Here is a 144,179-nt window from a genome sequence, read left to right on the forward strand (position 1 = left end):
GTCTCTCCACATGCTCAGTTCTGAGAGATAATTGTGTGTGAAAGCCCTCCTTCACCTAGCTTGATAGGAATACAAAGATTCTCTTCAGTTGCAAACTCCAATCCATACATATTTATGCGGAGGTACTAGCTCCAACTCGGTTTTACAGAGAAAACTGCAGGAACTTCAAACCGGCACTAGGAAACAGACCGAGAAACCAGAGTAAAAGTTTCTCCTGCAACCCGTTCCATTTGTGCAAGATGAACGAACGTCTCTCCACATTCTCATTTCTGAGAGATAATTGTGTGTGAAAGCCGTCCTTCACCTAGCTTGTTGGGAACACAAAGTTTCTCTTCAGTTGCAAACTCCACTCGACACATATATATGGGGAGGTACAAGCTCCAACACGGTTTTACAGTGAAAACTGCAGGAACTTCAAACCGGCACTAGGAAACTGACTGAGAAACCAGAGTAAAAGATTCTCCTGCAAACCGTTCCCTTTGTGCTAAATTAACGAACGTCCCTCCACATGCTCAGTTCTGAGAGATAAGTGTGTGTGAAAGCCGTCCTTCACCTAGCTTGTTGGGAACACAAAGTTTCTCTTCATTTGCAAACTCCACTCCATACATATATATGGGGAGGGACTAGCTCCAACTCGGTTTTACAGTGAAAACTGCAGGAACTTCAAACCGGCACGAGGAAACAGACCGAGAAACCAGAGTAAAAGTTTCTCCTGCAACCCGTTCCCTTTGTGCTAGATAAACTAACGTCTCTCCACATTCTCAGTTCTGAGAGATAATTGTGTGTGAAAGCCGTCCTTCACCTAGCTTGTTGGGAACACAAAGTTTCTCTTCAGTTGCAAACTCCACTCGACAGATATATATGGGGAGGTACAAGCTCCAACTCGGTTTTACAGTGAAAACTGCAGGAAATTCAAACCGGCACTAGGAAACAGACTGAGAAACCAGAGTAAAAGTTTCTCCTGCAACCCGTTCCCTTTATGCTAGATGAACGAACGTCTCTCCACATGCTCAGTTCTGAGAGATAAGTGTGTGTGAAAGCCGTCCTTCACCTAGCTTGTTAGGAATACAAAGTTTCCCTTCAGTTGCAAACTCCAGTCCATACATATATATGCGGAGGTACTAGCTCCAACTCGGTTTTACAGAGAAAACTGCAGGAACTTCAAACCGGCACTAGGAAACAGACCGAGAAACCAGAGTAAAAGTTTCACCTGCAACCCGTTCCCTTTGTGCTAGATGAACGAACGTCTCTCCACATGCTCAGTTCTGAGAGATAAGCGTGTGTGAAAGCCGTCCTTCACCTAGCTTGTTGGGAACACAAAGTTTCTCTTCATTTGCAAACTCCACTCCATACATATATATGTGGAGGAACAAGCTCCAACTCGGTTTTACAGTGAAAACTGCAGGAACTTCAAACCAGCACTAGGAAACTGACTGAGAAACCAGAGTAAAAGTTTCTCCTGCAAACCGTTCCCTTTGTGCTAGATGAACGAACGTCTCTCCACATGCTCAGTTCTGAGAGATAAGTGTGTGTGAAAGCCGTCCTTCACCTAGCTTGTTGGGAAAACAAAGTTTCTCTTCAGTTGCAAACTCCACTCCATACAAATATATGGGGAGGTACTAGCTCCAACTCGGTTTTACAGTGAAAACTGCAGGAACTTCAAACCGGCACTAGGAAACAGACTGAGAATCCAGAGTAAAAGTTTTTCCTGCAACCCGTTCCGTTTGTGCTAGATGAACGAACGTCTCTCCACATGCTCAGTTCTGAGAGATATGTGTGTGTGAAAGCCATTCTTCACCTAGCTTGTTGGGAACACAAAGTTTCTCTTCAGTTGCAAATTCCCCTCCATACATATATATGGGGAGGTACTATCTCCAACTCGGTTTTACAGTGAAAACTGCAGGAACTTCAAACCGGCACTAGGAAACAGACTGAGAAACCAGAGTAAAATTTTCTCCTGCAAACCGTTCCCTTTGTGCTAGATGAACGAACGTCTCTCCACATGCTCACTTCTGAGAGATAAGTGTGTGTGAAAGCCGTCCTTCACCTAGCTTGTTGGGAACACAAAGTTTCTCTTCAGTTGCAAATTCCCCTCGATACATATATATGGGGATGTACTAGCTCCAACTCGGTTTTACAGTGAAAACTGCAGGAACTTCAAACCGGCAGTAGAAAACAGACTGAGAAACCAGAGTAAAAGTTTCTCCTGCAAACCGTTCCCGTTGTGCTAGATGAACGAACGACTCTCCACATGCTCAGTTCTGAGAGATAAGTGTGTGTGAAAGCCGTCCTTCACCTAGCTTGTTGGGAACACAAATTTTCTCTTCAGTTGCAATCTCCACTCCATTCATCTATATGGGGTACTACTAGCTGCAACTCGGTTTTACAGTGAAAACTGCAGGAACTTCAAACAGGCACTAGGAAACAGACCGAGAAACCAGAGTAAAAATTTCTCCTGCAACTCGTTCCTTTGTGCTAGATGAATGAACGTCTCTCCACATGCTCAGTTCTGAGAGATAAGTGAGTGTGAAAGCCGTCCTTCACCTAGCTTGTTGGGAACACAAAGTTTCTTTTCAGTTGCAAACTTCACTCCATACATATATATGGGGAGGTACAAGCTCCAACTCGGTTTTACAGTGAAAATTGCAGGAACTTCAAACCGGCACTAGGAAACAGACTGAGAAACCAGAGTAAAAGTTTCTCCTGCAACCCGTTCCTTTTGTGCTAGATGAACGAACGTCTCTCCACATGCTCAGTTCTGAGAGATAAGTGTGTGTGAAAGCCGTCCTTCACCTGCTTGTTGGGAACACAAAGTTACTCTTCAGTTGCAAACTCCACTCCATACATATATATGGGAAGGAACTAGCTCCAACTCGGATTTACAGTGAAAACTGCAGGAACTTCAAACCGGCACCAGGAAACAGACTGAGAAACCAGAGTAAGTGTTTCTCCTGCAACCCGTTCCCTTTGTGCTAGATGAACGAACGTCTCTCCACATGCGCAGTTCTGAGAGATAAGTGTGTGTGAAAGCCGTCCTTCACCTGCTTGTTGGGAACACAATGTTTCTCTTCAGTTGCAAACTCCACTCCATACATGTATATGGGGATGTACTAGCTCCAACTCGGTTTTACAGTGAAAACTGCAGGAACTTCAAACCGGCACTAGGAAACAGACTGAGAAACCAGAGTAAAATTTCCTCCTGCAAACCGTTCCCTTTGTGCTAGATGAACGAACGTCTCTCCACATGCTCAGTTCTGAGAGATAATTGTGTTTGAAAGCCGTGCTTCACCTAGCTTGTTGGGAACAAAAAGTTTCTCTACAATTGCAAACTCCACTCCATACATATATATGGGGAGGAACTATCTCCAACTCGGTTTTACAGTGAAAACTGCAGGAACTTCAAACCGGCACTAGGAAACAGACTGAGAAACCAGAGTAAAAGTTTCTCCTGCAACCCGTTCCCTTTGTGCTAGATGAATGAACGTCTCTCCACATGCTCAGTTCTGAGAGATAAGTGTGTGTGAAAGCCGTCCTTCACCTAGCTTTTTGGGAACACAAAGTTTCTCTTCAGTTGCAAACTCCACTCCATACATATATATGGGGAGGGACTAGCTCCAACTCGGTTTTACAGTGAAAACTGCAGGAACTTCAAACCGGCACTAGGAAACTGACTGAGAAACCAGAGTAAAAGTTTTTCCTGCAACCGGTTCCCTTTGTGCTAGATGAACGAACGTGTCTCCACATGCTCAGTTCTGAGAGATAAGTGTGTGTGAAAGCCGTCCTTCAGGAAGCTTGTTGGGAACACAAAGTTTCTCTTCAGTTGCAAACTCCACTCGATACATATATATGGGGAGGTACTAGCTCCAACTCGGTTTTACAGTGAAAAGTGCAGGAACTTCAAACCGGCACTAGGAATCAGACTGAGAAACCAGAGTAAAGTTTCTCCTGCAACCCGTTCCCTTTGTGCTAGATGAACGAACGTCTCTCCACATGCTCAGTTCTGAGAGATAAGTGTGTGTGAAAGCCGTCCTTCACCTAGCTTGTTGGGAACACAAAGATTCTCTTCAGTTGCAAACTCCATTTCATACATATATATGGGAAGGTTCTAGCTCCAACTCGGTTTTACAGTGAAAAGTGTAGGAACTTCAAACCGGCACTAGGAAACAGACTGAGAAACCAGAGTAAAAGTTTCTCCTGCAACCCGTTCCCTTTGTGCTAGATGAACGAACGTCTCTCCACATGCTCAGTTCTGAGAGATAATTGTGTGTGAAAGCCCTCCTTCACCTAGCTTGATAGGAATACAAAGATTCTCTTCAGTTGCAAACTCCAATCCATACATATTTATGCGGAGGTACTAGCTCCAACTCGGTTTTACAGAGAAAACTGCAGGAACTTCAAACCGGCACTAGGAAACAGACCGAGAAACCAGAGTAAAAGTTTCTCCTGCAACCCGTTCCATTTGTGCAAGATGAACGAACGTCTCTCCACATTCTCATTTCTGAGAGATAATTGTGTGTGAAAGCCGTCCTTCACCTAGCTTGTTGGGAACACAAAGTTTCTCTTCAGTTGCAAACTCCACTCGACACATATATATGGGGAGGTACAAGCTCCAACACGGTTTTACAGTGAAAACTGCAGGAACTTCAAACCGGCACTAGGAAACTGACTGAGAAACCAGAGTAAAAGATTCTCCTGCAAACCGTTCCCTTTGTGCTAAATTAACGAACGTCCCTCCACATGCTCAGTTCTGAGAGATAAGTGTGTGTGAAAGCCGTCCTTCACCTAGCTTGTTGGGAACACAAAGTTTCTCTTCATTTGCAAACTCCACTCCATACATATATATGGGGAGGGACTAGCTCCAACTCGGTTTTACAGTGAAAACTGCAGGAACTTCAAACCGGCACGAGGAAACAGACCGAGAAACCAGAGTAAAAGTTTCTCCTGCAACCCGTTCCCTTTGTGCTAGATAAACTAACGTCTCTCCACATTCTCAGTTCTGAGAGATAATTGTGTGTGAAAGCCGTCCTTCACCTAGCTTGTTGGGAACACAAAGTTTCTCTTCAGTTGCAAACTCCACTCGACAGATATATATGGGGAGGTACAAGCTCCAACTCGGTTTTACAGTGAAAACTGCAGGAAATTCAAACCGGCACTAGGAAACAGACTGAGAAACCAGAGTAAAAGTTTCTCCTGCAACCCGTTCCCTTTATGCTAGATGAACGAACGTCTCTCCACATGCTCAGTTCTGAGAGATAAGTGTGTGTGAAAGCCGTCCTTCACCTAGCTTGTTAGGAATACAAAGTTTCCCTTCAGTTGCAAACTCCAGTCCATACATATATATGCGGAGGTACTAGCTCCAACTCGGTTTTACAGAGAAAACTGCAGGAACTTCAAACCGGCACTAGGAAACAGACCGAGAAACCAGAGTAAAAGTTTCACCTGCAACCCGTTCCCTTTGTGCTAGATGAACGAACGTCTCTCCACATGCTCAGTTCTGAGAGATAAGCGTGTGTGAAAGCCGTCCTTCACCTAGCTTGTTGGGAACACAAAGTTTCTCTTCATTTGCAAACTCCACTCCATACATATATATGTGGAGGAACAAGCTCCAACTCGGTTTTACAGTGAAAACTGCAGGAACTTCAAACCAGCACTAGGAAACTGACTGAGAAACCAGAGTAAAAGTTTCTCCTGCAAACCGTTCCCTTTGTGCTAGATGAACGAACGTCTCTCCACATGCTCAGTTCTGAGAGATAAGTGTGTGTGAAAGCCGTCCTTCACCTAGCTTGTTGGGAAAACAAAGTTTCTCTTCAGTTGCAAACTCCACTCCATACAAATATATGGGGAGGTACTAGCTCCAACTCGGTTTTACAGTGAAAACTGCAGGAACTTCAAACCGGCACTAGGAAACAGACTGAGAATCCAGAGTAAAAGTTTTTCCTGCAACCCGTTCCGTTTGTGCTAGATGAACGAACGTCTCTCCACATGCTCAGTTCTGAGAGATATGTGTGTGTGAAAGCCATTCTTCACCTAGCTTGTTGGGAACACAAAGTTTCTCTTCAGTTGCAAATTCCCCTCCATACATATATATGGGGAGGTACTATCTCCAACTCGGTTTTACAGTGAAAACTGCAGGAACTTCAAACCGGCACTAGGAAACAGACTGAGAAACCAGAGTAAAATTTTCTCCTGCAAACCGTTCCCTTTGTGCTAGATGAACGATCGTCTCTCCACATGCTCAGTTCTGAGAGATAAGTGTGTGTGAAAGCCGTCCTTCACCTAGCTTGTTGGGAACACAAAGTTTCTCTTCAGTTGCAAACTCCACTCCATACATATATATGGGAAAGTACTAGCTCCAACTCGGTTTTACAGTGAAAACTGCAGGAACTTCAAACAGGCACTAGGAAACAGACTGAGAAACCAGAGTAAAAATTTCTCCTGCAACTCGTTCCCTTTGTGATAGATGAATGAACGTCTCTCCACATGCTCAGTTCTGAGAGATAAGTGTGTGTGAAAGCCGTCCTTCACTTGCTTGTTGGGAACACAAAGTTTCTCTTCAGTTTCAAACTCCACTCCATACATGTATATGGGGATGTACTAGCTCCAACTCGGTTTTACAGTGTAAACTGCAGGTACTTCAAACCGGCAATAGGAAACAGACTGAGAAACCAGAGTAAAAGTTTCCCCTGCAACCCGTACCCTTTGTGCTAGATGAACGAACGTCTCTCCACATGCTCAGTTCGGAGAGATAAGTGTGTGTGAAAGCCGTACTTCACCTAGCTTGTTAGGAACAAAAAGTTTCTCTTCAGTTGCAAACTCCACTCCATACATATATATGGGGAGGAACTAACTCCAACTCGGTTTTACAGTGAAAACTGCAGGAACTTCAAACCGGCACTAGTAAACTGACTGAGAAACCAGAGTAAAAGTTTCCCCTGAAAACCGTTCCCTTTGTGCTAGATGAACGAACGTCTCTCCACATGCTCACTTCTGAGAGATAAGTGTGTGTGAAAGCCGTCCTTCACCTAGCTTGTTGGGAACACAAAGTTTCTCTTCAGTTGCAAACTAAATTCGACACATATATATGGGGAGGTACTAGCTCCAACTCGGTTTTACAGTGAAAACTGCAGGAACTTCAAACCGGCACTAGGAAACAGACTGAGAAACCAGAGTAAAAGTTTCTCCTGCAACCCGTTCCGTTTGTGCTAGATGAACGAACGTCTCTCCACATGCTCAGTTCTGTGAGATAAGTGTCTGTGAAAGCCTTCCTTCACCTAGCTTGTTAGGAATGCAAAGTTTCTCTTCAGTTGCAAACTCCACTCCATAAATATATATGCGGAGGTACTATCTCAAACTCGGTTTTACAGTGAAAATTGCAGGAACTTCAAACCGGCACTAGGAAACAGACTGAGAAACCAGAGTAAAACTTTCTCCTGCAAACCGTTCCCTTTGTGCTAGATGAACGAACGTCTCTCCACATGCTCAGTTCTGAGAGATAAGTGTGTGTGAAAGCCGTGTTTCACCTAGCTTGTTGGGAACACAAAGTTTCTATTCAGTTGCAAACCCCACTCCATACATATATATGGGGAGGAAGTAGCTCCATCTCAGTTTTACAGTGAAAACTGCAGGAACTTCAAACCGGCACTAGGAAAAAGACTGAGAAACCAGAGTAAAAGTTTCTCCTGCAACCCGTTCCCTTTGTGCTAGATGAACGAACGTCTCTCCACATGCTCAGTTCTGAGAGATAAGTGTGTGTGAAAGCCGTCCTTCACCTAGCTTGTTGGGAACACAAAGTTTCTCTTCAGTTGCAAACTCTACTCCATACATATATATGGGGAGGTACTAGCTCCAACTCGCTTTTACAGTGAATACTGCAGGAACTTCAAACCGGCACTAGGAAACAGATTGAGAAACCAGAGTAAAAGTTTCTCCTGCAACCCGTTCCATTTGTGCTAGATGAACGAACGTCTCTCCACATGCTCAGTTCTGAGAGATAAGTGTGTGTGAAAGCCATTCTTCACCTAGCTTGTTGGGAACACAAAGTTTCTCTTCAGTTGCAAATTCCCCTCGATACATATATATGGGGATGTACTAGCTCCAACTCGGTTTTACAGTGAAAACTGCAGGAACTTCAAACCGGCAGTAGGAAACAGACTGAGAAACCAGAGTAAAATTTCTCCTGCAAACCGTTCCCGTTGTGCTAGATGAACGAACGACTCTCCACATGCTCAGTTCTGAGAGATAAGTGTGTGTGAAAGCCGTCCTTCACCTAGCTTGTTGGGAACACAAAGTTTCTCTTCAGTTGCAATCTCCACTCCATACATATATATGGGGTACTACTAGCTCCAACTCAGTTTTACAGTGAATACTGCAGGAACTTCAAACAGGCACTAGGAAACAGACCGAGAAACCAGAGTAAAAATTTCTCCTGCAACTCGTTCCTTTGTGCTAGATGAATGAACGTCTCTCCACATGCTCAGTTCTGAGAGATAAGTGAGTGTGAAAGCCGTCCTTCACCTAGCTTGTTGGGAACACAAAGTTTCTTTTCAGTTGCAAACTCCACTCCATACATATATATGCGGAGGTACAAGCTCCAACTCGGTTTTACAGTGAAAACTGCAGGAACTTCAAACCGGCACTAGGAAACAGACTGAGAAACCAGAGTAAAAGTTTCTCCTGCAACCCGTTCCTTTTGTGCTAGATGAACGAACGTCTCTCCACATGCTCAGTTCTGAGGGATAAGTGTGTGTGAAAGCCGTCCTTCACCTGCTTGTTGGGAACACAAAGTTACTCTTCAGTTGCAAACTCCACTCCATACATATATATGGGAAGGAACTAGCTCCAACTCGGATTTACAGTGAAAACTGCAGGAACTTCAAACCGGCACCAGGAAACAGACTGAGAAACCAGAGTAAGAATTTCTCCTGCAACCCGTTCCCTTTTTGCTAGATGAACGAACGTCTCTCCACATGCGCAGTTCTGAGAGATAAGTGTGTGTGAAAGCCGTCCTTCACCTGCTTGTTGGGAACACAATGTTTCTCTTCAGTTGCAAACTCCACTCCATACATGTATATGGGGATGTACTAGCTCCAACTCGGTTTTACAGTGAAAACTGCAGGAACTTCAAACCGGCACTAGGAAACAGACTGAGAAACCAGAGTAAAATTTCCTCCTGCAAACCGTTCCCTTTGTGCTAGATGAACGAACGTCTCTCCACATGATCAGTTCTGAGAGAAAATTGTGTGTGAAAGCCGTGCTTCACCTAGCTTGTTGGGAACAAAAAGTTTCTCTCCAATTGCAAACTCCACTCCATACATATATATGGGGAGGAACTATCTCCAACTCGGTTTTACAGTGAAAACTGCAGGAACTTCAAACCGGCACTAGGAAACAGACTGAGAAACCAGAGTAAAAGTTTCTCCTGCAACCCGTTCCCTTTGTGCTAGATGAATGAACGTCTCTCCACATGCTCAGTTCTGAGAGATAAGTGTGTGTGAAAGCCGTCCTTCACCTAGCTTTTTGGGAACACAAAGTTTCTCTTCAGTTGCAAACTCCACTCGATACATATATATGGTGAGGTACTAGCTCCAACTCGGTTTTACAGTGAAAAGTGCAGGAACTTCAAACCGGCACTAGGAAACAGACTGAGAAACCAGAGTAAAAGTTTCTCCTGCAACCCGTTCCCTTTGTGCTAGATGAACGAACGTCTCTCCACATGCTCAGTTCTGAGAGATAAGTGTGTGTGAAAGCCGTCCTTCAACTAGCATGTTAGGAATACAAAGTATCTCTTCAGTTGCAAACTCCACTCCATACATATGTAAGCGGAGGTACTAGCTCCAACTCGGTTTTACAGTGAAAACTGCATGAACTTCAAACCGGCACTAGGAAACAGACCGAGAAACCAGAGAAAAAGTTTCTCCTGCAACCCGTTCCCTTTGTGCTAGATGAACGAACGTCTCTCCACATGCTCAGTTCTGAGAGATAAGTGTGTGTGAAAGCCGTCCTTCACCTAGCTTGTTGGGAACACAAAGTTTCTCTTCAGTTGCTAACTCCACTCGACACATATATATGGGGAGGTACTAGCTCCAACTCGGTTTTACAGTGAAAACTGCAGGAACTTCAAACCGGCACTAGGAAACAGACTGAGAAACCACAGTAAAAGTTTCTCCTGCAACCCGTTCCCTTTGTGCTAGATGAACGAACGTCTCTCCACATGCTCAGTTATGAGAGATAAGTGTGTGTGACAGCCGTCCTTCACATAGCTTGTTAGGAATACAAAGTTTCTCTTCATTTGCAAACTCCACTCCATACATATATATGGGGAGGAACAAGCTCCAACTCGGTTTTACAGTGAAAACTGCAGGAAATTCAAACCGGCAGTAGGAAACAGACTGAGAAACCAGAGTAAAAGTTTCTCCTGCAAACCGTTCCCTTTGTGCTAGATGAACGCACGACTCTCCACATGCTCAGTTCTGAGAGATAAGTGTGTGTGAAAGCCGTCCTTCACCTAGCTTGTTGGGAACACTAAGTTTCTCTTCAGTTGCAAACTCCACTGCATACATATATATGGGGAGGTACTAGCTCCAACACGGTTTTACAGTGAAAACTGCAGGAACTTCAAACCGGCACTAGGAAACCGACTGAGAAACCAGAGTAAATTTTCTCCTGCAAACCGTTCCCTTTGTGCTAAATGAACGAACCTCCCTCCACATGCTCAGTTCTGAGAGATAAGTGTGTGTGAAAGCCGTCCTTCACCTAGCTTGTTGGGAACACAAAGTTTCTCTTCATTTGCAAACTCCACTCCATACATATATATGGGGAGGGACTAGCTCCAACTCGGTTTTACAGTGAAAACTGCAGGAACTTCCAACCGGCACTAGGAAACTGACAGAGAAACCAGAGTAAAAGTTTTTCCTGCAACCGGTTCCATTTGTGCTAGATGAACGAACGTGTCTCCACATGCTCAGTTCTGAGAGATAAGTGTGTGTGAAAGCCGTCCTTCAGGTAGCTTGTTGGGAACACAAAGTTTCTCTTCAGTTGCAAACTCCACTCGATACATATATATGGGGAGGTACTAGCTCCAACTCGGTTTTACAGTGAAAAGTGCAGGAACTTCAAACCGGCACTAGGAATCAGACTGAGAAACCAGAGTAAAAGTTTCTCCTGCAACCCGTTCCCTTTGTGCTAGATGAACGAACGTCTCTCCACATGCTCAGTTCTGAGAGATAAGTGTGTGTGAAAGCCGTCCTTCACCTAGCTTGTTGGGAACACAAAGATTCTCTTCAGTTGCAAACTCCATTTCATACATATATATGGGAAGGTTCTAGCTCCAACTCGGTTTTACAGTGAAAAGTGTAGGAACTTCAAACCGGCACTAGGAAACAGACTGAGAAACCAGAGTAAAAGTTTCTCCTGCAACCCGTTCCCTTTGTGCTAGATGAACGAACGTCTCTCCACATGCTCAGTTCTGAGAGATAATTGTGTGTGAAAGCCCTCCTTCACCTAGCTTGATAGGTATACAAAGATTCTCTTCAGTTGCAAACTCCAATCCATACATATGTATGCGGAGGTACTAGCTCCAACTCGGTTTTACAGAGAAAACTGCAGGAACTTCAAACCGGCACTAGGAAACAGACCGAGAAACCAGAGTAAAAGATTCTCCTGCAACCCGTTCCATTTGTGCAAGATGAACGAACGTCTCTCCACATTCTCAGTTCTGAGAGATAATTGTGTGTGAAAGCCGCCCTTCACCTAGCTTGTTGGGAACACAAAGTTTCTCTTCAGTTGCAAACTCCACTCGACACATATATAAGGGGAGGTACAAGCTCCAACATGGTTTTACAGTGAAAACTGCAGGAACTTCAAACCGGCACTAGGAAACAGACTGAGAAACCAGAGTAAAAGTTTCTCCTGCAACCCGTTCCCTTTGTGCTAGATGAACGAACGTCTCTCCACATGCTCAGTTCTGAGAGATAAGTGTGTGAAAGCCGTCCTTCACCTAGCTTGTTGGGAACACAAAGTTTCTCTTCATTTGCCAACTCCACTCCATACATATATATGTGGAGGAACAAGCTCCAACTCGGTTTTACAGTGAAAACTGCAGGAACTTCAAACCAGCACTAGGAAACTGACTGAGAAACCAGAGTAAAAGTTTCTCCTGCAAACCGTTCCCTTTGTGCTAGATGAACGAACGTCTCTCCACATGCTCAGTTCTGAGAGATAACTGTGTGTGAAAGCCGTCCTTCACCTAGCTTGTTGGGAACACAAAGTTTCTCTTCAGTTGCAAACTCCACTCCATACATATATATGGGGAGGTACTAGCTCCAACTCGGTTTTACAGGGAAAATTGCAGGAACTTCAAACCGGCACTAGGAACAGACTGAGAAACCAGAGTAATAGTTTCTCCTGCAACCCGTTCCGTTTGTGCTAGATGAACGAACGTCTCTCCACATGCTCATATCTGAGAGATAAGTGTGTGTGAATGCCATACTTCACCTAGCTTGTTGGGAACACAAAGTTTCTCTTCAGTTGCAAATTCCCCTCCATACATATATATGGGGAGGTACTAGCTCCAACTCGGTTTTACAGTGAAAACTGCAGGAACTTCAAACCGGCACTAGGAAACAGACTGAGAAACCAGAGTAAAATTTTCTCCTGCAAACCGTTCCCTTTGTGCTAGATGAACCAACGTCTCTCCACATGCTCAGTTCTGAGAGATAAGTGTGTGTGAAAGCCGTCCTTCACCTAGCTTGTTGGGAACACAAAGTTTCTCTTCAGTTGCAAACTCCACTCCATACATATATATGGGGAATTACTAGCTCCAACTCGGTTTTACAGTGAAAACTGCAGGAACTTCAAACAGGCACTAGGAAACAGACCGAGAAACCAGAGTAAAAATTTCTCCTGCAACTCGTTCCCATTGTGATAGATGAATGAACGTCTCTCCACATGCTCAGTTCTGAGAGATAAGTGTGTGTGAAAGCCGTCCTTCACTTGCTTGTTGGGAACACAAAGTTTCTCTTCAGTTGCAAACTCCACTCCATACATGTATATGGGGATGTACTAGCTCCAACTCGGTTTTACAGTGTAAACTGCAGGAACTTCAAACCGGCACTAGGAAACAGACTGAGAAACCAGAGTAAAAGTTTCCCCTGCAACCCGTACCCTTTGTGCTAGATGAACGGACGTCTCTCCACATGCTCAGTTCGGAGAGATAAGTGTGTGTGAAAGACGTACTTCACCTAGCTTTTTGGGAACAAAAAGTTTCTCTTCAGTTGCAAACTCCACTCCATACATATATATGGGGAGGAACTAGCTCCAACTCGGTTTTACAGTGAAAACTGCAGGAAATTCAAACCGGCACTAGGAAACTGACTGAGAAACCAGAGTAAAAGATTCTCCTGCAAACCGTTCCCTTTGTGCTAAATGAACGAACGTCCCTCCACATGCTCAGTTCTGAGAGATAAGTGTGTGTGAAAGCCGTCCTTCACCTAGCTTGTTGGGAACACAAAGTTTCTCTTCATTTGCAAACTCCACTCCTTACATATATATGGGGATGTACTAGCTCCAACTCGGTTTTACAGTGAAAACTGCAGGAACTTCAAACCGGCACGAGGAAACAGACCGAGAAACCAGAGTAAAAGTTTCTCCTGCAACCCGTTCCCTTTGTGCAAGATGAACGAACGTCTCTCCACATTCTCAGTTCTGAGAGATAATTGTGTGTGAAAGCCGTCCTTCACCTAGCTTGTTGGGAACACAAAGTTTCTCTTCAGTTGCAAACTCCACTCGACACATATATATGGGGAGGTACAAGCTCCAACTCGGTTTTACAGTGAAAACTGCAGGAACTTCAAACCGGCACTAGGAAACAGACTGAGAAACCAGAGTAAAAGTTTCTCCTGCAACCCGTTCCCTTTATGCTAGATGAACGAACGTCTCTCCACATGCTCAGTTCTGAGAGATAAGTGTGTGTGAAAGCCGTCCTTCACCTAGCTTGTTAGGAATACAAAGTTTCCCTTCAGTTGCAAACTCCAGTCCATACATATATATGCGGAGGTACTAGCTCCAACTCGGTTTTACAGAGAAAACTGCAGGAACTTCAAACCGGCACTAGGAAACAGACCGAGAAACCAGAGTAAAAGTTTCACCTGCAACCCGTTCCCTTTGTGCTAGATGAACGAACGTCTCTCCACATGCTCAGTTCTGAGAGATAAGCGTGTGTGAAAGCCGTCCTTCACCTAGCTTGTTGGGAACACAAAGTTTCTCTTCATTTGCAAACTCCACTCCATACATATATATGTGGAGGAACAAGCTCCAACTCGGTTTTACAGTGAAAACTGCAGGAACTTCAAACCAGCACTAGGAAACTGACTGAGAAACCAGAGTAAAAGTTTCTCCTGCAAACCATTCCCTTTGTGCTAGATGAACGAACGTCTCTCCACATGCTCAGTTCTGAGAGATAAGTGTGTGTGAAAGCCGTCCTTCACCTAGCTTGTTGGGAACACAAAGTTTCTCTTCAGTTGCAAACTCCACTCCATACATATATATGGGGAGGTACTAGCTCCAACTCGGTTTTACAGTGAAAACTGCAGGAACTTCAAACCGGCACTAGGAAACAGACTGAGAAACCAGAGAAAAAGTTTTTCCTGCAACCCGTTCCGTTTGTGCTAGATGAACGAACGTCTCTCCACATGCTCAGTTATGAGAGATAAGTGTGTGTGAAAGCCATTCTTCACCTAGCTTGTTGGGAACACAAAGTTTCTCTTCAGTTGCAAATTCCCCTCCATACATATATATGGGGAGGTACTATCTCCAACTCGGTTTTACAGTGAAAACTGCAGGAACTTCAAACCGGCACTAGGAAACAGACTGAGAAACCAGAGAAAAATTTTCTCCTGCAAACCGTTCCCTTTGTGCTAGATGAACGATCGTCTCTCCACATGCTCAGTTTTGAGAGATAAGTGTGTGTGAAAGCCGTCCTTCACCTAGCTTGTTGGGAACACAAAGTTTCTCTTCAGTTGCAAACTCCACTCCATACATATATATGGGGAAGTACTAGCTCCAACTCGGTTTTACAGTGAAAACTGCAGGAACTTCAAACAGGCACTAGGAAACAGACCGAGAAACCAGAGTAAAAATTTCTCCTGCAACTCGTTCCCTTTGTGATAGATGAATGAACGTCTCTCCACATGCTCAGTTCTGAGAGATAAGTGTGTGTGAAAGCCGTCCTTCACTTGCTTGTTGGGAACACAAAGTTTCTCTTCAGTTTCAAACTCCACTCCATACATGTATATGGGGATGTACTAGCTCCAACTCGGTTTTACAGTGTAAACTGCAGGTACTTCAAACCGGCAATAGGAAACAGACTGAGAAACCAGAGTAAAAGTTTCCCCTGCTACCCGTACCCTTTGTGCTAGATGAACGAACGTCTCTCCACATGCTCAGTTCGGAGAGATAAGTGTGTGTGAAAGCCGTACTTCACCTAGCTTTTTGGGAACAAAAAGTTTCTCTTCAGTTGCAAACTCCACTCCATACATATATATGGGGAGGAACTAGCTCCAACGCGGTTTTACAGTGAAAACTGCAGGAACTTCAAACCGGCACTAGGAAACTGACTGAGAAACCAGAGTAAAAGATTCTCCTGCAAACCGTTCCCTTTGTGCTAAATGAACGAACGTCCCTCCACATGCTCAGTTCTGAGAGATAAGTGTGTGTGAAAGCCGTCCTTCACCTAGCTTGTTAGGAATACAAAGTTTCCCTTCAGTTGCAAACTCCAGTCCATACATATATATGCGGAGGTACTAGCTCCAACTCGGTTTTACAGAGAAAACTGCAGGAACTTCAAACCGGCACTAGGAAACAGACCGAGAAACCAGAGTAAAAGTTTCACCTGCAACCCGTTCCCTTTGTGCTAGATGAACGAACGTCTCTCCACATGCTCAGTTCTGAGAGATAAGCGTGTGTGAAAGCCGTCCTTCACCTAGCTTGTTGGGAACACAAAGTTTCTCTTCATTTGCAAACTCCACTCCATACATATATATGTGGAGGAACAAGCTCCAACTCGGTTTTACAGTGAAAACTGCAGGAACTTCAAACCAGCACTAGGAAACTGACTGAGAAACCAGAGTAAAAGTTTCTCCTGCAAACCGTTCCCTTTGTGCTAGATGAACGAACGTCTCTCCACATGCTCAGTTCTGAGAGATAAGTGTGTGTGAAAGCCGTCCTTCACCTAGCTTGTTGGGAACACAAAGTTTCTCTTCAGTTGCAAACTCCACTCCATACATATATATGGGGAGGTACCAGCTCCAACTCGGTTTTACAGTGAAAACTGCAGGAACTTCAAACCGGCACTAGGAAACAGACTGAGAAACCAGAGTAAAAGTTTTTCCTTCAACCCGTTCCGTTTGTGCTAGATGAATGAACGTCTCTCCACATGCTCAGTTATGAGAGATAAGTGTGTGTGAAAGCCATTCTTCACCTAGCTTGTTGGGAACACAAAGTTTCTCTTCAGTTGCAAATTCCCCTCCATACATATATATGGGGAGGTACTATCTCCAACTCGGTTTTACAGTGAAAACTGCAGGAACTTCAAACCGGCACTAGGAAACAGACTGAGAAACCAGAGTAAAATTTTCTCCTGCAAACCGTTCCCTTTGTGCTAGATGAACGATCGTCTCTCCACATGCTCAGTTCTGAGAGATAAGTGTGTGTGAAAGCCGTCCTTCACCTAGCTTGTTGGGAACACAAAGTTTCTCTTCAGTTGCAAACTCCACTCCATACATATATATGGGGAAGTACTAGCTCCAACTCGGTTTTACAGTGAAAACTGCAGGAACTTCAAACAGGCACTAGGAAACAGACCGAGAAACCAGAGTAATAATTTCTCCTGCAACTCGTTCCCTTTGTGATAGATGAATGAACGTCTCTCCACATGCTCAGTTCTGAGAGATAAGTGTGTGTGAAAGCCGTCCTTCACTTGCTTGTTGGGAACACAAAGTTTCTCTTCAGTTTCAAACTCCACTCCATACATGTATATGGGGATGTACTAGCTCCAACTCGGTTTTACAGTGTAAACTGCAGGTACTTCAAACCGGCAATAGGAAACAGACTGAGAAACCAGAGTAAAAGTTTCCCCTGCAACCCGTACCCTTTGTGCTAGATGAATGAACGTCTCTCCACATGCTCAGTTCGGAGAGATAAGTGTGTGTGAAAGCCGTACTTCACCTAGCTTTTTGGGAACAAAAAGTTTCTCTTCAGTTGCAAACTCCACTCCATACATATATATGGGGAGGAACTAACTCCAACTCGGTTTTACAGTGAAAACTGCAGGAACTTCAAACCGGCACTAGGAAACTGACTGAGAAACCAGAGTAAAAGTTTCTCCTGAAAACCGTTCCCTTTGTGCTAGATGAACGAACGTCTCTCCACATGCTCACTTGTGAGAGATAAGTGTGTGTGAAAGCCGTCCTTCACCTAGCTTGTTGGGAACACAAAGTTTCTCTTCAGTTGCAAACTCCATTCGACACATATATATGGGGAGGTACTAGCTCCAACTCGGTTTTACAGTGAAAACTGCAGGAACTTCAAACCGGAACTAGGAAACAGACTGAGAAACCAGAGTAAAAGTTTCTCCTGCAACCCGTTCCGTTTGTGCTAGATGAACGAACGTCTCTCCACATGCTCAGTTCTGTGAGATAAGTGTCTGTGAAAGCCGTCCTTCACCTAGCTTGTTAGGAATGCAAAGTTTCTCTTCAGTTGCAAACTCCACTCCATAAATATATATGCGGAGGTACTATCTCAAACTCGGTTTTACAGTGAAAATTGCAGGAACTTCAAACCGGCACTAGGAAACAGACTGAGAAACCAGAGTAAAAGTTTCTCCTGCAAACCGTTCCCTTTGTGCTAGATGAACGAACGTTTCTCCACATGCTCAGTTCTGAGAGATAAGTGTGTGTGAAAGCCGTGTTTCACCTAGCTTGTTGGGAACACAAAGTTTCTATTCAGTTGCAAACCCCACTCCATACATATATATGGGGAGGAACTAGCTCCATCTCGGTTTTACAGTGAAAACTGCAGGAACTTCAAACCGGCACTAGGAAACAGACTGAGAAACCAGAGTAAAAGTTTCTCCTGCAACCCGTTCCATTTGTGCTAGATGAACGAACGTCTCTCCACATGCTCAGTTCTGAGAGATAAGTGTGTGTGAAAGCCGTCCTTCACCTAGCTTTTTGGGAACACAAAGTTTCTCTTGAGTTGCAAACTCCACTCGATACATATATATGGTGAGGTACTAGCTCCAACTCGGTTTTACAGTGAAAAGTGCAGGAACTTCAAACCGGCACTAGGAAACAGACTGAGAAACCAGAGTAAAAGTTTCTCCTGCAACCCGTTCCCTTTGTGCTAGATGAACGAACGTCTCTCCACATGCTCAGTTCTGAGAGATAAGTGTGTGTGAAAGCCGTCCTTCAACTAGCATGTTAGGAATACAAAGTATCTCTTCAGTTGCAAACTCCACTCCATACATTGTAAGCGGAGGTACTAGCTCCAACTCGGTTTTACAGTGAAAACTGCATGAACTTCAAACCGGCACTAGGAAACAGACCGAGAAACCAGAGAAAAAGTTTCTCCTGCAACCCGTTCCCTTTGTGCTAGATGAACGAACGTCTTTCCACATGCTCAGTTCTGAGAGATAAGTGTGTGTGAAAGCCGTCCTTCACCTAGCTTGTTGGGAACACAAAGTTTCTCTTCAGTTGCTAACTCCACTCGACACATATATATGGGGAGGTACTAGCTCAAACTCGGTTTTACAGTGAAAACTGCAGGAACTTCAAACCGGCACTAGGAAACAGACTGAGAACCCAGAGTAAAATTTTCACCTGCAACCCGTTCCCTTTGTGCTAGATGAACGAACGTCTCTCCACATGCTCAGTTATGAGAGATAAGTGAGTGTGAAAGCCGTCCTTCACCTACCTTGTTGGGAACACAAAGTTTCTTTTCAGTTTCAAACTCCACTCCATAAATGTATATGGGGAGGTACAAGCTCCAACTCGGTTTTACAGTGAAAACTGCAGGAACTTCAAACCGGCACTAGGAAACAGACTGAGAAACCAGAGTAAAAGTTTCTCCTGCAACCCGTTCCCTTTGTGCTAGATGAACGAACGTCTCTCCACATGCTCATTTCTGAGAGATAAGTGTGTGTGAAAGCCGTCCTTCACCTGCTTGTTGGGAACACAAAGTTACTCTTCTGTTGCAAACTCCACTCCATACATATATATGGGAAGGAACTAGCTCCAACTCGGTTTTACAGTGAAAACTGCAGGAACTTCAAACCGGCACCAGGAAACAGACTGAGAAACCAGAGTAAAAGTTTCTCCTGCAACCCGTTCCCTTTGTGCTAGATGAACGAACGTCTCTCCACATGCGCAGTTCTGAGAGATAAGTGTGTGTGAAAGCCGTCCTTCACCTGCTTGTTGGGAACACAAAGTTTCTCTTCAGTTGCAAACTCCACTCCATACATGTATATGGGGAAGTACTAGCTCCAACTCGGTTTTACAGTGAAAACTGCAGGAACTTCAAACCGGCACTAGGAAACAGACCGAGAAACCAGAGAAAAAGTTTCTCCTGCAACCCGTTCCCTTTGTGCTAGATGAACGAACGTCTCTCCACATGCTCAGTTCTGAGAGATAAGTGTGTGTGAAAGCCGTCCTTCACCTAGCTTGTTGGGAACACAAAGTTTCTCTTCAGTTGCTAACTCCACTCGACACATATATATGGGGAGGTACTAGCTCCAACTCGGTTTTACAGTGAAAACTGCAGGAACTTCAAACCGGCTCTAGGAAACAGACTGAGAAACCACAGTAAAAGTTTCTCCTGCAACCCGTTCCCTTTGTGCTAGATGAACGAACGTCTCTCCACATGCTCAGTTATGAGAGATAAGTGTGTGTGACAGCCGTCCTTCACATAGCTTGTTAGGAATACAAAGTTTCTCTTCATTTGCAAACTCCACTCCATACATATATATGGGGAGGAACAAGCTCCAACTCGGTTTTACAGTGAAAACTGCAGGAACTTCAAACCGGCACTAGGAAACAGACTGAGAAACCTGAGTAAAAGTTTCTCCTGCAACTCGTTCCCTTTGTGCTAGATGAACGAACGTCTCTCCACATGCTCAGTTCTGAGAGATAAGTGTGTGTGAAAGCCGTCCTTCACCTAGCTTGTTGGGAACACAAAGTTTCTCTTCAGTTGCAAACCCCACTCCATACATATATATGGGGAGAAACTATCTCCAAATCGGTTTTACAGTGAAAAGTGCAGGAACTTCAAACCGGCACTAGGAAACAGTCTGAGAAACCACAGTAAAGTTTCTCCTGCAAACCGCTCCCTTTGTGCTAGATGAACGAACGTCTCTCCACATGCTCAGTTCTGAGAGATAAGTGTGTTTGAAAGCCGTCCTTCACCTAGCTTGTTAGGAATACAAAGTATCTCTTCAGTTGCAAACTCCTCTCCATACATATGTAAGCGGAGGTACAATCTCCAAATCGGTTTTACAGTGAAAACTGCAGGAAATTCAAACCGGCACTAGGAAACAGACCGAGAAACCAGAGTAAAAGTTTCTCCTGCAACCCGTTCCCTTTGTGCTACATGAACGAACGTCTCTCCACAATCTCAGTTCTGAGAGATAAGTGTGTGTGAAAGCCGTCCTTCACCTAGCTTTTTGGGAACACAAAGTTTCTCTTCAGTTGCAAACTCCACTCGACACATATATATGGGGAGGTACAAGCTCCAACTCGGTTTTACAGTGAAAACTGCAGGAACTTCAAACCGGCACTAGGAAACAGACTGAGAAACCAGAGTAAAAGTTTCCCCTGCAACCCGTTCCCTTTGCGCTAGATGAACGAACGTCTCTCCACATGCTCAGTTCTGAGAGATAAGTGTGTGTGAAAGCCGTCCTTCACCTATCTTGTTAGGAATACAAAGATTCTCTTCATTTGCAAACTCCACTCCATACAAATATATGGGGAGGAACAAGCTCCAACTCGGTTTTACAGTGAAAACTGCAGGAACTTCAAACCGGCACTAGGAAACAGACTGAGAAAACAGAGTAAAAGTTTCTCCTGCAACCCGTTCCCTTTGTGCTAGATGAACGAACGTCTCTCCACATGCTCAGTTCTGAGAGATAAGTGTGTGTGAAAGCCGTCCTTCACCTAGCTTTTTGGGAACACAAAGTTTCTCTTCAGTTGCAAACCCCACTCCATACATATATATGGGGAGGAACTAGCTCCAACTCGGTTTTACAGTGAAAAGTGCAGGAACTTCAAACCGGCACTAGGAAACAGACTGAGAAACCAGAGTAAAAGTTTCTCCTGCAACCCGTTCCCTTTGTGCTAGATGAACGAACGTCTCTCCACATGCTCAGTTCTGAGAGATAAGTGTGTGTGAAAGCCGTCCTTCACCTAGCTTGTTAGGAATACAAAGTATCTCTTCAGTTGCAAACTCCACTCCATACATATGTAAGCGGAGGTACTAGCTCCAACTCGGTTTTACAGTGAAAACTGCAGGAACTTCAAACCGGCACTAGGAAAGAGACCGAGAAAACAGAGTAAAAGTTTCTCCTGCAACCCGTTCCTTTTGTGCTAGATGAACGAACGTCTCTCCACATTCTCAGTTCTGAGAAATAAGTGTGTGTGAAAGCCGTCCTTCACCTAGCTTGTTGGGAACACAAAGTTTCTCTTCAGTTGCAAACTCCACTCGACACATATATATGGGGAGGTACTAGCTCCAACTCGGTTTTACAGTGAAAACTGCAGGAACTTCAAACCGGCACTAGGAAACAGACTGAGAAACCAGAGTAAAAGTTTCTCCTGCAACCCTTTCCCTTTGTGCTAGATGAACGAACGTCTCTACACATGCTCAGTTCTGAGAGATAAGTGTGTGAAAGCCGTCTTCACCTAGCTTGTTAGGAACACAAAGTTTCTCTTCATTTGCAAACTCCACTCCATACATATATATGGGGAGGAACAAGCTCCAACTCGGTTTTACAGTGAAAACTGCAGGAACTTCAAACCGGCACTAGGAAACAGACTGAGAAACCAGAGTAAAAGTTTCTCCTGCAACCCGTTCCATTTGTGCTAGATGAACGAACGTCTCTCCACATGCTCAGTTCTGAGAGATAATTGTGTGTGAAAGCCGTCCTTCACCTAGCTTGTTGGGAACACAAAGTTTCTCTTCAGTTGCAAACCCCACTCCATACATATATATGGGGAGGAACTAGCTCCAACTCGGTTTTACAGTGAAAAGTGCAGGAACTTCAAACAGGCACTTGGAAACAGACAGAGAAACCAGAGTTAAAGTTTCTCATGCAACCCGTTCCCTTTGTGCTAGATGAACGAACGTCTCTCCACATGCTCAGTTCTGAGAGAAAAGTGTGTGTGAAAGCCGTCCTTCACCTAGCTTGTTGGGAACACAAAGATTCTCTTCAGTTGCAAACTCCACTCTATACATATATATGGGGAGGTACTAGCTCCAACTCGGTTTTACAGTGAAAACTGCAGGAACTTCAAACCGGCACTAGGAAACAGACTGAGAAACCACAGTAAAATTTTCTCCTGCAACCCGTTCCCTTTGTGCTAGATGAACGAACGTCTCTCCACATGCTCAGTTCTGAGAGATAAGTATGTGTGAAAGCCGTCCTTCACCTAGCTTGTTGGGAATACAAAGTTTCTCTTCAGTTGCAAACTCCACTCCATACAAATGTATGAGGAGGTACAAGCTCCAACTCGGTTTTACAGTGAAAAGTGCAGGAACTTCAAACCGGCACTAGGAAACAGACCGAGAAACCAGAGTAAAAGTTTCTCCTGCAACCCGTTCCCTTTTTGCTAGATGAACGAACGTCTCTCCACATTCTCAGTTCTGAGAGATAAGTGTGTGTGAAAGCCGTCCTTCACCTAGCTTGTTGGGAACACAAAGTTTCTCTTCAGTTGCAAACTCCACACGATACATATATATGGGGAGGTACTAGCTCCAACTCGGTTTTACAGTGAAAACTGCAGGAACTTCAAACCGGCACTAGGAAACAGACTGAGAAACCAGAGTAAAAGTTTCTCCTGCAACCCGTTCCCTTTGTGCTAGATGAACGAACTTCTCTCCACATGCTCAGTTCTGAGAGATAAGTGTGTGTGAAAGCCGTCCTTCACCTAGCTTGTTAGGAATACAAAGTTTCTCTTCAGTTGCCAATTCCACTCCATACATATATATGCGGAGGTACTAGCTCCAACTCGGTTTTACAGTGAAACCTGCAGGAACTTCAAACCGGCACCAGGAAACAGACTGAGAAACCAGAGTAAAAGTTTCTCCTGCAACCCGTTCCCTTTGTGCTAGATGAACGAACGTCTCTCCACTAGCTCAGTTCTGAGAGATATGTGTGTGTGAAAGCCGTACTTCACCTAGCTTGTTGGGATCACAAAGTTTCTCTTAAGTTGCAAACTCCACTCCATACATATATATGGGGAGGAACAAGCTCCAACTCGGTTTTACAGTGAAAAGTGCAGGAACTTCAAACCGGCACTAGGAAACAGACTGAGAAACCACAGTAAAATTTTCTCCTGCAACCCGTTCCCTTTGTGCTAGATGAACGAACGTCTCTCCACATGCTCAGTTCTGAGAGAAAAGTGTGTGTGAAAGCCGTCCTTCACCTAGCTTGTTGGGAACACAAAGATTCTCTTCAGTTGCAAACTCCACTCTATACATATATATGGGGAGGTACTAGCTCCAACTCGGTTTTACAGTGAAAACTGCAGGAACTTCAAACCGGCACTAGGAAACAGACTGAGAAACCACAGTAAAATTTTCTCCTGCAACCCGTTCCCTTTGTGCTAGATGAACGAACGTCTCTCCACATGCTCAGTTCTGAGAGATAAGTATGTGTGAAAGCCGTCCTTCACCTATCTTGTTAGGAATACAAAGTTTCTCTTCAGTTGCAAACTCCACTCCATACAAATGTATGAGGAGGTACAAGCTCCAACTCGGTTTTACAGTGAAAAGTGCAGGAACTTCAAACCGGCACTAGGAAACAGACAGAGAAACCAGAGTAAAAGTTTCTCCTGCAACCCGTTCCCTTTTTGCTAGATGAACGAACGTCTCTCCACATTCTCAGTTCTGAGAGATAAGTGTGTGTGAAAGCCGTCCTTCACCTAGCTTGTTGGGAACACAAAGTTTCTCTTCAGTTGCAAACTCCACACGATACATATATATGGGGAGGTACTAGCTCCAACTCGGTTTTACAGTGAAAACTGCAGGAACTTCAAACCGGCACTAGGAAACAGACTGAGAAACCAGAGTAAAAGTTTCTCCTGCAACCCGTTCCCTTTGGCTAGATGAACGAACTTCTCTCCACATGCTCAGTTCTGAGAGATAAGTGTGTGTGAAAGCCGTCCTTCACCTAGCTTGTTAGGAATACAAAGTTTCTCTTCAGTTGCAAATTCCACTCCATACATATATATGCGGAGGTACTAGCTCCAACTCGGTTTTACAGTGAAACCTGCAGGAACTTCAAACCGGCACCAGGAAACAGACTGAGAAACCAGAGTAAAAGTTTCTCCTGCAACCCGTTCCCTTTGTGCTAGATGAACGAACGTCTCTCCACTAGCTCAGTTCTGAGAGATATGTGTGTGTGAAAGCCGTACTTCACCTAGCTTGTTGGGATCACAAAGTTTCTCTTAAGTTGCAAACTCCACTCCATACATATATATGGGGAGGAACAAGCTCCAACTTGGTTTTACAGTGAAAACTGCAGGAACTTCAAACCGGCACTGTGAAACATACTGAGAAACCAGAGTAAAAGTTTCTCCTGCAACCCGTTCTTTGTGCTAGATGAACGAACGTCTCTCCACATGCTCAGTTCTCAGAGATAAGTGTGTGTGAAAGCCGTCCTTCACCTAGCTTGTATGGAACACAAAGATTCTCTTCAGTTGCAAACTCCACTCGATACATATATATTGGGAGGTACTAGCTCCAACTCGGTTTTACAGTGAAAACTGCAGGAACTTCAAACAGGCACTAGGAAACAGACTGAGAAACCAGATTAAAATTTCTCCTGCAACCCGTTCCCTTTGTGTTACATGAACCAACGTCTCTCCACATGCTCAGTTCTGAGAGATAAATGCGTGTGAAAGCCTCCTTCACCTAGCTTGTTAGGAATGCAAAGTTTCTCTTCAGTTGCAAACTCCACTCCATACATATATATGGGGAGGTACTAGCTCCAACTCGGTTTTACAGTGAAATCTGCAGGAACTTCAAACAGGCACTAGGAATCAGACTGAGAAACCATAGTAAATGTTTCCCCTGCAAACCTTTCCCATTGTGCTAGATGAACGAAAGTCTCTCCACATGCTCAGTTCTGAGATATAAGTGTGTGTGAATGCCGTCCTGCACCGAGCTTTTTGGGAACACAAAGTTTCTCTTCAGTTGCAAACTCCACTCCATACGTATATATGGGGAGGTACTAGCTCCAACTCGTTTTTACAGAGAAACTGCAGGAAATTCTAAACGGCACTAGGAAACAGACCGAGAAACCAGAGTAAAAGTTTCTCCTGCAACCAGTTCCCTTTGTGCTAGATGAACGAACGTCTCTCCACATGCTCAGTTCTAAGAGATAAGTGTGTGTGAATGCCGTCCTGCACCTAACTTGTTGGGAACACAAAGATTCTTTCAGTTGCAAACTCCACTCCATACATATATATGGGGAGGAACTAGCTCCAACTCGGTTTTACAGTGAAAACTGCAGGAACTTCAAACCGGCACTAGGAAACAGACTGACAAACCAGAGTAAAATTTCTCCTGCAACTCGTTCCCTTTTTTGCTAGATGAACGAACGTCTCTCCACATGCACAGTTCTGAGGGATAAGTGTGTGTGAAAGCCGTCCTTCACCTAGCTTGTTAGGAATACAAAGTTTCTCTTCAGTTGCAAACTCCACTCCATACATATGTATGAGGAGGTACTAGTTCCAACTCGGTTTTACAGTGAAAAATGCAGGAAATTCAAACCGGCACTAGGAAACAGACTGAGAAACCAGAGTAAAAGTTTCTCCTGCAACCCGTTCCCTTTGTTCTAGATGAACGAACGTCTCTCCACATTCTCAGTTCTGAGAGATAAGTGTGTGTGAAAGCCGTCCTTCACCTAGCTTGTTGGGAACACAAAGTTTCTCTTCAGTTGCAAACTCCACTCGATACATATATATGGGGTGGTACGAGCTCCAACTCGGTTTTACAGTGCAAACTGCAGGAACTTCAAACCGGCACTAGGAAACAGACTGAGAAACCAGAGTATAAGTTTCTCCTGCAACCCGTTCCCTTTGTGCTAGATGAACGAAAGTCTCTCCACAAGCTCAGTTCTGAGAGATAAGTGTGTGTGAAAGCCGTCCTTCACCTAGCTTGTTAGGAATACAAAGTTTCTCTTCAGTTGCAAACTCCACTCCATACATATATATGCGGAGGTACTAGCTCCAACTCGGTTTTACAGTGAAAACTGCAGGAACTTCAAACCGGCACCAGGAAACAGACTGAGAAAACAGAGTAAAAGTTTCTCCTGCAAACCGTTCCCTTTGTGCTAGATGAACGAACGTCTCTCCACATGCTCAGTTCTGAGAGATAAGTGTGTGTGAAAGCCGTCCTTCAACAAGCTTGTTGGGAACACAAAGTTTCTCTTCAGTTGCAAACCCCACTCGATACATATATATGGGGAGGGACTAGCTCCAACTCGGTTTTACAGTGAAAAGTGCAGGAACTTCAAACCGGCACTAGGAAACACACTGAGAAACCAGAGTAAAAGTTTCTCCTGCAACCAGTTCCCTTTGTGCTACATGAACGAACGTCTCTCCACATGCTCAGTTCTGAGAGATAAATGTGTGTGAAAGCCGTACTTCACCTAGCTTTTTAGGAATGCATAGTTTCTCTTCAGTTGCAAACTCCACTCCATACATATATATGGGGAGGTACTAGCTCCAACTCGGTTTTACAGTGAAAAATGCAGGAACTTCATACAGGCACTAGGAATCAGACAGAGAAACCAGAGTAAAAGTTTCCCCTGCAAACCGTTCCCTTTGTGCTAGATGAACGAACGTCTCTCCACATGCTCAGTTCTGAGAGATAAGTGTGTGTGAATGCCGTCCTTCACCTTGCATGTTGGGAACACAAGTTTCTCTTCAGTTGCAAACTCCACTCCATACATATATATGGGGAGGTACTAGCTCCAACTCGGTTTTACAGTGAAAACTGCAGGAAAATCTAAACGGCACTAGGAAACAGACTGAAAAGCCAGAGTAAAAGTTTCTCCTGCAAACAGTTCCCTTTGTGCTAGATGAACGAACGTCTCTCCAAATGCTCAGTTCTGAGAGATAAGTGTGTGTGAAAGCCGTCTTTCACCTAGCTTGTTGGGAACTCAAAGTTTCTCTTCCGTTGCAAACTCCACTCCATACATATATATGGGGAGGTACTAGCTCCAACTCGGTTTTAAAGTGAAAACTGCAGGTACTTCAAACCGGCACTAGGAAACAGACTGAGAAACCAGAGTAAAAGTTCCTCCTGCAACCCGTTCCCTTTGTGCTACATGAACGAATGTCTCTCCACTAGCTCAGTTCTGAGAGATAAGTGTGTGTGAAAGCCGTAATTCACCTAGCTTGTTGGGATCACAAAGTTTCTCTTCAGTTGCAAACTCCACTCCATACATATATATGGGGAGGAACTAGCTCCAACTTGGTTTTACAGTGAAAACTGCAGGAAATTCAAACCGGCACTTGGAAACAGACTGAGAAACCAGAGTAAAAGTTTCTCCTGCAACCCGTTCCCTTTGTGCTAGATGAACGAACGTCTCTCCACATGCTCAGTTCTGAGAGATAAGTGTGTGTGAAAGCCGTCCTTCACCTAGCTTGTTAGGATCACAAAGTTTCTCTTCAGTTGCAAACTCCACTCGATAAATATATATGGGGAGGTACTAGCTCCAAATCGGTTTTACAGTGAAAACTGCAGGAACTTCAATACGGCACTAGGAAACAGACTGAGAAACCAGAGTAAAAGTTTCTCCTGCAACCCGTTCCCTTTGTGCTAGATGAACGAACGTCTCTCCACATGCTCAGTTCTGAGAGATAAGTTTGTGTGAAAGCCGTCCTTCAGCTAACTTGTTAGAAATGCAACGTTTCTCTTCAGTTGCAAACTCCACTCCATACATATATATGGGGAGGTACTAGCTCCAACTCGGTTTTACAGTGAAAACTGCAGGAACTTCAAACAGGCACTAGGAATCAGACTGAGAAACCAGAGTAAAAGTTTCCCCTGCAAACCGTTCCCTTTGTGCTAGATGAACGAACGTCTCTCCACATTCTCAGTTCTGAGAGATAAGTGTGTGTGAAAGCCGTACTTCACCTAGCTTGTTGGGATCACAAAGTTTCTCTTCAGTTGCAAACTCCACTCCATAAATATATATGGGGAGGAACAAGCTCCAACTTGGTTTTACAGTGAAAACTGCAGGAAATTCTAAACGGCACTAGGAAACAGACCGAGAAACCAGAGTAAAAGTTTCCCCTGCAACCAGTTCCCTTTGTGCTAGATGAACGAACGTCTCTCCACATTCTCAGTTCTGAGAGATAAGTGTGTGTGAAAGCCGTCCTTCACCTAGCTTGTTGGGAACACAAAGTTTCTCTTCAGTTGCAAACTCCACTCGATACATATATATGGGGAGGTACTAGCTCCAACTTGGTTTTACAGTGAAAACTGCAGGAACTTCAAACCGGCACTAGGAAACAGACTGAGAAACCAGAGCAAAAGTTTCTCCTGCAACCCGTTCCATTTGTGCTAGATGAACGAACTTCTCTCCACTAGCTCAGTACTGAGAGATAAGTGTGTGTGAAAGCCGTCCTTCACCTATCTTGTTGGGATCACAAAGATTCTCTTCAGTTGCAAACTCCACTCCATACATATATATGGGGAGGAACTAGCACCAACTTGGTTTTACAGTGAAAAGTGCAGGAACTTCAAACCGGCAGTGGGAAACAGACTGAGAAACCAGAGTAAAAGTTTCTACTGCAACCCGTTCCCTTTGTGCTAGACGAACGAACGTCTCTCAACATGCTCAGTTCTCAGAGATAAGTGTGTGTGAAAGCCGTCCTTCACCTAGCTTGTTGGGAACACGAAGTTTCTCTTCAGTTGCTAACTCCACTCGATATATATATATGGGGTGGTACTAGCTCCAACTCGGTTTTACAGTGAAAACTGCAGGAACTTCAAACCGGCACTAGGAAACAGACTGAGAAACCAGAGTTAAAGTTTCTCCTTCAACCCGTTCCCTTTGTGCTACATGAACGAACGTCTCTCCACCTGCTCAGTTCTGAGAGATAAGTGTGTGTGAAAGCCGTCCTTCACCTAGCTTGTTATGAATGCAAAGTTTCTCTTCAGTTGCAAACTCCACTCCATACATATATATGGGGAGGTACTAGCTCCAACTCGGTTTTACAGTGTAAACTGCAGGAAATTCTAAACAGCACTAGGAAACAGACTGAAAACACAGAGTAAAAGTTTCCCCTGCAACCAGTTCCCTTTCTGCTAGATGAACGAACGTCTCTCCACATGCTCAGTTCTGAGAGATAAGTGTGTGTGAAAGCCTTCCTTCACCTAGCTTTTTGGGAACACAAAGTTCCTCTTAAGTTGCAAACTCCACTCCATACATATATATGGGGAGATACTAGCTCCAACTCGGTTTTGCAGTGAAAACTGCAGGAAATTCAAACTGGCACTAGGAAACAGACTGATAAACCAGAGTAAATTTTCTCCTGCAACCCGTTCCCTTTGTGCTAGATGAACGAACGTCTCTCCACATGCTCAGTTCTGAGAGATAAGTGTGTGTGAAAGCAGTCTTTCACCTAGCTTGTTGGGAACACACAGTTTCTCTTCAGTTGCAAACTCCAATCCATACATATATATGGGGAGGTACTAGCTCCAACCCCGTTTTACAGTGAAAACTGCAGGAACTTCAACCGGCACGAGGAATCAGACTGAGAATCCAGAGTAAAAGTTTCTCCTGCAACCTGTTCCCTTTGTGCTAGATGAACGAACGTCTCTCCACATGCTCAGTTCTGAGAGATAAGTGTGTTGGAAAGCCGTCATTCATCTAGCTTGTTGGGAACACAAAGTTTCTCTTCAGTTGCAAACTCCACTCCATACATATATATGGGGAGGAACTATCTCCAATTCGGTTTTACAGTGAAAACTGCAGGAAATTCAAACAGGCACTAGGAATCAGACTGAGAAACCAGAGAAAAAGTTTCTCCTGCAACCCGTTCCCTTTGTGCTAGATGAACGAACGTCTCTCCAAATGCTCAGTTCTGAGAGATAAGTGTGTGTGAATGCCGTCCTGCACCTAACTTGTTGGCAACACAAAGATTCCTTCAGTTGCAAACTCCACTCCATACATATATATGGGGAGAAACTAGCTCCAACTCGGTTTTACAGTGAAAACTGCAGGAACTTCAAACCGGCACTAGGAAACAGACTGACAAACCAGAGTAAAATTTCTCCTGCAACTCGTTCCCTTTTTTGCTAGATGAACGAACGTCTCTCCACATGATCAGTTCTGAGAGATAAGTGTGTGTGAAAGCCGTCCTTCACCTAGCTTGTTAGGAATACAAAGTTTCTCTTCAGTTGCAAACTCCACTCCATACATATGTATGAGGAGGTACTAGCTCCAACTCGGTTTTACAGTGAAAACTGCAGGAAATTCAAACCGGCACTAGGAAACAGACTGAGAAACCAGAGTAATTGTTTCTCCTGCAACCCGTTCCCTTTGTGCTAGATGAACGAACGTCTCTCCACATTCTCAGTTCTGAGAGATAAGTGTGTGTGAAAGCCGTCCTTCACCTAGCTTGTTGGGAACACAAAGTTTCTCTTCAGTTGCAAACTCCACTCGATACATATATATGGGGAGGTACTAGCTCCAACTCGGTTTTACAGTGCAAACTGCAGGAACTTCAAACCGGCACTAGGAAACAGACTGAGAAACCAGAGAATAAGTTTCTCCTGCAACCCGTTCCCTTTGTGCTAGATGAACGAACGTCTCTCCACAAGCTCAGTTCTGAGAGATAAGTGTGTGTCAAAGCCGTCCTTCACCTAGCTTGTTAGGAATACAAAGTTTCTCTTCAGTTGCAAACTCCTATCCATACATATATATGCGGAGGTACTAGCTCCAACTCGGTTTTACAGTGAAAACTGCAGGAACTTCATACAGGCACTAGGAATCAGACTGAGAAACCAGAGAAAAAGTTTCCCCTGCAAACCGTTCCCTTTGTGCTAGATGAACGAACGTCTCTCCACATGCTCAGTTCTGAGAGATAAGTGTGTGTGAATGCCGTCCTTCACCTAGCATGTTGGGAACACATGTTTCTCTTCAGTTGCAAACTCCACTCCATACATATATATGGGGAGGTACTAGCTCCAACTCGGTTTTACAGTGAAAACAGCATGAAAATCTAAACGGCACTAGGAAACAGACTGAAAAGCCAGAGTAAAAGTTTCTCCTGCAAACAGTTCCCTTTGTGCTAGATGAACGAACGTCTCTCCACATGCTCAGTTCTGAGAGATAAGTGTGTGTGAAAGCCGTCCTTCACCTAGCTTTTTGGGAACACAAAGTTTCTCTTCAGTTGCAAACTCCACTCCATACATATATATGGGGAGGTACTAGCTCCAACTCGGTTTTGCAGTGAAAACTGCAGGAAATTCAAACCGGCACTCGGAAACAGACTGAGAAACCAGAGTAAATTTTCTTCTGCAACCCGTTCCCTTTGTGCTAGATGAACGAACGTCTCTCCACATGCTCAGTTCTGAGAGATAAGTGTGTGTGAAAGCCGTCTTTCACCTAGCTTGTTGGGAACACAAAGTTTCTCTTCCGTTGCAAACTCCACTCCATACATATATATGGGGAGGTACTAGCTCCAACTCGGTTTTAAAGTGAAAACTGCAGGAACTTCAAACCGGCACTAGGAAACAGACTGAGAAACCAGAGTAAAAGTTCCTCCTGCAATCCGTTCCCTTTGTGCTACATGAACGAACGTCTCTCCACTAGCTCAGTTCTGAGAGATAAGTGTGTGTGAAAGCCGTACTTCACCTAGCTTGTTGGGATCACAAAGTTTCTCTTCAGTTGCAAACTCCACTCCATACATATATATGGGGAGGAACTAGCTCCAACTCGGTTTTGCAGTGAAAACTGCAGGAAATTCAAACCGGCACTTGGAAACAGACTGAGAAACCAGAGTAAAAGTTTCTCCTGCAACCCGTTCCCTTTGTGCTAGATGAACGAACGTCTCTACACATGCTCAGTTCTGAGAGATAAGTGTGTGTGAAAGCCGTCCTTCACCTAGCTGGTTAGGATCACAAAGTTTCTCTTCAGTTGCAAACTCCACTCGATAAATATATATGGGGAGGTACTAGCTGCAACTCGGTTTTACAGTGAAAACTGCAGGAACTTCAATACGGCACTAGGAAACAGACTGAGAAACCAGAGTAAAAGTTTCTCCTGCAACCTGTTCACTTTGTGCTAGATGAACGAACGTCTCTCCACATGCTCAGTTCTGAGAGATAAGTGTGTGTGAAAGCCGCCCTTCACCTAACTTGTTAGAAATGCAAAGTTTCTCTTCAGTTGCAAACTCCACTCCATACATATATATGGGGAGGTACTAGCTCCAACTCGGTTTTACAGTGAAAACTGCAGGAAATTCTAACAGGCACTAGGAATCAGAATGAGAAACCAGAGTAAAAGTTTCTCCTGCAACCCGTTCCCTTTGTGCTAGATGAACGAACGTCTCTCCACATGCTCAGTTCTGACAGATAAGTGTGTGTGAATGGCGTCCTGCACCTAGCTTGTTGGGAACACCAAGATTCTCTTCAGTTGCAAACTCCACTCCATACATATATATGGGGAGGAACTAGTTCCAACACGGTTTTACAGTGAAAATTGCAGGAAGTTCAAACCGGCACTAGGAAACAGACTGAGAAACCAGAGTAAAAGTTTCTCCTGCAACTCGTTCCCTTTGTGCTAGATGAACGAACGTCTCTCCACATGCTCATTTCTGAGAGATAAGTGTGTGTGAAAGCCGTCCTTCACCTAGCTTGTTAGGAATACAAAGTTTCTCTTCAGTTGCAAACTCCACTCCATACATATGTATGAGGAGGTATTTGCTCCAACTCGTTTTTACAGTGAAAACTGCAGGAACATCAAATCGGCACTAGGAAACATACTGAGAAACCAGAGTAAAAGTTTCTCCTGCAACCCGTTCCCTTTGTGCTAGATGAACGAACGCCTCTCCACATTCTCAGTTCTGAGGGAAAAGTGTGTGTGAAAGCAGTCCTTCACCTAGCTTGTTGGGAACACAAAGTTTCTCTTCAGTTGCAAACTCCACTCGATAAATATATATGGGGAGGTACTAGCTCCAACTCGGTTTTACAGTGAAAACTGCAGGAACTTCAAACCGGCACTAGGAAACAGACTGAGAAACCGGAGTAAAAGTTTCTCCTGCAACCCGTTTCCTTTGTGCTAGATGAACGAACGTCTCTCCACATGCTCAGTTCTGAGAGATAAGTGTGTGTGAAAGCAGTCCTTCACCTAGCTTGTTGGGAACACAAAGTTTCTCTTCAGTTGCAAACTCCACTCGATAAATATATATGGGGAGGTACTAGCTCCAACTCGGTTTTACAGTGAAAACTGCAGGAACTTCAAACCGGCACTAGGAAACAGACTGAGAAACCAGAGTAACAGTTTCTCCTGCAACCCGTTCCCTTTGTGCTAGATGAACGAACGTCTCTCCACTAGCTCAGTTCTGAGAGATAAGTGTGTGTGAAAGCCGTCCTTCACCTAGCTTGTTGTGATCACAAAGTTTCTCTTCAGTTGCAAACTCCACTCCATACATATATATGGGGAGGTAATAGCTCCAACTCTGTTTTACAGTGAAAACTGCAGGAACTTCAAACCGGCACTGGGAAACAGACTGAGAAACCAGAATAAAAGTTTCTCCTGCAACCCGTTCCCTTTGTGCTAGATGAACGAACGTCTCTCCACATGCTCAGTTCTGAGAGATAAGTGTGTGTGAAAGCCGTCCTTCACCTAGCTTGTTGGGAACACAAAGTTTCTATTCAGTTGCAAACTCCACTCCATACATTTATATGGGGAGGTACTAGCTCCAACTCGGTTTTACAGTGAAAACTGCAGGAACTTCAAACCGGCACTAGGAAACAGACTGAGAAACCAGAGTAAAAGTTTCTCCTGCAACCCGTTCCCTTTGTGCTACATGAACGAACGTCTCTCCACATGCTCATTTCTGAGAGATAATGTGTGTGAAAGCCGTACTTCACCTAGCTTGTCATGAATGCAAAGTTTCTCTACAGTTGCAAACTCCACTCCATACATATATATGGGGAGGTACTAGCTCCAACTCGGTTTTACAGTGAAAACTGCAGGAACTTCAAAAAGGCACTAGGAATCAGACTGAGAAACCAAAGTAAAAGTTTCCACTGCAAACCGTTCCCTTTGTGCTAGATGAACGAACGTCTCTCCACATGCTCAGTTCTGAGAGATAAGTGTGTGTGAAAGCCGTCCTTCACATAGATTGTTGGGAACACAAAGTTTCTCTTCAGTTGCAAACTCCACTCCATACATATATATGGGGAGGAACTAGCTCCAACTTGGTTTACAGTGAAAACTGCAGGAACTTCAAACCGGCACTGGGAAACAGACTGAGAAACCAGAGTAAAAGTTTCTCCTGCAACCCGTTCCCTTTGTGCTAGATGAACGAACGTCTCTCCACATGCTCAGTTCAGAGAGATAATTGTGTGTGAAAGCCGTCCTTCACCTTGCTTGTTGGGAACACAAAGATTCTCTTCAGTGGCAAACTCCACTCCATACATATATATGGGGAGGCACTAGCTCCAACTCTGTTTTACAGTAAAAACTGCAGGAACTTCAAACCAGCACTAGGAAACAGACTGAGAAACCAGAGTAAAAGTTTCTCCTGCAACCCTTTCCCTTTGCGCTACATGAACGAACGTCTCTCCACATGCTCAGTTCTGAGAGATAAGTGTGTGTGAAAGCCGTACTTCACCTAGCTTGTTAGGAATGCAAAGATTCTCTTCAGTTGCTAACTCCACTCCATACATATATATGGGGAGGTACTAGCTCTAACTCGGTTTTACAGTGAAAACTGCAGGAACTTCAAACAGGCACTAGGAATCAGACTGAGAAACCAGAGTAAAAGTTTCCCCTGCAAACCGTTCCCTTTCTGCTAGATGAACGAACGTCTCTCCACATGCTCAGTTCTGAGAGATAAGTGTGTGTGAATGCCGTCCTTCCCCTAGCTTGTTGGGAACACAAAGTTTCTCTTCAGTTGCAAACTCCTCAACATACATATATATGGGGAGGTACAAGCTCCAAATCGGTTTTGCAGTGAAAACTGCAGGAACTTCAAACCGGCACTAGGAAACAGACTGAGAAACCAGAGTAAAAGTTTCTCCTGCAACCCGTTCCCTTTGAGCTAGATGAACGAACGTCTCTCCACATGCTCAGTTCTGAGAGATAAGTGTGTGTGAAAGCCGTCCTTCACCCGCTTGTTGGGAACACAAAGTTTCTCTTAAGTTGCAAACTCCACTCCATACATATATATGGGGTGGTACTAGCTCCAACTCGGATTTACAGTGAAAACTGCAGGAACTTCAAACCGGCACTAGGAAACAGACTGAGAATCCAGAGTTAAAGTTTCTACAGCAACCCGTTCCCTTTGTGCTAGATGAATGAACGTCTCTCCACATGCTTAGTTCTGAGAGATAAGTGAGTGTGAAAGCCGTCCTTCACCTAGCTTGTTGGGTACACAAAGTTTCTCTTCAGTTGCAAACTCCACTCCATACATATATATGGGGAGGTACTAGCTCCAAATCGGTTTTACAGTAAAAACTGCAGGAACTTCAAACCGGCACTAGGAATCAGACTGAGAAACCAGAGTAAAAGTTTCTCCTGCAACCTGTTCCCTTTGTGCTAGATGAACGAACGTCTCTCCACATGCTCAGTTCTGAGAGATAAGTGTGTGTGAAAGCCGTCCTTCACCTAGCTTTTTGGGAACACAAAGTTTCTCTTCAGTTGCACACTCCACTCCATACATATATATGGGGAGGTACTAGCTCCAATTCGGTTTTACAGTGAAAACTGCAGGAACTTCAAACCGGCACTAGGAAAGAGACCGAGAAACCAGAGGAAAAGTTTCTCCTGCAACCCGTTCCTTTTGAGCTACATGAACGAACGTCTCTCCACATTCGCAGTTCTGAGAGATAAGTGTGTGTGAAAGCCGTCCTTCACCTGCTTGTTGGGAACACAAAGTTTCTCTTCAGTTGCAAACTCCACTCCATACATATATATGGGGATGTACTAGCTCCACTCGGTTTTACAGTGAAAACTGCAGGAACTTCAAACCGGCACTAGGGAACAGACTGAGAAACCAGAGTAAAAGTTTTTCCTGCAACCCGTTCCCTTTGTGCTACATGAACGAACGTCTCTCCACATGCTCAGTTCTGAGAGATAAGTGCATGTGAAAGCCGTCCTTCACCTAGCTTTTTGGGAACACAATGTTTCTCTTCAGTTGCAAACTCCAATCGATACATATATATGGGGAGGAACTAGCTCCAACTCGGTTTTACAGGGAAAAGTGCAGGAACTTCAAACCGGCACTAGGAAACAGACTGAGAAACCAGAGTAAAAGTTTCTCCTGCAACCCGTTCCCTTTGTCCTAGATGAACGAACGTCTCTCCACATGCTCAGTTCTGAGAGATAAATGTGTGTGAAAGCCGTCCTTCACCTAGCTTGTTGGGAACACAAAGTTTCTCTTCAGTTGCAAACTCCACTCGATAAATATATATGGGGAGGTACGAACTCCAACTCGGTTTTACAGTGAAAACTGCAGGAACTTCAAACCGGCACTAGGAAACAGACTGAGAAACCAGAGTAAAAGTTTCTCCTGCAACCCGTTCCCTTTGTGCTAGATGAACGAACGTCTCTCCACATGCTCAGTTCTGAGAGATAAGTGTGTGTGAAGCCGTCCTTCACCTGGCTTGTTAGGAATACAAAGTTTCTCTTCAGTTGCAAACTCCACTCCATACATATATATGCGGAGGTACTAGACCCAACTCTGTTTTACAGTGAAAACTGCAGGAACTTCAAACCGGCACTAGGAAACAGACTGAGAAAAAGAGTAAAATTTTCTCCTGCAACCCGTTCCCTTTGTGCTAGATGAACGAACGTCTCTCCACATGCTCAGATCTGAGAGATAAGTGTGTGTGAAAGCCGAACTTCACCTAGCTTGTTGGGAACAAAAAGTTTCTCTTCAGTTGCAAACCCCACTCCATACATGCATATGGGGAGGAACTAGCTCCAACTCGGTTTTACAGTGAAAACTGCAGGAACTTCAAACCGGCACTAGGAAACAGACTGAGAAACCAGAGTAAAAGTTTTTCCTGCAACCCGTTCCTTTTGTGCTAGATGAACGAAAGTCTCTCCACATGCTCAGTTCTGAGAGACAAGTGTGTGTGAAAGCCGTCCTTCACCTAGCTTTTTGGGAACACAAAGTTTCTCTTCAGTTGCAAACTCCACTCCAAACATATATATGGGGAGGAACTAGCTCAAACTCGGTTTTACGGTGAAAACTGCAGGAACTTCAAACCGGCACTAGGAAACAGACCGAGAAACCAGAGTAAATGTTTCTCCTGCAACCCGTTCCATTTGTGCTAGATGAACGAACGTCTCTCCACATGCTCAGTTCTGAGAGATAAGTGTGTGTGAAAGCCGTCCTTCACCTAGCTTGTTAGGAATACAAAGTTTCTCTTCATTTGCAAATTCCACTCCATAAGTATATATGCGGAGGTACTAGCTCCAACTCGGTTTTACAGTGAAAACTGCAGGAACTTCAAACCGGCACTAGGAAACAGACTGAGAAACCAGAGTAAAAGTTTCTCCTGCAACCCGTTCCCTTTGTGCTACATGAACGAACGTCTCTCCACATGCTCAGTTCTGAGAGATAAGTGTGTATGAAAGCCGTCCTTCACCTAGCTTGTTGGGAACACAAAGTTTCTCTTCAGTTGCACACTCAACTCCATACATATATATGGGGAGGTACTAGCTCCAAATCGGTTTTACAGTGAAAACTGCAGGAACTTCAAACAGACAGTAGGAAACAGACTGAGAAACCAGTGTAAAAATATCCCTGCAAACCGTTCCCTTTCTGCTAGATGAACGAACGTCCCTCCACATGCTCAGTTCTGAGAGATAAGTGTGTGTGAATTCCGTCCTACACCAAGCTTGTTGGGAACACAAAGTTTCTCTTCAGTTGCAAACTCCACTCCATACATATATATGGGGAGGTACTAGCTCCAACTCGGTTTTACAGTGAAAACTGCAGGAAATTCTAAACGGCACTAGGAAACAGACTGAAAACCCAGAGTAAAAGTTTCTCCTGCAACCCGTTCCATTTGTGCTAGATGAACGAACGTCTCTCCACATGCTCAGTTCTGAGAGATAATTGTGTGTGAAAGCCTTCCTTCGCCTAAGTTGTTGGGAACACAAAGTTTCTCTTCAGTTGCAAACTCCACTCCATACATATATATGGGGAGGTACTAGCTCCAACTCGGTTTTACAGTGAAAACTGCAGGAACTTGAAACCGGCACTAGGAAACAGACTGAGAAACCAGAGTTAAAGTTTCCCCTGCAACCCGTTCCCTTTGTGCTACATGAACGAACGTCTATCCACATGCTCAGTTCTGAGAGATAAGTGTGTGTGAAAGCCGTCCTTCACGTAGATTGTTGGGAACACAAAGTTTCTCTTCAGTTGCACACTCCACTCCATACATATATATGGGGAGGTACTAGCTCCAACTCGGTTTTACAGTGAAAACTGCAGGAACTTCAAACCGGCACTAGGAAAGAGACCGAGAAAACAGAGGAAAAGTTTCTCCTGCAACCCGTTCCATTTGTGCTAGATGAACGAACGTCTCTCCACATTCGCAGTTCTGAGAGTTAAGTGTGTGTGAAAGCCGTCCTTCACCTGCTTGTTGGGAACACAAAGTTTCTCTTCAGTTGCAAACTCCACTCCATACATATATATGGGGATGTACAAGCTCCAACTCGGTTTTACAGTGAAAACTGCAGGAACTTCAAACCGGCACTAGGAAACAGACTGAGAAACCAGAGAAAAGTTTCTCCTGCAAACCGTTCCCTTTGTTCTAGATGAACGAACGTCTCTCCACATGATCAGTTCTGCGAGATAAGTGTGTGTGAAAGCCGTCCTTCACATAGCTTGTTGGGAACAAAAAGTTTCTCTTCAGTTGCAAACTCCACTTGATACATATATATGGGGAGGAACTAGCTCCAACTCGGTTTTACAGTGAAAAGTGCAGGAACAACAAACCGGCACTAGGAAACAGACTGAGAAACCAGAGTAAAAATTTCTCCTGCAACCCGTTCCCTTTGTGCTAGATCAAAGAACGTCTCTCCACATGCTCAGTTCTGAGAGATAAGTGTGTGTGAATGCCGTCCTTCACATAGCTTGTTGGGAACACAAAGTTTCTCTTCAGTTGCAAACTCCACTCGATAAATATATATGGGGAGGTACGAGCTCCAAATCGGTTTTACAGTGAAAACTGCAGGAACTTCAAACCGGCACTAGGAAACAGACTGAGAAACCAGAGAAAAAGTTCCTCCTGCAACCCGTTCCCTTTGTGCTAGATGAACGAACGTCTCTCCACATGCTCAGTTCTGAGAGATAAGTGTGTGTGAAGCCGTCCTTCACCTGGCTTGTTAGGAATACAAAGTTTCTCTTCAGTTGCAAACTCCACTCCATACATATATATGCGGAGGTACTAGCCCCAACTCGGTTTTACAGTGAAAACTGCAGGAACTTCAAACCGGCACTAGGAAACAGACTGAGAAACCAGAGTAAAAGTTTCTCCTGCAACCAGTTCCCTTTGTGCTAGATGAACGAACGTCTCTCCACATGCTCAGTTCTGAGAGATAAGTGTGTGTGAAAGCCGAACTTCACCTAGCTTGTTGTGAACAAAAAGTTTCTCTTCAGTTGCAAACTCCACTCCATACATATATATGGGGAGGAACTAGCTCCAACTCGGTTTTGCAGTGAAAAGTGCAGGAACTTCAAACCGGCACTAGGAAACAGACTGAGAAACCAGAGTAAAAGTTTTTCCTGCAAACCGTTCACTTTGTGCTAGATGAACGAAAGTCTCTCCACATGCTCAGTTCTGAGAGATAAGTGTGTGTGAAAGCCGTCCTTCACCTAGCTTTTTGGGAACACAAATTTTCTCTTCAGTTGCAAACTCCACTCCAAACATATATATGGGTAGGAACTAGCTCAAACTCGGTTTTACAGTGAAAACTGCAGGAACTTCAAACCGGCACTAGGAAACAGACCGAGAAACCAGAGTAAAAGTTTCTCCTGCAACCCTTTCCATTTGTGCTAGATGAACGAACGTCTCTCCACATGCTCAGTTCTGAGAGATAAGTGTGTGTGAAAGCCGTCCTTCACCTAGCTTGTTAGGAATACAAAGTTTCTCTTAAGTTGCAAACTACACTCCATAAATATAAATGCGGAGGTACTAGCTTCAACTCGGTTTTACACTGAAAACTGCAGGAACTTCAAATCGGCACTAGGAAACAGACTGAGAAACCAGAGTAAAAGTTTCTCCTGCAACCCGTTCCCTTTGTGCTTCATGAACGAACGTCTCTCCACATGCTCAGTTCTGAGAGATAAGTATGTGTGAAAGCCTTACTTCACCTAGCTTGTTAGGAATGTAAAGTTTCTCTTCAGTTGCAAACTCCACTCCATACATATATATGGGGAGTTACTAGCTCCAACTCGGTTTTACAGTGAAAACTGCAGGAACTTCAAACAGGCAGTAGGAATCAGACTGAGAAACCAGAGTAAAAATTTCCCTGCCAACCATTCCCTTTCTGCTAGATGAACGAACGTCCCTCCACATGCTGAGTTCTGAGAGAAAATTGTGTGTGAATGCCGTCCTGCAACAAGCTTGTTGGGAACACAAAGTTTCTCTTCAGTTGCAAACTCCACTCCATACATATATATGGGGTGGTACAAGCTCCAACTCGGATTTACAGTGAAAACTGCAGGAAATTCTAAACGGCACTAGGAAACAGACTGAAAACCCAGAGTAAAAGTTTCTCCTGCAACCAGTTCCCTTTGTGCTAGATGAACGAACGTCTCTCCACATGATCAGTTCTGAGAGATAAGTGTGTGTGAAAGCCGTCCTTCACCTAGCTTGTTAGGAATACAAAGTTTCTCTTCAGTTGCAAACTCCACTCCATACATATGTATGAGGAGGTACTAGCTCCAACTCGGTTTTACAGTGAAAACTGCAGGAAATTCAAACCGGCACTAGGAAACAGACTGAGAAACCAGAGTAATTGTTTCTCCTGCAACCCGTTCCCTTTGTGCTAGATGAACGAACGTCTCTCCACATTCTCAGTTCTGAGAGATAAGTGTGTGTGAAAGCCGTCCTTCACCTAGCTTGTTGGGAACACAAAGTTTCTCTTCAGTTGCAAACTCCACTCGATACATATATATGGGGAGGTACTAGCTCCAACTCGGTTTTACAGTGCAAACTGCAGGAACTTCAAACCGGCACTAGGAAACAGACTGAGAAACCAGAGAATAAGTTTCTCCTGCAACCCGTTCCCTTTGTGCTAGATGAACGAACGTCTCTCCACAAGCTCAGTTCTGAGAGATAAGTGTGTGTCAAAGCCGTCCTTCACCTAGCTTGTTAGGAATACAAAGTTTCTCTTCAGTTGCAAACTCCTATCCATACATATATATGCGGAGGTACTAGCTCCAACTCGGTTTTACAGTGAAAACTGCAGGAACTTCATACAGGCACTAGGAATCAGACTGAGAAACCAGAGAAAAAGTTTCCCCTGCAAACCGTTCCCTTTGTGCTAGATGAACGAACGTCTCTCCACATGCTCAGTTCTGAGAGATAAGTGTGTGTGAATGCCGTCCTTCACCTAGCATGTTGGGAACACATGTTTCTCTTCAGTTGCAAACTCCACTCCATACATATATATGGGGAGGTACTAGCTCCAACTCGGTTTTACAGTGAAAACAGCATGAAAATCTAAACGGCACTAGGAAACAGACTGAAAAGCCAGAGTAAAAGTTTCTCCTGCAAACAGTTCCCTTTGTGCTAGATGAACGAACGTCTCTCCACATGCTCAGTTCTGAGAGATAAGTGTGTGTGAAAGCCGTCCTTCACCTAGCTTTTTGGGAACACAAAGTTTCTCTTCAGTTGCAAACTCCACTCCATACATATATATGGGGAGGTACTAGCTCCAACTCGGTTTTGCAGTGAAAACTGCAGGAAATTCAAACCGGCACTCGGAAACAGACTGAGAAACCAGAGTAAATTTTCTTCTGCAACCCGTTCCCTTTGTGCTAGATGAACGAACGTCTCTCCACATGCTCAGTTCTGAGAGATAAGTGTGTGTGAAAGCCGTCTTTCACCTAGCTTGTTGGGAACACAAAGTTTCTCTTCCGTTGCAAACTCCACTCCATACATATATATGGGGAGGTACTAGCTCCAACTCGGTTTTAAAGTGAAAACTGCAGGAACTTCAAACCGGCACTAGGAAACAGACTGAGAAACCAGAGTAAAAGTTCCTCCTGCAATCCGTTCCCTTTGTGCTACATGAACGAACGTCTCTCCACTAGCTCAGTTCTGAGAGATAAGTGTGTGTGAAAGCCGTACTTCACCTAGCTTGTTGGGATCACAAAGTTTCTCTTCAGTTGCAAACTCCACTCCATACATATATATGGGGAGGAACTAGCTCCAACTCGGTTTTGCAGTGAAAACTGCAGGAAATTCAAACCGGCACTTGGAAACAGACTGAGAAACCAGAGTAAAAGTTTCTCCTGCAACCCGTTCCCTTTGTGCTAGATGAACGAACGTCTCTACACATGCTCAGTTCTGAGAGATAAGTGTGTGTGAAAGCCGTCCTTCACCTAGCTGGTTAGGATCACAAAGTTTCTCTTCAGTTGCAAACTCCACTCGATAAATATATATGGGGAGGTACTAGCTGCAACTCGGTTTTACAGTGAAAACTGCAGGAACTTCAATACGGCACTAGGAAACAGACTGAGAAACCAGAGTAAAAGTTTCTCCTGCAACCTGTTCACTTTGTGCTAGATGAACGAACGTCTCTCCACATGCTCAGTTCTGAGAGATAAGTGTGTGTGAAAGCCGCCCTTCACCTAACTTGTTAGAAATGCAAAGTTTCTCTTCAGTTGCAAACTCCACTCCATACATATATATGGGGAGGTACTAGCTCCAACTCGGTTTTACAGTGAAAACTGCAGGAAATTCTAACAGGCACTAGGAATCAGAATGAGAAACCAGAGTAAAAGTTTCTCCTGCAACCCGTTCCCTTTGTGCTAGATGAACGAACGTCTCTCCACATGCTCAGTTCTGACAGATAAGTGTGTGTGAATGGCGTCCTGCACCTAGCTTGTTGGGAACACCAAGATTCTCTTCAGTTGCAAACTCCACTCCATACATATATATGGGGAGGAACTAGTTCCAACACGGTTTTACAGTGAAAATTGCAGGAAGTTCAAACCGGCACTAGGAAACAGACTGAGAAACCAGAGTAAAAGTTTCTCCTGCAACTCGTTCCCTTTGTGCTAGATGAACGAACGTCTCTCCACATGCTCATTTCTGAGAGATAAGTGTGTGTGAAAGCCGTCCTTCACCTAGCTTGTTAGGAATACAAAGTTTCTCTTCAGTTGCAAACTCCACTCCATACATATGTATGAGGAGGTATTTGCTCCAACTCGTTTTTACAGTGAAAACTGCAGGAACATCAAATCGGCACTAGGAAACATACTGAGAAACCAGAGTAAAAGTTTCTCCTGCAACCCGTTCCCTTTGTGCTAGATGAACGAACGCCTCTCCACATTCTCAGTTCTGAGGGAAAAGTGTGTGTGAAAGCAGTCCTTCACCTAGCTTGTTGGGAACACAAAGTTTCTCTTCAGTTGCAAACTCCACTCGATAAATATATATGGGGAGGTACTAGCTCCAACTCGGTTTTACAGTGAAAACTGCAGGAACTTCAAACCGGCACTAGGAAACAGACTGAGAAACCGGAGTAAAAGTTTCTCCTGCAACCCGTTTCCTTTGTGCTAGATGAACGAACGTCTCTCCACATGCTCAGTTCTGAGAGATAAGTGTGTGTGAAAGCAGTCCTTCACCTAGCTTGTTGGGAACACAAAGTTTCTCTTCAGTTGCAAACTCCACTCGATAAATATATATGGGGAGGTACTAGCTCCAACTCGGTTTTACAGTGAAAACTGCAGGAACTTCAAACCGGCACTAGGAAACAGACTGAGAAACCAGAGTAACAGTTTCTCCTGCAACCCGTTCCCTTTGTGCTAGATGAACGAACGTCTCTCCACTAGCTCAGTTCTGAGAGATAAGTGTGTGTGAAAGCCGTCCTTCACCTAGCTTGTTGTGATCACAAAGTTTCTCTTCAGTTGCAAACTCCACTCCATACATATATATGGGGAGGTAATAGCTCCAACTCTGTTTTACAGTGAAAACTGCAGGAACTTCAAACCGGCACTGGGAAACAGACTGAGAAACCAGAATAAAAGTTTCTCCTGCAACCCGTTCCCTTTGTGCTAGATGAACGAACGTCTCTCCACATGCTCAGTTCTGAGAGATAAGTGTGTGTGAAAGCCGTCCTTCACCTAGCTTGTTGGGAACACAAAGTTTCTATTCAGTTGCAAACTCCACTCCATACATTTATATGGGGAGGTACTAGCTCCAACTCGGTTTTACAGTGAAAACTGCAGGAACTTCAAACCGGCACTAGGAAACAGACTGAGAAACCAGAGTAAAAGTTTCTCCTGCAACCCGTTCCCTTTGTGCTACATGAACGAACGTCTCTCCACATGCTCATTTCTGAGAGATAATGTGTGTGAAAGCCGTACTTCACCTAGCTTGTCATGAATGCAAAGTTTCTCTACAGTTGCAAACTCCACTCCATACATATATATGGGGAGGTACTAGCTCCAACTCGGTTTTACAGTGAAAACTGCAGGAACTTCAAAAAGGCACTAGGAATCAGACTGAGAAACCAAAGTAAAAGTTTCCACTGCAAACCGTTCCCTTTGTGCTAGATGAACGAACGTCTCTCCACATGCTCAGTTCTGAGAGATAAGTGTGTGTGAAAGCCGTCCTTCACATAGATTGTTGGGAACACAAAGTTTCTCTTCAGTTGCAAACTCCACTCCATACATATATATGGGGAGGAACTAGCTCCAACTTGGTTTACAGTGAAAACTGCAGGAACTTCAAACCGGCACTGGGAAACAGACTGAGAAACCAGAGTAAAAGTTTCTCCTGCAACCCGTTCCCTTTGTGCTAGATGAACGAACGTCTCTCCACATGCTCAGTTCAGAGAGATAATTGTGTGTGAAAGCCGTCCTTCACCTTGCTTGTTGGGAACACAAAGATTCTCTTCAGTGGCAAACTCCACTCCATACATATATATGGGGAGGCACTAGCTCCAACTCTGTTTTACAGTAAAAACTGCAGGAACTTCAAACCAGCACTAGGAAACAGACTGAGAAACCAGAGTAAAAGTTTCTCCTGCAACCCTTTCCCTTTGCGCTACATGAACGAACGTCTCTCCACATGCTCAGTTCTGAGAGATAAGTGTGTGTGAAAGCCGTACTTCACCTAGCTTGTTAGGAATGCAAAGATTCTCTTCAGTTGCAAACTCCACTCCATACATATATATGGGGAGGTACTAGCTCTAACTCGGTTTTACAGTGAAAACTGCAGGAACTTCAAACAGGCACTAGGAATCAGACTGAGAAACCAGAGTAAAAGTTTCCCCTGCAAACCGTTCCCTTTCTGCTAGATGAACGAACGTCTCTCCACATGCTCAGTTCTGAGAGATAAGTGTGTGTGAATGCCGTCCTTCCCCTAGCTTGTTGGGAACACAAAGTTTCTCTTCAGTTGCAAACTCCTCAACATACATATATATGGGGAGGTACAAGCTCCAAATCGGTTTTGCAGTGAAAACTGCAGGAACTTCAAACCGGCACTAGGAAACAGACTGAGAAACCAGAGTAAAAGTTTCTCCTGCAACCCGTTCCCTTTGAGCTAGATGAACGAACGTCTCTCCACATGCTCAGTTCTGAGAGATAAGTGTGTGTGAAAGCCGTCCTTCACCCGCTTGTTGGGAACACAAAGTTTCTCTTAAGTTGCAAACTCCACTCCATACATATATATGGGGTGGTACTAGCTCCAACTCGGATTTACAGTGAAAACTGCAGGAACTTCAAACCGGCACTAGGAAACAGACTGAGAATCCAGAGTTAAAGTTTCTACAGCAACCCGTTCCCTTTGTGCTAGATGAATGAACGTCTCTCCACATGCTTAGTTCTGAGAGATAAGTGAGTGTGAAAGCCGTCCTTCACCTAGCTTGTTGGGTACACAAAGTTTCTCTTCAGTTGCAAACTCCACTCCATACATATATATGGGGAGGTACTAGCTCCAAATCGGTTTTACAGTAAAAACTGCAGGAACTTCAAACCGGCACTAGGAATCAGACTGAGAAACCAGAGTAAAAGTTTCTCCTGCAACCTGTTCCCTTTGTGCTAGATGAACGAACGTCTCTCCACATGCTCAGTTCTGAGAGATAAGTGTGTGTGAAAGCCGTCCTTCACCTAGCTTTTTGGGAACACAAAGTTTCTCTTCAGTTGCACACTCCACTCCATACATATATATGGGGAGGTACTAGCTCCAATTCGGTTTTACAGTGAAAACTGCAGGAACTTCAAACCGGCACTAGGAAAGAGACCGAGAAACCAGAGGAAAAGTTTCTCCTGCAACCCGTTCCTTTTGAGCTACATGAACGAAAGTCTCTCCACATTCGCAGTTCTGAGAGATAAGTGTGTGTGAAAGCCGTCCTTCACCTGCTTGTTGGGAACACAAAGTTTCTCTTCAGTTGCAAACTCCACTCCATACATATATATGGGGATGTACTAGCTCCACTCGGTTTTACAGTGAAAACTGCAGGAACTTCAAACCGGCACTAGGGAACAGACTGAGAAACCAGAGTAAAAGTTTTTCCTGCAACCCGTTCCCTTTGTGCTACATGAACGAACGTCTCTCCACATGCTCAGTTCTGAGAGATAAGTGCATGTGAAAGCCGTCCTTCACCTAGCTTTTTGGGAACACAATGTTTCTCTTCAGTTGCAAACTCCAATCGATACATATATATGGGGAGGAACTAGCTCCAACTCGGTTTTACAGGGAAAAGTGCAGGAACTTCAAACCGGCACTAGGAAACAGACTGAGAAACCAGAGTAAAAGTTTCTCCTGCAACCCGTTCCCTTTGTCCTAGATGAACGAACGTCTCTCCACATGCTCAGTTCTGAGAGATAAATGTGTGTGAAAGCCGTCCTTCACCTAGCTTGTTGGGAACACAAAGTTTCTCTTCAGTTGCAAACTCCACTCGATAAATATATATGGGGAGGTACGAACTCCAACTCGGTTTTACAGTGAAAACTGCAGGAACTTCAAACCGGCACTAGGAAACAGACTGAGAAACCAGAGTAAAAGTTTCTCCTGCAACCCGTTCCCTTTGTGCTAGATGAACGAACGTCTCTCCACATGCTCAGTTCTGAGAGATAAGTGTGTGTGAAGCCGTCCTTCACCTGGCTTGTTAGGAATACAAAGTTTCTCTTCAGTTGCAAACTCCACTCCATACATATATATGCGGAGGTACTAGACCCAACTCTGTTTTACAGTGAAAACTGCAGGAACTTCAAACCGGCACTAGGAAACAGACTGAGAAAAAGAGTAAAATTTTCTCCTGCAACCCGTTCCCTTTGTGCTAGATGAACGAACGTCTCTCCACATGCTCAGATCTGAGAGATAAGTGTGTGTGAAAGCCGAACTTCACCTAGCTTGTTGGGAACAAAAAGTTTCTCTTCAGTTGCAAACCCCACTCCATACATGCATATGGGGAGGAACTAGCTCCAACTCGGTTTTACAGTGAAAACTGCAGGAACTTCAAACCGGCACTAGGAAACAGACTGAGAAACCAGAGTAAAAGTTTTTCCTGCAACCCGTTCCTTTTGTGCTAGATGAACGAAAGTCTCTCCACATGCTCAGTTCTGAGAGACAAGTGTGTGTGAAAGCCGTCCTTCACCTAGCTTTTTGGGAACACAAAGTTTCTCTTCAGTTGCAAACTCCACTCCAAACATATATATGGGGAGGAACTAGCTCAAACTCGGTTTTACGGTGAAAACTGCAGGAACTTCAAACCGGCACTAGGAAACAGACCGAGAAACCAGAGTAAATGTTTCTCCTGCAACCCGTTCCATTTGTGCTAGATGAACGAACGTCTCTCCACATGCTCAGTTCTGAGAGATAAGTGTGTGTGAAAGCCGTCCTTCACCTAGCTTGTTAGGAATACAAAGTTTCTCTTCATTTGCAAATTCCACTCCATAAGTATATATGCGGAGGTACTAGCTCCAACTCGGTTTTACAGTGAAAACTGCAGGAACTTCAAACCGGCACTAGGAAACAGACTGAGAAACCAGAGTAAAAGTTTCTCCTGCAACCCGTTCCCTTTGTGCTACATGAACGAACGTCTCTCCACATGCTCAGTTCTGAGAGATAAGTGTGTATGAAAGCCGTCCTTCACCTAGCTTGTTGGGAACACAAAGTTTCTCTTCAGTTGCACACTCAACTCCATACATATATATGGGGAGGTACTAGCTCCAAATCGGTTTTACAGTGAAAACTGCAGGAACTTCAAACAGACAGTAGGAAACAGACTGAGAAACCAGTGTAAAAATATCCCTGCAAACCGTTCCCTTTCTGCTAGATGAACGAACGTCCCTCCACATGCTCAGTTCTGAGAGATAAGTGTGTGTGAATTCCGTCCTACACCAAGCTTGTTGGGAACACAAAGTTTCTCTTCAGTTGCAAACTCCACTCCATACATATATATGGGGAGGTACTAGCTCCAACTCGGTTTTACAGTGAAAACTGCAGGAAATTCTAAACGGCACTAGGAAACAGACTGAAAACCCAGAGTAAAAGTTTCTCCTGCAACCCGTTCCATTTGTGCTAGATGAACGAACGTCTCTCCACATGCTCAGTTCTGAGAGATAATTGTGTGTGAAAGCCTTCCTTCGCCTAAGTTGTTGGGAACACAAAGTTTCTCTTCAGTTGCAAACTCCACTCCATACATATATATGGGGAGGTACTAGCTCCAACTCGGTTTTACAGTGAAAACTGCAGGAACTTGAAACCGGCACTAGGAAACAGACTGAGAAACCAGAGTTAAAGTTTCCCCTGCAACCCGTTCCCTTTGTGCTACATGAACGAACGTCTATCCACATGCTCAGTTCTGAGAGATAAGTGTGTGTGAAAGCCGTCCTTCACGTAGATTGTTGGGAACACAAAGTTTCTCTTCAGTTGCACACTCCACTCCATACATATATATGGGGAGGTACTAGCTCCAACTCGGTTTTACAGTGAAAACTGCAGGAACTTCAAACCGGCACTAGGAAAGAGACCGAGAAAACAGAGGAAAAGTTTCTCCTGCAACCCGTTCCATTTGTGCTAGATGAACGAACGTCTCTCCACATTCGCAGTTCTGAGAGTTAAGTGTGTGTGAAAGCCGTCCTTCACCTGCTTGTTGGGAACACAAAGTTTCTCTTCAGTTGCAAACTCCACTCCATACATATATATGGGGATGTACAAGCTCCAACTCGGTTTTACAGTGAAAACTGCAGGAACTTCAAACCGGCACTAGGAAACAGACTGAGAAACCAGAGAAAAGTTTCTCCTGCAAACCGTTCCCTTTGTTCTAGATGAACGAACGTCTCTCCACATGATCAGTTCTGCGAGATAAGTGTGTGTGAAAGCCGTCCTTCACATAGCTTGTTGGGAACAAAAAGTTTCTCTTCAGTTGCAAACTCCACTTGATACATATATATGGGGAGGAACTAGCTCCAACTCGGTTTTACAGTGAAAAGTGCAGGAACAACAAACCGGCACTAGGAAACAGACTGAGAAACCAGAGTAAAAATTTCTCCTGCAACCCGTTCCCTTTGTGCTAGATCAAAGAACGTCTCTCCACATGCTCAGTTCTGAGAGATAAGTGTGTGTGAATGCCGTCCTTCACATAGCTTGTTGGGAACACAAAGTTTCTCTTCAGTTGCAAACTCCACTCGATAAATATATATGGGGAGGTACGAGCTCCAAATCGGTTTTACAGTGAAAACTGCAGGAACTTCAAACCGGCACTAGGAAACAGACTGAGAAACCAGAGAAAAAGTTCCTCCTGCAACCCGTTCCCTTTGTGCTAGATGAACGAACGTCTCTCCACATGCTCAGTTCTGAGAGATAAGTGTGTGTGAAGCCGTCCTTCACCTGGCTTGTTAGGAATACAAAGTTTCTCTTCAGTTGCAAACTCCACTCCATACATATATATGCGGAGGTACTAGCCCCAACTCGGTTTTACAGTGAAAACTGCAGGAACTTCAAACCGGCACTAGGAAACAGACTGAGAAACCAGAGTAAAAGTTTCTCCTGCAACCAGTTCCCTTTGTGCTAGATGAACGAACGTCTCTCCACATGCTCAGTTCTGAGAGATAAGTGTGTGTGAAAGCCGAACTTCACCTAGCTTGTTGTGAACAAAAAGTTTCTCTTCAGTTGCAAACTCCACTCCATACATATATATGGGGAGGAACTAGCTCCAACTCGGTTTTGCAGTGAAAAGTGCAGGAACTTCAAACCGGCACTAGGAAACAGACTGAGAAACCAGAGTAAAAGTTTTTCCTGCAAACCGTTCACTTTGTGCTAGATGAACGAAAGTCTCTCCACATGCTCAGTTCTGAGAGATAAGTGTGTGTGAAAGCCGTCCTTCACCTAGCTTTTTGGGAACACAAATTTTCTCTTCAGTTGCAAACTCCACTCCAAACATATATATGGGTAGGAACTAGCTCAAACTCGGTTTTACAGTGAAAACTGCAGGAACTTCAAACCGGCACTAGGAAACAGACCGAGAAACCAGAGTAAAAGTTTCTCCTGCAACCCTTTCCATTTGTGCTAGATGAACGAACGTCTCTCCACATGCTCAGTTCTGAGAGATAAGTGTGTGTGAAAGCCGTCCTTCACCTAGCTTGTTAGGAATACAAAGTTTCTCTTAAGTTGCAAACTACACTCCATAAATATAAATGCGGAGGTACTAGCTTCAACTCGGTTTTACACTGAAAACTGCAGGAACTTCAAATCGGCACTAGGAAACAGACTGAGAAACCAGAGTAAAAGTTTCTCCTGCAACCCGTTCCCTTTGTGCTTCATGAACGAACGTCTCTCCACATGCTCAGTTCTGAGAGATAAGTATGTGTGAAAGCCTTACTTCACCTAGCTTGTTAGGAATGTAAAGTTTCTCTTCAGTTGCAAACTCCACTCCATACATATATATGGGGAGTTACTAGCTCCAACTCGGTTTTACAGTGAAAACTGCAGGAACTTCAAACAGGCAGTAGGAATCAGACTGAGAAACCAGAGTAAAAATTTCCCTGCCAACCATTCCCTTTCTGCTAGATGAACGAACGTCCCTCCACATGCTGAGTTCTGAGAGAAAATTGTGTGTGAATGCCGTCCTGCAACAAGCTTGTTGGGAACACAAAGTTTCTCTTCAGTTGCAAACTCCACTCCATACATATATATGGGGTGGTACAAGCTCCAACTCGGATTTACAGTGAAAACTGCAGGAAATTCTAAACGGCACTAGGAAACAGACTGAAAACCCAGAGTAAAAGTTTCTCCTGCAACCAGTTCCCTTTGTGCTAGATGAACGAACGTCTCTCCACATGCTCAGTTCTGAGAGATAAATGTGTGTGAAAGCCTTCCTTCGCCTAACTTGTAGGGAACACAAAGTTTCTCTTCATTTGCAAACTCCACTCCATACATATATATGGGGAGGTACTAGCTCCAACTCGGTTTTACAGTGAAAACTGCAGGAACTTCAAACCGGCACTAGGAAACAGACTGAGAAACCAGAGTTAAAGTTTCCCCTGCAACCCGTTCCCTTTGTGCTACATGAACGAACGTCTCTCTACATGCTCAGTTCTGAGAGATAAGTGTGTGTGAAAGCCGTTTTTCACGTAGCTTGTTGGTAACACAAAGTTTCTCTTCAGTTGCAAACTCCACTGCATACATATATATGGTGAGGTACTAGCTCCAACTCGGTTTTACAGAGAAAACTGCAGGAACTTCAAACAGGCACTAGGAATCAGACTGAGAAACCAGAGTATAAGTTTCTCCTGCAACCCGTTCCCTTTGTGCTAGATGAACGAACGTCTCTCCACTTGCTCAGTTCTGAGAGATAAGTGTGTGTGAATGCCGTCCTGCACGTAGCTTGTTGGGAACACATAGATTCTCTTCAGTTGCAAACTCCACTCCATACATATATATGGGGAGGTACTAGCTCCAACTCGGTTTTACAGTGAAAACTGCAGGAAATTCTAAACGGCACTAGGAAACAGACTGAAAACACAGAGTAAAGTTTCTCCTGCAACCAGTTCCCTTTGAGCTAGATGAACGAACATCTCTCCACATGCTCAGTTCTGAGAGATAACTGTGTGTGAACGCGGTCCTTCCCCTAGCTTGTTGGGACCACAAATTTTCTCTTCAGTTGCAAACTCCACTCCATACATATATATGGGGAGGTACTAGCTCCACCTCGGTTTTGCAGTGAAAACTGCAGGAAATTCAAACCGGCACTAGGAAACAGACTGAGAATCCAGAGTTAAAGTTTCTCCTGCAACCCGTTCCCTTTGTGCTAGATGAATGAACGTCTCTCCACATGCTCAGTTCTGAGAGATAAGTGAGTGTGAAAGCCGTCCTTCACCTAGCTTGTTGGGAACACAAAGTTTCTCTTCAGTTGCACACTCCACTCCATACATATATATGGGGAGGTACTAGCTCCAACTCGGTTTTACAGTGAAAAATGCAGGAACTTCAAACCGGCACTAGGAAAGAGACCGAGAAACCAGAGTAAAAGTTTCTCCTGCAACCCGTTCCCTTTGTGCTAGATGAACGAACGTCTCTCCACATTCGCAGTTCTGAGAGATAAGTGTGTGTGAAAGCCGTCCTTCACCTGCTTGTTGGGAACACAAAGTTTCTCTTCAGTTGAAAACTCCACTCCATACGTATATATGGGGATGTATTAGCTCCAACTCGGTTTTAAAGTGAAAACTGCAGGAACATCAAACCGGCACTAGGAAAGAGACCGAGAAACCAGAGTAAAAGTTTCACCTGCAACCCGTTCCCTTTGTGCTAGATGAACGAACGTCCCTCCACATGCTCAGTTCTGAGAGATAAGTGTGTGTGAATGCCGTCCTGCAACAAGCTTGTTGGGAACACAAAGTTTCTCTTCAGTTGCAAACTCCACTCCATACATATATATGGGGTGGTACTAGCTCCAACTCGGTTTTACAGTGAAAACTGCAGGAAATTCTAAACGGCACTAGGAAACAGACTGAAAACCCAGAGTAAATGTTTCTCCTGCAACCAGTTCCCTTTGTGCTAGATGAACGAACGTCTCTCCACATGCTCAGTTCTGAGAGATAAATGTGTGTGAAAGCCTTCCTTCGCCTAACTTGTTGGGAACACAAAGTTTCTCTTCAGTTGCAAACTCCACTCCATACATATATATGGGGAGGTACTAGCTCCAACTCGGTTTTACAGTGAAAACTGCAGGAACTTCAAACCGGCACTAGGAAACAGACTGAGAAACCAGAGTTATAGTTTCTCCTGCAACCCGTTCCCTTTGTGCTACATGAACGAACGTCTCTCTACATGCTCAGTTCTGAGAGATACGTGTGTGTGAAAGCCGTCCTTCACCTAGCTTGTTGGGAACACAAAGTTTCTCTTCAGTTGCAAACTCCACTCGATACATATATATGGGCAGGTACTAGCTCCAACTCGGTTTTACAGTGAAAACTGCAGGAACTTCAAACCGGCACTAGGAAAGAGACCGAGAAACCAGAGTAAAAGTTTCTCCTGCAACCCGTTCCCTTTGTGCTAGATGAACGAACGTCTCTCCACATTCGCAGTTCTGAGAGATAAGTGTGTGTGAAAGCCGTCCTTCACCTGCTTGTTGGGAACACAAAGTTTCTCTTCAGTTGCAAACTCCACTCCATACATATATATGGGGATGTACTAGCTCCAACTCGGTTTTACAGTGAAAAGTGCAGGAACTTCAAACCGGCACTAGGAAACAGACTGAGAAACCAGAGTAAAAGTTTCTCCTGCAAACCGTTCCCTTTGTGCTAGATGAACGAACGTCTCTCCACATGCTCAGTTCTGAGAGATAAGTGTGTGTGAAAGCCGTCCTTCACCTAGCTTGTTGCTAACAAAAAGTTTCTCTTCAGTAGCAAACACCACTCCATACATATATATGGGGAGGAATTAGTTCCAACTCGGTTTTACAGTGAAAACTGCAGGAACTTCAAACCGGCACTAGGAAACAGACTGAGAAACCAGAGTAAAAGCTTCTCCTGCAAACCGTTCCCTTTGTGCTAGATGAACGAACGTCTCTCCACATGCTCAGTTCTGAGAGATAAGTGTATGTGAAAGCCGTCCTTCACTTAGCTTGTTGGGAACACAAAGTATCTCTTCAGTTGCAAACTCCACTCCATACATATATATGGGGAGGAACTAGCTCCAACTCGGTTTTACAGTGAAAAGTGCAGGAACTTCAAACGGCACAAGGAAACAGACTGAGAAACCAGAGTAAAAGTTTCTCCTGCAAACGGTTCCCTTTGTGCTAGATGAACGAACGTCTCTCCACATGCTCAGTTCTGAGAGATAATTGTGTGGGAAAGCCGTCCTTCACATAGCTTGTTGGGAACACAAAGTTTCTCTTCAGTTGCAAACTCCACTCTATAAATATATATGGGGAGGTACGAGCTCCAACTCGGTTTTACAGTGAAAACTGCAGGAACTTCAAACCGGCACTAGGAAACAGACCGAGAAACCAGAGTAAAAGTTTCTCCTGCAAACCGTTCCCTTTGTGCTAGATGAACGAACGTCTCTCCACATGCTCAGTTCTGAGAGATAAGTGTGTGTGAAAGCCGAACTTCACCTAGCTTGTTGTGAACACAAAGTTTCTCTTCAGTTGCAAAACCCACTCCATACATGCATAAGGGGAGGAACTATCTCCAATCGGTTTTACAGTGAAAACTGCAGGAACTTCAAACCGGCACTAGGAAACAGACCGAGAAACCAGAGTAAAAGTTTCTCCTGCAACCCGTTCCATTTGTGATAGATGAACGAACGTCTCTCCACATGCTCAGTTCTGAGAGATAAGTGTGTGTGAAAGCCGAACTTCACCTAGCTTGTTGTGAAAAAAAGTTTCTCTTCAGTTGCAAACCCCACTCCATACATGCATAAGGGGAGGAACTAGCTCCAACTCGGTTTTACAGTGAAAACTGCAGGAACTTCAAACCGGCACTAGGAAACAGACTGAGAAACCAGAGTAAAAGTTTTTCCTGCAACCCGTTCCTTTGTGCTAGATGAACGAAAGTCTCTCCACATGCTCAGTTCTGAGAGATAAGTGTGTGTGAAAGCCGTCCTTCACCTAGCTTTTTGGGAACACAAAGTTTCTCTTCAGTTGCAAACTCCACTCCAAACATATATATGGGTAGGAACTAGCTCAAACTCGGTTTTACAGTGAAAACTGCAGGAACTTCAAACCGGCACTAGGAAACAGACCGAGAAACCAGAGTAAAAGTTTCTCCTGCAACCCATTCCCTTTGTGCTTGATGAACGAACGTCTCTCCACATGCTCAGTTCTGAGAGATAAGTGTGTGTGAAAGCCGTCCTTCACATAGCTTGTTAGGAATACAAAGTTTCTCTTCAGTTGCAAACACCACTCCATAAATATATATGCGGAGGTACTAGCTTCAACTCGGTTTTACACTGAAAAATGCAGGAAATTCAAACCGGCACTAGGAAACAGACTGAGAAACCAGAGTAAAATTTTCTCCTGCAACCCGTTCTATTTGTGCTACATGAATGAACGTCTCTCCACATGCTCAGTTCTGAGAGATAAGTGTGTGTGAAAGCCTACCTTCACCTAGCTTGTTAGGAATGCAAAGTTTCTCTTCAGTTGCAAACTCCACTCCATACATATATATGGGGAGGTACTAGCTCCAACTCGGTTTTACAGTGAAAACTGCAGGAACTTCAAACAGGCAGTAGGAATCAGACTGAGAATCCAGAGTAAAAATTTCCCTGCAAACCGTTCCCTTTCTGCTAGATGAACGAACGTCCCTCCACATGCTCAGTTCTGAGAGATAAGTGTGTGTGAATGCCGTCCTGCACCAAGCTTGTTGGGAACACAAAGTTTCTCTTCAGTTGCAAACTCCACTCCATACATATATATGGGGTGGTACTAGCTCCAACTCGGTTTTACAGTGAAAACTGCAGGAAATTCTAAACGGCACTAAGAAACAAACTGAAAACCCAGAGTAAAAGTTTCTCCTGCAACCCGTTCCCGTTGTGCTAGATGAACGAACGTCTCTCCACATGCTCAGTTCTGAGAGATAAATGTGTGTGAAAGCTTTCCTTCGCCTAACTTGTTGGGAACACAAAGTTTCTCTTCAGTTGCAAACTCCACTCCATACATATATATGGGGAGGTACAAGCTCCAACTCGGTTTTACAGTGAAAACTGCAGGAACTTCAAACCGGCACTAGGAAACAGACTGAGAAACCAGAGTTAAGTCTATCCTGCAACCCGTTCGCTTTGTGCTACATGAACGAACGTCTCTCTACATGCTCAGTTCTGCGAGATAAGTGTGTGTGAAAGCCGTCCTTCACCTAGCTTGTTGGGAACACAAAGTTTCTCTTCAGTTGCAAACACCACTCCATACATATATATGGGGAGGTACTAGCTCCAACTCGGTTTTACAGTGAAAACTGCAGGAACTTCAAACAGGCACTAGGAATCAGACTGAGAAACCAGAGTAAAAGTTTCTCCTGCAACCCGTTCCCTTTGTGCTAGATGAACGAACGTCTCTCCACTTGCTCAGTTCTGAGAGATAAGTGTGTGTGAAAGCCGTCCTTCACCTAGCTTTTTGGGAACACACAGTTTCTCTTCAGTTGCAAACTCCACTCCAAACATACATATGGGTAGGAAATAGCTCAAACTCGGTTTTACAGTGAAAACTGCAGGAACTTCAAACCGGCACTAGGAAACAGACCGAGAAACCAGAGTAAAATTTTCTCCTGCAACCCGTTCCATTTGTGCTAGATGAACGAACGTCTCTCCACATGCTCAGTTCTGAGAGATAAGTGTGTGTGAAAGTCGTCCTTCACCTAGCTTGTTAGGAATACAAAGTTTCTCTTCAGTTGCAAAATCCACTCCATAAATATAAATGCGGAGGTACTAGCTCCAACTCGGTTTTACACTGAAAACTGCAGGAACTTCAAACCGGCACTAGGAAACAGACTGAGAAACCAGAGTAAAAGTTTCTCCTGCAACCCGTTCCGTTTGTGCTACATGAACGAACGTCTCTCCACATGCTCAGTTCTGAGAGATAAGTGTGTGTGAAAGCCTTCCTTCACCTAGCTTGTTAGGAATGTAAAGTTTCTCTTCAGTTGCAAACTCCACTCCATACATATATATGGGGAGGTACTAGCTCCAACTCGGTTTTACAGTGAAAACTTCAGGAACTTCAAACAGGCAGTAGGAATCAGACTGAGAAACCAGAGTAAATATTTCCCTGCAAACCTTTCCCTTTCTGCTAGATGAAAGAACGTCCCTCCACATGCTCAGTTCTGAGAGATAAGTGTGTGTGAATGCCGACCTGCACCAAGCTTGTTGGGAACACAAAGTTTCTCTTCAGTTGCAAACTCCACTCCATACATATATATGGGGAGGTACTAGCTCCAACTCGGTTTTACAGTGAAAACTGCAGGAACTTCAAACCGGCACTAGGAAACAGACTGAGAAACAAGAGTTAAAGTTTCTCCTGCAACCCGTTCCCTTTGTGCTACGTGAACGAACGTCTCTCTACATGCTCAGTTCTGAGAGATAAGTGTGTGTGAAAGCCGTACTTCACCTAGCTTGTTGGGAACACAAAGTTTCTCTTCAGTTGCAAAGTCCACTCCATACATATATATGGGGAGGTACTAGCTCCAACTCGGTTTTACAGTTAAAACTGCAGGAACTTCAAACAGGCACTAGGAATCAGACAGAGAAACCAGAGTAAATGTTTCCCCTGCAACCCGTTCCCTTTGTGCTACATGAACGAACGTCTCTCCACATGCTCAGTTCTGAGAGATAAGTGTGTTTGAAAGCCTTCCTTCACCTAGCTTGTTAGGAATGTAAAGTTTCTCTTCAGTTGCAAACTCCACTGCATACATATATATGGTGAGGTACTAGCTCCAACTCGGTTTTACAGTGAAAACTGCAGGAACTTCAAACAGGCAGTAGGAATCAGACTGAGAAACCAGAGTAAAAATTTCTCTGCAAACCGTTCCCTTTCTGCTAGATGAAAGAACGTCCCTCCACATGCTCAGTTCTGAGAGATAAGTGTGTGTGAATGCCGTCCTGCACCAAGCTTGTTGGGAACACAAAGTTTCTCTTCAGTTGCAAACTCCAATCCATACATATATATGGGGTGGTACTAGCTCCAACTCGGTTTTACAGTGAAAACTGCAGGAAATTCTAAACGGCACTAGGAAACAGACTGAAAACCCAGAGTAAAAGTTTCTCCTGCAACCCGTTCCCTTTATGCTAGATGAACGAACGTCTCTCCACATGCTCAGTTCTGAGAGATAAATGTGTGTGAAAGCCTTCCTTCGCCTAACTTGTTGGGAACACAAAGTTTCTCTTCAGTTGCAAACTCCACTCCATACATATATATGGGGAGGTACTAGCTCCATCTCGGTTTTACAGTGAAAACTGCAGGAACTTCAAACCGGCACTAGGAAACAGACTGAGAAACCAGAGTTAAAGTTTCCCCTGCAACACATTCCCTTTGTGCTACATGAACGAACGTCTCTCTACATGCTCAGTTCTGAGAGATAAGTGTGTGTGAAAGCCGTCCTTAACCTAGCTTGTTGGGAACACAAAGTTTCTCTTCAGTTGCAAACTCCACTCCATACATATATATGGGGAGGTACTAGCTCAAACTCGGTTTTACAGTGAAAACTGCAGGAAATTCTAAACGGCACTAGGAAACAGACTGAAAACCCAGAGTAAAAGTTTCTCCTGCAACCAGTTCCCTTTGAGCTAGATGAACGAACATCTCTCCACATGCTCAGTTCTGAGAGATAACTGTGTGTGAAAGCGGTCCTTCCCCTAGCTTGTTGGGACCACAAAGTTTCTCTTCAGTTGCAAACTCCACTCCATACATATATATGGGGAGGTAGTAGCTCCAACTCTGTTTTGCAGTGAAAACTGCAGGAACTTCAAACCGGCACTAGGAAACAGACTGAGAAACCAGAGTAAAAGTTTCACCTGCAACCCGTTCCCTTTGTGCTAGATGAACGAACGTCTCTCCACATGCTCAGTTCTGAGGGATAAGTGTGTGTTAAAGCCGTCCTTCACCTAGATTGTTGGGAACACAAAGTTTCTCTTCAGTTGCAAACTCCAATCCATACATACATATGGGGTGGTACTAGCTCCAACTCGGTTTTACAGTGAAAACTGCAGGAAATTCAAACCGGCACTAGGAAACAGACTGAGAATCCAGAGATAAAGTTTCTCCTGCAACCCGTTCCCTTTGTGCTAGATGAATGAACGTCTCTCCACATGCTCAGTTCTGAGAGATAACTGAGTGTGAAAGCCGTCCTTCAACTAGCTTGTTGGGAACACAAAGTTTCTCTTCAGTTGCACACTCCACTCCATACATATATATGGTGATGTACTAGCTCCAACTCGGTTTTACAGCGAAAACTGCAGGAACTTCAAACCGGCACTAGGAAACATACTGAGAAACCAGAGAAAAGTTTCTCCTGCAAACCGTTCCATTTGTGCTAGATGAACGAACGTCTCTCCACATGCTCAGTTCTGAGAGATAAGTGTGTGTGAAAGCCGTCCTTCACCTAGCTTGTTGGGAACAAAAAGTTTCTCTTCAGTAGCAAACTCCACTCCATATATATATATGGGGAGGAATTAGCTCCAACTCGGTTTTACAGTGAAAACTGCAGGAACTTCAAACCGGCACTAGGAAACAGACTGAGAAACCAGAGTAAAAGTTTCTCCTGCAACCCGTTCCCTTTGTGCTAGATGAACGAACGTCTCTCCACATGCTTATTTCTGAGAGATAAGTGTGTGTGAAAGCCGTCCTTCACCTGCTTGTTGGGAACACAAAGTTTCTCTTCAGTTGCAAACTCCACTCCATACATATATATGGGGATGTACTAGCTCCAACTCGGTTTTACAGCGAAAACTGCAGGAACTTCAAACCGGCACTAGGAAACAGACTGAGAAACCAGAGAAAATTTTCTCCTGCAAACCTTTCCCTTTGTGCTAGATGAACGAACGTCTCTCCACATGCTCAGTTCTGAGAGATAAGGGTGTGTGAAAGCCGTCCTTCACCTAGCTTTTTGGGAACAAAAAGTTTCTCTTCAGTAGCAAACTCCACTCCATACATATATATGGGGAGGAACTAGCTCCAACTCGGTTTTACAGTGAAAAGTGCAGGAACTTCAAACGGCACTAGGAAACAGACTGAGAAACCAGAGTAAAAGTTTCTCCTGCAAACCGTTCCCTTTGTGCTAGATGAACGAACGTCTCTCCACATGCTCAGTTCTGAGAGATAAGTGTGTGTGAAAGCCGTCCTTCACATAGCTTGTTGGGAACACAAAGTTTCTCTTCAGTTGCAAACTCCACTCTATAAATATATATGGGGAGGTAAGAGCTCCAACTCGGTTTTACAGTGAAAACTGCAGGAACTTCAAACCGGCACTAGGAAACAGACTGAGAAACCAGAGTAAAAGATTCTCCTGCAACCCGTTCCCTTTGTGCTACATGAACGAACGTCTCTCCACATGCTCATTTCTGAGAGATAAGTGTGTGTGAAGCCGTCCTTCACCTGGCTTGTTAGGAATACAAAGTTTCTCTTCAGTTGCAAACTCCACTCCATACATATATATGCGGAGGTACTAGCCCCACTTGGTTTTACAGTGAAAACTGCAGGAACTTCAAACCGGCACTAGGAAACAGACTGAGAAACCAGAGTAAAAGTTTCTCCTGCAAACCGTTCCCTTTGTGCTTGATGAACGAACGTCTCTCCACATGCTCAGTTCTGAGAGATAATTGTGTTTGAAAGCCGAACTTCACCTAGCTTGTTGTGAACAAAAAGTTTCTCTTCAGGTGCAAACCCCACTCCATACATGCATAAGGGGAGGAACTAGCTCCAACTCGGTTTTACAGTGAAAACTGCAGGAACTTCAAACCGGCACTAGGAAACAGACTGAGAAACCAGAGTAAAAGTTTTTCCTGCAACCGGTTCCTTTGTGCTAGATGAACGAAAGTCTCTCCACATGCTCAGTTCTGAGAGATAAGTGTGTGTGAAAGCCGTCCTTCACCTAGCTTTTTGGGAACACAATGTTTCTCTTCAGTTGCAAACTCCACTCCAAACATATATATGGGGAGGAACTAGCTCAAACTCGGTTTTACAGTGAACACTGCAGGAACATCAAACCGGCACTAGGAAACAGACCGAGAAACCAGAGTAAAAGTTTCTCCTGCAACCCATTCCCTTTCTGCTAGATGAACGAACGTCTCTCCACATGCTCAGTTCTGAGAGATAAGTGTGTGTGAAAGCCGTCCTTCACCTAGCTTGTTAGGAATACAAAGTTTCTCTTCAGTTGCAAACTCCACTCCATAAATATATATGCGGAGCTACTAGCTCCAACTCGGTTTTACACTGAAAACTGCAGGAAATTCAAACCGGCACTAGGAAACAGACTGAGAAACCAGAGTAAAAGTTTCTCCTGCAACCCGTTCCCTTTGTGCTACATGAACGAACGTCTCTCCACATGCTCAGTTCTGAGAGATAAGTGTGTGTGAAAGCCTTCCTTCACCTAGCTTGTTAGGAATGCAAAGTTTCTCTTCAGTTGCAAACTCCACTCCATACATATATATGGGGAGGTACTAGCTCCAACTCGGTTTTACAGTGAAAATTGCAGGAACTTCAAACAGGCAGTAGGAATCAGACTGAGAAACCAGAGTAAAAATTTCCCTGCAAACCGTTCCCTTTCTGCTAGATGAACGAACGTCCCTCCACATGCTCAGTTTTGAGAGATAAGTGTGTGTGAATGCCGTCCTGCACCAAGCTTGTTGGGAACACAAAGTTTCTCTTCAGTTGCAAACTCCACTAGATACATATATATGGGGTGGTACTAGCTCCAACTCGGTTTTACAGTGAAAACTGCAGGAAATTCTAAACGGCATTAGGAAACAGACTGAAAACCCAGAGTAAAAGTTTCTCCTGCAACCCGTTCCTTTTGTGCTAGATGAACGAACGTCTCTCCACATGCTCAGTTCTGAGAGATAAATGTGTGTGAAAGCCTTCCTTCGCCTAACTTGTTGGGAACACAAAGTTTCTCTTCAGTTGCAAACACCACTCGATACATATATAAGGGTAGGTACTAGCTCCAACTCGGTTTTACAGTGAAAACTGCAGGAACTTCAAACCGGCACTAGGAAACACACTGAGAATCCAGAGTTAAAGTTTCTCCTGCAACCCGTTCGCTTTGTGCTACATGAACGAACGTCTCTCTACATGCTCAGTTCTGAGAGATAAGTGTGTGTGAAAGCCGTCCTTCACCTAGCTTGTTGGGAACACAAAGTTTCTCTTCAGTTGCAAACTCCACTCCATACATATATATGGGGAGGTACTAGCTCCAACTCGGTTTTACAGTGAAAACTGCAGGAACTTCAAACAGGCACTAGGAATCAGACTGAGAAACCAGTGTAAAAGTTTCTCCTGCAAACCGTTCCCTTTGTGCTAGATGAACGAACGTCTCTCCACTTGCTCAGTTCTGAGTGATAAGTATGTGTGAATTCCGTCCTGCACCTAGCTTGTTGGGAACACAAAGATTCTCTTCAGTTGCAAACTCCACTCCATACATATATATAGGGGAGGTACTAGATCCAACTCGGTTTTACAGTGAAAACTGCAGGAAATTCTAAACGGCACTAGGAAACAGACTGAAAACCCAGAGTAAAACTTTCTACTGCAACCAGTTCCCTTTGAGCTAGATGAACGAACATCTCTAAACATGCTCAGTTCTGAGAGATACCTGTGTGTGAAACCGGTCCTTCCCCTAGCTTGTTGGGACCACAAAGTTTCTCTTCACTTGCAAACTCCACTCCATATATATATATGGGGAGGTACTAGCTCCAACTCGATTTTGCAGTGAAAACTGCAGGAACTTCAATCCGGCACTAGGAAACAGACTGAGAATCCAGAGTAAAAGTTTCTCCTGCAACCCGTTCCCTTTGTACTAGATGAAAGAACGTCTCTCCACATGCTCAGTTCTGAGAGATAGGTGTGTGTGAAATCCGTCCTTCACCTAGATTGTTGGGAACACAAAGTTTCTCTTCAGTTGCAAACTCCACTCCATACATATATATGGGGTGGTATTAGCTCCAACTCGGTTTTACAGTGAAAACTGCAGGAACTTCAAACCGGCACTAGGAATCACACTGAGAAACCAGAGTAAAAGTTTCTCCTGCAACCCGTTCCCTTTTTGCTAGATGAACGAACGTCTCTCCACATGCTCAGTTCTGAGAGATAAGTGTGTGTGAAAGCCGTCCTTCACCTAGCTTTTTGGGAACACAAAGTTTCTCTTCAGTTGCACACTCCACTCCATACATATATATGGGGAGGTACTAGCTCCAACTCGGTTTTACAGTGAAAACTGCAGGAACTTCAAATCGGCACTAGGAAAGAGACCGAGAAACCAGAGGAAAAGTTTCTCCTGCAACCCGTTCCCTTTGTGCTAGATGAACGAACGTCTCTCCACATTCGCAGTTCTGAGAGATAAGTGTGTGTGAAAGCCGTCCTTCACCTGCTTGTTGGGAACACAAAGTTTCTCTTCAGTTGCAAACTCCACTCCATACATATATATGGGGATGTACTAGCTCCAACTCTGTTTTACAGTGAAAACTGCAGGAACTTCAAACCGGCACTAGGAAACAGACTGAGAAACCAGAGAAAAGTTTCTCCTGCAAACCGTTCCCTTTGTGCTAGATGAACGAACGTCTCTCCACATGCTCAGTTCTGAGAGATAAGTGTATGTGAAAGCCGTCCTTCACCTAGCTTGTTGGGAACACAAATTTTCTCTTCAGTTGCAAACTCCACTCGATACATATATATGGGTAGGTTCTAGCTCCAACTCGGTTTTACAGTGAAAAGGGCAGGAACTTCAAACCGGCACTAGGAAACAGACTGAGAAACCAGAGTAAAAGTTTCTCCTGCAACCCGTTCCCTTTGTGCTAGATGAACGAACGTCTCTCCACATGCTCAGTTCTGAGAGATAAGTGTGTGTGAAAGCCGTCCTTCACCTAGCTTGTTGGGAACACAAAGTTTCTCTTCAGTTGCAAACTCCACTCCATACATATATATGGGGAGGTACGAGCTCCAACTCGGTTTTACAGTGAAAACTGCAGGAACTTCAAACCGGCACTAGGAAACAGACTGAGAATCCAGAGTAAAAGTTTCTCCTGCAAACCGTTCCCTTTGTGCTAGATGAACGAACGTCTCTCCACATGCTCAGTTCAGAGAGATAAGTGTGTGTGAAAGCCGTCCTTCACCTGGCTTGTTAGGAATACAAAGTTTCTCTTCAGTTGCAAACTCCACTCCATACATATATATGCGGAGGTACTAGCCCCAACTCGGTTTTACAGTGAAAACTGCAGGAACTTCAAACCGGCACTAGGAAACAGACTGAGAAACCAGAGTAAAAGTTTCTCCTGCAAACCGTTCCCTTTGTGCTAGATGAACGAACGTCTCTCCACATGCTCAGTTCTGAGAGTTATGTGTGTGTGAAAGCCGAACTTCACCTAGCTTGTTGTGAACAAAAAGTTTCTCTTCAGTTGCAAACCCCACTCCATACATGCATATGGGGAGGAACTAGCTCCAACTCGGTTTTACAGTGAAAACTGCAGGAACTTCAAACCGGCACTAGGAAACAGACTGAGAAACCAGAGTAAAAGTTTTTCCTGCAACCCGTTCCTTTTGTGCTAGATGAACGAAAGTCTCTCCACATGCTCAGTTCTGAGAGATATGTGTGTGTGAAAGCCTTCCTTCAACTAGCTTGTTAGGAATGCAAAGTTTCTCTTCAGTTGCAAACTCCACTCCATACATATATATGGGGAGGTACTAGCTCCAACTCGGTTTTACAGTGAAAACTGCAGGAAGTTCAAACCGGCAGTAGGAATCAGACTGAGAAACCAGAGTAAAAATTTCCCTGCAAACCATGCCCTTTCTGCTAGATGAACGAATGTACCTCCACATGCTGAGTTCTGAGAGATAAGTGTGTGTGAATGCCGTCCTGCACCAAGCTTGTTGGGAACACAAAGTTTCTCTTCAGCTGCAAACTCCACTCCATACATATATATGGGGTGGTACTAACTCCAACTCGGTTTTACAGTGAAAACTGCAGGAAATTCTAAACGGCACTAGGAAACAGACTGAAAACACAGAGTAAAAGTTTCTCCTGCAACCCGTTCCCTTTGTGCTAGATGAACGAACGTCTCTTCACATGCTCAGTTCTGAGAGAAAAATGTGTGTGAAAGCCTTCCTACACCTAGCTTGTTGGGAACACAAATTTTCTCTTCAGTTGCAAACTCCACTCCATACTTATATATGGGGAGGTACTAGCTCCAACTCGGTTTTACAGAGAAAACTGCAGGAACTTCAAACCGGCACTAGGAAACAGACTGAGAAACCAGAGTTAAAGTTGCTCCTGCAACCAGTTCCCTTTGTGCTAAATGAACGAACGTCCCTAAACATGCTCAGTTCTGAGAGATATGTGTGTGTGAAGCCGTCCTTCACCTAGCTTGTTGGGAACACAAAGTTTCTCTTCAGTTGCAAACTCCACTCCATACATATATATGGGGAGGTATTAGATCCAACTCGGTTTAACAGTGAAAACTTCAGGAACTTCAAACAGGCACTAGGAAACAGACTGAGAAACCAGAGTAAATGTTTCTCCTGCAAACAATTCCCTTTGTGCTAGATGAAAGAACGTCTCTCCACATGCTCAGTTCAGAGAGATTAGTGTGTTAAAGCCGTCCTTCACCTAGCTTGTTGGAAACACAAAGTTTCTATTCAGTTGCAAACTCCACTCGATACATATATATGGGGAGGTACTAGCTCCAAATCGGTTTTACAGTGAAAACTGCAGGAACTTCAAACCGGCACTAGGAAACAGACTGAAAAACCAGAGTAAAAGTTTCTCCTGCAACCCGTTCTCTTTGTGCTAGATGAACGAACGTCTCTCCACATTCTCAGTTCTGAGGGAAAAGTGTGTGTGAAAGCCGTCCTTCACCTAGCTTGTTGGGAACACAAAGTTTCTCTTCAGTTGCAAACTCCACTCGATACATATATATGGGGTGGTACTAGCTCCAACTCGGTTTTACACTGAAAAATGCAGGAACTTCAAACCGGCACTAGGAAACAGACCGAGAAACCAGAGTAAATGTTTCTCCTGCAACGCGTTCCCTTTGTGCTAGATGAACGAACGTCTCTCAACAAGCTCAGTTCTGAGAGATAAGAATGTGTGAAAGCAGACCTACAACTAGCTTGTTAGGAATACAAAGTTTCTCTTCAGTTGCAAACTCCACTCCATACATATATATGCGGAGGTACTAGCTCCAACTCGGTTTTACAGGAAAACTGCAGGAACTTCAAACCGGCACCAGGAAACAGACTGAGAAACCAGAGTAAAAGTTTCTCCTGCAACCCGTTCCCTTTGTGCTAGATGAACGAACGTCTCTCCACCAGCTCAGTTCTGAGAGATAAGTGTGTGTGAAAGCCGTCCTTCACCTAGCTTGTTGGGATCACAAAGTTTCTCTTCAGTTGCAAACTCCACTCCATGCATATATATGGGGAGGAACTAGCTCCAACTTGGTTTTACAGTGAAAAGTGCATGAAATTCAAACCGGCACTGGGAAACAGACTGAGAAACCAGAGTAAAAGTTTCTCCTGCAACCCGTTCCCTTTGTGCTAGATGAACGAACGTCTCTCCACATACTCAGTTCTGAGAGATAAGTGTGTGTGAAAGCCGTCCTTCACCTAGCTTTTTGGGAACACAAAGTTTCTCTTCAGTTGCAAACTCCACTCCATACATATATATGGGGAGGTACTAGCTCCAACTCGGTTTTACAGTGAAAACTGCAGGAACTTCAAACCGGCACTAGGAATCAGACAGAGAAACCAGAGTAAAAGTTTCTCCTGCAAACCGTTCCTTTTGTGCTAGATGAACGAACGTCTCTCCACTTGCTCAGTTCAGAGAGATTAGTGTGTGGGAATGCCGTCCTGCACCTAGCTTGTTGGGAACACAAAGATTCTCTTCAGTTGCAAACTCCACTCCATACATATATATGGGGACGTACTAGCTCCAACTCGGTTTTACAGTGAAAACTGCAGGAAAATCTAAACGGCACTAGGAAACAGACTGAAAACCCAGAGTAAAGTTTCTCCTGCAACCAGTTCCCTTTGAGCTAGATGAACGAACATCTCTCCACATGCTCAGTTCTGAGAGATAAGTGTGTGTGAAAGCCGTCCTTCACCTAGATTGTTGGGAACACAAAGTTTCTCTTCAGTTGCAAACTCCACTCCATACATATATATGGGGTGGTACTAGCTCCAACTCGGTTTTACAGTGAAAACTGCAGGAACTTCAAACCGGCACTAGGAAACAGACTGAGAATCCAGAGTTAAAGTTTCTCCTGCAACCCGTTCCCTTTGTGCTAGATGAAAGAAAGTCTCTCCACATGCTCAGTTGTGAGAGATAAGTGAGTGTGAAAGCCGTCCTTCACCTAGCTTGTTGGGAACACAAAGTTTCTCTTCAGTTGCAAACTCCACTCCATACATATATATGGGGAGGTACTAGCTCCAACACGGTTTTACAGTAAAAACTGCAGGAACTTCAAACCGGCACTAGGAAACAGACTGAGAAACCAGAGTAAAAGTTTCTCCTGCAACCCTTTCCCTTTGTGCTAGATGAACGAACGTCTCTCCACATGCTCAGTTCTGAGAGATATGTGTGTGTGAAAGCCGTCCTTCACCTAGCTTTTTGGGAACACAAAGTTTCTCTTCAGTTGCACACTCCACTCCATACATATATATGGGGAGGTATTAGCTCCAACTCGGTTTTACAGTGAAAACTGCTGGAACTTAAAACCGGCACTAGGAAAGACCCCGAGAAACCAGAGTAATAATTTTTCCTGCATCTCGTTCCCTTTGTGCTAGGGGAATGAACGTCTCTCCACATGCTCAGTTCTGAGAGATAAGTGTGTGTGAAAGCCGTCCTTCACCTAGCTTGTTGGGAACACAAAGTTTCTCTTCAGTTGCAAACTCCACTCGATAAATATATATGGGGAGGTACTAGCTTCAACTCGGTTTTACAGTGAAAACTGCAGGAACTTCAAACCGGCACTAGGAAACAGACTGAGAAACCAGAGTAAAAGTTTCTCCTGCAACCCGTTCCCTTTGTGCTACATGAACGAACGTCTCTCCACATGCTCAGTTCTGAGAGATAAGTGTCTGTGAAAGCCGTACTTCACTTAGCTTGTTAGGAATGCAAAGTTTCTCTTCAGTTGCAAACTCGACTCCATACATATATATGGGGAGGTACAAGCTCCAACTCTGTTTTAAAGTGAAAACTGCAGGAACTTCAAACCGGCACTAGGAAACAGACTGAGAAACCAGAGTAAAAGTTTCTCCTGCAACCCGTTCCCTTTGTGCTACATGAACGAACGTCTCTCCACATGCTCAGTTCTGAGAGATAAGTGTGTGTGAAAGCCGTACTTCACCTAGCTTGTTAGGAATGCAAAGTTTGTCTTCAGTTGCAAACTCCACTCCATACATATATATGGGGAGGTACTAGCTCCAACTCGGTTTTACAGTGAAAACTGCAGGAACTTCAAACAGTCACTAGGAATCAGACTGAGAAACCAGAGTAAAAGTTTCCCCTGCAAACCGTTCCCTTTTTGCTAGATGAACGAACGTCTCTCCACATGCTCAGTTCTGAGAGATAAGTGTGTGTGAATGCCGTCCTTCACCTAGCTTGTTGGGAACACAAAGTTTCTCTTCAGTTGCAAACTCCACTCCATACATATATATGGGGAGGTACTAGCTCCAACTCGGTTTTACAGTGAAAACTGCAGGAACTTCAAACCGGCACTAGGAAACAGACTGAGAAACCAGAGTAAAAGTTTCTCCTGCAACCCGTTCCCTTTGTGCTAGATGAACGAACGTCTCTCCACATGCTCAGTTCTGAGAGATAAGTGTGTGTGAAAGCCGTCCTTCACCTAGCTTGTTGGGATCACAAAGTTTCTCCTCAGTTGCAAACTCCACTCCATACATATATATGGGGAGGAACTAGCTCCAACTTGGTTTTACAGTGAAAACTGTAGGAACTTCAAACCGGCACTGGGAAACAGACTGAGAAACCAGAGTAAAATTTTCTCCTGCAAACCGTTCCCTTTGTGCTAGATGAACGAACGTCTCTCCACATGCTCAGTTCTGAGAGATAAGTGTGTGTGAAAGCCGTCCTTCACCTAGCTTGTTGGGAACACAAAGTTTCTCTTCAGTTGCAAACTCCACTCCATACATATATATGGGGAGGTACTAGCTCCAACTCGGTTTTACAGTGAAAACTGCAGGAAATTCTAAACGGCACTAGGAAACAGACTGAGAATCCAGAGTAAAAGTTTCTCCTGCAACCCGTTCCCTTTGTGCTACATCAACGAACGTCTCTCCACATGCTCAGTTCTGAGAGATAAGTGTGTGTGAAAGCCGTACTTCACCTAGCTTGTTAGGAATGCAAAGTTTCTCTTCAGTTGCAAACTCCACTCCATACATATATATGGGGAGGTACTAGCTCCAACTCGGTTTTACAGTGAAAACTGCAGGAACTTCAAACAGGCACTAGGAAACAGACTGAGAAACCAGAGTAAAAGTTTCCCCTGCAAACCGTTCCCTTTGTGCTAGATGAACGAACGTCTCTCCACATGCTCAGTTCTGAGAGATAAGTGTGTGTGAAAGCCTTCCTTCACCTAGCTTGTTGGGAACACAAAGATTCTCTTCAGTTGCAAACTCCACTCCATACATATTTATGGGGAGGTACTAGCTCCAACTCGGTTTTACAGTGAAAAATGCAGGAAATTCTAAACGGCACTAGGAAACAGACTGAAAACCCAGAGTAAAAGTTTCTCCTGCAACCAGTTCCGTTTGTGCTAGATGAACGAACGTCTCTCCACATGCTCAGTTCTGAGAGATAAGTGTGTGTGAAAGCCGTCCTTCACCTATCTTTTTGGGAACACAAAGTTTCTCTTCAGTTGCAAACTCCAATCCATACATATATATGGGGAGGTACTAGCTCCAACTCGGTTTTGCAGTGAAAACTGCAGCAACTTCAAACCGGCACTAGGAAACAGACTGAGAACCCTGAGTAAAAGTTTCTCCTGCAACCCGTTCCCTTTGTGCTAGATGAACGAACGTCTCTCCACATGCTCAGTTCTGAGAGATAAGTGTGTGTGAAAGCCGTCCTTCATCTATCTTGTTGGGAACACAAAGTTTCTCTTCAGTTGCAAACTCCACTCCATACATATATATGGGGAGGTACTAGCTCCAACTCGGTTTTACAGTGAAAACTGCAGGAAATTCTAAACGGCACTAGGAAACAGACTGAAAACCCAGAGTAAAAGTTTCTCCTGCAACCAGTTCCCTTTGAGTTAGATGAACGAACATCTCTCCACATGCTCAGTTCTGAGAGATAACTGTGTGTGAAAGCCGTTCTTCACCTAGATTGTTGGGAACACAAAGTTTCTCTTCAGTTGCAAACTCCACTCCATACATATATATGGGGTGGTACTAGTTCCAACTCGGTTTTACAGTGAAAACAGCAGGAACTTCAAACCGGCACTAGGAAACAGACTGAGAATCCAGAGATAAAGTTTCTCCTGCAACCCGTTCCCTTTGTGCTAGATGAATGAACGTCTCTCCACATGCTCAGTTCTGAGAGTTATGTGAGTGTGAAAGTCGTCCTTCACCTAGCTTGTTGGGAACACAAAGTTTCTCTTCAGTTGCAAACTCCACTCCATACATATATATGGGGAGGTACTAGCTCCAACTCGGTTTTACAATAAAAACTGCAGGAACTTCAAACCGGCACTAGGAAACAGACTGAGAAACCAGAGTAAAAGTTTCTCCTGCAAACCGTTCCCTTTGTGCTAGATGAACGAACGTCTCTCCACATGCTCAGTTCTGAGAGATAAGTGTGTGTGAAAGCCGTACTTCACCTAGCTTTTTGGGAACACAAAGTTTTTCTTCAGTTGCACACTCCACTCCATACATATATAAGGGGAGGTATTAGCTCCAACTCGGTTTTACAATGAAAACTGCAGGAACTTCAAACCGGCACTAGGAAAGGGACCGAGAAACCAGAGTAATAATTTCTCCTGCATCTCTTTCCCTTCGTGGTAGGTGAATGAACGTCTCTCCACATGCTCATTTCTGAGAGATAATTGTGTGTGAAAGCCGTCCTTCACCTAGCTTGTTGGGAACACAAAGTTTCTCTTCAGCTGCAAACTCCACTCGATAAATATATATGGGGAGGTACTAGCTCCAACTCGGTTTTACAGTAAAAACTGCAGGAAATTCAAACCGGCACTAGGAATCAGACTGAGAAACCAGAGTAAAAGTTTCTCATGCAACCAGTTCCCATTGTGCTAGATGAATGAACGTCTCTCCACATGCTCAGTTCTGAGAGATAACTGAGTGTGAAAGCCGTCCTTCACCTAGCTTGTTGGGAACACAAAGTTTCTCTTCAGTTGCAAACTCCAAACCATACATATATATGGGTAGGTACTAGCTCCAACTCGGTTTTACAGTAAAAACTGCAGGAAATTCAAACCGGCACTAGGAATCAGTCTGAGAAACCAGAGTAAAAGTTTCTCCTGCAACCCGTTCCCTTTGTGCTACATGAACGAACGTCTCTCCACATGCTCAGTTCTGAGAGATAAGTGTGTGTGAAAGCCGTACTTCACCTAGCTTGTTAGGAATGCAAAGTTTCTCTTCAGTTGCAAACTCCACTCCATACATATATATGGGGTGGTACTAGCTTCAACTAGGTTTTGCAGTGAAAACTGCAGGAACTTCAAACCGGCACTAGGAAACAGACTGAGAAACCAGAGTAAAAGTTTCTCCTGCAACCCGTTCCCTTTGTGCTAGATGAACGAACGTCTCTCCACATGCTCAGTTCTGAGAGATAAGTGTGTGTGAAAGCCGTCCTTCACCTAGCTTTTTGGGAACACAAAGTTTCTCTTCAGTTGCACACTCCACTCCATACATATATATGGGGAGGTACTAGCTCCAACTCGGTTTTACAGTGAAAACTGCAGGAACTTCAAACCGGCACTAGGAAAGAGACCGAGAAACCAGAGTAAAAGTTTCTCCTGCAACCCGTTCCCTTTGTGCTAGATGAACGAACGTCTCTCCACATGCTCAGTTCTGAGAGATAATTGTGTGTGAAAGCCGTCCTTCACCTAGCTTGTTGGGAACACAAAGTTTCTCTTCAGTTGCAAACTCCACTCGATAAATATATATGGGGAGGTACTAGCTCCAACTCGGTTTTACAGTGAAAACTGCAGGAAATTCAAACCGGCACTAGGAAACAGACTGAGAAACCAGAGTAAAAGTTTCTCCTGCAACCAGTTCCCTTTGTGCTACATGAACGAACGTCTCTCCACATGCTCAGTTCTGAGAGATAATTGTGTGTGAAAGCCGTACTTCACCTAGCTTGTTAGGAAAGCAAAGTTTCTCTTCAGTTGCAAACTCGACTCCATACATATATATGGGGAGGTACTAGCTCCAACTCGGTTTTACAGTGAAAACTGCAGGAACTTCAAACAGGCACTAGGAATCAGACTGAGAAACCAGAGTAAAAGTTTCCCCTGCAAACCGTTCCCTTTGTGCTAGATGAACGAACGTCTCTCCACATGCTCAGTTCTGAGAGATAAGTGTGTGTGAATGCCGTCCTTCACCTAGCTTGTTGGGAACACAAAGTTTCTCTTCAGTTGCAAACTCCACTCCATACATATATATGGGGAGGTACTAGCTCCAACACGGTTTTACAGTGAAAACTGCAGGAAATTCTAAACGGCACTAGGAAACAGACTGAAAACCCAGATTAAAAGTTTCTCCTGCAACCAGTTCCCTTTGTGCTAGATGAACGAACGTCTCTCCACATGCTCAGTTCTGAGAGATTAGTGTGTGTGAAAGCCGTACTTCACCTAGCTTTTTGGGAACACAAAGTTTCTCTTCAGTTGCACACTCCACTCCATACATATATATGGGGAGGTAATAGCTCCAACTCGGTTTTGCAGTGAAAACTGCAGGAACTTCAAACCGGCACTAGGAAACAGACTGAGATACCAGAGTAAAAGTTTCTCCTGCAACCCGTTCCCTTTGTGCTAGATGAACGAACGTCTCTCCACATGCTCAGTTCTGAGAGATAAGTGTGTGTGAAAGCCGTCCTTCACCTAGATTGTTGGGAACACAAAGTTTCTCTTCAGTTGCAAACTCCACTCCATACATATATATGGGGTGGTACTAGCTCCAACTCGGTTTTACAGTGAAAACAGCAGGAACTTCAAACCGGCACTAGGAAACAGACTGAGAATCCAGAGTTAAAGTTTCTCCTGCAACCGGTTCCTTTTGTGCTAGAAGAATGAACGTCTCTCCACATGCTCAGTTCTGAGAGATAACTGAGTGTGAAAGCCGTCCTTCACCTAGCTTGTTGGGAACACAAAGTTTCTCTTCAGTTGCAAACTCCACTCCATACATATATATGGGGAGGTACTAGCTCCAACTCGGTTTTACAGTAAAAACTGCAGGAACTTCAAACCGGCACTAGGAATCAGACTGAGAAACCAGAGTAAAAGTTTCTCCTGCAACCCGTTCCCTTTGTGCTAAATGAACGAACGTCTCTCCACATGCTCAGTTCTGAGAGATAAGTGTGTGTGTAAGCCGTCCTTCACCTAGATTGTTGGGAACACAAAGTTTCTCTTCAGTTGCAAACTCCACTCCATACATATATATGGGGTGGTACTAGCTCCAACTCGGTTTTACAGTGAAAACAGCAGGAACTTCAAACCGGCACTAGGAAACATACTGAGAATCCAGAGTTAAAGTTTCTCCTGCAACCGGTTCCTTTTGTGCTAGAAGAATGAACGTCTCTCCACATGCTCAGTTCTGAGAGATAAGTGAGTGTGAAAGCCGTCCTTCACCTAGCTTGTTGGGAACACAAAGTTTCTCTTCAGTTGCAAACTCCACTCCATACATATATATGGGGAGGTACTAGCTCCAACTCGGTTTTACAGTAAAAACTGCAGGAACTTCAAACCGGCACTAGGAATCAGACTGAGAAACCAGAGTAAAAGTTTCTCCTGCAACCCGTTCCCTTTGTGCTAAATGAACGAACGTCTCTCCACATGCTCAGTTCTGAGAGATAAGTGTGTGTGAAAGCCGTACTTCACCTAGCTTTTTGGGAACACAAAGTTTCTCTTCAGTTGCACACTCTACTCCATACATATATATGGGGAGGTACTAGCTCCAAATCGGTTTTACAGTGAAAACTGCAGGAACTTCAAACCGGCACTAGGAAACAGACTGAGAAACCAGAGTAAAAGTTTCTCCTGCAACCCGTTCCCTTTGTGCTAGATGAACGAACGTCTCTCCACATGCTCAGTTCTGAGAGATAAGTGTGTGTGAAAGCCGTCCTTCACCTAGCTTGTTGAGAACACAAAGTTTCTCTTCAGTTGCAAATTCCACTCCATACATATATATGGGGAGGTACGAACTCCAACTCGGTTTTACAGTGAAAACTGCAGGAACTTCAAACCGGCACTAGGAAACAGACTGAGAAACCAGAGTAAAAGTTTCTCCTGCAACCCGATCCCTTTGTGCTAGATGAACGAACGTCTCCCCACATGCTCAGTTCTGAGAGATAAGTGTGTGTGAAAGCCGTCCTTCACCTGGCTTGTTAGGAATACAAAGTTTCTCTTCAGTTGCAAATTCCACTCCATACATATATATGCGGAGGTACTAGCCCCAACTCGGTTTTACAGTGAAAACAGCAGGAACTTCAAACCGGCACTAGGAAACAGACTGAGAAACCAGAGTAAAAGTTTCTCCTGCAAACCCTTCCCTTTGTGCTAGATGAACGAACGTCTCTCCACATGCTCAGTTCTGAGAGATAAGTGTGTGTGAAAGCCGAACTTCACCTAGCTTGTTGTGAACAAAAGTTTCTCTTCATTTGTAATCCCCACTCCATACATGCATATGGGGAGGAACTAGCTCCAACTCGGTTTTACAGTGAAAACTGCAGGAACTTCAAACCGGCACTAGGAAACAGACTGAGAAACCAGAGTTAAAATTTCTCCTGCAAACCGTTCCCTTTGTGCTAGATGAACGAACGTCTCTCCACATGCTCAGTTCTGAGAGATAAGTGTATGTGAAAGCCGTCCTTCACCTAGCTTGTTGGGAACACAAAGTTTCTCTTCAGTTGCAAACTCCACTCGATACATATATATGGGGAGGTACTAGCTCCAACTCGGTTTTACAGTGAAAAGTGCAGGAATTTCAAACCGGCACTAGGAAACAGACTGAGAAACCAGAGTAAAAGTTTCACCTGCAAACCGTTCCCTTTGTGCTAGATGAACGAACGTCTCTCCACATGCTCAGTTCTGAGAGATATGTGTGTGTTAAAGCCGTCCTTCACCTAGCTTGTTGGGAACACAAAGTTTCTCTTCAGTTGCAAACTCCACTCGATACATATATATGGGGAGGTACTAGCTCCAACTCGGTTTTACAGTGAAAACTGCAGGAACTTCAAACCGGCACTAGGAAACAGACTGAGAAACCAGAGTAAAAGTTTCTCCTGCAACCCGTTCCCTTGTGCTAGATGAACGAACGTCTCTCCACATGCTCAGTTCTGAGAGATAAGTGTGTGTGAAAGCCGTCCTACACCTAGCTTGTTGAGAACACAAAGTTTCTCTTCAGTTGCAAATTCCACTCCATACATATATATGGGGAGGTACGAACTCCAACTCGGTTTTACAGTGAAAACTGCAGGAACTTCAAACCGGCACTAGGAAACAGACTGAGAAACGAGAGTAAAAGTTTCTCCTGCAACCCGTTCCCTTTGTGCTAGATGAACGAACGTCTCCCCACATGCTCAGTTCTGAGAGATAAGTGTGTGTGAAAGCCGTCCTTCACCTGGCTTGTTAGGAATACAAAGTTTCTCTTCAGTTGCAAATTCCACTCCATACATATATACGCGGAGGTTCTAGCCCCAACTCGGTTTTACAGTGAAAACAGCAGGAACTTCAAACCGGCACTAGGAAACAGACTGAGAAACCAGAGTAAAAGTTTCTCCTGCAAACCGTTCCCTTTGTGCTAGATGAACGAACGTCTCTCCACATGCTCAGTTCTGAGAGATAAGTGTGTGTGAAAGCCGAACTTCACCTAGCTTGTTGTGAACAAAAGTTTCTCTTCATTTGCAAACCCCACTCCATACATGCATATGGGGATGAACTAGCTCCAACTCGGTTTTACAGTGAAAACTGCAGGAACTTCAAACCGGCACTAGGAAACAGACTGAGAAACCAGAGTAAAAGTTTTTCCTGCAACCCGTTCCCTTTGTGCTAGATGAACGAACGTCTCTCCACATGCTCAGTTCTGAGAGATAAGTGTGTGTGAAAGCCTTCCTTCGCCTTGCTTGTTGGGAACACAAAGTTTCTCTTCAGTTGCAAACCCCATTCCATACATATATATGGGGAGGTACTAGCTCCAACTCGGTTTTACAGTGAAAACTGCAGGAACTTCAAACCGGCACTAGGAAACAGACTGAGAAACCAGAGTTAAAGTTTCTCCTGCAACCCGTTCCCTTTGTGCTACATGAACGAACGTCTCTCTACATGCTCAGTTCTGAGAGATAAGTGTGTGTGAAAGCCGTCCTTCACTTAGCTTGTTGGGAACACAAAGTTTCTCTTCAGTTGCAAACTCCACTCGATACATATATATGGGGAGGTACTAGCCCCAACTCGGTTTTACAGTGAAAACTGCAGGATCTTCAAACCGGCACTAGGAATCAGACTGAGAATCCAGAGTAAAAGTTTCTCCTGCAAACCGTTCCCTTTGTGCTAAATGAACGAACGTCTCTCAACGTGCTCAGTTCTGAGAGATAAGTGTGTGTGAAAGCCGTCCTTCACCTAGCTTGTTGGGAACACAAAGTTTCTCTTCAGTTGCAAACTCCACTCCATACATATATATGGGGAGGTACCAGATCCAACTCGGTTTTACAGTGAATTCTGCAGGAACTTCAAACCGGCACTAGGAAACAGACTGAGAAACCAGTGTAATTGTTTCTCCTGCAAACAATTCCCTTTGTGCTAGATGAAAGAACGTCTCTCCACATGCTCAGTTCAGAGAGATAAGGGTGTTAAAGCCGTCCTTCACCTAGCTTGTTGGAAACACAAAGTTTCTCTTCAGTTGCAAATTCCACTCGATACATATATATGGGGAGGTACTAGCTCCAACTCGGTTTTGCAGTGAAAACTGCAGGAACTTCAAACCGGCACTAGGAAACAGACTGAGAAACCAGAGTAAAAGTTTCTCCTGCAACCCGTTCCCTTTGTGCTACATGAACGAACGTCTCTCCACATGCTCAGTTCTGAGAGATAAGTGTGTGTGAAAGCCGTACTTCACCTAGCTTGTTAGGAATGCAAAGTTTCTCTTCAGTTGCAAACTCCACTCCATACATATATATGGGGTGGTACTAGCTTCAACTAGGTTTTGCAGTGAAAACTGCAGGAACTTCAAACCGGCACTAGGAAACAGACTGAGAAACCAGAGTAAAAGTTTCTCCTGCAACCCGTTCCCTTTGTGCTAGATGAACGAACGTCTCTCCACATGCTCAGTTCTGAGAGATAAGTGTGTGTGAAAGCCGTCCTTCACCTAGCTTTTTGGGAACACAAAGTTTCTCTTCAGTTGCACACTCCACTCCATACATATATATGGGGAGGTACTAGCTCCAACTCGGTTTTACAGTGAAAACTGCAGGAACTTCAAACCGGCACTAGGAAAGAGACCGAGAAACAAGAGTAAAAGTTTCTCCTGCAACCCGTTCCCTTTGTGCTAGATGAACGAACGTCTCTCCACATGCTCAGTTCTGAGAGATAATTGTGTGTGAAAGCCGTCCTTCACCTAGCTTGTTGGGAACACAAAGTTTCTCTTCAGTTGCAAACTCCACTCGATAAATATATATGGGGAGGTACTAGCTCCAACTCGGTTTTACAGTGAAAACTGCAGGAAATTCAAACCGGCACTAGGAAACAGACTGAGAAACCAGAGTAAAAGTTTCTCCTGCAACCAGTTCCCTTTGTGCTACATGAACGAACGTCTCTCCACATGCTCAGTTCTGAGAGATAATTGTGTGTGAAAGCCGTACTTCACCTAGCTTGTTAGGAAAGCAAAGTTTCTCTTCAGTTGCAAACTCGACTCCATACATATATATGGGGAGGTACTAGCTCCAACTCGGTTTTACACTGAAAACTGCAGGAACTTCAAACAGGCACTAGGAAACAGACTGAGAAACCAGAGTAAAAGTTTCCCCTGCAAACCGTTCCCTTTGTGCTAGATGAACGAACGTCTCTCCACATGCTCAGTTCTGAGAGATAAGTGTGTGTGAATGCCGTCCTTCACCTAGCTTGTTGGGAACACAAAGTTTCTCTTCAGTTGCAAACTCCACTCCATACATATATATGGGGAGGTACTAGCCCCAACACGGTTTTACAGTGAAAACTGCAGGAAATTCTAAACGGCACTAGGAAACAGACTGAAAACCCAGAGTAAAAGTTTCTCCTGCAACCAGTTCCCTTTGTGCTAGATGAACGAACGTCTCTCCACATGCTCAGTTCTGAGAGATTAGTGTGTGTGAAAGCCGTACTTCACCTAGCTTTTTGGGAACACAAAGTTTCTCTTCAGTTGCACACTCCACTCCATACATATATATGGGGAGGTACTAGCTCCAACTCGGTTTTGCAGTGAAAACTGCAGGAACTTCAAACCGGCACTAGGAAACAGACTGAGAAACCAGAGTAAAAGTTTCACCTGCAACCCGTTCCCTTTGTGCTAGATGAACGAACGTCTCTCCACATGCTCAGTTCTGAGAGATAAGTGTGTGTGAAAGCCGTCCTTCACCTAGATTGTTGGGAACACAAAGTTTCTCTTCAGTTGCAAACTCCACTCCATACATATATATGGGGTGGTACTAGCTCCAACTCGGTTTTACAGTGAAAACTGCAGGAACTTCAAACCGGCACTAGGAAACAGACTGAGAATCCAGAGTTAAAGTTTCTCCAGCAACCGGTTCCTTTTGTGCTAGAAGAATGAACGTCTCTCCACATGCTCAGTTCTGAGAGATAAGTGAGTGTGAAAGCCGTCCTTCACCTAGCTTGTTGGGAACACAAAGTTTCTCTTCAGTTGCAAACTCCACTCCATACATATATATGGGGAGGTACTAGCTCCAACTCGGTTTTACAGTAAAAACTGCAGGAACTTCAAACCGGCACTAGGAATCAGACTGAGAAACCAGAGTAAAAGTTTCTCCTGCAACCCGTTCCCTTTGTGCTAAATGAACGAACGTCTCTCCACATGCTCAGTTCTGAGAGATAAGTGTGTGTGAAAGCCGTACTTCACCTAGCTTTTTGGGAACACAAAGTTTCTCTTCAGTTGCACACTCTACTCCATACATATATATGGGGAGGTACTAGCTCCAAATCGGTTTTACAGTGAAAACTGCAGGAACTTCAAACCGGCACTAGGAAAGACACCGAGAAACCAGAGGAAAAGTTTCTCCTGCAAACCGTTCCCTTTGTGCTACATGAACGAACGTCTCTCCACATTCGCAGTTCTGAGAGATAAGTGTGTGTGAAAGCTGTCCTTCACCTGCTTGTTGGGAACACAAAGATTCTCTTCAGTTGCAAACTCCACTCCATACATATATATGGGGTGGTACTAGCTCCAACTCGGTTTTACAGTGAAAACTGCAGGAACTTCAAACCGGCACTAGGAAACAAACTGAGAAACCAGAGTAAAAGTTTTTCCTGCAACCCGTTCCCTTTGTGCTAGATGAACGAACGTCTCTCCACATGCTCAGTTCTGAGAGATAAGTGTATGTGAAAGCCGTCCTTCACCTAGCTTGTTGGGAACACAAAGTTTCTCTTCAGTTGCAAACTCCACTCGATACATATATATGGGGAGGTACTAGCTCCAACTCGGTTTTACAGTGAAAAGTGCAGGAAATTCAAACCGGCACTAGGAAACAGACTGAGAAACCAGAGTAAAAGTTTCTCCTGCAACCCGTTCCCTTTGTGCTAGATGAACGAACGTCTCTCCACATGCTCAGTTCTGAGAGATAAGTGTGTGTGAAAGCCGTCCTTCACCTAGCTTGTTGAGAACACAAAGTTTCTCTTCAGTTGCAAATTCCACTCCATACATATATATGGGGAGGTACGAACTCCAACTCGGTTTTACAGTGAAAACTGCAGGAACTTCAAACCGGCACTAGGAAACAGACTGAGAAACCAGAGTAAAAGTTTCTCCTGCAACCCGTTCCCTTTGTGCTAGATGAACGAACGTCTCCCCACATGCTCAGTTCTGAGAGATAAGTGTGTGTGAAAGCCGTCCTTCACCTAGCTTGTTGGGAACACAAAGTTTCTCTTCAGTTGCAAACTCCACTCCATACATATATATGGGGAGGTACTAGATCCAACTCGGTTTTACAGTGAATTCTGCAGGAACTTCAAACCGGCACTAGGAAACAGACTGAGAAACCAGTGTAATTGTTTCTCCTGCAAACAATTAACTTTGTGCTAGATGAAGAACGTCTCTCCACATGCTCAGTTCAGAGAGATAAGTGTGTTAAAGCCGTCCTTCATATAGCTTGTTGGAAACACAAAGTTTCTCTTCAGTTGCAAACTCCACTCGATACATATATATGGGGAGGTACTAGCTCCAACTCGGTTTTGCAGTGAAAACTGCAGGTACTTCAAAACGGCACTAGGAAACAGACTGAGAAACCAGAGTAAAAGTTTCTCCTGCAACCCGTTCCCTTTGTGCAAGATGAAAGAACGTCTCTCCACATGCTCAGTTCTGAAGAGATAAGTGTGTGTAAAGTCGTCCTTCACCTGGCTTGTTAGGAATACAAAGTTTCTCTTCAGTTGCAAACTCCACTCCATACATATACATGCGGAGGTACTAGGTCTAACTCGGTTTTACAGTGAAAACTGCAAGAACTTCCAACGGGCACTAGGAAACACACTGAGAAACCAGAGTAAAAGTTTCTCCTGCAAACCGTTCCCTTTGTGCTAGATGAATGAACGTCTCTCCACATGCTCAGTTCTGAGAGATATGTGTGTGTGAATGCCGTACTTCACCTAGCTTGTTGGGAACACAAAGTTTCTCTTCAGTTGCAAACTCCACTCCAAACATATATATGGGGAGGAACTAGCTCCAACTCGGTTTTACAGTGAAAACTGCAGGAAATTCAAACCGGCACTAGGAAACAGACTGAGAAACCAGAGTAAAAGTTTCTCCTGCAACCAGTTCCCTTTGTGCTACATGAACGAACGTCTCTCCACATGCTCAGTTCTGAGAGATAATTGTGTGTGAAAGCCGTACTTCACCTAGCTTGTTAGGAAAGCAAAGTTTCTCTTCAGTTGCAAACTCCACTCCATACATATATATGGGGTGGTACTAGCTCCAACTCGGTTTTACAGTGAAAACTGCAGGAACTTCAAACCGGCACTAGGAAACAAACTGAGAAACCAGAGTAAAAGTTTTTCCTGCAACCCGTTCCCTTTGTGCTAGATGAACGAACGTCTCTCCACATGCTCAGTTCTGAGAGATAAGTGTATGTGAAAGCCGTCCTTCACTTAGCTTGTTGGGAACACAAAGTTTCTCTTCAGTTGCAAACTCCACTCTATACATATATATGGGGAGGTACTAGCTCCAACTCGGTTTTACAGTGAAAAGTGCAGGAACTTCAAACCGGCACTAGGAAACAGACTTAGAAACCAGAGTAAAAGTTTCTCCTGCAAAACGTTCCCTTTCTGCTAGATGAACGAACGTCTCTCCACATGCTCAGTTCTGAGATATAAGTGTGTGTGAAAGCCGTCCTTCACCTAGCTTGTTGAGAACACAAAGTTTCTCTTCAGTTGCAAATTCCACTCCATACATATATATGGGGAGGTACGAACTCCAACTCGGTTTTACAGTGAAAACTGCAGGAACTTCAAACCGGCACTAGGAAACAGACTGAGAAACCAGAGTAAAAGTTTCTCCTGCAACCCGTTCCCTTTGTGCTAGATGAACGAACGTCTCCCCACATGCTCAGTTCTGAGAGATAAGTGTGTGTGAAAGCCGTCCTTCACCTGGCTTGTTAGGAATACAAAGTTTCTCTTCAGTTGCAAATTCCACTCCATACATATATATGCGGAGGTACTAGCCCCAACTCGGTTTTACAGTGAAAACAGCAGGAACTTCAAACCGGCACTAGGAAACAGACTGAGAAACCAGAGTAAAAGTTTCTCCTGCAAACCGTTCCCTTTGTACTAGATGAACGAACGTCTCTCCACATGCTCAGTTCTGAGAGATAAGTGTGTGTGAAAGCCGAACTTCACCTAGCTTGTTGTGAACAAAAGTTTCTCTTCATTTGTAAACCCCACTCCATACATGCATATGGGGAGGAACTAGCTCCAACTCGGTTTTACAGTGAAAACTGCAGGAACTTCAAACCGGCACTAGGAAACAGACTGAGAAACCAGAGTTAAAGTTTCTCCTGCAAACCGTTCCATTTTTGTGCTAGATGAACGAACGTCTCTCCACATGCTCAGTTCTGAGAGATAAGTGTATGTGAAAGCCGTCCTTCACCTAGCTTGTTGGGAACACAAAGTTTCTCTTCAGTTGCAAACTCCACTCGATACATATATATGGGGAGGTACTAGCTCCATCTCGGTTTTACAGTGAAAAGTGCAGGAACTTCAAACCGGCACTAGGAAACAGACTGAGAAACTAGAGTAAAAGTTTCTCCTGCAAACCGTTCCCTTTGTGCTAGATGAACGAACGTCTCTCCACATGCTCAGTTCTGAGAGATAAGTGTGTGTGAAAGCCGTCCTTCACCTAGCTTGTTGAGAACACAAAGTTTCTCTTCAGTTGCAAATTCCACTCCATACATATATATGGGGAGGTACGAACTCCAACTCGGTTTTACAGTGAAAACTGCAGGAACTTCAAACCGGCACTAGGAAACAGACTGAGAAACCAGAGTAAAACTTTCTCCTGCAACCCGTTCCCTTTGTGCTAGATGAACGAACGTCTCCCCACATGCTCAGTTCTGAGAGATATGTGTGTGTGAAAGCCGTCCTTCACCTGGCTTGTTAGGAATACAAAGTTTCGATTCAGTTGCAAATTCCACTCCATACATATATATGCGGAGGTTCTAGCCCCAACTCGGTTTTACAGTGAAAACAGCAGGAACTTCAAACCGGCACTAGGAAACAGACTGAGAAACCAGAGTTAAAGTTTCTCCTGCAAACCGTTCCCTTTGTGCTAGATGAACGAACGTCTCTCCACATGCTCAGTTCTGAGAGATAAGTGTGTGTGAAAGCCGAACTTCACCTAGCTTGTTGTGAACAAAAGTTTCTCTTCATTTGCAAACCCCACTCCATACATGCATATGGGGAGGAACTAGCTCCAACTCGGTTTTACAGTGAAAAGTGCAGGAACTTCAAACCGGCACTAGGAAACAGACTGAGAAACCAGAGTAAAAGTTTTTACTGCAACCCGTTCCCTTTGTGCTAGATGAACGAACGTCTCTCCACATGCTCAGTTCTGAGAGATAAGTGTGTGTGAAAGCCTTCCTTCACCTTGCTTGTTGGGAACACAAAGTTTCTCTTCAGTTGCAAACTCCATTCCATAAATATATATGGGGAGGTACAAGCTCCAACTCGGTTTTACAGTGAAAACTGCAGGAACTTCAAACCGGCACTAGGAAACAGACTGAGAAACCAGAGTTAAAGTTTCTCCTGCAACCCGTTCCCTTTGTGCTACATGAACGAACGTCTCTCTACATGCTCAGTTCTGAGAGATAATTGTGTGTGAAAGCCGTCCTTCACCTAGCTTGTTGGGAACACAAAGTTTCTCTTCAGTTGCAAACTCCAATCCATACATATATATGGGGAGGTACTAGCCCCAACTCGGTTTTACAGTGAAAACTGCAGGATCTTCAAACCGGCACTAGGAATCAGACTGAGAGTCCAGAGTAAAAGTTTCTCCTGCAAACCGTTCCCTTTGTGCTAAATGAACGAACGTCTCTCAACGTGCTCAGTTCTGAGAGATAAGTGTGTGTGAAAGCCGTCCTTCACCTAGCTTGTTTGGAACACAAAGTTTCTCTTCAGTTGCAAACTCCACTCCATACATATATATGGGGAGGTACTAGATCCAACTCGGTTTTACAGTGAATTCTGCAGGAACTTCAAACCGGCACTAGGAAACAGAATGAGAAACCACTGTAATTGTTTCTCCTGCAAACAATTCCCTTTGTGCTAGATGAAAGAACGTCTCTCCACATGCTCAGTTCAGAGAGATAAGTGTGTTAAAGCCGTCCTTCACCTAGCTTGTTGGAAACACAAAGTTTCTCTTCAGTTGCAAACTCCACTCGATACATATATATGGGGAGGTACTAGCTCCAACTCGGTTTTGCTGTGAAAACTGCAGGAACTTCAAACCGGCACTAGGAAACAGACTGAGAAACCAGAGTAAAAGTTTCTCCTGCAACCCTTTCACTTTGTGCAAGATGAAAGAACGTCTCTCCACATGCTCAGTTCTGAAGAGATAAGTGTGTGTAAAGTCTTCCTTCACCTGGCTTGTTAGGAATACAAAGTTTCTCTTCAGTTGCAAACTCCACTCCATACATATACATGCGGAGGTACTAGGTCCAACTCGGTTTTACAGTGAAAACTGCAAGAACTTCCAACGGGCACTAGGAAACACACTGAGAAACCAGAGTAAAAGTTTCTCCTGCAAACCGTTCCCTTTGTGCTAGATGAATGAACGTCTCTCCACATGCTCAGTTCTGAGAGAGAAGTGTGTGTGAATGCCGTACTTCACCTAGCTTGTTGGGAACACAAAGTTTCTCTTCAGTTGCAAACTCCACTCCAAACATATATATGGGGAGGAACTAGCTCCAACTCGGTTTTACAGTGAAAACTGCAGGAACTTCAAACCGGCACTAGGAAACAGACTGAGAAACCAGAGTAAAAGTTTCTCCTGCAACCCGTTCCCTTTGTGCTAGATGAACGAACGTCTCTCCACATGCTCAGTTCTGAGAGATAATTGTGTGTGAAAGCCGAACTTTACCAAGCTTGTTGGGAACAAAAAGATTCTCTTCAGTTGCAAACACCACTCCATACATACATATGGGGAGGAACTAGCTCCAACTCGGTTTTACAGTGAAAACTGCAGGAACTTCAAACAGGCACTAGGAATCAGACTGAGAAACCAGAGTAAATGTTTCTCCTGCAACCCGTTCCCTTTGTGCTAGATGAACGAACGTCTCTCCACTTGCTCAGTTCTGAGAGATAAGTGTGTGTGAATGCCGTCCTGCACCTAGCTTGTTGGGAACACAAAGATTCTCTTCAGTTGCAAACTCCACTCCATACATATATATGGGGAGGTACTAGCTCCAACTCGGTTTTACAGTGAAAACTGCAGGAAATTCTAAACGGCACTAGGAAACAGACTGAAAACCCAGAGTAAAAGTTTCTCCTGCAACCAGTTCCCTTTGAGCTAGATGAACGAACATCTCTCCACATGCTCAGTTCTGAGAGATAACTGTGTGTGAAAGCCGTCCTTCACCTAGCTTGTTGGGACCACAAAGTTTCTCTTCAGTTGCAAACTCCACTCCATACATATATATGGGGTGGTACTAGCTCCAACTCGGTTTTGCAGTGAAAACTGCAGGAACTTCAAACCTGCACTAGGAAACAGACTGAGAAACCAGAGTTAAAGTTTCTCCTGCAAACCGTTCCCTTTGTGCTAGATGAACGAACGTCTCTCCACATGCTCAGTTCTGAGAGATAAGTGTGTGTGAAAGCCGTCCTTCACCTAGATTGTTGGGAACACAAAGTTTCTATTCAGTTGCAAACTCCACTCCATACATATATATGGGGTGGTACTAGCTCCAACTCGGTTTTACAGTGAAAACTGCAGGAACTTCAAACCGGCACTAGGAAAGAGACTGAAAATCCAGAGTTAAAGTTTCTCCTGCAACCCGTTCCCTTTGTGCTAAATGAATGAACGTCTCTCCACATGCTCAGTTCTGAGAGATAAGTGAGTGTGAAAGCCGTCCTTCACATAGCTTGTTGGGAACACAAAGTTTCTCTTCAGTTGCAAACTCCACTCCATACATATATATGGGGAGGTAATAGCTCCAACTCGGTTTTACAGTAAAAACTGCAGGAACTTCAAACCGGCACTAGGAATCAGACTGAGAAACCAGAGTAAAAGTTTCACCTGCAACCCGTTCCCTTTGTGCTAGATGAACGAACGTCTCTCCACATACTCAGTTCTGAGAGATAAGTGTGTGTGAAAGCCGTACTTCACCTAGCTTTTTGGAAACACAAAGTTTCTCTTCAGTTGCACACTCCACTCCATACATATATATGGGGAGGTACTAACTCCAACTCGGTTTTACAGTGAAAACTGCAGGAACTTCAAACCGGCACTAGGAAAGAGACCGAGAAACCAGAGGAAATGTTTCTCCTGCAAACCGTTCCCTTTGTGCTAGATGAACAAACGTGTCTCCACATCGCAGTTCTGAAAGATAAGTGTGTGTGAAAGCCGACCTTCACCTGCTTGTTGGGAACACAAAGTTTCTCTTCAGTTGCAAACTCCACTCCATACATATATATGGGGATGTACTAGCTCCAACTCGGTTTTACAGTGAAAACTGCAGGAACTTCAAACCGGCACTAGGAAACAGACTGAGAAACCAGAGAAAAGTTTCTCCTGCAACCCGTTCCCTTTGTGCTAGATGAACGAACGTCTCTCCACATGCTCAGTTCTGAGAGATAAGTGTGTGTGAAACCCGTCCTTCACCTAGCTTGTTGGGAACAAAAAGATTCTCTTCAGTAGCAAACTCCACTCCATACATATATATAGGGAGGAATTAGCTCCAACTCGGTTTTACACTGAAAACTGCAGGAACTTCAAACCGGCACTAGGAAACAGACTGAGAAACCAGAGTAAAAGTTTCTCCTGCAACCCGTTCCATTTGTGCTAGATGAACGAACGTCTCTCCACATGCTCAGTTCTGAGAAATAAGTGAGTGTGAAAGCCTTCCTTCGCCTAGCTTGTTGGGAACACAAAGTTTCTCTTCAGGTGCAAACTCCAATCCATACATATATATGGGGAGGTACTAGCTCCAACACGGTTTTACAGTGAAAACTGCAGGAACTTCAAACCGGCACAAGGAAACAGACAGAGAAACCAGAGGTAAAGTTCCTCCTGCAACCCGTTCCCTTTGTGCTACATGAACGAACGTCTCTCCACATGCTCAGTTCTGAGAGATAAGTGTGTGTGAAAGCCGTCCTTCACCTAGCTTGTTGGGAACACAAAGTTTCTCTTCAGTTGCAAACTCCACTCCATACATATATATGGGGAGGTACTAGCTCCAACTCGGTTTTACAGTGAAAACTGCAGGAACTTCAAACAGGCACTAGGAATCAGACTGAGAAACCAGAGTAAATGTTTCTCCTGCAACCCGTTCTCTTTGTGCTAGATGAACGAACGTCTCTCCACTTGCTCAGTTCTGAGAGATAAGTGTGTGTGAATGCCGTCCTGCACCTAGCTTGTTGGGAACACAAAGATTCTCTTCAGTTGCAAACTCCACTCCATACATATATATGGGGAGGTACTAGCTCCAACTCGGTTTTACAGTGAAAACTGCAGGAAATTCTAAACGGCACTAGGAAACAGACTGAAAACGCAGAGTAAAAGTTTCTCCTGCAACCAGTTCCCTTTGAGCTAGATGAACGAACATCTATCCACATGCTCAGTTCTGAGAGATAACTGTGTGTGAAAGCCGTCCTTCACCTAGCTTGTTGGGACCACAAAGTTTCTCTTCAGTTGCAAACTCCACTCCATAAATATATATGGGGTGGTACTAGCTCCAACTCGGTTTTGCAGTGAAAACTGCAGGAACTTCAAACCTGCACTAGGAAACAGACTGAGAAACCAGAGTTAAAGTTTCTCCTGCAAACCGTTCCCTTTGTGCTAGATGAACGAACGTCTCTCCACATGCTCTGTTCTGAGAGATAAGTGTGTGTGAAAGCCGTCCTTCACCTAGATTGTTGGGAACACAAAGTTTCTATTCAGTTGCAAACTCCACTCCATACATATATATGGGTTGGTACTAGCTCCAACTCGGTTTTACAGTGAAAACTGCAGGAACTTCAAACCGGCACTAGGAAAGAGACTGAAAATCCAGAGTTAAAGTTTCTCCTGCAACCCGTTCCCTTTGTGCTAAATGAATGAACGTCTCTCCACATGCTCAGTTCTGAGAGATAAGTGAGTGTGAAAGCCGTCCTTCACATAGCTTGTTGAGAACACAAAGTTTCTCTTCAGTTGCAAACTCCACTCCATACATATATATGGGGAGGTAATAGCTCCAACTCGGTTTTACAGTAAAAACTGCAGGAACTTCAAACCGGCACTAGGAATCAGACTGAGAAACCAGAGTAAAAGTTTCACCTGCAACCCGTTCCCTTTGTGCTAGATGAACGAACGTCTCTCCACATACTCAGTTCTGAGAGATAAGTGTGTGTGAAAGCCGTACTTCACCTAGCTTTTTGGAAACACAAAGTTTCTCTTCAGTTGCACACTCCACTCCATACATATATATGGGGAGGTACTAGCTCCAACTCGGTTTTACAGTGAAAACTGCAGGAACTTCAAACCGGCACTAGGAAAGAGACCGAGAAACCAGAGGAAATGTTTCTCCTGCAAACCGTTCCCTTTGTGCTAGATGAACAAACGTGTCTCCACATTCGCAGTTCTGAAAGATAAGTGTGTGTGAAAGCCGACCTTCACCTGCTTGTTGGGAACACAAAGTTTCTCTTCAGTTGCAAACTCCACTCCATACATATATATGGGGATGTACTAGCTCCAACTCGGTTTTACAGTGAAAACTGCAGGAACTTCAAACCGGCACTAGGAAACAGACTGAGAAACCAGAGAAAAGTTTCTCCTGCAACCCGTTCCATTTGTGCTAGATGAACGAACGTCTCTCCACATGCTCAGTTCTGAGAGATAAGTGTGTGTGAAACCCGTCCTTCACCTAGCTTGTTGGGAACAAAAAGATTCTCTTCAGTAGCAAACTCCACTTAATACATATATATGGGGAGGAATTAGCTCCAACTCGGTTTTACACTGAAAACTGCAGGAACTTCAAACCGGCACTAGGAAACAGACTGAGAAACCAGAGTAAAAGTTTTTCCTGCAACCCGTTCCATTTGTGCTAGATGAACGAACGTCTCTCCACATGCTCAGTTCTGAGAGATAAGTGAGTGTGAAAGCCTTCCTTCGCCTAGCTTGTTGGGAACACAAAGTTTCTCTTCAGTTGCAAACTCCAATCCATACATATATATGGGGAGGTACTAGCTCCAACACGGTTTTACAGTGAAATCTGCAGGAACTTCAAACCGGCACAAGGAAACAGACAGAGAAACCAGAGGTAAAGTTCCTCCTGCAACCCGTTCCCTTTGTACTACATGAACGAACGTCTCTCCACATGCTCAGTTCTGAGAGATAAGTGTGTGTGAAAGCCGTCCTTCACCTAGCTTGTTGGGAACACAAAGTTTCTCTTCAGTTGCAAACTCCACTCCATACATATATATGGGGAGGTACTAGCTGCAACTCGGTTTTACAGTGAAAACTGCAGGAACTTCAACCCGGCACTAGGAATCAGAATGAGAAACCAGAGTAAAAGTTTCCCCCGCAACCCGTTCCCTTTGTGCTAGATGAACGAACGTCTCTCCACATGCTCAGTTCTGAGAGATAAGTGTGTGTGAAAGTCGTCCTTCACCTAGCTTGTTGGGAACACAAAGTTTCTCTTCAGTTGCAAAATCCACTCCATACATATATATGGAAAAGTACTAGCTCCAACTCGGTTTTACAGTGAAAACTGCAGGAAATTCAAACCGGCACTAGGAAAGAGACCGAGAAACCAGAGTAAAAGTTTCTCCTGCAACCCGTTCCCTTTGTGCTAGATGAACGAAAGTCTCTCCACATGCGCAGTTCTGAGAGATAAATGTGTGTGAAAGCCGTCCTTCACCTAGCTTGTTGGGAACACAAAGTTTCTCTTCAGTTGCAAACTCCACTCCATACATATATATGGGGAGGTACTAGATCCAACTCGGTTTTACAGTGAATTCTGCAGGAACTTCAAACCGGCACTAGGAAACAGACAGAGAAACCAGAGTAATAGTTTTACCTGCAAACCGTTCCCTTTGTGCTAGATGAACGAAAGTCTCTCCACGTGCTCAGTTCTGAGAGATAAGTGTGTGTGAAAGCCATCCTTCAGCTAGCTTGTTGGGAACACAAAGTTTCTCTTCAGTTGCAAACTTCACTCCAAACATATATATGGGGAGGAACTAGCTCCAACTCGGTTTTACAGTGAAAACTGCAGGAACTTCAAACAGTCATTAGGAATCAGACTGAGAAACCAGAGTAAAAATTTCCCTGCAAACCGTTCCCTTTCTGCTAGATGAACGAACGTCTTTCCACATGCTCACTTCTGAGAGATAAGTGTGCGTGAATGTCGTCCTGCACCAAGCTTGTTGGGAACACAAAGTTTCTCTTAATTTGCAAACTCCACTCCATACATATATATGGGGAGGTACTAGCTCCAACTCGGTTTTACATTGAAAACTGCAGGAAATTCTAAACGGCACTAGGAAACAGACTGAAAACCCAGAGTAAAAGTTTCTCCTGCAACCCGTTCCGTTTGTGCTAGATGAAGGAACGTCTCTCCACATGCTCAGTTCTGAGAGAAAAGTGTGTGTGAAAGCCTTCCTTCACCTAGCTTGTTGGGAACACAAAGTTTCTCTTCATTTGCAAACTCCACTCCATACATATATATGGGGAGGTACTAGCTCCAACTCGGTTTTACAGTGAAAACTGCAGGAAATTCTAAACGGCACTAGGAAACAGACTGAAAACCCAGAGTAAAAGTTTCTCCTGCAACCAGTTCCCTTTGTGCTAGATGAAGGAACGTCTCTCCACATGCTCAGTTCTGAGAGATAACTGTGTGTGAAAGCCGTCCTTCACCAAGCTTGATGGGACCACAAAGTTTCTCTTAGGTTGCAAACTCCACTCCATACATATATATGGGGAGGTACTAGCTCCAACTCGGTTTTGCAGTGAAAACTGCAGGAACTTCAAACCTGCACTAGGAAACAGACTGAGAAACCAGAGTTAAAGTTTCTCCTGCAACCCGTTCCCTTTGTGCTAGATGAACGAACGTCTCTCCACATGCTCAGTTCTGAGAGATAAGTGTGTGTGAAAGCCGTCCTTCACCTAGATTGTTGGGAACACAAAGTTTCTCTTCAGCTGCAAACTCCACTCCATACATATATATGGGGTTGTACTAGCTCCAAATCGGTTTTACAGTGAAAACTGCAGGAACTTCAAACCGGCACTAGGAAAGAGACTGAGAATCCACAGTTAAAGTTTCTCCTGCAACCCGTTCCCTTTGTGCTAGATGAATGAACGTCTCTCCACATGCTCAGTTCTGAGAGATAAGTGAGTGTGAAAGCCGTCCTTCACCTAGCCTGTAGGGAAGACAAAGTTTCTCTTCAGTTGCAAACTCCACTCCATACATATATATGGGGAGGTACTAGCTCCAACTCGGTTTTACAGTAAAAACTGCAGGAACTTCAAACCGGCACTAGGAATCAGACTGAGAAACCAGGGTAATTGTTTCACCTGCAACCCGTTCCATTTGTGCTAGATGAACGAACGTCTCTCCACATACTCAGTTCTTAGAGATAAGTGTGTGTGAAAGCCGTACTTCACCTAGCTTTTTGGAAACACAAAGTTTCTCTTCAGTTGCACACTCCACTCCATACATATATATGGGGAGGTACTAGCTCCAACTCGGTTTTACAGTGAAAACTGCAGGAACTTCAAACCGGCACTAGGAAAGAGACCGAGAAACCAGAGTAAAAGTTTCTCCTGCAACCCGTTCCCTTTGTGCTAGATGAACGAAAGTCTCTCCACATGCGCAGTTCTGAGAGATAAGTGTGTGTGAAAGCCGTCCTTCACCTAGCTTGTTAGGAATACAAAGTTTCTCTTCAGTTGCAAACTCCACTCCATAAATATGTATGCGGAGGTACTAGCTCGAACTCGGTTTTACAGTGAAAACTGCAGGAACTTCAAACCGGCACTAGGAAACAGACTGAGAAACCAGAGTAAAAGTTTCTCCTGCAACCCGTTCCATTTGTGCTAGATGAACGAACGTCTCTCCACATGCTCAGTTCTGAGAGATATGTGAGTGTGAAAGCCTTCCTTCGCCTAGCTTGTTGGGAACACAAAGTTTCTCTTCAGTTGCAAACTCCAATCCATACATATATATGGGGAGGTACTAGCTCCAACACGGTTTTACAGTGAAAACTGCAGGAACTTCAAACCGGCACAAGGAAACAGACAGAGAAACCAGAGCTAAAGTTCCTCCTGCAACCCGTTCCCTTTGTGCTACATGAACGAACGTCTCTCCACATGCTCAGTTGTGAGAGATAAGTGTGTGTGAAAGCCGTCCTTCACCTATCTTTTTGGGAACACAAAGTTTCTCTTCAGTTGCAAACTCCACTCCATACATATATATGGGGAGGTACTAGCTGCAACTCGGTTTTACAGTGAAAACTGCAGGAACTTCAAACCGGCACTAGGAATCAGAATGAGAAACCAGAGTAAAAGTTTCTCCTGCAACCCGTTCCCTTTGTGCTAGATGAACGAACGTCTCTCCACATGCTCAGTTCTGAGAGATAAGTTTGTGTGAAAGCCGTCCTTCACCTAGCTTGTTGGGAACACAAAGTTTCTCTTCAGTTGCAAACTCCACTCCATACATATATATGGGGAGGTACTAGCTGCAACTCGGTTTTACAGTGAAAACTGCAGGAACTTCAAACCGGCACTAGGAAAGAGACCGAGAAACCAGAGTAAAAGTTTCCCTGCAACCCATTCCCTTTGTGCTAGATGAACGAAAGTCTCTCCACATGCGCAGTTCTGAGAGATAAGTGTGTGTGAAAGCCGTCCTTCACCTAGCTTGTTAGGAATACAAAGTTTCTCTTCAGTTGCAAACTCCACTCCATACATATGTATGCGGAGGTACTAGCTCGAACTCGGTTTTACAGTGAAAACTGCAGGAACTTCAAACCGGCACTAGGAAACAGACTGAGAAACCAGAGTAAAAGTTTTTCCTGCAACCCGTTCCCTTTGTGCTAGATGAACGAACGTCTCTCCACGTGCTCAGTTCTGAGAGATAAGTGTGTGTGAAAGCCGTTCTTCACCTAGCTTGTTGGGAACACAAAGTTTCTCTTCAGTTGCAAACTCCACTCCATACATATATATGGGGAAGTACTAGCTCCAACTCGGTTTTACAGTGAAAAGTGCAGGAACTTCAAACCGGCACTAGGAAACAGACTGAGAAACCAGAGTAAAAGTTTCTCCTGAAACCCGTTCCCTTTGTGCTAGATGAACGAACGTCTCTCCACATGCTCAGTTCTGAGAGATAAGTGTGTGTGAAAGCCGACATTTACTAGCTTGTTGGGAACACAAAGTTTCACTTCAGTTGCAAACTCCACTCCATACATATATATGGGGAGGTACTAGCTCCAACTCGGTTTTACAGTGAAAACTGCGGGAAATTCTAAACGGCACTAGGAAACAGACTGAAAACCCAGAGTAAAAGTTTCTCCTGCAACCAGTTCCTTTTGAGCTACATGAACGAACATCTCTCCACATGCTCAGTTCTGAGAGATAACTGTGTGTGAAAGCCGTCCTTCACCTAGCTTGTTGGGACCACAAAGTTTCTCTTCAGTTGCAAACTCCACTCCATACATATATATGGGGAGGTACTAGCTCCAACTCGGTTTTACAGTGAAAACTGCAGGAACTTCAAACCGGCACTAGGAAAGAGACTTAGAATCCAGAGTTAAAGTTTCTCCTGCAACCCGTTCCCTTTGTGCTAGATGAATGAACGTCTCTCCACATGCTCAGTTCTGAGAGATAAGTGAGTGTGAAAGCCGTCCTTCACCTAGCTTGTTGGGAACACAAAGTTTCTCTTCAGTTGCAAACTCCACTCCATACATATATATGGGTAGGTACTAGCTCCAACTCGGTTTTACAGTAAAAACTGCAGGAACTTCAAACCGGCACTAGGAATCAGACTGAGAAACCAGAGTAAAAGTTTCACCTGCAACCCGTTCCATTTGTGCTAGATGAACGAACGTCTCTCCACATACTCAGTTCTGAGAGATAAGTGTGTGTGAAAGCCGTACTTCACCTAGCTTTTTGGAAACACAAAGTTTCTCTTCAGTTGCACACTCCACTCCATACACATATATGGGGAGGTACTAGCTCCAACTCAGTTTTACAGTGAAAACTGCAGGAACTTCAAACCGGCACTAGGAAAGAGACCGAGAAACCAGAGGAAAAGTTTCTCCTGCAACCCGTTCCCTTTGTGCTAGATGAACAAACGTGTCTCCACATTCGAAGTTCTGAGAGATAAGTGTGTGTGAAAGCCGACATTCACCTGCTTGTTGGGAACACAAAGTTTCTCTTCAGTTGCAAACTCCACTCCATACATATATATGGGGATGTACTAGCTCCAACTCGGTTTTACAGTGAAAACTGCAGGAACATCAAACCGGCACTAGGAAACAGACTGAGAACCAGAGAAAAGTTTCTCCTGCAAACCGTTCCCTTTGTGCTAGATGAACGAACGTCTCTCCACATGCTCAGTTCTGAGAGATAATTGTGTGTGAAAGCCGTCCTTCACCTATCTTGTTGGGAACAAAAAGTTTCTCTTCAGTAGCAAACTCCACTCCATACATATATATGGGGAGGTACTAGCTCCAACACGGTTTTACAGTGAAAACTGAAGGAACTTCAAACCGGCACAAGGAAACAGACAGAGAAACCAGAGGTAAAGTTCCTCCTGCAACCCGTTCCCTTTGTGCTACATGAACGAACGTCTCTCCACATGCTCAGTTCTGAGAGATAATTGTGTGTGAAAGCCGTCCTTCACCTAGCTTGTTGGGAACACAAAGTTTCTCTTCAGTTGCAAACTCCACTCCATACATATATATGGAAAGGTACTAGCTCCAACTCGGTTTTACAGTGAAAACTGCAGGAACTTCAAACCGACACTAGGAAAGAGAACGAGAATCCAGAGTAAAAGTTTCTCCTGCAAACCGTTCCCTTTGTGCTAGATGAACGAAAGTCTCTCCACATGCGCAGTTCTGAGAGATAAGTGTGTGTGAAAGCCGTACTTCAACTAGCTTGGTAGGAATACAAAGTTTCTCTTCAGTTGCAAACTCCACTCCATACATATGTATGCGGAGGTACTAGCTCGAACTCGGTTTTACAGTGAAAACTGCAGGAACTTCAAACCGACACTAGGAAAGAGACCGAGAAACCAGAGTAAAAGTTTCTCCTGCAACCCGTTCCCTTTGTGCTAGATGAACGAAAGTCTCTCCACATGCGCAGTTCTGAGAGATAAGTGAGTGTGAAAGCCTTCCTTCGCCTAGCTTGTTGGGAACACAAAGTTTCTCTTCAGTTGCAAATTCCACTCCATACATATATATGGGGAGGTACTAGCTCCAACACGGTTTTACAGTGAAAACTGAAGGAACTTCAAACCGGCACAAGGAAACAGACAGAGAAACCAGAGGTAAAGTTCCTCCTGCAACCCGTTCCCTTTGTGCTACATGAACGAACGTCTCTCCACATGCTCAGTTCTGAGAGATAAGTGTGTGTGAAAGCCGTCCTTCACCTAGCTTGTTGGGAACACAAAGTTTCTCTTCAGTTGCAAACTCCACTCCATACATATATATGGGGAGGTACTAGCTCCAACTCGGTTTTACAGTGAAAACTGCAGGAACTTCAAACCGGCACTAGGAATCAGAATGAGAAACCAGAGTAAAAGTTTCTCCTGCAACCCGTTCCCTTTGTGCTAGATGAACGAACGTCTCTCCACATGCTCAGTTCTGAGAGATAAGTGTGTGTGAAAGCCGTCCTTCACCTAGCTTGTTGGGAACACAAAGTTTCTCTTCAGTTGCAAACTCCACTCCATACATATATATGGAAAGGTACTAGCTCCAACTCGGTATTACAGTGAAAACTGCAGGAACTTCAAACCGACACTAGGAAAGAGACCGAGAAACCAGAGTAAAAGTTTCTCCTGCAACCCGTTCCCTTTGTGCTAGATGAACGAAAGTATCTCCACATGCGCAGTTCTGAGAGATAAGTGTGTGTGAAAGCCGTCCTTCACCTAGCTTGTTAGGAATACAAAGTTTCTCTTCAGTTGCAAACTCCACTCCATACATATGTATGCGGAGGTACTAGCTCGAACTCGGTTTTACAGTGAAAACTGCAGGAACTTCAAACCGGCACTAGGAAACAGACCGAGAAACCACAGTGAAAGTTTCTCCTGCAACCCGTTCCCTTTGTGCTAAATGAATGAACGTCTCTCCACATGCTCAGTTCTGAGAGATAATTATGTGTGAAAGCCGTCCTTCACCTAGCTTGTTGGGAACACAAAGTTTCTCTTCAGTTGCAAACTCCACTCCATACATACTTATGGGGGGGAACTAGCTCCAACTCGGTTTTACAGTGAAAACTGCAGGAAATTCAAACCGGCACTAGGAAACAGACGGAGAAACCAGAGTAAAAGTTTTTCCTGCAACCAGTTCCCTTTGTGCTAGATGAACGAACGTCTCTCCACGTGCTCAGTTCTGAGAGATAAGTGTGTGTGAAAGCCGTCCTTCACCTAGCTTGTTGGGAACACAAAGTTTCTCTTCAGTTGCAAACTCCACTCCAAACATATATATGGGGAGGAACTAGCTCCAACTCGGTTTTACAGTGAAAAGTGCAGGAACTTCAAACCGGCACTAGGAAACAGACTGAGAAACCAGAGTAAAAGTTTCTCCTGCAACCCGTTCCCTTTGTGCTAGTTGAACGAACGTCTCTCCACATGCTCAGTTCTGAGAGATAATTGTGTGTGAAAGCCGTCCTTCACCTAGCTTGTTAGGAATGCAAAGTTTCTCTTCAGTTGCAAACTCCACTCCATACATATATATGGGGAGGTACTAGCTCCAACTCGGTTTTACAGTGAAAACTGCAGGAACTTCAAACAGGCAGTAGGAATCAGACTGAGAAACCAGAGTAAAAATTTCCCTGCAAACCGTTCCCTTTGTGCTAGATGAACGAACGTCTCTCCACATGCTCAGTTCTGAGAGATAAGTGTGTGTGAATGCCGTCGTGCAACAAGCTTGTTGGGAACACAAAGTTTCTCTTAATTTGCAAACTCCACTCCATACATATATATGGGGAGGTACTAGCTCCAACTCGGTTTTACAGTGAAAACTTCAGGAACTTCAAACCGGCACTAGGAAACAGACTGAGAAACCAGAGTCAAAGTTTCTCCTGCAACCCGTTCCCTTTGTGCTACATGAACGTACGTCACTCTACATGCTCAGTTCTGAGAGATAAGTGTATGTGAAAGCCGTCCTTCACCTAGCTTGTTGGGAACACAAAGTTTCTATTCAGTTGCAAACTCCACTCCATACATATATATGGGGAGGTACTAGCTCCAACTCGGTTTTACAGTGAAAACTGCAGGAACTTCAAACCGGCACTAGGAATCAGACTGAGAAACCAGAGTAAAAGTTTTTCCTGCAACCCGTTCCCATTGTGCTAGATGAACGAACGTCTCTCCACATGCTCAGTTCTGAGAGATAAGTGTGTGTGAAAGCCGTCCTTCACCTGGCTTGTTAGGAATACAAAGTTTCTCTTAAGTTGCAAACTCCACTCCATACATATATATGGGGAGGTACTAGATCCAACTCGCTTTTACAGTGAAAACTGCAGGAACTTCAAACCGGCACTAGGAAACAGACTGAGAAACCAGAGTCAAAGTTTCTCCTGGAAACAATTCCCTTTGTGCTAGATGAAAGAACCTCTCTCCACATGCTCAGTTCTGAGAGATAAGTGTGTGTTAAAGCCGTCCTTCACCTAGCTTGTTGGAAATACAAAGTTTCTCTTCAGTTGCAAAGTCCACTCCATACATATATATGGGGAGGAACTAGTTCCAACTCGGTTTTACAGTGAAAACTGCAGGAAGTTCAAACAGGCACTAGGAATCAGACTGAGAATCCAGAGTAAAAGTTTCTCCTGCAACCCGTTCCCATTGTGCTAGATGAACGAACGTCTCTCCACATGCTCAGTTCTGAGAGATAAGTGTGTGTGAAAGCTGTCCTTCACCTAGCTTGTTGGGAACACAAAGTTTCTCTTCAGTGGCAAACTCCACTCGATACATATATATGGGGAGGTACTAGCTCCAACTCGGTTTTACAGTGAAAACTTCAGGAACTTCAACCGTCACTAGGAAACAGACTGAGAAACCAGAGTAAAAGTTTCTCCTGCAACCCGTTCCCTTTGTGCTAGATGAACGAACGTCTCTCCACATGCTCAGTTCTGAGAGATAAGTGTGTGTGAATGCCGTCCTTCACCTAACTTGTTGGGAACACAAAGTTTCTCTTCAGTTGCAAACTCCAATCCATACATATATATGGGGAGGAACTAGCTCCAACTCGGTTTTACAGTGAAAACTGCAGGAACTTCAAACCGGCACTAGGAAACAGACTGAGAAACCAGAGTAAAAGGTTGTACTGCATCCCGTTCCTTTTGTGCTAGATGAACAAACGTCTGTCCACATGCTCAGTTCTGAGAGATAAGTGTGTGTGAATGCCGTCCTGCACCTAGCTTGTTGGGAACACAAAGTTTCTCTTCAGTGGCAAACTCCACTCCATACATATATATGGGGAGGTACTAGCTCCAACTAGTTTTTACAGTGAAAACTGCAGGAAATTCTAAACGGCACTAGGAAACAGACTGAGAAACCAGAGTAAAAGTTTCTCCTGCAACCAGTTCCCTTTGTGCTAGATGAACGAACGTCTATCCACATGCTCAGTTCTGAGAGATAAGTGTGTGTGAAAGCCGTCCTTCACCTAGCTTTTTGGGAACACAAAGTTTCTCTTCAGTTGCAAACTCCACTCCATACATATATATGGGGAGGTACTAGCTCCAACTCGGTTTTGCAGTGAAAACTGCAGGAACTTCAAACCGACACTAGGAAACAGACTGAGAAACCAGAGTAACAGTTTCTCCTGCAACCCGTTCAATTTGTGCTAGATGAACGAACGTCTCTCCACATGCTCAGTTCTGAGAGATAAGTGTGTGTGAATCCGTCCTTCACCTAGCTTGTTGGGAACACAAAGTTTCTCTTCAGTTGCAAATACCACTCCATACATATATATGGGGAGGAACTAGCTCCAACTCGGTTTTACAGTGAAAAGTGCAGGAACTTCAAACCGGCACTAGGAAACAGACTGAGAAACCAGAGTAAAAGTTTCTCCTGCAACCCGTTCCCTTTGTGCTAGATGAACGAACGTCTCTCCACAAGCTCATTTCTGAGAGATAATTTTGTGTGAAAGCCGTCCTTCACCTAGCTTTTTGGGAACACAAAGATTCTCTTCAGTTGCAAACTCCACTCCATACATATAAATGGGGAGGTACTAGCTCCAACTCGGTTTTGCAGTGAAAACTGCAGGAACTTCAAAACGGCACTAGGAAACAGACTGAGAAACCAGAGTAAAAGTTTCTCCTGCAACCCGTTCCCTTTGTGCTAGATGAACGAACGTCTCTCCACATGCTCAGTTCTGAGAGATAAGTGTGTGTGAAAGCCGTCCTTCAGCTAGCTTGTTGGGAACACAACGTTTCTCTTCAGTGGCAAACTCCACTCGATACATATATATGGGGAGGTACTAGCTCCAACTCGGTTTTACAGTGAAAACTGCAGGAACTTCAAACCGGCACTAGGAAACAGACTGAGAAACCACAGTAAAAGTTTCTCCTGCAACCCGTTCCCTTTGTGCTAGATGAACGAACGTCTTTCCACATGCTCAGTTCTGAGAGATAAGTGTGTGTGAAAGCCGTACTTCACCAAGCTTGTTGGGAATACAAAGTTTCTCTTCAGTTGCAAACTCCAATACATACATATACATGAGGAGGTACTAGCTCCAACTCGGTTTTACAGTGAAAACTGCAGGAACTTCCAACCGGCACTAGGAAACAGACTGAGAAACCAGAGTAAAAGTTTCTACTGCAACCCGTTCCTTTTGTGCTAGATGAACGAACGTCTCTCCACATGCTCAGTTCTGAGAGATAAGTGTGTGTGAAAGCCGTCCTTCACCTAGCTTGTTAGGAATACAAAGTTTCTCTTCAGTTGCAAACTCCACTCCATACATATATATGCGGAGGTACTAGCTCCAAATCGGTTTTACATTGAAAACTGCAGGAACTTCAAACCGGCACTAGGAAACAGACTGAGAAACCAGAGTAAAAGTTTCTCCTGCAACCCGTTCCCTTTGTGCTAGATGAACGAACGTCTCTCCACATGCTCAGTTCTGCGAGATAATTGTGTGTGAAAGCCGTCCTTCACCTAGCTTGTTAGGAATACAAAGTTTCTCTTCAGTTGCAAACTCCACTCCATACATATATATGCGGAGGTACTAGCTCCAAATCGGTTTTACAGTGAAAACTGCAGGAACTTCAAACCGGTACTAGGAAACAGACTGAGAAACCAGAGTAAAAGTTTCTCCTGCAACCCGTTCCCTTTGTGCTAGATGAACGAACGTCTCTCCACATGCTCAGTTCTGAGAGATAGGTGTGTGTGAATGCCGTCCTTCACCTAGCTTGTTGGGAACACAACGTTTCTCTTCAGTGGCAAACTCCACTCGATACATATATATGGGGATGTACTAGCTCCAACTCGGTTTTACAGTGAAAACTGCAGGAACTTCAAACCGGCACTAGGAAACAGACTGAGAAACCAGAGTAAAAGTTTCTCCTGCAACCCGTTCCCTTTGTGCTAGATGAACGAACGTCTCTCCACATGCTCAGTTCTGAGAGATAAGTGTGTGTGAAAGCCGTCCTTCACCAAGCTTGTTCGGAATACAAAGTTTCTCTTCAGTTGCAAACTCCAATACATACATATATATGAGGAGGTACTAGCTCCAACTCGGTTTTACAGTGAAAACTGCAGTAACTTCCAACCGGCACTAGGAAACAGACTGATAAACCAGAGTAAATGTTTCTACTGCAACCCGTTCCTTTTGTGCTAGATGAACGAACGTCTCTCCACATGCTCAGTTCTGAGAGATAAGTGTGTGTGAAAGCCGTCCTTCACCTAGCTTGTTAGGAATACAAAGTTTCTCTTCAGTAGCAAACTCCACTCCATACATATATATGCGGAGGTACTAGCTCCAAATCGGTTTTACAGTGAAAACTGCAGGAACTTCAAACCGGCACTAGGAAACAGACTGAGAAACCAGAGTAAAAGTTTCTCCTGCAACCCGTTCCCTTTGTGCTAGATGAACGAACGTCTCTCCACATGCTCAGTTCTGAGAGATAAGTGTGTGTGAATGCCGTCCTTCACCTAGCTTGTTGGGAACACAAAGTTTCTCTTCAGTTGCAAACACCACTCCATACATATATATGGGGAGGAACAAGCTCCAACTCGGTTTTACAGTGAAAACTGCTGGAACTTCAAACCGGCACTAGGAAACAGACTGAGAAACCAGAGTAAAAGGTTCTCCTGCAACCCGTTCCTTTTGTGCTAGATGACGAACGTCTCTCCACATGCTTAGTTCTGAGAGATAAGTGTGTGTGAAAGCCGTCCTTCACCTAGCTTGTTGGGAACACAAAGTTTCTCTTCAGTTGAAAACTCCACTCCATACATATATATGGGGAGGTACTAGCTCAAACTCGGTTTTGCAGTGAAAACTGCAGGAACTTCAAACCGGCACTAGGAAACAGACTGAGAAACCAGAGTAAAAGTTTCTCCTGCAACCCGTTCCCTTTGTGCTAGATGAACGAACGTCTCTCCACATGCTCAGTTCTGAGAGATAGGTGTGTGTGAATGCCGTCCTTCACCTAGCTTGTTGGGAACACAACGTTTCTCTTCAGTGGCAAACTCCACTCGATACATATATATGGGGAGGTACTAGCTCCAACTCGGTTTTACAGTGAAAACTGCAGGAACTTCAAACCGGCACTAGGAAACAGACTGAGAAACCAGAGTAAAAGTTTCTCCTGCAACCCGTTCCCTTTGTGCTAGATGAACGAACGTCTCTCCACATGCTCAGTTCTGAGAGATAAGTGTGTGTGAAAGCCGTCCTTCACCAAGCTTGTTCGGAATACAAAGTTTCTCTTCAGTTGCAAACTCCAATACATACATATATATGAGGAGGTACTAGCTCCAACTCGGTTTTACAGTGAAAACTGCAGTAACTTCCAACCGGCACTAGGAAACAGACTGATAAACCAGAGTAAAAGTTTCTACTGCAACCCGTTCCTTTTGTGCTAGATGAACGAACGTCTCTCCACATGCTCAGTTCTGAGAGATAAGTGTGTGTGAAAGCCGTCCTTCACCTAGCTTGTTAGGAATACAAAGTTTCTCTTCAGTAGCAAACTCCACTCCATACATATATATGCGGAGGTACTAGCTCCAAATCGGTTTTACAGTGAAAACTGCAGGAACTTCAAACCGGCACTAGGAAACAGACTGAGAAACCAGAGTAAAAGTTTCTCCTGCAACCCGTTCCCTTTGTGCTAGATGAACGAACGTCTCTCCACATGCTCAGTTCTGAGAGATAAGTGTGTGTGAATGCCGTCCTTCACCTAGCTTGTTGGGAACACAAAGTTTCTCTTCAGTTGCAAACACCACTCCATACATATATATGGGGAGGAACAAGCTCCAACTCGGTTTTACAGTGAAAACTGCTGGAACTTCAAACCGGCACTAGGAAACAGACTGAGAAACCAGAGTAAAAGGTTCTCCTGCAACCCGTTCCTTTTGTGCTAGATGACGAACGTCTCTCCACATGCTCAGTTCTGAGAGATAAGTGTGTGTGAAAGCCGTCCTTCACCTAGCTTGTTGGGAACACAAAGTTTCTCTTCAGTTGAAAACCCCACTCCATACATATATATGGGGAGGTACTAGCTCAAACTCGGTTTTGCAGTGAAAACTGTAGGAACTTCAAACCGGCACTAGGAAACAGACTGAGAAACCAGAGTTAAAGGTTCTCCTGCAAACCGTTCCCTTTGTGCTAGATGAACGAACGTCTCTCCTCATGCTCAGTTCTGAGAGATAATTGTGTGTGAATGCCGTCCTTCAACTACCTTGTTGGGAACACAAAGTTTCTCTTCAGTTGCAAACACCACTCCATACATATATATGGGGAGGAACTAGCTCCAACTCGGTTTTACAGTGAAAAGTGCAGGAAATTCAAACCGGCACTAGGAAACAGACTGAGAAACCAGAGTAAAATTTTTTCCTGCAACCCGTTCCCTTTATGCTAGATGAACGAACGTCTCTCCACAAGCTCAGTTCTGAGAGATAATTTTGTGTGAAAGCCGTCCTTCAACTAGCTTGTTGGGAACACAAAGATTCTCTTCAGTTGCAAACTCCATTCCATACATATATATGGGGAAGTACTAGCTCAAACTCGGTTTTACAGTGAAAAATGCAGGAACTTCAAACCGGCACTAGGAAACAGACTGAGAAACCAGAGTAAAAGTTCCTCCTGCAACCCGTTCCCTTTGTGCTAGATGAACGAACGTCTCTCCACATGCTCAGTTCTGAGAGATAAGTGTGTGTGAAAGCCGTCCTTCACCTAGCTTCTTGGGAACACAAAGTTTCTCTTCAGTTGAAAACTCCACTCCATACATATATATGGGGAGGTACTAGCTTCAAATCGGTTTTACAGTGAAAACTGCAGGAACTTCAAACCGGCACTAGGAAACAGACTGAGAAACCAGAGTAAAAGTTTCTCCTGCAACCCGTTCCCTTTGTGCTAGATGAACGAACGTCTCTCCATATGCTCAGTTCTGAGAGATATGTGTGTTTGAATGCCGTCCTTCACCTAGCTTGTTGGGAACACAAAGTTTCTCTTCAGTTGCAAACTCCACTCCATACATATATATGGGGAGGAACAAGCTCCAACTCGGTTTTACAGTGAAAACTGCAGGAACTTCAAACCGGCACTAGGAAACAGAATGAGAAACCAGAGTAAAAGTTTCTACTGCAACCCGTTCCTTTTGTGCTAGATGAACGAACGTCTCTCCACATGCTCAGTTCTGAGAGATAAGTGTGTGTGAAAGCCGTCCTTCACCTAGCTTGTTGGGAACGAAAAGTTTCTCTTCAGTTGCAAACTCCAATCCATACATATATATGGGGAGGTACTAGCTCCAACTCGGTTTTACAGAGAAAACTGCAGGAACTTCAAACTGGCACTAGGAAACAGACTGAGAAACCAGAGTAAAAGTTTCCCCTGCAACCCGTTCCCTTTGTGCTAGATGAACGAACGTCTCTCCACATGCTCAGTTCTGAGAGATAAGTGTGTGTGAAAGCCGTCCTTCACCTAGCTTGTTGGGAACACAAAGTTTCTCTTCAGTTGCAAACACCACTCCATACATATATATGGGAGGAACTAGCTTCAACTCGGTTTTACAGTGAAAACTGCAGGAACTTCAAACCGGCACTAGGAAACAGACTGAGAAACCAGAGTAAAATTTTCTCCTGCAACCCGTTCCCTTTGTGCTAGATGACGAACATCTCTCCACATGCTCAGTTCTGAGAGATAAGTGTGTGTGGAAGCCGTCCTTCACCTAGATTGTTGGGAACACAAATATTCTCTTCAGTTGCAATCTCCACTCCATACATATATATGGGGAAGTACTAGCTCCAACACGGATTTGCAGTGAAAACTGCAGGAAATTCAAACCGGCACTAGGAAACAGACTGAGAAACCAGAGTTAAAGGTTCTCCTGCAACCCGTTCCCTTTGTGCTAGATGAACGAACGTCTCTCCACATGCTCAGTTCTGAGAGATAAGTGTGTGTGAAAGCCGTCCTTCACCTAGCTTGTTGGGAACACAAAGTTTCTCTTCAGTTGCAAACACCACTCCATAAATATATATGGGGAGGAACTAGCTCCAACTCGGTTTTACAGTGAAAAGGGCAGGAACATCAAACCAGCACTAGGAAACAGACTGAGAAACCAGAGTAAAAGTTTCTCCTGCAACCCGTTCCCTTTGTGCTAGATGAACAAACGTCTCTCCACAATCTCATTTCTGAGAGATAATTTTGTGTGAAAGCCGTCCTTCAACTAGCTTGTTGGGAACACAAAGATTCTCTTCAGTTGCAAACTCCACTCCGTACATATATATGGGGAAGTACTAGCTCCAACTCGGTTTTACAGTGAAAACTGCAGGAACTTCAAACCGGCACTAGGAAACAGACTGAGAAACCAGAGTAAAAGTTTCTCCTGCCACCCGTTCATTTGTGCTAGATGAACGAACGTCTCTCCACATGCTCAGTTCTAAGAGATATGTGTGTGTGAAAACCGTACTACAACTAGCTTGTTGGGAACACAAAGTTTCTCTTCAGTTGCAAACTCCACTCCATACATATATATGGGGTGGTACTAACTCCAACTCGGTTTTACAGTGAAAACTGCAGGAACTTCAAACCGGCACTAGGAAACAGACTGAGAAACCAGAGTAAAAGTTTCTCCTGCAACCCGTTCCCTTTTTGCTAGATGAACGAACGTCTCTCCACGTGCTCAGTTCTGAGAGATAATTGTGTGTGAAAGCCGTTCTTCAACTAGATTGTTGGGAACACAAAGTTTCTCTTCAGTTGCAAACTCCACTCCATATATATATATAGGGAGGTACTAGCTCCAACTCGGTTTTACAGTGAAAACTGCAGGAACTTCAAACCGGCACTAGGAAACAGACTGAGAAACCAGAGTAAAAGTTTCTCCAGCAACCCGTTCCCTTTGTGCTAGATGAACGAAAGTCTCTCCACATGCTCGGTTCTGAGAGAAAATTGTGTGTGAAAGCCGTCCTTCACCTAGCTTGTTGGGAACACAAAGATTCTCTTCAGTTGAAAACTCCACTCCATACATTTATATGGGGAGGTACTAGCTCCAGCTAAGTTTTACAGTGAAAACTGCAGGAACTTCAAACCGGCACTAGGAAACAGACTGAGAAACCAGAGTAAAAGTTTCTCCTGCAACCCGTTCCATTTGTGCTTGATGAACGAACGTCTCTCCACAAGCTCGGTTCTGAGAGAAAATTGTGTGTGAAAGCCGTCCTTCACCTAGCTTGTTGGGAACACAAAGTTTCTCTTCAGTTGCAAACTACACTCCATACATATATATGGGGAGGAACTAGCTCCAACTCGGTTTTACAGTGAAAACTGCAGGAACTTCAAACCGGCACTAAGAAAAAGACTGAGAAACCAGAGTAACAGTTTCTCCTGCAACCCGTTCCCTTTGTGCTAGATGAACGAACGTCTCTCCACATGCTCAGTTCTGAGAGATAAGTGTGTGTGAAAGCCGTCCTTCACATAGCTTGTTGGGAACACAAAGTTTCTCTTCAGTTGCAAACTCCACTCGATACATATATATGGGGAGGTACTAGCTCCAACTCTGTTTTACAGTGAAAACTGCAGGAACTTCAAACCGGCACTAGGAAACAGACTGAGAAACCAGAGTAAAAGTTTCTCCTGCAACACGTTCCCTTTGTGCTAGATGAACGAACGTCTCTACACATGCTCAGTTCTGAGAGATAAGTGTGTGTGAAAGCCGTCCTTCACCTAGCTTGTTGGGAACCCAAAGTTTCTCTTCAGTTGCAAACTCCACTCCATACATATATATGGGGAGGTACTAGCTCAAACTCGGTTTTGCAGTGAATACTGCAGGAACTTCAAACCAGTACTAGGAAACAGACTGAGAAACCAGAGTAAAAGTTTCTCCTGCAAACCGTTCCCTTTGTGCTAGATGAACGAACGTCTCTCCACAAGCTCATTTCTGAGAGATAATTTTGTGTGAAAGCCGTCCTTCACCTAGCTTGTTGGGAACACAAAGATTCTCTTCAGTTGCAAACTCCACTCCATACATATATATGGGGAAGTACTAGGTCCAACTCGGTTTTACAGTGAAAACTGCAGGAACTTCAAACCGGCAGTAGTAGACAGACTGAAAACCAGAGTAAAAGTTTCTCCTGCAACCCGTTACCTTTGTGCTAGATGAACGAACGTCTCTCCACATGCTCAGTTCTGAGAGATAAGTGTGTGTGAAAACCGTCCTTCAACTAGCTTGTTGGGAACACAAAGTTTCTCTTCAGTTGCAAACTCCACTCCATACATATATATGGGGAGGTACCAGCTCCAACTCGGTTTTACAGTGAAAACTGCAGGAACTTCAAACCGGCACTAGGAAACAGACTGAGAAACCAGAGTTAAAGTTTCCCCTGCAACCCGTTCCATTCTTGCTAGATGAACGAACGTCTCTCCACGTGCTCAGTTCTGAGAGATAATTGTGTGTGAAAGCCGTCCTTCACCTAACTTGTTGGGAACACAATGTTTCTCTTTAGTTGCAAACTCCACTCCATACATATATATGGGGAGGTACTAGCTCCAACTCGGTTTTGCAGTGAAAACTGCAGGAACTTCAAACCTGCACTAGGAAACAGACTGAGAAACCAGAGTAAAAGTTTCTCCTGGAACCCGTTCCCTTTGTGCTAGATGAACGAACGTCTCTCCACATGCTCAGTTCTGAGAGATAAGTGTGTGTGAAAGCCGTCCTTCACCTAGCTTGTTGGAAACACAAAGTTTCTCTTCAGTTGCAAACTCCAATCCATACATATATATGGGGAGGTACTAGCTCCAACTCGGTTTTACAGTGAAAAGTGCAGGAACTTCAAACCGGCACTAGGAAACAGAATGAGAAACCAGAGTAAAATGTTCTCCTGCAACCCGTTCCCTTTGTGGTAGATGAACGAACGTCTCTCCACATGCTCGGTTCTGAGAGAAAATTGTGTGTGAAAGCCGTCCTTCAACTAGCTTGTTGTGAACACAAAGTTTCTCTTCAGTTGCAAACTCCACTCCATACATATATATGGGGAGGTACTAGCTCCAGCTAAATTTTACAGTGAAAATTGCAGAAACTTCAAACCGGCACTAGGAAACAGACTGAGAAACAAGAGTAAAAGTTACTCCTGCAACCCGTTCCCTTTGTGCTAGATGAAGTTACGTCTCTCCACATGCTCAGTTCTGAGAGATAAGTGTGTGAGAAAGCCGTCCTTCACCTAGCTTGTTGGGAACACAGAGTTTCTCTACATTTGCAAACTCCATTCCATACATATATATGGGGAGGAACAAGCTCCAACTCGGTTTTACACTGAAAACTGCAGGAATTTCAAACCGGCACTAGGAAACAGACTGAGAAACCAGAGTAACAGTTTCTCCTGCAAACCGTTCTCTTTGTGCTAGATGAACGAAAGTATCTCCACATGCGCAGTTCTGAGAGATAAGTGTGTGTGAAAGCCGTCCTTCACCTAGCTTGTTAGGAATACAAAGTTTCTCTTCAGTTGCAAACTCCACTCCATACATATGTATGCGGAGGTACTAGCTCGAACTCGGTTTTACAGTGAAAACTGCAGGAACTTCAAACCGGCACTAGGAAACAGACCGAGAAACCACAGTGAAAGTTTCTCCTGCAACCCGTTCCCTTTGTGCTAAATGAATGAACGTCTCTCCACATGCTCAGTTCTGAGAGATAATTGTGTGTGAAAGCCGTCCTTCACCTAGCTTGTTGGGAACACAAAGTTTCTCTTCAGTTGCAAACTCCACTCCATACATACTTATGGGGGGGAACTAGCTCCAACTCGGTTTTACAGTGAAAACTGCAGGAAATTCAAACCGGCACTAGGAAACAGACGGAGAAACCAGAGTAAAAGTTTTTCCTGCAACCAGTTCCCTTTGTGCTAGATGAACGAACGTCTCTCCACGTGCTCAGTTCTGAGAGATAAGTGTGTGTGAAAGCCGTCCTTCACCTAGCTTGTTAGGAATGCAAAGTTTCTCTTCAGTTGCAAACTCCACTCCATACATATATATGGGGAGGTACTAGCTCCAACTCGGTTTTACAGTGAAAACTGCAGGAACTTCAAACAGGCAGTAGGAATCAGACTGAGAAACCAGAGTAAAAATTTCCCTGCAAACCGTTCCCTTTGTGCTAGATGAACGAACGTCTCTCCACATGCTCAGTTCTGAGAGATAAGTGTGTGTGAATGCCGTCGTGCAACAAGCTTGTTGGGAACACAAAGTTTCTCTTAATTTGCAAACTCCACTCCATACATATATATGGGGAGGTACTAGCTCCAACTCGGTTTTACAGTGAAAACTTCAGGAACTTCAAACCGGCACTAGGAAACAGACTGAGAAACCAGAGTCAAAGTTTCTCCTGCAACCCGTTCCCTTTGTGCTACATGAACGTACGTCACTCTACATGCTCAGTTCTGAGAGATAAGTGTATGTGAAAGCCGTCCTTCACCTAGCTTGTTGGGAACACAAAGTTTCTATTCAGTTGCAAACTCCACTCCATACATATATATGGGGAGGTACTAGCTCCAACTCGGTTTTACAGTGAAAACTGCAGGAACTTCAAACCGGCACTAGGAATCAGACTGAGAAACCAGAGTAAAAGTTTTTCCTGCAACCCGTTCCCATTGTGCTAGATGAACGAACGTCTCTCCACATGCTCAGTTCTGAGAGATAAGTGTGTGTGAAAGCCGTCCTTCACCTGGCTTGTTAGGAATACAAAGTTTCTCTTCAGTTGCAAACTCCACTCTATACATATATATGGGGAGGTACTAGATCCAACTCGCTTTTACAGTGAAAACTGCAGGAACTTCAAACCGGCACTAGGAAACAGACTGAGAAACCAGAGTCAAAGTTTCTCCTGGAAACAATTCCCTTTGTGCTAGATGAAAGAACCTCTCTCCACATGCTCAGTTCTGAGAGATAAGTGTGTGTTAAAGCCGTCCTTCACCTAGCTTGTTGGAAATACAAAGTTTCTCTTCAGTTGCAAAGTCCACTCCATACATATATATGGGGAGGAACTAGTTCCTACTCGGTTTTACAGTGAAAACTGCAGGAAGTTCAAACAGGCACTAGGAATCAGACTGAGAATCCAGAGTAAAAGTTTCTCCTGCAACCCGTTCCCATTATGCTAGATGAACGAACGTCTCTCCACATGCTCAGTTCTGAGAGATAAGTGTGTGTGAAAGCTGTCCTTCACCTAGCTTGTTGGGAACACAAAGTTTCTCTTCAGTGGCAAACTCCACTCGATACATATATATGGGGAGGTACTAGCTCCAACTCGGTTTTACAGTGAAAACTTCAGGAACTTCAACCGTCACTAGGAAACAGACTGAGAAACCAGAGTAAAAGTTTCTCCTGCAACCCGTTACCTTTGTGCTAGATGAACGAACGTCTCTCCACATGCTCAGTTCTGAGAGATAAGTGTGTGTGAATGCCGTCCTTCACCTAACTTGTTGGGAACACAAAGTTTCTCTTCAGTTGCAAACTCCAATCCATACATATATATGGGGAGGAACTAGCTCCAAATCGGTTTTACAGTGAAAACTGCAGGAACTTCAAACCGGCACTAGGAAACAGACTGAGAAACCAGAGTAAAAGGTTGTACTGCATCCCGTTCCTTTTGTGCTAGATGAACAAACGTCTGTCCACATGCTCAGTTCTGAGAGATAAGTGTGTGTGAATGCCGTCCTGCACCTAGCTTGTTGGGAACACAAAGTTTCTCTTCAGTGGCAAACTCCACTCCATACATATATATGGGGAGGTACTAGCTCCAACTAGTTTTTACAGTGAAAACTGCAGGAAATTCTAAACGGCACTAGGAAACAGACTGAGAAACCAGAGTAAAAGTTTCTCCTGCAACCAGTTCCCTTTGTGCTAGATGAACGAACGTCTATCCACATGCTCAGTTCTGAGAGATAAGTGTGTGTGAAAGCCGTCCTTCACCTAGCTTTTTGGGAACACAAAGTTTCTCTTCAGTTGCAAACTCCACTCCATACATATATATGGGGAGGTACTAGCTCCAACTCGGTTTTGCAGTGAAAACTGCAGGAACTTCAAACCGACACTAGGAAACAGACTGAGAAACCAGAGTAACAGTTTCTCCTGCAACCCGTTCACTTTGTGCTAGATGAACGAACGTCTCTCCACATGCTCAGTTCTGAGAGATAAGTGTGTGTGAATCCGTCCTTCACCTAGCTTGTTGGGAACACAAAGTTTCTCTTCAGTTGCAAATACCACTCCATACATATATATGGGGAGGAACTAGCTCCAACTCGGTTTTACAGTGAAAAGTGCAGGAACTTCAAACCGGCACTAGGAAACAGACTGAGAAACCAGAGTAAAAGTTTCACCTGCAACCCGTTCCCTTTGTGCTAGATGAACGAACGTCTCTCCACAAGCTCATTTCTGAGAGATAATTTTGTGTGAAAGCCGTCCTTCACCTAGCTTTTTGGGAACACAAAGATTCTCTTCAGTTGCAAACTCCACTCCATACATATATATGGGGAGGTACTAGCTCCAACTCGGTTTTGCAGTGAAAACTGCAGGAACTTCAAAACGGCACTAGGAAACAGACTGAGAAACCAGAGTAAAAGTTTCTCCTGCAACCCGTTACCTTTGTGCTAGATGAACGAACGTCTCTCCACATACTCAGTTCTGAGAGATAAGTGTGTGTGAAAGCCGTCCTTCAGCTAGCTTGTTGGGAACACAACGTTTCTCTTCAGTGGCAAACTCCACTCGATACATATATATGGGGAGGTACTAGCTCCAACTCGGTTTTACAGTGAAAACTGCAGGAACTTCAAACCGGCACTAGGAAACAGACTGAGAAACCAGAGTAAAAGTTTCTCCTGCAACCCGTTCCCTTTGTGCTAGATGAACGAACGTCTTTCCACATGCTCAGTTCTGAGAGATAAGTGTGTGTGAAAGCCGTACTTCACCAAGCTTGTTGGGAATACAAAGTTTCTCTTCAGTTGCAAACTCCAATACATACATATACATGAGGAGGTACTAGCTCCAACTCGGTTTTACAGTGAAAACTGCAGGAACTTCCAACCGGCACTAGGAAACAGACTGAGAAACCAGAGTAAAAGTTTCTACTGCAACCCGTTCATTTTGTGCTAGATGAACGAACGTCTCTCCACATGCTCAGTTCTGAGAGATAAGTGTGTGTGAAAGCCGTCCTTCACCTAGCTTGTTAGGAATACAAAGTTTCTCTTCAGTTGCAAACTCCACTCCATACATATATATGCGGAGGTACTAGCTCCAAATCGGTTTTACATTGAAAACTGCAGGAACTTCAAACCGGCACTAGGAAACAGACTGAGAAACCAGAGTAAAAGTTTCTCCTGCAACCCGTTCCCTTTGTGCTAGATGAACGAACGTCTCTCCACATGCTCAGTTCTGCGAGATAATTGTGTGTGAAAGCCGTCCTTCACCTAGCTTGTTAGGAATACAAAGTTTCTCTTCAGTTGCAAACTCCACTCCATACATATATATGCGGAGGTACTAGCTCCAAATCGGTTTTACAGTGAAAACTGCAGGAACTTCAAACCGGTACTAGGAAACAGACTGAGAAACCAGAGTAAAAGTTTCTCCTGCAACCCGTTCCCTTTGTGCTAGATGAACGAACGTCTCTCCACATGCTCAGTTCTGAGAGATAGGTGTGTGTGAATGCCGTCCTTCACCTAGCTTGTTGGGAACACAACGTTTCTCTTCAGTGGCAAACTCCACTCGATACATATATATGGGGAGGTACTAGCTCCAACTCGGTTTTACAGTGAAAACTGCAGGAACTTCAAACCGGCACTAGGAAACAGACTGAGAAACCAGAGTAAAAGTTTCTCCTGCAACCCGTTCCCTTTGTGCTAGATGAACGAACGTCTCTCCACATGCTCAGTTCTGAGAGATAAGTGTGTGTGAAAGCCGTCCTTCACCAAGCTTGTTCGGAATACAAAGTTTCTCTTCAGTTGCAAACTCCAATACATACATATATATGAGGAGGTACTAGCTCCAACTCGGTTTTACAGTGAAAACTGCAGTAACTTCCAACCGGCACTAGGAAACAGACTGATAAACCAGAGTAAAAGTTTCTACTGCAACCCGTTCCTTTTGTGCTAGATGAACGAACGTCTCTCCACATGCTCAGTTCTGAGAGATAAGTGTGTGTGAAAGCCGTCCTTCACCTAGCTTGTTAGGAATACAAAGTTTCTCTTCAGTAGCAAACTCCACTCCATACATATATATGCGGAGGTACTAGCTCCAAATCGGTTTTACAGTGAAAACTGCAGGAACTTCAAACCGGCACTAGGAAACAGACTGAGAAACCAGAGTAAAAGTTTCTCCTGCAACCCGTTCCCTTTGTGCTAGATGAACGAACGTCTCTCCACATGCTCAGTTCTGAGAGATAAGTGTGTGTGAATGCCGTCCTTCACCTAGCTTGTTGGGAACACAAAGTTTCTCTTCAGTTGCAAACACCACTCCATACATATATATGATGAGGAACAAGCTCCAACTCGGTTTTACAGTGAAAACTGCTGGAACTTCAAACCGGCACTAGGAAACAGACTGAGAAACCAGAGTAAAAGGTTCTCCTGCAACCCGTTCCTTTTGTGCTAGATGATGAACGTCTCTCCACATGCTTAGTTCTGAGAGATAAGTGTGTGTGAAAGCCGTCCTTCACCTAGCTTGTTGGGAACACAAAGTTTCTCTTCAGTTGAAAACTCCACTCCATACATATATATGGGGAGGTACTAGCTCAAACTCGGTTTTGCAGTGAAAACTGCAGGAACTTCAAACCGGCACTAGGAAACAGACTGAGAAACCAGAGTAAAAGTTTCTCCTGCAACCCGTTCCCTTTGTGCTAGATGAACGAACGTCTCTCCACATGCTCAGTTCTGAGAGATAGGTGTGTGTGAATGCCGTCCTTCACCTAGCTTGTTGGGAACACAACGTTTCTCTTCAGTGGCAAACTCCACTCGATACATATATATGGGGAGGTACTAGCTCCAACTCGGTTTTACAGTGAAAACTGCAGGAACTTCAAACCGGCACTAGGAAACAGACTGAGAAACCAGAGTAAAAGTTTCTCCTGCAACCCGTTCCCTTTGTGCTAGATGAACGAACGTCTCTCCACATGCTCAGTTCTGAGAGATAAGTGTGTGTGAAAGCCGTCCTTCACCAAGCTTGTTCGGAATACAAAGTTTCTCTTCAGTTGCAAACTCCAATACATACATATATATGAGGAGGTACTAGCTCCAACTCGGTTTTACAGTGAAAACTGCAGTAACTTCCAACCGGCACTAGGAAACAGACTGATAAACCAGAGTAAAAGTTTCTACTGCAACCCGTTCCTTTTGTGCTAGATGAACGAACGTCTCTCCACATGCTCAGTTCTGAGAGATAAGTGTGTGTGAAAGCCGTCCTTCACCTAGCTTGTTAGGAATACAAAGTTTCTCTTCAGTAGCAAACTCCACTCCATACATATATATGCGGAGGTACTAGCTCCAAATCGGTTTTACAGTGAAAACTGCAGGAACTTCAAACCGGCACTAGGAAACAGACTGAGAAACCAGAGTAAAAGTTTCTCCTGCAACCCGTTCCCTTTGTGCTAGATGAACGAACGTCTCTCCACATGCTCAGTTCTGAGAGATAAGTGTGTGTGAATGCCGTCCTTCACCTAGCTTGTTGGGAACACAAAGTTTCTCTTCAGTTGCAAACACCACTCCATACATATATATGGGGAGGAACAAGCTCCAACTCGGTTTTACAGTGAAAACTGCTGGAACTTCAAACCGGCACTAGGAAACAGACTGAGAAACCAGAGTAAAAGGTTCTCCTGCAACCCGTTCCTTTTGTGCTAGATGACGAACGTCTCTCCACATGCTTAGTTCTGAGAGATAAGTGTGTGTGAAAGCCGTCCTTCACCTAGCTTGTTGGGAACACAAAGTTTCTCTTCAGTTGAAAACTCCACTCCATACATATATATGGGGAGGTACTAGCTCAAACTCGGTTTTGCAGTGAAAACTGTAGGAACTTCAAACCGGCACTAGGAAACAGACTGAGAAACCAGAGTTAAAGGTTCTCCTGCAAACCGTTCCCTTTGTGCTAGATGAACGAACGTCTCTCCTCATGCTCAGTTCTGAGAGATAATTGTGTGTGAATGCCGTCCTTCAACTACCTTGTTGGGAACACAAAGTTTCTCTTCAGTTGCAAACACCACTCCATACATATATATGGGGAGGAACTAGCTCCAACTCGGTTTTACAGTGAAAAGTGCAGGAAATTCAAACCGGCACTAGGAAACAGACTGAGAAACCAGAGTAAAATTTTCTCCTGCAACCCGTTCCCTTTATGCTAGATGAACGAACGTCTCTCCACAAGCTCAGTTCTGAGAGATAATTTTGTGTGAAAGCCGTCCTTCAACTAGCTTGTTGGGAACACAAAGATTCTCTTCAGTTGCAAACTCCATTCCATACATATATATGGGGAAGTACTAGCTCAAACTCGGTTTTACAGTGAAAAATGCAGGAACTTCAAACCGGCACTAGGAAACAGACTGAGAAACCAGAGTAAAAGTTCCTCCTGCAACCCGTTCCCTTTGTGCTAGATGAACGAACGTCTCTCCACATGCTCAGTTCTGAGAGATAAGTGTGTGTGAAAGCCGTCCTTCACCTAGCTTCTTGGGAACACAAAGTTTCTCTTCAGTTGAAAACTCCACTCCATACATATATATGGGGAGGTACTAGCTTCAAATCGGTTTTACAGTGAAAACTGCAGGAACTTCAAACCGGCACTAGGAAACAGACTGAGAAACCAGAGTAAAAGTTTCTCCTGCAAACCGTTCCCTTTGTGCTAGATGAACGAACGTCTCTCCATATGCTCAGTTCTGAGAGATAAGTGTGTTTGAATGCCGTCCTTCACCTAGCTTGTTGGGAACACAAAGTTTCTCTTCAGTTGCAAACTCCACTCCATACATATATATGGGGAGGAACAAGCTCCAACTCGGTTTTACAGTGAAAACTGCAGGAACTTCAAACCGGCACTAGGAAACAGAATGAGAAACCAGAGTAAAAGATTCTACTGCAACCCGTTCCTTTTGTGCTAGATGAACGAACGTCTCTCCACATGCTCAGTTCTGAGAGATAATTGTGTGTGAAAGCCGTCCTTCACCTAGCTTGTTGGGAACGAAAAGTTTCTCTTCAGTTGCAAACTCCAATCCATACATATATATGGGGAGGTACTAGCTCCAACTCGGTTTTACAGAGAAAACTGCAGGAACTTCAAACTGGCACTAGGAAACAGACTGAGAAACCAGAGTAAAAGTTTCTCCTGCAACCCGTTCCCTTTGTGCTAGATGAACGAACGTCTCTCCACATGCTCAGTTCTGAGAGATAAGTGTGTGTGAAAGCCGTCCTTCACCTAGCTTGTTGGGAACACAAAGTTTCTCTTCAGTTGCAAACACCACTCCATACATATATATGGGAGGAACTAGCTTCAACTCGGTTTTACAGTGAAAACTGCAGGAACTTCAAACAGGCACTAGGAAACAGACTGAGAAACCAGAGTAAAAGTTTCTCCTGCAACCCGTTCCCTTTGTGCTAGATGACGAACATCTCTCCACATGCTCACTTCTGAGAGATAAGTGTGTGTGGAAGCCGTCCTTCACCTAGATTGTTGGGAACACAAATATTCTCTTCAGTTGCAATCTCCACTCCATACATATATATGGGGAAGTACTAGCTCCAACACGGATTTGCAGTGAAAACTGCAGGAAATTCAAACCGGCACTAGGAAACAGACTGAGAAACCAGAGTTAAAGGTTCTCCTGCAACCCGTTCCCTTTGTGCTAGATGAACGAACGTCTCTCCACATGCTCAGTTCTGAGAGATAAGTGTGTGTGAAAGCCGTCCTTCACCTAGCTTGTTGGGAACACAAAGTTTCTCTTCAGTTGCAAACACCACTCCATAAATATATATGGGGAGGAACTAGCTCCAACTCGGTTTTACAGTGAAAAGGGCAGGAACATCAAACCGGCACTAGGAAACAGACTGAGAAACCAGAGTAAAAGTTTCTCCTGCAACCCGTTCCCTTTGTGCTAGATGAACAAACGTCTCTCCACAATCTCATTTCTGAGAGATAATTTTGTGTGAAAGCCGTCCTTCAACTAGCTTGTTGGGAACACAAAGATTCTCTTCAGTTGCAAACTCCACTCCGTACATATATATGGGGAAGTACTAGCTCCAACTCGGTTTTACAGTGAAAACTGCAGGAACTTCAAACCGGCACTAGGAAACAGACTGAGAAACCAGAGTAAAAGTTTCTCCTGCAACCCGTTCCCTTTGTGCTAGATGAACGAAAGTCTCTCCACATGCTCGGTTCTGAGAGAAAATTGTGTGTGAAAGCCGTCCTTCACCTAGCTTGTTGGGAACACAAAGTTTCTCTTCAGTTGAAAACTCCACTCCATACATTTATATGGGGAGGTACTAGCTCCAGCTAAGTTTTACAGTGAAAACTGCAGGAACTTCAAACCGGCACTAGGAAACAGACTGAGAAACCAGAGTAAAAGTTTCTCCTGCAACCCGTTCCCTTTGTGCTTGATGAACGAACGTCTCTCCACAAGCTCGGTTCTGAGAGAAAATTGTGTGTGAAAGCCGTCCTTCACCAAGCTTGTTGGGAACACAAAGTTTCTCTTCAGTTGCAAACTCCACTCCATACATATATATGGGGAGGAACTAGCTCCAACTCGGTTTTACAGTGAAAACTGCAGGAACTTCAAACCGGCACTAAGAAAAAGACTGAGAAACCAGAGTAACAGTTTCTCCTGCAACCCGTTCCCTTTGTGCTAGATGAACGAACGTCTCTCCACATGCTCAGTTCTGAGAGATAAGTGTGTGTGAAAGCCGTCCTTCACATAGCTTGTTGGGAACACAAAGTTTCTCTTCAGTTGCAAACTCCACTCGATACATATATATGGGGAGGTACTAGCTCCAACTCTGTTTTACAGTGAAAACTGCAGGAACTTCAAACCGGCACTAGGAAACAGACTGAGAAACCAGAGTAAAAGTTTCTCCTGCAACACGTTCCCTTTGTGCTAGATGAACGAACGTCTCTACACATGCTCAGTTCTGAGAGATAAGTGTGTGTGAAAGCCGTCCTTCACCTAGCTTGTTGGGAACCCAAAGTTTCTCTTCAGTTGCAAACTCCACTCCATACATATATATGGGGAGGTACTAGCTCAAACTCGGTTTTGCAGTGAATACTGCAGGAACTTCAAACCAGTACTAGGAAACAGACTGAGAAACCAGAGTAAAAGTTTCTCCTGCAAACCGTTCCCTTTGTGCTAGATGAACGAACGTCTCTCCACAAGCTCATTTCTGAGAGATAATTTTGTGTGAAAGCCGTCCTTCACCTAGCTTGTTGGGAACACAAAGATTCTCTTCAGTTGCAAACTCCACTCCATACATATATATGGGGAAGTACTAGGTCCAACTCGGTTTTACAGTGAAAACTGCAGGAACTTCAAACCGGCAGTAGTAGACAGACTGAAAACCAGAGTAAAAGTTTCTCCTGCAACCCGTTCCCTTTGTGCTAGATGAACGAACGTCTCTCCACATGCTCAGTTCTGAGAGATAAGTGTGTGTGAAAACCGTCCTTCAACTAGCTTGTTGGGAACACAAAGTTTCTCTTCAGTTGCAAACTCCACTCCATACATATATATGGGGAGGTACCAGCTCCAACTCGGTTTTACAGTGAAAACTGCAGGAACTTCAAACCGGCACTAGGAAACAGACTGAGAAACCAGAGTTAAAGTTTCCCCTGCAACCCGTTCCATTCTTGCTAGATGAACGAACGTCTCTCCACGTGCTCAGTTCTGAGAGATAATTGAGTGTGAAAGCCGTCCTTCACCTAACTTGTTGGGAACACAATGTTTCTCTTTAGTTGCAAACTCCACTCCATACATATATATGGGGAGGTACTAGCTCCAACTCGGTTTTGCAGTGAAAACTGCAGGAACTTCAAACCGGCACTAGGAAACAGACTGAGAAACCAGAGTAAAAGTTTCTCCTGGAACCCGTTCCCTTTGTGCTAGATGAACGAACGTCTCTCCACATGCTCAGTTCTGAGAGATAAGTGTGTGTGAAAGCCGTCCTTCACCTAGCTTGTTGGAAACACAAAGTTTCTCTTCAGTTGCAAACTCCAATCCATACATATATATGGGGAGGTACTAGCTCCAACTCGGTTTTACAGTGAAAAGTGCAGGAACTTCAAACCGGCACTAGGAAACAGAATGAGAAACCAGAGTAAAATGTTCTCCTGCAAAACGTTCCCTTTGTGGTAGATGAACGAACGTCTCTCCACATGCTCGGTTCTGAGAGAAAATTGTGTGTGAAAGCCGTCCTTCAACTAGCTTGTTGTGAACACAAAGTTTCTCTTCAGTTGCAAACTCCACTCCATACATATATATGGGGAGGTACTAGCTCCAGCTAAATTTTACAGTGAAAATTGCAGAAACTTCAAACCGGCACTAGGAAACAGACTGAGAAACAAGAGTAAAAGTTACTCCTGCAACCCGTTCCCTTTGTGCTAGATGAAGTTACGTCTCTCCACATGCTCAGTTCTGAGAGATAAGTGTGTGAGAAAGCCGTCCTTCACCTAACTTGTTGGGAACACAGAGTTTCTCTACATTTGCAAACTCCATTCCATACATATATATGGGGAGGAACAAGCTCCAACTCGGTTTTACACTGAAAACTGCAGGAACTTCAAACCGGCACTAGGAAACAGACTGAGAAACCAGAGTAACAGTTTCTCCTGCAAACCGTTCCCTTTGTGCTAGATGAACGAACGACTCTCCACATGCTCAGTTCTGAGAGATAAGTGTGTGTGAATGCCGTCCTTCGCCTAGCTTGTAGGGAACACAAAGTTTCTCTTCAGTTGCAAACTCCACTCCATACATATATATGGGGAGGAACTAGCTCCAACTCGGTTTTACAGTGAAAACTGCAGGAACTTCAAACCGGCACTAGGAAACAGACTGAGAAACCAGAGAAATAGTTTCTCCTGCAACCCGTTCCATTTGTGCTAGATGAACGAACGTCTCTCCACATGCTCAGTTCTGAGAGATAAGTGTGTGTGAAAGCCGTCCTTCACCTAACATTTTGGGAACACAAAGTTTCTCTTCAGTTGCATACTCCACTCCATACATATATATGGGGAGGTGCAAGCTCAAACTCGGTTTTGCAGTGAAAACTCCAGGAACATCAAACCGGAACTAGGAAACAGACTGAGAAACCAGAGTAAAAGTTTCTCCTGCAACCCGTTCCCTTTGTGCTAGATGAACGAACGTCTCTACATATGCCCAGTTCAGAGAGATATGTGTGTGTGAAAGCCGTCCTTCGCCTAGCTTGTTGGGAACACAAAGTTTCTCTTCAGTTGCAAACTCCACTCCATAAATATATATGGGGAGGTACTAGCTCCAACTCGGTTTTACAGTGAAAACTGCAGGAACTTCAAACCGGCACTAGGAAACAGACAGAGAAACCAGAGTAAAAGTTTCTCCTGCAAACCGTTCCCTTTGTGCTAGATGAACGAATGTCTCTCCACATGCTCAGTTCTGAGAGATAAGTGTGTGTGAAAGCCGTCTTTCACCTAGCTTGTTGGGAACACAAACTTTCTCTTCAGTTGCAAACTCCACTCCATACATATATATGGGGAGGTACTAGCTCCAACTCAGTTTTACAGTGAAAACTGCAGGAACTTCAAGCCGGCACTAGGAAACAGACTGAGAAACCAGAGTAATAGTTTCTCCTGCAACCCGTTCCCTTTGTGCTAGATGAACGAAAGTCTCTCCACATGCTCAGTTCTGAGAGATAAGTGTGTGTGAAAGCCGTCCTTCACCTAGCTTGTTGGGAACACATAGTTTCTCTTCAGTTGCAAACTCCACTCCATACATTTTTATGGGGAAGTACTAGCTCCAACTCGGTTTTACTGTGAAAAGTGCAGGAACTTCAAACCGGCACTAAGAAACAGACTGAGAAACCAGAGCAATAGTTTCTCCTGCAACCCGTTCCCTTTGTGCTAGATGAACGAACGTCTCTCCACATGCTCAGTTCTGAGAGATAAGTGTGTGTGAAAGCCGTCCTTCACCTAGCTTGTTGGGAACACAAAGTTTCTCTTCAGTTGCAAACTCCACTCCATACATATATATGGGGAGGTACTACCTCCAACTCGGTTTTACTGTGAAAAGTGCAGGAACTTCAAACCGGCACTAGGAAACAGACTGAGAAACCAGAGTAAAATGTTCTCCTGCAACCCGTTCCCTTTGTGGTAGATGAACGAGAGTCTCTCCACATGCTCGGTTCTGAGAGAAAATTGTTTGTGAAAGCCGTCCTTCACCTAGCTTGTTGGGAACCCAAAGTTTCTCTTCAGTTGCAAACTCCACTCCATACATATATATGGGGAGGTACAAGCTCCAGGTAATTTTACAGTGAAAACTGCAGGAACTTCAAACCGGCACTAGGAAACAGACTGAGAAACAAGAGTAAAAGTTTCTCCTGCAACCCGTTCCCTTTGTGCTAGATGAACTTACGTCTTTCCACATGCTCAGTTCTGAGAGATAAGTGTGTGTGAAAGCCGTCCTTCACCAACTTGATGGGAACACAGTGTTTCTCTTGAGTTGCAAACTGCATTCCATACTTATATATGGGGAGGAACTAGCTCCAACTCGGTTTTACAGTGAAAACTGCAGGAACTTCAAAACGGCACTAGGAAACAGACTGAGAAACCAGAGTAACAGTTTCTCCTGCAACCCGTTCTCTTTGTGCTAGATGAACGAACGTCTCTCCACATGCTCAGTTCTGAGAGCTAAGTGAGTGTGAAAGCCGTCCTTCACATAGCTTGTTGGGAACACAAAGTTTCTCTTCAGTTGCAAATTCCACTCTGTACATATATATGGGGAGGTACTAGCTCCAACTCGGTTTTACAGTGAAAACTGCAGGAACTTCAAACCGGCACTAGGAAACAGACTGAGAAACCAGAGTAAAAATTTCCCCTGCAACCCGTTCCCTTTGTGCTAGATGAACGAACGTCTCTCCACATGCTCAGTTCTGAGAGATAAGTGAGTGTGAAAGCCGTCCTTCACCTTGCTTGTTAGGAAAACAAAGTTTCTCTTCAGTTGCAAACTCCACTCCATACATATATATGGGGAGGGACTAGCTCCAACTCGGTTTTACAGTGAAAACTGAAGGAACTTCAAACCGGCAGTAGGAAACAGACTGAGAAACCAGAGAAAAAGTTTCTCCTGCAACCCGTTCCCTTTGTGCTAGATGAACTTACGTCTCTCCACATGCTCAGTTCTGAGAGATAAGTGTGTGTGAAAGCCGTCCTTCACCTAGCTTGTTGGGAACACAAAGTTTCTCTTCAGTTGAAAACTCCATTCCATACTTATATATGGGGAGGTACTAGCTCCAACTCGGTTTTACATTGAAAACTGCAGGAACTTCAAACTGGCACTAGGAAACTAACTGAGAAACCAGAGTAAAAGTTTCTCCTGCAAACCGTTCCCTTTGTGCTAGATGAACGAACGACTCTCCACATGCTCAGTTCTGAGAGATAAGTGTGTGTGAAAGCCGCCCTTCACCTAGCTTGTTGGGAACAGAAAGTTTCTCTTCAGTTGCAAACTCCACTCCATACGTATATATGGGGAGGATCTAGCTCCAACTCGGTTTTACAGTGAAAACTGCAGGAAGTTCAAACCGGCACTAGGAAACAGACTGAGAAACCAGAGAAAAAGTTTCTCCTGCAACCCGTTCCCTTTGTGCTAGATGAACGAACGTCTCTCCACATGCTCAGTTCTGAGAGATAAGTGTGAGTGAAAGCCGTCCTTCACCTAGCTTTTTGGGAACACAAAGTTTCTCTTAGGTTGCAAGCTCCACTCCATACATATATATGAGGAGGTACAAGCTCAAACTCGGTTTTACAGTGAAAACTCCAGGAACTTCAATCCTGAACTAGGAAACAGACTGAGAAACCAGAGTAAAAGTTTATCCTGCAACCCGTTCCCTTTGTGCTAGATGAACGAAAGTCTATCCACATGCTCAGTTCAGAGAGATAAGTGTGTGTGAATGCCGTCCTTCGCCTTGATTGTTGGGAACACAAAGTTTCTCTTCAGTTGCAAACTCCAATCCATAAATATATATGGGGAGGTACAAGCTCCAACTCGGTTTTACTGTGAAAACTGCAGGAACTTCAAACTGGCACTAGGAAACAGACTGAGAAACCAGAGTTAAAGTTTCTCCTGCAACCCGTTCCCTTCTTGCTAGATGAACTAACGTCTCTCCACGTGCTCAGTTCTGAGAGATAAGTGTGTGTGAAAGCCGTCCTTCACCTAGCTTGTTGGGAACACAAAGTTTCTCTTCAGTTGCAAACTCCAATCCATACATATATATGGGGAGGTACTAGCTCCAACTCGATTTTACAGTGAAAACTGCAGGAACTTCAAACCGGCACTAGGAAACAGACAGAGATACCAGAGTATAAGTTTCTCCTGCAAACCGTTCCCTTTGTGCTAGATGAACGAACGTCTCTCCACATGCTCAGTTCTGAGAGATAAGTGTGTGTGAAAGCCGTCCTTCACCTAGCTTGTTGGGAACACAAAGTTTCTCTTCAGTTGCAAACTTCACTCGGTACATATATATGGGGAGGTACTAGCTCCAACTCGGTTTTACAGTGAAAAGTGCAGGAACTTCAAACCGGCACTAGGAAACAGACTGAGAAACCAGAGTAAAATGTTCTCCTGCAACCCGTTCCTTTTGTGGTAGATGAACGAACGTCTCACCACATGCTCGTTTCTGAGGGAAAATTGTGTGTGAAAGCCGTCCTTCACCTAGCTTGTTGGGAACACAGAGTTTCTCTTCAGTTGCAAACTCCATTCCATACTTATATATGGGGAGGAACTAGCTCCAACTCGGTTTTACAGTGAAAACTGCAGGAACTTCAAACCGGCACTAGGAAACAGACTGAGAAACCAGAGTAACAGTTTCTCCTGCAACCCGTTCCATTTGTGCTAGATGAACGAACGTCTCTCCACATGCTTAGTTCTGAGAGATAAGTGTGTGTGAAAGCCGTCCTTCACCTAGCTTGTTGGAACACAAAGTTTCTCTACAGTTGCAAACTCCAATCTATACATATATATGGGGAGGAACAAGCTCCAACTCGGTTTTACAGTGAAAACTGCAGGAAATTCAAACTGGCACTAGGAAACAGACTGAGAAACCAGAGTAAAAGATTCTCCTGCAACCCGTTCCTTTTGTGCTAGATGAACGAACGTCTCTCCACATGCTCAGTTCTGAGAGATAAGTGTGTGTGAAAACCGTCCTTCACCTAGCTTGTTGGGAACACAAAGTTTCCCTTCAGTTGCAAACTCCACTCCATACATATATATGGGGAGGTACTAGCTCCAACACTGTTTTACAGAGAAAACTGCTGGAACTTCAAACCGGCACTAGGAAACAGACTGAGAAACCAGAGTTAATGGTTCTCCTGCAAACCGTTCCCTTTGTGCTAGATGAACGAACGTCTCTTCACATGCTCAGTTCTGAGAGATAAGTGTATGTGAATCCGCCCTTCACCTAGCTTGTTGGGAACACAAAGTTTCTCTTCAGTTGCAAACACCACTCCATACATATATATGGGGAGGAACAAGCTCCAACTCGGTTTTACAGTGAAAAGTGCAGGAACATCAAACCGGCACTAGGAAACAGACTGAGAAACCAGAGTAAAAGTTTCTCCTGCAACCCGTTCCCTATTTGCTAGATGAACGAACGTCTCTCCACGTGCTAAGTTCTGAGAGATAAGTGTGTGTGAAAGCCGTCCTTCACCTAGCTTGTTAGGAATACAAAGTTTCTCTTCAGTTGCAAACTCCACTCCATAGATATATATGGGGAGGTACTAGCTCCAACTCGGTTTTGCAGTGAAAACTGCAGAACTTCAAACCGGCACTAGGAAACAGACTGAGAATCCAGAGTAAAAGGTTCTCCTGCAACCCGTTCCCTTTGTGGTAGATGAACGAGTCTCTCCACATGCTCGGTTCTGAGAGAAAATTGTGTGTGAAAGCCGTCCTTCACCTAGATTGTTGGGAACACAAAGTTTCTCTTCAGTTGCAAACACCACTCCATACATATATATGGGGAGGAACTAGCTCCAACTAAGTTTTACAGTGAAAACTGCAGGAACTTTAAACCGGCACTAGGAAACAGAGTGAGAAACAAGAGTAAAAGTTTCTCCTGCAACCCGTTCCCTTTTTGCTAGATGAACGAAAGTCTCTCCACGTGCTCAGTTCTGAGAGATAATTGTGTGTGAAAGCCGCCCTTAACCTAGATTGTTGGGAACACAAAGTTTCTCTTTAGTTGCAAACTCCACTCCATACATATATATGGGGAGGTACCAGCTCCAACTCGGTTTTGCAGTGAAAACTGCAGGAACTTAAAACCGGCACTAGGAAAAAGACTGAGAAACCAGAGTAAAAGTTTCTCCTGCAACCCGTTCCCTTTGTGCTAGATGAACGAACGTCTCTCCACATGCTCAGTTCTGAGAGATAAGTGTGTGTGAAAGCCGTCCTTCACTTAGCTTGTTGGGAACACAAAGTTTCTCTTCAGTTGCAAACTCCACTCCATACATATATATGGGGAGGTACTAGCTCCAACTCGGTTTTACAGTGAAAGTGCAGGAACTTCAAACCGGCACTAGGAAACAGACTGAGAAACCAGAGAAAAATGTTCTCCTGCAACCCGTTCCCTTTGTGGTAAATGAACGAACGTCTCTCCACATGCTCGGTTCTGAGAGAAAATTGTGTGTGAAAGCCGTCCTTCACCTAGCTTGTTGGGAACACAAAGTTTCTCTTCAGTTGCAAACTCCACTCCATACATATATATGGGGAGGTACTAGCTCCAGCTAAATTTTACAGTGAAAATTGCAGGAACTTCAAACCGGCACTAGGAAACAGACTGAGTAACAAGAGTAAAAGTTTCTCCTGCAACCCGTTCCCTTTGTGCTAGATGAACTTACGTCTCTCCACATGCTCAGTTCTGAGAGATAAGTGTGTGTGAAAGCCGTACTTCACCTAGCTTGTTGGGAACACAGAGTTTCTCTTCAGTTGCAAACTCCATTCCATACTTATATATGGGGAGGAACTAGCTCCAACTCGGTTTTACAGTGAAAACTGCAGGAACTTCAAACCGGCACTAGGAAACAGACTGAGAAACCAGAGTCAAAGTTTCTCCTGTAAACCGTTCCCTTTGTGCTAGATGAACGAACGTCTCTCCACATGCTCAGTTCTGAGAGCTAAGTGTGTGTGAAAGCCGTCCTTCACATAGCTTGTTGGGAACACAAAGTTTCTCTTCAGTTGCAAACTCCACTCGGTACATATATATGGGGAGGTACTAGCTCCAACTCGGTTTTACAGTGAAAACTGCAGGAACTTCAAACCGGCACTAGGAAACAGACTGAGAAACCAGAGTAAACGTTTCTCCTGCAAACCGTTCCATTTGTGCTAGATGAACGAACGTCTCTCCACATGCTCAGTTCTGAGAGATAATTGTGTGTGAAAGCCGTCCTTCACCTAGCTTGTTGGGAACACAAAGTTTCTCTTCAGTTGCAAACTCCACTCCATACATATATATGGGGAGGTAATAGCTCCAACTCGGTTTTGCAGTGAAAACTGCAGGAACTTCAAATCGGCACTAGGAAACAGACTGAGAAACCAGAGTAAAATGTTCTCCTGCAACCCGTTCCCTTTGTGGTACATGAACGAACGTCTCTCCACATGCTCGGTTCTGAGAGAAAATTGTGTGTGAAAGCCGTCCTTCACCTAGCTTTTTGGGAACACAAAGTTTCTCTTCAGTTGCAAACTCCACTCCATACATATATATGGGAGGAACTAGCTCCAACTCGGATTTACAGTGAAAACTGCAGGAACTTCAAACCGGCACTAGGAAACAGACTGAGAAACCTGAGTAAAAGTTTCTCCTGCAACCCGTTCCCTTTGTGCTAGATGAACGAACGTCTCTCCACATGCTCAGTTCTGAGAGCTTAGTGTGTGTGAAAGCCGTCCTTCACATAGCTTGTTGGGAACACAAAGTTTCTTTTCAGGTGCAAACTCCACTCTGTACATATATATGTGGAGGTACTAGCTCCAACTCGGTTTTACAGTGAAAACTGCAGGAACTTCAAACCGGCACTAGGAAACAGACTGAGAAACCAGAGTAAAAGTTTCTCCTGCAAACCGTTCCCTTTGTGCTAGATGAACGAACGTCTCTCCACATGCTCAGTTCTGAGAGATAAGCGAGTGTGAAAGCCGTCCTTCACCTAGCTTGTTGGGAACACAAAGTTTCTATTCAGTTGTAAACTCCACTCCATACATATATATGGGAGGAACTAGCTCCAACTCGGTTTTACAGTGAAAACTGCAGGAACTTCAAACCGGCACTAGGAAACAGACTGAGAAACCAGAGTAAAAGTTTCTCCTGCAACCCGTTCCCTTTGTGCTAGATGAACGAACGTCTCTCCACATGCTCGGTTCTGACAGAAAATTGTGTGTGAAAGCCGTCCTTCAACTAGCTTGTTGGGAACACAAAGTTTCTCTTCAGTAGTAAACTCCACTCCATACATATATATGGGGAGATACTAAATCCAGGTAAGTTTTACAGTGAAAAATGCAGGAACATCAAACCGGCACTAGGAAACAGACTGAGAAACCACAGTTAAAAGTTCTCCTGCAAACCGTTCCCTTTGTGCTAGATGAACGAACGTCTCTCCACATGCTCAGTTCTCAGAGCTAAGTGTTTGTGAAAGCCGTCCTTCACCTAGCTTGTTGGGAACACAAAGTTTCTCTTCAGTTGCAAACTCCACTCGGTACATATATATGGGGAGGTACTAGCTCCAAATCAGTTTTACAGTGAAAACTGCAGGAACTTCAAACCGGCACTAGGAAACAGACTGAGAAACCACAGTTAAAGGTTCTCCTGCAAACCGTTCCCTTTGTGCTAGATGAATGAACGTCTCTCCACATGCTCAGTTCTGAGAGATAATTGTGTGTGAATGCCGTCCTTCACCTAGCTTGTTGGGAAAACAAAGTTTCTCTTCAGTTGCAAACACCACTCCATACATATATATGGGGAGGAACTAGCTCCAACTCGGTTTTACAGTGAAAAGTGCAGGAACTTCAAACCGGCACTAGGAAACAGACTGAGAAACCAGAGTAAAAGTTTCTCCTGCAACCCGTTCCCTTTGTGCTAGATGAACGAACGTCTCTCCACAAGCTAATTTCTGAGAGACAATTTTGTGTGAAAGCCGTCCTTCACTTAGCTTGTTGGGAACACAAAGATTCTCTTCAGTTGCAAACTCCATTCCATACATATATATGGGGAAGTATTAGCTCCAACTCGGTTTTACAGTGAAAACTGCAGGAACTTCAAACCGGCAGTAGTAATCAGACTGAGAAACCAGAGTAAAGTTCCTCCTGCAACCCGTTCTCTTTGTGCTAGTTGAACGAACGTCTCTCCACATGCTTAGTTCTGAGAGATAAGTGTGTGTGAAAGCCGTCCTTCTCCTAGCTTGTTGGAACACAAAGTTTCTCTACAGTTGCAAACTCCAATCTATACATATATATGGGGAGGAACAAGCTCCAACTCGGTTTTACAGTGAAAACTGCAGGAAATTCAAACTGGCACTAGGAAACAGACTGAGAAACCAGAGTAAAAGATTCCCCTGCAACCCGTTCGTTTTGTGCTAGATGAACGAACGTCTCTCCACATGCTCAGTTCTGAGAGATAAGTGTGTGTGAAAGCCGTCCTTCACCTAGCTTGTTGGGAACACAAAGTTTCTCTTCAGTTGCAAACTCCACTCCATAGATATATATGGGGAGGTACTAGCTCCAACTCGGTTTTGCAATGAAAACTGCAGAACTTCAAACCGGCACTAGGAAACAGACTGAGAATCCAGAGTAAAAGTTTCTCCTGCAACCCGTTCCCTTTGTGCTAGATGAACGAGTCTCTCCACATGCTCGGTTCTGAGAGAAAATTGTGTGTGAAAGCCGTCCTTCACCTAGATTGTTGGGAACACAAAGTTTCTCTTCAGTTGCAAACACCACTCCATACATATATATGGGGAGGAACTAGCTCCAACTAAGTTTTACAGTGAAAACTGCAGGAACTTCAAACCGGCACTAGGAAACAGAGTGAGAAACAAGAGTAAAAGTTTCTCCTGCAACCCGTTCCTTTTGTGCTAGATGAACGAACTTCTCTCCACATGCTGAGTTCTGAGAGATAAGTGTGTGTGAAAACCGTCCTTCAACTAGCTTGTTGGGAACACAAAGTTTCTCCTCAGTTGCAAACTCCACTCCATACATATATATGGGGAGGTACCAGCTCCAACTCGGTTTTACAGTGAAAACTGCAGGAACTTCAAACCGGCACTAGGAAACAGACTGAGAAACCAGAATTAAAGTTTCTCCTGCAACCCGTTCCCTTCTTGCTAGATGAACGAAAGTCTATCCACGTGCTCAGTTCTGAGAGATAATTGTGTGTGAAAGCCGCCCTTCACCTAGATTGTTGGGAACACAAAGTTTCTCTTTAGTTGCAAACTCCACTCCATACATATATATGGGGAGGTACCAGCTCCAACTCGGTTTTGCAGTGAAAATTGCAGGAACTTCAAACCGGCACTAGGAAAAAGACTGAGAAACCAGAGTAAAAGTTTCTCCTGCAACCCGTTCCCATTGTGCTAGATGAACGAACGTCTCTCCACATGCTCAGTTCTGAGAGATAAGTGTGTGTGAAAGCCGTCCTTCACTTAGCTTGTTGGGAACACAAAGTTTCTCTTCAGTTGCAAACTCCAATCCATACATATATATGGGGAGGTACTAGCTCCAACTCGGTTTTACAGTGAAAGTGCAGGAACTTCAAACCGGCACTAGGAAACAGACTGAGAAACCAGAGAAAAATGTTCTCCTGCAACCCGTTCCCTTTGTGGTAGATGAACGAACGTCTCTCCACATGCTCGGTTCTGAGAGAAAATTGTGTGTGAAAGCCGTCCTTCACCTAGCTTGTTGGGAACACAAAGTTTCTCTTCAGTTGCAAACTCCAATCCATACATATATATGGGGAGGTACTAGCTCCAATTAATTTTACAGTGAAAATTGCAGGAACTTCAAACCGGCACTAGGAAACAGACTGAGAAACAAGAGTAAAAGTTTCTCCTGCAACCCGTTCCCTTTGTGCTAGATGAACTTACGTCTATCCACATGCTCAGTTCTGAGAGATAAGTGTGTGTGAAAGCCGTACTTCACCTAGCTTGTTGGGAACACAGAGTTTCTCTTCAGTTGCAAACTCCATTCCATACTTATATATGGGGAGGAACTAGCTCCAACTCGGTTTTACAGTGAAAACTGCAGGAACTTCAAACCGGCACTAGGAAACAGACTGAGAAACCAGAGTCAAAGTTTCTCCTGCAAACCGTTCCCTTTGTGCTAGATGAACGAACGTCTCTCCACATGCTCAGTTCTGAGAGCTAAGTGTGTGTGAAAGCCGTCCTTCACATAGCTTGTTGGGAACACAAAGTTTCTCTTCAGTTGCAAACTCCACTCGGTACATATATATGGGGAGGTACTAGCTCCAACTCGGTTTTACAGTGAAAACTGCAGGAACTTCAAACCGGCACTAGGAAACAGACTGAGAAACCAGAGTAAAAGTTTCTCCTGCAAACCGTTCCCTTTGTGCTAGATGAACGAACGTCTCTCCACATGCTCAGTTCTGAGAGATAATTGTGTGTGAAAGCCGTCCTTCACCTAGCTTGTTGGGAACACAAAGTTTCTCTTCAGTTGCAAACTCCACTCCATACATATATATGGGGAGGTAATAGCTCCAACTCGGTTTTGCAGTGAAAACTGCAGGAACTTAAAATCGGCACTAGGAAACAGACTGAGAAACCAGAGTAAAATGTTCTCCTGCAACCCGTTCCCTTTGTGGTAGATGAACGAACGTCTCTCCACATGCTCGGTTCTGAGAGAAAATTGTGTGTGAAAGCCGTCCTTCACCTAGCTTGTTGGGAACACAAAGTTTCTCTTCAGTTGCAAACTCCACTCCATACATATATATGGGGAGGTACAAGCTCCAGCTAAATTTTACAGTGAAAACTGCAGGAACTTCAAACCGGCACTAGGAAACAGACTGAGAAACAAGAGTAAAAGTTTCTCCTGCAACCCGTTCCCTTTGTGCTAGATGAACTTACGTCTCTCCACATGCTCAGTTCTGAGAGATAAGTGTGTGTGAAAGCCGTCCTTCACCTAGCTTGTTGGGAACACAGAGTTTCTCTTCAGTTGCAAACTCCATTCCTTACTTATATACGGGTAGGAACTAGCTCCAACTCGGTTTTACAGTGAAAACTGCAGGAACTTCAAACCGGCACTAGGAAACAGACTGAGAAACCAGAGTCAAAGTTTCTCCTGCAACCCGTTCCCTTTGTGCTAGATGAACGAACGTCTCTCCACATGCTCAGTTCTGAGAGCTAAGTGTGTGTGAAAGCCGTCCTTCACCTAGCTTGTTGGGAACACAAAGTTTCTTTTCAGTTGCAAACTCCACTCTGTACATATATATGTGGAGGTACTAGCTCCAACTCGCTTTTACAGTGAAAACTGCAGGAACTTCAAACCGGCACTAGGAAACAGACTGAGAAACCAGAGTAAAAGTTTCTCCTGCAAACCGTTCCTTTTGTGCTAGATGAACGAACGTCTCTCCACATGCTCAGTTCTGAGAGAAAAGTGTATGTGAAAGCCGTCCTTCACCTAGCTTGTTAGGAATACAAAGTTTCTCTTCAGTTGCAAACTCCACTCCATACATATATATGGGGAGGTACTAGCTCCAACTCGGTTTTACAGTGAAAACTGAAGGAACTTCAAACCGGCACTAGGAAACAGACTGAGAAACCAGAGAAAAAGTTTCTCCTGCAACCCGATCCCTTTGTGCTAGATGAATGAAAGTCTCTCCACATGCTCAGTTCTGAGAGATAAGCGAGTGTGAAAGCCGTCCTTCACCTAGCTTGTTGGGAACACAAAGTTTCTATTCAGTTGTAAACTCCACTCCATACATATATATGGGAGGAACTAGCTCCAACTCGGTTTTACAGTGAAGACTGCAGGAACTTCAAACCGGCACTAGGAAACAGACTGAGAAACCAGAGTAAAAGTTTCTCCTGCAACCCGTTCCCTTTGTGCTAGATGAACGAACGTCTCTCCACATGCTCGGTTCTGACAGAAAATTGTGTGTGAAAGCCGTCCTTCAACTAGCTTGTTGGGAACACAAAGTTTCTCTTCAGTTGTAAACTCCACTCCATGCATATATATGGGGAGATACTAAATCCAGGTAAGTTTTACAGTGAAAAATGCAGGAACTTCAAACCGGCACTAGGAAACAGACTGAGAAACAAGAGTAAAAGTTTCTCCTGCAACCCGTTCCCTTTGTGCTAGATGAACTTACGTCTCTCCACATGCTCAGTTCTGAGAGATAAGTTTGTGTGAAAGCCGTCCTTCACCTAGCTTGTTGGGAACACAGAGTTTCTCTTCAGTTGCAAACCCCATTCCATACTTATATATGGGGAGGAACTAGCTCCAACTCGGTTTTACAGTGAAAACTGCAGGAACTTCAAACCGGCACTAGGAAACAGACTGAGAAACCAGAGTAACAGTTTCTCCTGCAACCCGTTCCCTTTGTGCTAGATGAAAGAACGTCTCTCCACATGCTCAGTTCTGAGAGATAAGTGTGTGTGAAAGGCGTCCTTCACCTAGCTTGTTGGGAACACAAAGTTTCTCTTCAGTTGCAAACTCCACTCAATACATATATATGGGGAGGTACTAGCTCCAACTCGGTTTTACAGTGAAAAGTGCAGGAACTTCAAACCGGCACTAGGAAACAGACTGAGAAACCAGAGTAAAATGTTCTCCTGCAACCCGTTCCCTTTGTGCTAGATGAACGAACGTCTCTCCACATGCTCGGTTCTGAGAGAAAATTGTGTGTGAAAGCCGTCCTTCACCTAGCTTGTTGGGAACACAAAGTTTCTCTTCAGTTGCAAACTCCACTCCATACATATATATGGGGAGGTACAAGCTCCAGCTAAATTTTACAGTGAAAACTGCAGGAACTTCAAACCAGCACTAGGAAACAGACTGAGAAACAAGAGTAAAAGTTTCTCCTGCAACCCGTTCCCTTTGTGCTATATGAACTTACGTCTCTCCACATGCTCAGTTCTGAGAGATAAGTGTGTGTGAAAGCCGTCCTTCACCTAGCTTGTTGGGAACACAGAGTTTCTCTTCAGTTGCAAACTCCATTCCTTACTTATATACAGGTAGGTACTAGCTCCAACACGGTTTTACAGTGAAAACTGCAGGAACTTCAAACCGGCACTAGGAAACAGACTGAGAAACCAGAGTCAAAGTTTCTCCTGCAACCCGTTCCCTTTGTGCTAGATGAACGAACGTCTCTCCACATGCTCAGTTCTGAGAGCTAAGTGTGTATGAAAGCCGTCCTTCACATAGCTTGTTGGGAACACAAAGTTTCCCTTCAGTTGCAAACTCCACTCGGTACATATATATGTGGAGGTACTAGCTCCAACTCGGTTTTACAGTGAAAACTGCAGGAACTTCAGACCGGCACTAGGAAACAGACTGAGAAACCAGAGTAAAAGTTTCTCCTGCAAACCGTTCCCTTTGTGCTAGATGAACGAACGTCTCTCCACATGCTCAGTTCTGAGAGAAAAGTGTATGTGAAAGCCGTCCTTCACCTAGCTTGTTAGGAATACAAAGTTTCTCTTCAGTTGCAAACTCCACTCCATACATATATATGGGGAGGTACTAGCTCCAACTCGGTTTTACAGTGAAAACTGAAGGAACTTCAAACCGGCACTAGGAAACAGACTGAGAAACCAGAGAAAAAGTTTCTCCTGCAACCCGTTCCCTTTGTGCTAGATGAACGAAAGTCTCTCCACATGCTCAGTTCTGAGAGATAAGCGAGTGTGAAAGCCGTCCTTCACCTAGCTTGTTGGGAACACAAAGTTTCTTTTCAGTTGCAAACTCCACTCCATACATATATATGGGGAGGTACTAGCTCCAACTCGGTTTTACAGTGAAAACTGCAGGAACTTCAAACCGGCACTAGGAAACAGACTGAGAAACCAGAGTAAAAGTTTCTCCTGCAACCCGTTCCCTTTGTGCTAGATGAACGAACGTCTCTCTACATGCTCGGTTCTGAGAGAAAATTGTGTGTGAAAGCCGTCCTTCAACTAGCTTGTTGGGAACACAAAGTTTCTCTTCAGTTGGAAACTCCACTCCATACATATATATGGGGAGATACTAACTCCAGGTAAGTTTTACAGTGAAAACTGCAGGAACTTCAAACCGGCACTAGGAAACAGACTGAGAAACAAGAGTAAAAGTTTCTCCTGCAACCCGTTCCCTTTGTGCTAGATGAACTTACGTCTCTCCACATGCTCAGTTCTGAGAGATAAGTGTGTGTGAAAGCCGTCCTTCACCTAGGTTGTTGGGAACACAGAGTTTCTCTTCAGTTGCAAACTCCATTCCATACTTATATATGGGGAGGAACTAGCTCCAACTCGGTTTTACAGTGAAAACTGCAGGAACTTCAAACCGGCACTAGGAAACAGACTGAGAAACCAGAGTAACAGTTTCTCCTGCAACCCGTTCCCTTTGTGCTAGATGAACGAACGTCTCTCCACATGCTCAGTTCTGAGAGATAAGTGTGTGTGAAAGCCGTCCTTCACATATCTTGTTTTGAACACAAAGTTTCTCTTCAGTTGCAAACTCCACTCGATACATATATATGGGGAGGTAATAGCTCCAACTCTGTTTTACAGTGAAATCTGCAGGAACTTCAAACCGGCACTAGGAAACACACTGAGAAACCATAGTAAAAGTTTTTCCTGCAAACCGTTCCCTTTGTGCTAGATCAACGAACGTCTCTCCTCAAGCTCATTTCTGAGAGATAATTTTGTGTGAAAGCCGTCCTTCACCTAGCTTGTTGGGAACACAAAGATTCTCTTCAGTTGCAAACTTCACTCTATACTTATATATGGGGAAGTACTAGCCCCAACTCGGTTTTACTGTGAAAACTGCAGGAACTTCAAACCGGCAGTAGTAAACAGACTGAAAAACCAGAGTAAAAGTTTCTCCTGCAACCCGTTCCTTTTGTGCTAGATGAACGAACGTCTCTCCACATGCTGAGTTCTGAGAGATAAGTGTGTGTGAAAACCGTCCTTCAACTAGCTTGTTGGGAACACAAAGTTTCTCTTCAGTTGCAAACTCCACTCCATACATATATATGGGGAGGTACAAGCTCCAACTCGGATTTACAGTGAAAACTGCAGGAACTTCAAACCGGCACTAGGAAACAGACTGAGAATCCAGAGTTAAAGTTTCTCCTGCAACCCGTTCCCTTCTTGCTAGATGAACGAAAGTCTCTCCACGTGCTCAGTTCTGAGAGATAATTGTGTGTGAAAGCCGTCCTTCACCTAGCTTGTTGGGAACACAAAGTTTCTCTTTAGTTGCAAACTCCACTCCATACATATATATGGGGAGGTACTAGCTCCAACTCGATTTTGCAGTGAAAACTGCAGGAACTTCAAACCGGCACTAGGAAGCAGACTGAGAAACCAGAGAAAAAGTTTCTCCTGCAAACCGTTCCCGTTGTGCTAGATGAACGAACGTCTCTCCACATGCTCAGTTCTGAGAGATAAGTGTGTGTGAAAGCCGTCCTTCACCTAGCTTGTTGGGAACACAAAGTTTCTCTTCAGTTGCAAACTCCACTCCATACATATATATGGGCAGGTACTAGATCCAACTCGGTTTTACAGTGAAAAGTGCAGGAACTTCAAACCGGCACTAGGAAACAGACTGAGAAACCAGAGTAAAATGTTCTCCTGCAACCCGTTCCCTTTGTGGTAGATGAACGAACGTCTCTCCACATGCTCGGTTCTGAGAGAAAATTGTGTGTGAAAGCCGTCCTTCACCTAGCTTGTTGGGAACACAAAGTTTCTCTTCAGTTGCAAACTCCACTCCATACATATATATGGGGAGGTACTAGCTCCAGGTAAATTTTACAGTGAAAACTGCAGGAACTTCAAACCGGCACTAGGAAACAGACTGAGAAACCAGAGTAAAAGTTTCTCTTGCAACCCGTTCCCTTTGTGCTAGATGAACGAACGTCTCTCCACATGCTCAGTTCTGAGAGATAAGTGTATGTGAAAGCCGTCCTTCACCTAGCTTGTTAGGAATACAAAGTTTCTCTTCAGTTGCAAACTCCACTCCATACATATATATGGGGAGGTACTAGCTCCAACTCGGTTTTACAGTGAAAACTGAAGGAACTTCAAACCGGCACTAGGAAACAGACTGAGAAACCAGAGAAATAGTTTCTCTTGCAACCCGTTCCCTTTGTGCTAGATGAACGAAAGTCTCTCCACATGCTCAGTTCTGAGAGATAAGTGTGTGTGAAAGCCGTCCTTCACCTAGCTTGTTGGGAACACAAAGTTTCTCTTCAGTTGCAAACTCCACTCCATACATATACATGGGGAGGTACTAGCTCCAACTCGGTTTTACAGTGAAAACTGCAGGAACTTCAAACCGGCACTAGGAAACAGACTGAGAAACCAGAGTAAAAGTTTCTCCTGCAACCCGTTCCCTTTGTGATAGATGAACGAACGTCTCTCCACATGCTCAGTTCTGAGAAATAAGTGTGCGTGAAAGCCGACCTTCACCTAGCTTGTTGGGAACACAAAGTTTCTCTTCAGTTGCAAACTCCACTCCATACATATATATGGGGAGGTACTAGCTCCAACCAAGTTTTACAGTGAAAACTGCAGGATCTTCAAACCGGCACTAGGAAACAGACTGAGAAACCAGAGTAAAAGTTTCTCCTGCAAACCTTTCCCTTTGTGCTAGATGAACGAACGACTCTCCACATGCTCAGTTCTGAGAGATAAGTGTGTGTGAATGCCGTCCTTCACCTAGCTTGTTGGGAACACAAAGTTTATCTTCAGTTGCAAACTCCAATCCATACATATATATGGGGAAGTACTAGCTCCAACTCGGTTTTACAGTGAAACCTGCAAGAACTTCAAACCGGCACTAGGATACAGACTGAGAAACCAGAGAAAAAGTTTCTCCTGCAACCCGTTCCCTTTGTGCTAGATGAACGAAAGTCTCTCCACATGCTCAGTTCTGAGAGAAAATTGTGTGTGAAAGCCGTCCTTCACCTAGCTTGTTGGGAACACAAAGTTTCTCTTCAGTTGCAAACTCCACTGCATATATATATATGGGGAGGTACAAGCTCAAACTCGGTTTTGCAGTGAAAACTGCAGGAACTTCAAACGGGCACTAGGAAACAGACAGAGAAACCAGAGTAAAAGTTTCTCCTGCAGCCCGTTCCCTTTGTGCTAGATGAAGGAATGTCTCTCCACATGCTCAGTTCTGAGAGATAAGTGTGTGTGAAAGCCGTCCTTCACATAGCTTGTTGGGAACACAAACTTTCTCTTCAGTTGCAAACTCCACTCCATACATATATATGGGGAGGTACTAGCTCCAACTCGGTTTTACAGTGAAAACTGCAGGAACTTCAAGCCGGCACTAGGAAACAGACTGAGAAACCAGAGTAAAAGTTTATTCTGCAACCCGTTCCCTTTGTGCTAGATGAACGAAAGTCTCTCCACATGCTCAGTTCTGAGAGAAAATTGTGTGTGAAAGCCGTCCTTCACCTAGCTTGTTGGGAACACAAAGTTTCTCTCCAGTTGCAAACTCCACTCCATACATATATATGGGGAGGTACTAGCTCCAACTCGGTTTTACAGTGAAAACTGAAGGAACTTCAAACCGGCACTAGGAAACAGACTGAGAAACCAGAGAAAAAGTTTCTCCTGCAACCCGTTCCATTTGTGCTAGATGAACGAACGTCTCTCCACATGCTCGGTTCTGAGAGATAAGTGTGTGTGAAAGCCGTAATTCACCTAGCTTTTTGGGAACACAAAGTTTCTCTTAGGTTGCAAACTCCACTCCATACATATATATGAGGAGGTACAAGCTCAAACTCGGTTTTGCAGTGAAAACTCCAGGAACTTCAAACTGGAACTAGGAAACAGACTGAGAAACCAGAGTAAAAGTTTCTCCTGCAAACCATTCCCTTTGTGCTAGATGAACGAACGTCTCTCCACATGCTCAGTTCAGAGAGATAAGTGTGTGTGAAAGCCGTACTTCGCCTAGCTTGTTGGGAACACAAAGTTTCTCTTCAGTTGCAAACTCCACTCCATAAATATATATGGGGAGGTACTAGCTCCAACTCGGTTTTACAGTGATAACTGCAGGAAATTCAAACCGGCACTAGGAAACAGACAGAGAAACCAGAGTAAAAGTTTCTCCTGCAACCCGTTCCATTTGTGCTAGATGAACAAATGTCTCTCCACATGCTCAGTTCTGAGAGATAAGTGTGTGTGAAAGCCGTCCTTCACCTAGCTTGTTGGGAACACAAACTTTCTCTTCAGTAGCAAACTCCACTCCATACATATATATGGGGAGGTACTAGCTCCAACTCGGTTTTACAGTGAAATCTGCAGGAACTTCAAGCCGGCACTAGGAAACAGACTGAGAAACCAGAGTAAAAGTTTTTCCTGCAACCCGTTCCCTTTGTGCTAGATGAACGAAAGTCTCTCCACATGCTCAGTTCTGAGAGATAAGTGTGCGTGAAAGCCGACCTTCACCTAGCTTGTTGGGAACACATAGTTTCTCTTCAGTTGCAAACACCACTCCATACATATATATGGGGAGGTACTAGCTCCAACTCAGTTTTACAGTGAAAACTGCAGGAAATTCAAACCGGCACTAGGAAACAGACTGAGATACCAGAGTAAAAGTTTCTCCTGCAAACCGTTCCCTTTGTGCTAGATGAACGAACGACTCTCCACATGCTCAGTTCTGAGAGATAACTGTGTGTGAATGCCGTCCTTCACCTAGCTTGTTGGGAACACAAAGTTTCTCTTCAGTTGCACACTCCACTCCATACATATATATGGGGAGGAATTAGCTCCAACTCAGTTTTACAGTGAAAACTGCAGGAACTTCAAACCGGCACTAGGAAACAGACTGAGAAACCAGAGAAAAAGTTTCTCCTGCAACCCGTTCCCTTTGTGCTAGATGAACGAACGTCTCTCCACATGCTCAGTTCTGAGAGATAAGTGTGTGTGAAAGCCGTCCTTTGCCTAGCTTGATGGGAACACAAAGTTTCTCTTCAGTTGCAAACTCCACTCCATAAATATATATGGGGAGGTACTAGCTCCAACTCGGTTTTACAGTGAAAACTGCAGGAACTTCAAACCGGCACTAGGAAACAGACTGAGAAACCAGAGAAAAAGTTTCTCCTGCAACCCGTTCCCTTTGTGCTAGATGAACGAACGTCTCTCCACATGCTCGGTTCTGAGAGAAAATTGCGTGTGAAAGCCGTCCTTCACCTAGCTTGTTGGGAACACAAAGTTTCTCTTCAGTTGCAAACTCCACTCCATACATATATATGGGGAGGTACTAGCTCCAACTCGGTTTTACAGTGAAAACTGCAGGAACTTCAAGCCGGCACTAGGAAACAGACTGAGAAACCAGAGTAAAAATTTCTCCTGCAACCCGTTCCCTTTGTGCTAGATGAACGAACGTCTCTCCACATGCTCAGTTCTGAGAGATAAGTGTGTGTGAAAGCCGTCCTTCACCTAGCTTGTTAGGAACACAAAGTTTCTCTCCAGTTGCAAACTCCACTCCATACATATATATGGGGAGGTACTAGCTCCAACTCGGTTTTACAGTGAAAACTGAAGGAACTTCAAACCGGCACTAGGAAACAGACTGAGAAAGCAGAGAAAAAGTTTCTCCTGCAACCCGTTCCCTTTGTGCTAGATGAACGAACGTCTCTCCACATGCTCAGTTCTGAGAGATAAGTGTGTGTGAAAGCCGTAATTCACCTAGCTTTTTGGGAACACAAAGTTTCTCTTAGGTTGCAAACTCCATTCCATACATATATATGAGGAGGTACAAGCTCAAACTCGGTTTTGCAGTGAAAACTCCAGGAACTTCAAACTGGAACTAGGAAACAGACTGAGAAACCAGAGTAAAAGTTTCTCCTGCAAACCGTTCCTTTGTGCTAGATAAACGAACGTCTCTCCACATGCTCAGTTCAGAGAGATAAGTGTGTGTGAAAGCCGTACTTCGCCTAGCTTGTTGGGAACACAAAGTTTCTCTTCAGTTGCAAACTCCACTCCATAAATATATATGGGGAGGTACTAGCTCCAACTCGGTTTTACAGTGATAACTGCAGGAAATTCAAACCGGCACTAGGAAACAGACAGAGAAACCAGAGTAAAAGTTTCTCCTGCAACCCGTTCCATTTGTGCTAGATGAACAAATGTCTCTCCACATGCTCAGTTCTGAGAGATAAGTGTGTGTGAAAGCCGTCCTTCACCTAGCTTGTTGGGAACACAAACTTTCTCTTCAGTTGCAAACTCCACTCCATACATATATATGGGGAGGTACTAGCTCCAACTCGGTTTTACAGTGAAATCTGCAGGAACTTCAAGCCGGCACTAGGAAACAGACTGAGAAACCAGAGTAAAAGTTTTTCCTGCAACCCGTTCCCTTTGTGCTAGATGAACGAAAGTCTCTCCACATGCTCAGTTCTGAGAGATAAGTGTGCGTGAAAGCCGACCTTCACCTAGCTTGTTGGGAACACATAGTTTCTCTTCAGTTGCAAACACCACTCCATACATATATATGGGGAGGTACTAGCTCCAACTCAGTTTTACAGTGAAAACTGCAGGAAATTCAAACCGGCACTAGGAAACAGACTGAGAAACCAGAGTAAAAGTTTCTCCTGCAAACCGTTCCCTTTGTGCTAGATGAACGAACGACTCTCCACATGCTCAGTTCTGAGAGATAACTGTGTGTGAATGCCGTCCTTCACCTAGCTTGTTGGGAACACAAAGTTTCTCTTCAGTTGCAAACTCCACTCCATACATATATATGGGGAGGAATTAGCTCCAACTCAGTTTTACAGTGAAAACTGCAGGAACTTCAAACCGGCACTAGGAAACAGACTGAGAAACCAGAGAAAAAGTTTCTCCTGCAACCCGTTCCCTTTGTGCTAGATGAACGAACGTCTCTCCACATGCTCAGTTCTGAGAGATAAGTGTGTGTGAAAGCCGTCCTTCACCTAGCTTTTTGGGAACACAAAGTTTCTCTTAGGTTGCAAACTCCACTCCATATATATATATGGGGAGGTACAAGCTCAAACTCGGTTTTGCAGTGAAAACTCCAGGAACTTCATACCGGAACTAGGAAACAGACTGAGAAACCAGAGTAAAAGTTTCTCCTGCAACCCGTTCCCTTTGTGCTAGATGAACGAACGTCTCTCCACATGCTCAGTTCAGAGAGATAAGTGTGTGTGAAAGCCGTCCTTTGCCTAGCTTGATGGGAACACAAAGTTTCTCTTCAGTTGCAAACTCCACTTCATAAATATATATGGGGAGGTACTAGCTCCAACTCGGTTTTACAGTGAAAACTGCAGGAAATTCAAACCGGCACTAGGAAACAGCCTGAGAAACCAGAGTAAAAGTTTATCCTGCAACCCGTTCCATTTTTGCTAGATGAACGAACGTCTCTCCACATGCTCAGTTCTGAGAGATAAGTGTTTGTGAAAGCCGTCCTTCACCTAGCTTGTTGGGAACACAAAGTTTCTCTTCAGTTGCAAACTCCACTCCATACATATATACGGGGATGTACTAGCTCCAACTAGGTTTTACAGTGAAAACTGCAGGAAATTCAAACCGGCACTAGGAAACAGACCGAGAAACCAGAGTAAAAATTTCTCCTGCTACCCGTTCCCTTTGAGCTAGATGAACGAACCTCTCTCCACATGCTCAGTTCTGAGAGATAAGTGTGTGTGAAAGCCGTCCTTCACCTAGCTTGTTGGGAACACAAAGTTTCTCTTCAGTTGCAAACTCCACTCCATACATATATAAGGGGAGGTATTAGCTCCAACTCGGTTTTACAGTGAAAACTGCTGGAACTTCAAACCGGCACTAGGAAACAGACCGAGGAACCAGAGTAAAAGTTTCTCCTGCAACCCGTTCCCTTTGTGCTAGATGAACGAACGTCTTTCCACATGCTGAGTTCTGAGATATAAGTGTGTGTGAAAGCCGTCCTTCACCTAGCTTGTTGGGAACACAAAGTTTCTCTTCAGTTGCAAACTCCACTCCATACATATATATGGGGAGGTACTAGCTCCAACTCGGTTTTACCGTGAAATCTGCAGGAACTTCAAACCGGCACTAGGAAACAGACTGAGAAACCAGAGTAAATTTTCTCCTGCTACCCGTTCCTTTGTGCTAGATGAACGAACGTCTCTCCACATGCTCAGTTCTGAGAGATAAGTGTGTGTGAAAGCCGTCCTTCACCTAGCATGTTGGGAACAAAAAGTTTCTCTTCAGTTGCAAACTCCACTCCATACATATATAAGGGGAGGTATTAGCTCCAACTCGGTTTTACAGTGAAAACTGCTGGAACTTCAAACCGGCACTAGGAAACAGACCGAGGAACCAGAGTAAAAGTTTCTCCTGCAACCCGTTCCCTTTGTGCTAGATGAACGAACGTCTCTCCACATGCTCAGTTCTGAGAGATAAGTGTGTGTGAAAGCCGTCCTTCACCTAGCTTGTTGGGAACACAAAGTTTCTCTTCAGTTGCAAACTCCACTCAGTACATATATATGGGGAGGTACTAGCTCCAACTCGGTTTTACAGAGAAAACTGCAGGTACTTCAAACCGGCAGTAGGAAACAGACCGAGAATCCAGAGAAAAAGTTTCTCCTGCAACCCGTTCCCTTTGTGCTAGATGAACGAACGTCTCTCCACATGCTCAGTTCTGAGAGATAAGTGTGTGTGAAAGCCGTCCTTCACCTAGCTTGTTGGGAACACAAAGTTTCTCTTCAGTTGCAAACTCCACTCCATACATATTTATGGGGAAGTACTAGCTCCAACACGGTTTTACAGTGAAAACTGCAGGAACTTCAAACCGGCACTAGGAAACAGACTGAGAAACCAGGGTAAAAGTTTCTCCTGCAACCCGTTCCCTTTGTGCTAGATGAACGAACGTCTCTCCACATGCTCAGTTCTGAGAGCTAAGTGTGTGTGAAAGCCGACCTTCACCTAGCTTGTTGGGAACACAAAGATTCTCTTCAGTTGCAAACTCCACTCCATACATATATATGGGTAGGTACTAGCTCCAAATCAGTTTTACAGTGAAAACT

Source organism: Camelus bactrianus, chromosome 31 (assembly GCF_048773025.1).
Source record: "Camelus bactrianus isolate YW-2024 breed Bactrian camel chromosome 31, ASM4877302v1, whole genome shotgun sequence".
Classification (NCBI taxonomy): domain Eukaryota; kingdom Metazoa; phylum Chordata; class Mammalia; order Artiodactyla; family Camelidae; genus Camelus; species Camelus bactrianus.